This window comes from Monodon monoceros, unplaced genomic scaffold (assembly GCF_005190385.1).
Source record: "Monodon monoceros isolate NGI ecotype Baffin Bay Population unplaced genomic scaffold, NGI_Narwhal_1 Super_Scaffold_15, whole genome shotgun sequence".
Classification (NCBI taxonomy): domain Eukaryota; kingdom Metazoa; phylum Chordata; class Mammalia; order Artiodactyla; family Monodontidae; genus Monodon; species Monodon monoceros.
Window position 1 is genome coordinate 56,946,892 of NW_021703771.1, and position 144,179 is coordinate 57,091,070.

Below are 144,179 nucleotides of genomic sequence, written 5' to 3' on the forward strand. Positions count from 1 at the left end.
CAGTAGGATCTGGGCAAGTTAGAGGCTGGGAGTTCTGAGGGAAATAGCAGGAGACCAAGTGCCAGTCTAAGAAGAAATCACTGACAAAGAGTAATGGACACCTCTTCACCCCAGTAAATCCCCTGAGAGAGGGGCTTGCTGGAGTCCCCAAGCCAAGAGGCAACCCTCAGGGAGGAAACTATTTCTGGTTTTTGTTTTCCTTGTCTTATTAACAATTTATTTTTCTTGTTATAGAGTAGCAAATCTTCATTGTAGAAAATTTGGTCATACATATATAAGTGTATCCCTAACCAGTAAGAACAACTGCTGGCATTTTGTTACTTTTCCTCCCAGTGGTTTGCTACATGTCTATTGCTTTCCATCCATATGTTTGCACACTGACAAAATCCCAAAATCTAAGTGGTAATCCAACTTTATTCATTTAATGTATTATGTGTAAATATTTCTGCAGAGACACTTGTTTCTGACTTTCCCTGGTTCTGATAGGCAATCCCTCCCTGCTGACACCCCACCCCCCATATATACATATACTTTTCTAAATTATCTGATTTTTTAAAATATATTTATTTATTTATTTATTTTGCCTGTGCTGGGTCTCAGTTGCAGCATGCGGGATCTTCATTGCGGCATGTAGGATTATCTGACTTGTTTTTTAAGAGAAAAGTTGAGTATTATTCTCACAAAACCAAAAACAGGAAGGAAAGGAAGGGGAAAGGAAAAGGCAAAAGAAAAGACAGGGGCTGGTGGGGGAAGAGAGAGAGAGAGAGAGGAAGAGAGACTGTGTTAGTTTTACTTTGGCCTAGGAAATGTTCTTTCTGCCATTTCAGGACACCTGCCCCCTCTATGCCCAGCTCACCCCCTCCATCTCTTCTGTCAATACTTCTGCACACTTTCTCTGAGCCCCAAACACTGAACAGTACACAAGTGGAGGAAAGGGGGACCATTTATTGATCTAATATTGTGCTATGAATACATTTCTGTCAAAGTAACCAGTCAATTTGCTCCAAACCTCTTGAGGTGGGGCAATGATCAAGTGGCCCAATAGCTAATGAGCACTTAATGAATGAGGGCTGAATTGAGGTGAATGTTTTGAGCGGGGAGAGGGCAGGGAAAGGTGGGAGAAGCCTGAAGGCAACAGGAAGGCATTAGGCGCCTGCATGGAAGTGGAGCTAGTAGGGTCCCACTCAAGGGAGAGAGGTGTTGTAAAAGGGGGCCTCGGGATGAAAAAGACAAAATTTCAAAACCTCACCATCTCTTTTCATCAATCAATCAGAAATGAGCATATGCTGACACCCACTGAGGCACTTCCTGTCTGGCAGCTCTGGAAACAACTCCTCAGCTTCTGCTGCCTAGGAGGGTGTTCCGCATCCTGAAAGGGGTGCTTTGGATGAAGCAGGAAGAGCTGTGTTAGTGTAGATTGAACTGCATTCGCGTTGGTGAATAAGAATCCCCTAGACTGAGACAAGCCTTAGGCAAAATCATGAGGGAGGTTGGTTTTGAGGGGGTGGAGATAGGGAGAGAATCCAGGTCTCCAGAAAGCCCCTCAGAGACAGCAGCATTCAGAGCGCTTTCAAGGCCTTGTACCTGGCACAGGGCAAGCTCTCGACACATGTTCTTTGAACGAGTAAACATGGAAACCGAGCCTTAGGCTCCCTCCCAGCAGGGAAGTGAGAATTCATCAGCTGTCCCCAACTGGCATAAAAGAAGTTGGGCTGCTTGACTTCACATATGAAAACAGGGAGCTCAAGAATAAAAAAAAACCAAAAATAGAGAACCGACCCTCATAACTGGGACTAGAAAATTCTCAGTATCTGTCCTGGGTCATGGATCGTGCCCTGTTCCCAAGTTGAATGTTAGGACAACAAGTAAGGCAATTCTATTAGTGTCCTGAGAAAGGTTATAGAGAAGTCTAGAAAGGTCGAAAAACACACTAGGTTGCTATGGCAAGCTGAATATTTTGTATCTTATCTTTCTGTAAGAGGCAGCCATAGAAGTTTTTAGGCAAGAAAATGACCTGATTAAAAATTAATGCGGTCATTTTGAGAAAGAAAGGAGGGTCAACTCCAGTTAAGGAGCTAAGTTAATGAACAAAGATATTAAGTCTTTATGAGTAAAAGTCCATTAAAATGGACTTAGTTTAAAACACAAGTGTGACTCACAACTTAAGGAGTTTGAATTGAAACCTCTTCACTTTATGACTTTTCTTACTATAAATAGAACCCTCACCCTTGCCAATAGTAACCACCAATTCTCATATTTATGATTACAAATTACTTCCAATGAAAAAGGCCCCAACTACCCATCCTTTCAACACCAATGCTAATGTAAAATCAAGGATAAGGCAATATAGCATCACTTAAAGATCATCGAAGAATATGAAAATTTCTCCTTCTCAGAACTTATCATTGCAAGATGTCTGAGATCTTCATGCTCACTGAGTTAGAAATTAAACATTTTGAAGAGTAGACTTTTATTTTCAGTGGAACACATGGTTTCTGTGAGCAGCAAAGAAAGTATACACTGCTCTAGGGAGACGTATGTGTAACACCATGTCTTCATTCTGAGATTCTTAGAGCTTTGATATTAATGGGTCTCAGCCAAAAGGATCAATTGTGATATAGCTTATGTATTTTTGGTTTATAATTGTATTTTTGGTTTATAATTGTTGAAAAACTGTACTGTTGGAGGTGGTTGAAACATTTATCTTCCATTTCCTCATGTTTCTGTGGGTAAAAAGCATAGTCAGGTGTTGGAGTACATACTTTTCTCTTTACTTCCTTTGGGGTCTCTGATGGACAGGAAAATTGTATTCTTGTTCTAGGCCTGACACTTATTAGGTGTCAAAATCTGGGCAAGTTAAACTCTTTGCTCCAACATTCCAGTGTTTATCTTCTCTCTCAAGGTTAAAAAAGTAATTTCAAATTCTCTATTAGGTAATTAATCAATCTGTGAAGGAAAACTTTCTGGCACACTATACACTTAAACACTGTAAAAGAGCATTGTTCATGATTATATTCGGTAAACTTTGTGAAAGCACTGTTCTCAATTTTTTGTTGGCACTTGTCAACTTACGTTTAAGTAGTTAATGAGAAAGTCTATAGGAAGACAAAAGAGCTGATTTGGGGCTTCCCTGGTGGCGCAGTGGTTGAGAGTCCGCCTGCCAACGCAGGGGACACGGGTTCGTGCCCCGGTCTGGGAGGATCCCACATGCGGCGGAGCGGCTGAGCCTGTGAGCCATGGCCGCTGAGCCTGCGCGTCCGGAGCCTGTGCTCCACCATGGATGAGGCCACAACTGTGAGAGGCCCGCGTACCAAAAGAAAAAAAAAAAAAAAAAAGAAAAAGAGCTGATGTGACAAACACTTGAAGAATGGGGACTTATCTTGTCAGTAGGAAAAGAAATTCTAAATTTCCTATTCACTGGTACATGGTCAGTGAATAGGATTAATTTCTCTAAAAGCAATAATGTATCACTTTCTGTTTTTTTAAAAATTATTTGATGGTTGCTAATCAAATATACTACAGCAAAAAGTTGCATTCTCCCATAGAAGCAGAAGAGTATAAGTAGATAATGCTCTTGCTAGCAAGATAACAGAAAATCAGGCAACCATTACCTTATCTTTTTCCACATTTTGAAGTAAATTATTCTTTCACACACCTAAAAGAAAGAAAGACAATGAAGCTGCAGATTGATTGCATTTGCAAAAGATTCCTTGTGACTTTCATTTAGATATAATGAAAGTTCAGGAAGCTTTCAATTCAGTTTGCAGATCTCAGGAAGAATTTCAGAAATTTTATATTTTAGCTGATGAATTATAAGGTGAAACCTAGTTCTTAAATTTGTGGTTGCTTGTATATGTCAGTTTTGGAGAAAAGCTCTGAAAATATGAAGGTGAACTTCCTAAATCTGTCATTTATAAGTAAGATCCATCCTGTTGCTAGGTCCAGAGTTACAGAGGAAAGAAAGGTCTCCAAGGTTGTTATTGTCATTTTTTGAATGTTCATTATAAAAGTAACATAATGTCACTATAAAACAATTTTAAAAAACTAAATTGTATAAAATAAAAATTAGAAGAATCCTCTCACTGTTTAATTTTATTCCCCATTGGTAGCCTCTGCTAATATTTTAGTATATATCCTTCCATGCCTTACACACGCGCACACACACACACACACACACACACACTTTTTAGCAAAGATGGGATCACACTATTCAAGATGTTCTACAACTTCTTTTCTCACTTAACAGTGTCTCTTTGACATCTACCCACATCACTGGTTATAGATCTTTTCTGTTTAATGCTGCATGGTATTCCATTGTATGAACATCATAACTTAACTAGTGATGAGCACGGGGTGATTTCCAGTTTTCACTGAGAAACAGTTAACATAGTTCTTGAGAGCCCAGACTCTGGCAGCAGGCTGCACGTGCTCATAAGCCCAGTTCCTCCACTTACTAACTTATTCAAATTACTTAACTTCCTAGGTCTCAGTTATTTCATCTGTAAAATGGGAAGAAATTAGCACTTACCCTAGAAAGTTGTTGTGAAGAGTTAATAAATATAAAATGCTTAAATAGTGCCTTCCTTACTGTAAGTAATATGTGAAGGTTCACTATGGTATTTTTGTTGCTAGGGACAATACTGCAATCTATTGCTTTCATATATATCTGAATTTTAACTCTTGAACAGATTGTATGTTTTTAAGGACGCAGAATTAGGCTGTGGTGAAAATAGCCCATGAACTCTTAGCCTTCATTTCTTATATAGCAGAAATGTTATGAACAGAAAAGGCAATACATTGCTCTGTTCATGGAACCCCAGTGCTAGAAACCATAAATAAAGACATTTATGTTCTGAATTTCTCCAATTTATCCCTATTTCCAAAGTCCTAGTTCAGTCCATCATCTTCCCTTGCCTGGGCTGTTACAAAAATCTTCTAACATCTTTGCCTGCCTGCTTCTGGGTCCCCCATCCTTTCCAACCAACCTCTACCACTGCTGCCAAAGGGACATTTTAATGTTCCTTAATTTCTCAAGGTTAAAATGTAAACTCTTTAACCTGGGATGCAAGGCCCTTTGTGAGCTTGTCCCTGCCTATCTCTCCAATCCTTTTTACAGCTCTGGCTTACTTCCACACTCCAGCCACACTGGCTTAACCAACACACATCTGAATGTACCACACTGTTTCATCCTCTGGAAATTGCATGCACAGTCCTCCTTCTTTGATTTCTGTACCCCTTTTGTCGATCTTTTGAAGCCTCCTTGTTTTTTAAAGCCAAGATCTTGTATCCCCCTGTCTTTGATATCTCCTTTGAACCATAGCTTCTGAAAGGATTTCTGATGACTTTAACTTTATATCACCATTTTCTACCCTAATTAGGCACTTTTCACTCTGCAACTATATGCTTATGGAAGTGCCAAACATACCAGGACACAAATATGAAGAAAAGAGCTCGAACTCTGATTTTTATAAGATCCTAACTGAATATAATGTCCAATACATTATGTGAATGCTTTCTGAATTAATGAATGAACAATCTAAAACTGAGGTTCTACTTATTTTATCGGAAACTGTTTCCTTAGGTGTGGAGGCATGGTAAGGCTGGGGAAATGTATATACTTCCAGGGACGTGCTGAAATCTCTCAGTTGCCTGGGGATTTTAAAACAGCCTTTCATTAGTCATGTTTTACAAGTGTTGAATAAGCACTGAGTAGGAATAGAAAGACTTGGGTTATGATCATGTTCGCACCACTCTCTGGTTATATGATCCTGAGACAGGCACTTATCTTGTGTTCATAAATCTAAAAATGAGGGAGCTGAAAGGAATGACAGCTAAGGTATTTTAAAGGTTGCTTTCCAGCAACTTTAAAAACTGAATGTAGTGCCTAAAAGAAGATTTGACCTGCTCGAGTTCATTACAGCTCATTCCCTTATAGAAACAGGTGCTTTCAGATCAGCAATGGCACAATGAGCAAAGATCCTAAGTGTCAAAACTCATCAAATTACTATTGTAATAGAGAAGATGATCAGGTTTGACATTTCTTTTGAAAAATGAATATTTCAACATTTCCTAATGTTCTAAAATAAATGTGGGAAAGGGTATTCCCAGGGCTTCTAAATAGCACAGTTAAAGCTGCATTCTATTTTACCAACATCATGGCTTAATTAAGGTCTGTACATAAGTGTAAATGATTACTGTTTACAGAGTCAGCTGTGTGATGTACAGATTTCCGTTGGTAGTATAATTAAGACTTCCAGATATTTATAAACATTTTTTATTTCAAAATGACAAGTCATCTTGTACTAAATTAATAAAAAAGATCTAATATAACTGTCAAGAAAGACATTATCTTTCTTTACTCCAGATCATAAATTATAGGTGGAATATTCATTACCTCAAAAGGGAAACCCTGAATTCATTTAGCAGTCATACCCCATTCCCTCTCCAACAGATCCTGGTAACCACTAAACTGCTTTCTATATCCAAGGCTTTATCTTTTCTGGATATTTCATATAAAAGGAATCATACAACATGTGAAATAAATTAAATTATGGGTGAAGAAACACTAAACTGAAAGATTTGGTAGGTTTTAAATTTTTGTTTTATTGAATATTATTAATTTAATGTGTATGTAATGTGCTATTGATTTGATTGAGCAGGAACTGGTGATTAAACTTTTTTACGATAAGTTTTCACCATGCCTGAGAATGTTATGTAAAGAGGGCCTCCATCCTGGTTAGAGGATGTAGCATTCACACAATGGTTGAGAGACATCTGCTATGTACCAGGCTCCTATTTTATTATCATTGAATCATTAAAACAGCATCATAAGGACATACTATAATTATTGACACTTTATGAGTGAGAACGATGAAGCTCAGAACGGTCAGTACAAGTTGTTTGATTCAAAGGCTATGCTCTCCAGGTAACACCACACGACCATCACCAAATAAAATGTAGCTAAAAGGGCAACATTTGGGGTATGCCTCTGGAGGGGACTGAATTGAGGGGTGATATAAGCAGAGAACTAGGGAAGTCACAAGGCAGTGAGAATTGTGTCCTTGTGTTAACACTTCTCAAATTTCAACAAGCAGACTAGTCACTTGAGGATGTTGTTAATTGCAGAATATCATTCAGTAGGTTTGGGCTGGGACTGAGATCCTGCTATTCTAACAACTCCTCAGTGATGCCAATGTTGCCGAACCTCAGACCACACTTTGAGCAGCCAGGTGCTCATGCACCTTGACTGGTTCAGTACCATGGACAGTAGAACAGGTGGGCCACCACTACCATCTTCTCTGCCATTTCTCTCAAACCTCTAATATTTTCTATGGGTAGATTCTTGTAACAAAACACACAGTCAGAAATTTTTAAAGTACTTCTTGGCTTTCTAGCAGCTATGTGGTGATCCTTCCCTTTATATAAGTAGGTACAAATCTGTCCAGAGGAAAGAACTGGGGCTTTATTTATTTATTTTTTTATTATTTTTATCTTTTTGCGGTACGCGGGCCTCTCACTGTTGTGGCCTCTCCCGTTGCAGAGCACAGGCTCCGGACGCGCAGGCTCAGCGGCCATGGCTCACAGGCCCAGCTGCTCCGTGGCATGTGGGATCTTCCCGGACCGGGGCACGAACCCGTGTCCCCTGCATCGGCAGGCGGACTCTCAACCACTGCGCCACCAGGGAAGCCCAGAACTGGGGCTTTAGAAGGGAGAGAGGGTGCCCGCGTCTGCATTTTAAAAGTGTATGCCACTAGTGCTACTCAGGTAGAAAGAATCTAATCAGGTTTATTATCAAATAGAGAATTCATAAAATATTTAAGTAATATCGTCAGCCTCAACATTATAAAATATCTATTTGAGATATCTAAGTTGCACATTTGATGAACAGAAACTAGCAACATCTTTCTGCTGCTAAATCTACTCAACTATTAACCACTTGTACATAATGAGAGAGAAAAATTTTAAATATGGCAAAATGCTACTCAAAATAACAGTGAAATTAAAATGATTTAAAATTTTAATTTTAAATGTATTTCTGCTACCTTTTACTTTCTTCTGGATTCTTTCCACCTAATTCCGTATTTTAAGGATGAACTCAGGCAGATAATTTTCTTTGACTTTGTCCTTCTTTACCCCTTACTTTGAAACAGCAACTCTGGGCACCGGAAAAGCTTCCTCAGGGGCTTTATGACTATCAAATCTATTTCACAGCTGGAACAAAGTAATTCAGATAAGAGTCTGGCAAACAATTCCATTTGTTTGCCATTAAAGATATTTTTATTTTCTGGTTGAGGAATTTTTTTCTTAGGTCTGGAGATGCTATGGGCTACATTTATGGCAAAAGCAAATGACTACCATCCCATATAAACCTTCTAATAAGCCTTCCCTTAACCTTGTTACACGATCTGCTTATGAATACTTGTTCTTTTTCATTTTAATATATGTTTTCAAAATGAATTCATTCAAAATGTTTTGCCATCCATCGGGCTTATATTTGTAGTGTACCAAGAATGAAAATGTTGGCTTCCCTGGTGGCGCAGTGGTTGAGAATCTGCCTGCTAATGCAGGGAACACGGGTTCGAGCCCTGGTCTGGGAGGATACCACATGCCGCGGAGCAACTAGGCCTGTGAGCCACAACTACTGAGGCTGCTCGTCTGGAGCCTGTGCTCCGCAACAAGAGAGGTCACGATAGTGAGAGGCCCGCGCACGGCGATGAAGAGTGGCCTCCGCTTGCCGCAACTAGAGAAAGCCCTCGCACAGAAACGAAGACACAACACAGCCAAAAATAAATAAATTAAATTAAAAAAAAAAAGAATGAAAATGTTGAACTTCACATTTCAACATTTTTTCTCAAGTCAATTCTTGATTCCAGAGGAAGAGTCTTCTTTTTTACTATGTTAACAGCATTAAAACAAGTTTGTGGTGTGTATGTGTAACTAAATATGTGTTGAGGAACTGTGTCACAGGTAAACAGAGTCTTACATGTATTATTTCATTTAATCTGTGCAAAAATACTTTGAAATAGGTTTGTTCCTACTTAAGGGATGGGAAAAATGAAGTTTCAAGTCCCTCTGTTAGTACATAGTTGAGCTTGAATTATAGGGAATGTTCTGTTCCCACTATGCACTCTTGTAAGATGGGTTTGTTCTAGTGGAAATTTACACATCTCAGAAGGACACTGTAAAAAATATTATATGTGAAGTGCAGTGCAGCTTGATGGTGAGAGCTTCCATCCATTACCTCAAAAGAAAATATGGAGCTAAATTCAAAATCCATTACTGACCTGGTATTTTTGCTGTGCTTTTCCCAGATGGAGGGATACTGGCCATTAGCAGAGATTAAATAATTTACCTGAGTTTGAGCACTCAATGCCAGGGAAGAATTTATAAATAATATCTTGGGAGTTGCTTGGTCTACTGAATTGCAGATAATCCTCTATTTATAGAATATTTTACCCCGTTTTTTCTGAGACTAATAGTAATTATTTTTAACAGAAATGTAAATAATTCCCCTTTGGTGATCTTATGTAGTCCATTTTTCGGCTTCTTTTTTAAAATCTAAGTTCAGAAATGAATCATCAATATTTGTGGCCAAAAGAATGTGCTTATTCCTTATTTCATGGCCTGCATCTTTGAGGGAGGCTCAGTCTTTCACTGTGTAACATGGCTAGATGACCATTTTAAATGTGTCACTACTTGTCTTAGGATGTCATGTTTAATGGTCCTGATGGACACCATGAGCCCATTCTTCATTTGCTAGAAAGCTACTGAACATAATCAGGAGATATCCTCTCTCAGGAGCTTTACAGAGAAATGTGGTTTCAAGATATTTAGTCATAAAAAGTAGAGGCTACGATTAGAAGGAAGGCACCATGGAATCACACTCCTTTAATGGGATGCCTGGGCAAATGTGTAAGAACACCTAAGTGAGTTGAGCAGTTGGCTGTGGGCTAGAGATTATAGAAACAGGTGGGGCAAAAATAAAACCACAGATGGTTTACAGCAGTGACTCATTTCTCCACCCCCTTCCAACTTCCAACCCTTTTAGTTTTTAGTTTTGTTTTTAACATTTCGATTGTGAAATTTTTACTAAAAGTGCCAAATCTCCAAGTTCTTCTAGTTGAGACAGGAAGATTGTACCAAAGAAATCCATTTCTACAGCAATCTCTCTTCACTGCCCTATCTGATTTCCAAGATTTTTTTTGATGTTAAAATTTTGCATGGAATTCTATTCTCTCTCTCTCCCTCTCGCATACATTTTCCACATCCAGAAACAAACCCTTCTTGAAAATGAGATCAGCAGATTGCACATTGAAAGACACAAATACACTGCACTAGAATGCCATACTTGCCCTCTAGTTACCAGCTCAAATGCATTCAGGAGACACATAGGTACAACCCACTCCCTGCGCTGGTGGATTGTATGCTCTGTACCTGCCAGGGTTGTGGTTGGAATATCTGGTAATCCAGAGTTTTACATAAAACTTTATTTACTGAACTGACCGGCATATATACAACCATCAGTTCTGTCTCTGCGGAATAGGAGGTAACTATCATAACATTTTACTCTATGAATAGGGCACAGTCCCCACTCACAGGATGTTTGGGGGCAAGGAGGATTAACCTACACCCCTCCTTGACTGTGATGTTTGGAGTTGAACCTAAGCACTGCTCATCGAAGCCCTCAACGATCCGGTTCGCTCTCGTCCTCCCTGCCCATGACCCTCGCCCCCGAGCCGCTCTCCCGGAGCCCCTTTCCGGGCTAGATCTGGTGGGCGCTCCAGACCGGTGTAGGTAGCGGACGTTCGCGGTGTCCGCTCCGCGCGGTGTTTGGCTCCGCTTGCGCAGCGCCCGCGCAGCCCGCCAGGGGGACCCCGACCCGCCCAGGCGGCGTCTGATAAGAAAGAGTCCGAGGGGCGTGGAGCCAGGGTCCTGCAGCGCCTGCTCCAGGAAAACCGGGATTCAGCCGGGTCTTCTCCACTCCTCCGGGGACTGGCGGGACCCCGGCTCTGAGACCTGGGGTTCCAGCGAGAGGCTCGCCCCGAGGGTGGGAGTGTCCGTTTCCACCCTCTGGCCTTCCAGCCCGGAGAAGAGCTCCTGGAAGCAGGTATTTTGTTCTCAAAGATAGGTTTTTGTCTGCGGTGATTCCCTGTTATGGAAGTGCAACTTTGCGGCCGCTGCACGGGTCTTGGGGGCTGGGGGTCCTGGAGGGAGAGGATTGGATTTTGTCTGCATCCTCGAGGATGAGGCTGGCGGCGAGATTAGGGGCGGCCGGGCCGGGGGAGTGCCCACGGGTCGTGGACGGCTGGAGCTTGGCGTGCACCAGGTCGCGATCGCGTGGCCACGCTCCTGGTAGCCCGCCCGGCCCCCTGCACCCCGTCCCCAGCCTCCTCTTCAGCGCTTGGGGCGTGAGGTTCGGTGGGCATCTTTCAGGAGCCGAGCAGAAAACTTTTCCCTTCCCAGCTCCCGGTCCCTTTTGTCTTTCTTGTGCGGCGGCGGCGACGACTGAGCAGCGATTCCCTGTCCCCTGCCCGGCGCACCGCGCCGGGTGACCTCCGAGGGCGGGAGCGCTCGGACTCCGTGCGCCCTACGGCTGCGGCCGGCGTCCCGGCGACCCACGGCGGGCACAGACAGCGACGCGCCCCCCGCCCAGAGGCCGCCGCCGCCACTCCCCTCCGCCGGCCCGCACACCTCGCCGCCCGCCCCCTCGCCTGACTCATCCGCCTGCCGTGGCAGCGCCGCGACCGCTGCCCGAGCCCCGCCGGGATGGGGAGCGAGACCGCGGCTGCCCGCGGCTGCCGAGCTTCCTGCTGACGCCCCCGACCCCGTCGCCTCCTTCGTTCGGCTCCGGAGGCGCCGGACGTCGCACCAGCTCCGGGAGTGAGAGCCGCGACAGGCGACCGGACCCCCGAGGCCCCGAGCTCAGGACAGGTGAGGGGGAAGGAAAGGGTGCTGCCGGCGGTGGGGAGGTGGGTGGGCAGTCAGTGCAGCTGAAACGGGGCGCTGCTTTATTCCCCCTCCCCCGCCCCGCTTGGGACCCCGGAGTTAGGGTAAACACTGTCTCCTGAAGTTTGCGAAATAAACCAAGCCCGCCGTCAGTTCCGGACTCCCCAGTCCTCAGAGCGCAAGAGGAGCCGTGAGGGGCAGCCTCTCAGAACCCGGAGCCTTGGAGCGCCTGGCTGGGTTTCTCCAAGCTACACCCTCCTTTGTCTTCGTTCCAGAGACTCAGCATTCTCTGTAAAGATGTCCACAGCGTAATTTATAGTAGTCCTTGGCAAGAGCAAAGTGTGGTCAGGGTTTCCTAAAGCAATATCTGTATGTGGTAGTATCTTCGTAGGCGAAATGGAGACGCGAAGCAATTGTTTGCCAAGTTCAGCACTATTCTTCTCCCTATGGAGCCTGTCCTTAAGAGAAAGGGCTGAGGGTTTGAAAGATTTTCTCCATTAATCATTCTTTTGCTATAATTAATTGCCCAAGCCAGCATTTCACATTTTGTAGGTACAAGCTCTCTGTGTGTATTTACTGCGGCTAGATTTCGACTGAGAAGTATGTGTATGTGTGTGTGAGGTGATATTTGTAATAAGAACAGTTCACTATTTCAATACCAGTTTCAGGCATTGGTAATGCCAGATAGTCAGATGCTTCACATTTATGTAATTTACTCATTGAAGTCAGACCAAGTACACCTCAGTCTGGTGTTAGGCTAAAGTGTCTCTTACCCGGAGTTTTCTTCTAAAGACCTTCAGAAGTACTTGTGGAAAACTGTACATACAGAAAACACTTCAAGAATCAACAACTATTCTTATTTGTCAGTAAGAATATTGAACTTTTAGGTTTTGCTGTCAAACCGAGTTCTGAGATACACTTTCTGTAGTGCTTTATGAATAAATTATTACCAGCTCCTATGAAAGCTATTTACTTTGCTGGTTTGTCACGTCTTGCGTTATGGAAACTCTTATAAAATGACCTTCAAGTTTGTTATTTGGCTACTGATACTAGAATATATTACCATTTTGTAAAAAGTAGGCTAAATTTCGGAACTTCTCAAATCTTACTTTATTTTTCCACTACTTTTTCCCCATACAGAAGCATCTGCTTTAGTTTCATGCTTTTCAAACAGCTTAAATGAAGAATAGGCATTCTTCTTAACAGAAAGTAATGCTTCTATTAAGTAGAAACTATAGTTAAATGCTTTAGTAAAGTAATGTTATGAGATATTTTTCACTCAAAATATATATACTGAAGGGTTAGGAATGATTTTTCTCTAATGACGTCCTACTACAGAGCTCATAATTGTGAGATGATTTAGGTATCATTTGTAACCCTGGTTATAATTAGCTTTGTATCCTAGGCTGGGGAATCTTTCAGTGAAAGTGAGTTGTGTGGGGAGCTTCTGTATGCAATTTCCAGGCAGCTGGCACATAGAGATTTACCTGCTGCTTCTGAGTCAGGTCCAGAGAAACACATGTAGTATTCCAAAGGCACCCATAAGCAGAATGGATTCTTCAGGAAAGATCATTGTAAAGAATGATGGCTGCACTTGTATTCCAACTTGGAGGAATTATTAGTGAAGCTTTTGAATCTTCCCAGAGTGAGATCGCTATACTTGGACTTTTGTAGTTTCAGAATTTTGACAACAGCTCATTGGACGGAGAAAGATAACTACTGACATACAGAGGGAGTGGATTTGAATGGTTTGTTTCCCATGATAATTCTCAGTATAAAGGAAAAGAAATTCATTTTAATTTAGGAAAATAGATAAGAGCAAAAATAAAAGCAGATGTCACTTTTTACATTTCTTAAACAAAATTAGTAGAAGATAAAATAGTCTTCATGGTAATGCATATTACTTATCAATAGACTGTACAGTCTTTTAAAAGAGGAGGCAGTTTTAAAATAAATTTCATTTAGTGTTGGTCTCCCTAAATGAGAGGCTGCATGGGGAGTTTGGTCAAGCAGAACACATCTGCAAAAAGAACTTGTGTAGAGATGGAAAAAACAAATCGGCAGTGAGATGGACCCCTCATTTTATGACGGAAGATATGATTTGCAGTTTTATCAAGTGTATTCATTTCAGGACTTAAGATATATTTTGTCTGCTAAGGTCTGATATGTGCCCAAGCATTCAGAAAACATGGGTGAACACTTGTTATGGTGCCAGGCTTGCTGAAGGACAGCAAAGTAGCCTCTCCTATGGGAGCTTACAGGCTGGCGGGGAGGGGACTGGAAAATGTGCCATAGATCGCTGAGCACCTGGAGTAGTCCTTGAGCATCAGGGGACTGGTTCATACTGGGGAGCAGGATGGTGGATTTCCAAGGACACTGGATGGGGAGTTGGAAAAGCCAAGTTGTTGTCCTGGCTGAGACACTAATGATGTGGCCCTGGGTATGTTTCTAGGCTTTTCTGAGCCTCTCTGCTTTCATCGACAAGACCAAGCACTTTGGACTGTGATCTTTTCATCCTCTTTTAAAAATGCTGCATTATGAGGAAAAATCAGGTTGAGGTGTGGGTGGTGGTGGGGTGGGTGAGTAGAGTTTGGGTTGGGGGAAGACAGGCTGTGTTGGACACAGGGAAGGAATAATGACCATATAATAGAAAGTCAAGGAGATCTGACCTGGGGCATCTGGCCCATCGTTGATTATATGAGTTTAAAATACATAACAGGGGCTTCACTGGTGGCGCAGTGGTTGAGAGTCCGCCTGCTGATGCAGGGAACATGGGTTCGTACCACGGTCCAGGAAGATCCCACATGCCGCGGAGTGGCTGGGCCTGTGAGCCATGGCCACTGAGCCTGCGCATCCAGAGCCTGTGCTCCGCAGCGGGAGATGCCACAACAGTGAGGCCCATGTACCGCAAAAAAAAAAAAACAAAAAAACCCAAAGTAATAAATAGCAACATTCATTTAGTACTTGATGGTTTTCGATGAATTTTCACACATAATGCCAATCGATTTTCATTACAACCACAAGAGTTTATTCAAGCAGAAAGGTGATGAAACCAGGACTAATTTCTCAAAGCATGTTTGCACCAGTACACTCCATTGCCTTTCTGTAGGAACAGGAAAAGCTAGAACACACTTTGGAAACCCTGTGTAAATGGGAGAGAGATATAAGGGTGGCATCAGATTTTAGTGGAGTTTCAAATTTCTGAGTAAAAATTTAGGTTACATTCTGGAAGATAAGAATCTCCAATTGTGAGATCAAGACCTGACACATCTGGAATTCTGATTGTTAATCTTTAGTTTGATTACTCCTGTTCTGGGCTTCCTCCTGATCTCATCTCCCTCCCCATTCCCAGCAGGAGTTCTGGTGATTTGATTATTACAGTCATTGATAAGACTTTTCCAAGAGTTTTGAGTGCAATAGGAAAAAGGAAATTCTCATATAAAGCCGGGGATTCTTGGACCATTGTACTGTTAATTAATGGGATATGTTCCAATAGCAAATTGTGCTTTGGAAACTGTCACCAGAGGTGAAATTACACAAAATTCATGGGAATGTGAGCAAAGTGTGAAGACGTGGATGTGTGCATTCCTTCCTACAGTGTCCTTGTCACTCTGCTCCAAGCACTAAAGGGGTGTCAAGTGCACTAAAGGGGGTCAAGTCCCCTCCCCCTCCCCCTGTGTTCCTGTGGAAGGGAGCTGATCAGGATTCATCTGGTTATACACTCGAGGGACCTACATTTAACTGCGTTAGGCAGAAAAAGTAGATTTATTGGCTCATGTGACTGGAAAGTCCAAACATGGACTTTGCTTTAGTCATGGCTAGAACCCAGAGCATCACATGACTTTGTTAAGGTTCTTTCTGTCTCTCCTCATTTCTCAGCTTCTCTTCTTTCTGAATCAGCTTCATTCTGAGGCCTCTTTCTACGTGCTAAGAAAGGTGACCATTGGTAGTTCCAAACCTGCATCCTTTGGCTTTTGATCCATAGGAAAGAGAGGTCTTCTCTCTTCCAGGTCCCATTTATAGAAATCTCCTGAAAGGGCTATGGTTGGCCCTGCTATGGAAGTCATTGAATCAGTCTCTGCGTCCAGCAGACAGTGCTACTGTGACAGTCTTGGACTGGATCATGTGCCCAACCCTGTATATATGTGATGCTAGTGGTGGGATGGGGAAAAGGAGACCGGTAGAGGCACCATGATTGACATGATCTCTGTTAAGATCATATAGATCTCCCAAGACAATGAGGCTGCCAATCAAAAACAACATGTCTATTATTGTGGAGAATTGCCCCCTCCATTTTGAGACAGCCACTTGCACAACGATGTGAAGTTTGCACATGGAAGCAACTCAGGTGACCACGGCCATGCAAATTCCAGAAGTGGGACCTTCCTCCCAGCCAAGGCAAAGCTAGGTGATGAAATAATTCCCTCCATGTCTAGACTTTGCTAAGAGGATCCAGAATATTTTTTTTTTTTTTTTTGCGGTACGCGGGCCTCTCACTGCCGTGGCCCCTCCCGTTGTGGAGCACAGGCTCCGGACCCGCAGGCTCAGCGGCCATGGCTCACAGGCCCAGCTGCTCCGTGGCATGTGGGATCTTCCCGGACCGGGGCACGAACCCGTGTCCCCTGCATCGGCAGGTGGACTCTCAACCACTGCGCCACCAGGGAAGCCCCCAGAATATTATTAAATGAGGAGCCCACCATTTATCCATGTCCATGTGCTTTTAGCAAATACCCCTGCGCCTTATTTCCAGCCTAGGGATTTTATTTCCAGAAGTCCTGGTCTTCTAGGGATCATTTGAGTAGAGACCCCTACTTTGGGCATTATGAGATTAGACACCCAGTGGCACAGTGACAGTTTGAACAAGGAAGTAAGGTGATGAACACAGAACTATTGTTTATACAAGTTTATTGAATTTGTGGAAAATGGGCAGAGGGGAGGCAGCAGGCACAGATTAGGGTTACCACTTAGGAGACCTAAGGTAATAGGTCCCAAATTAGAATATTGGCATGTGTGAGCAACATTATTAAGGTCTGGTGAGGATGAAGGAGCATCTGTGTTGACAAAAAGATTGGTAGGTTGAAACAGATCAAGGGGAGCCAAACCAGGAAGGTAGGCTGGGCCAGTAGGTGAAGTGGCTGTGTGTTGTAGGTAGATTCATAGCAACTGGACTGCATCGAAAGGAGGCCTGTGGCCACCACGTGTCCTAGGGGCAAAACATATTTATGTGTAGCACTGACATTTATTAAAGACCTACCTAGTATGCCAAGTCCCATGGTAAATGCTTTACATTCATTATGTTATTGAAATCTCATAAAAGCCCTCTACTGTGAGAAAGCTAAAAGTTAGGGAGGTAAATAAGTTGCTCAAGGTTATGTGGTCATTAAGAAGTAGACCTGGGATTCAAACCCTGGCAGCCTGAAACAAAAGCCTGTGCTTAAACTACGCAACACCACCTCTCAAGGTCAAGGTCAGAATCTAGTATATCAGACCAAATTGAATGGTGGGCCCCATATTGGGCCTCCCAGTAGGCAACCAGAGTGCCAGGAGTCCAGGTCAGACAGAGGGGATGGAATAGAGGCTATCAGGGTGAAGGTGTAGAGCATTCGTGCTCAGTGGCAAACTGGACAAGAGTGCCACAGTAAGAATAGAACAGGCGTAGATTCTTGGTTTGGGGTTTGGGTACAGGGAGGAAAGTGAGTGGGAACAGCATCAGGAAGTTGAATAGGTGGGCAGATCAATAGAACTAGAGCTTGATTGTTGATCTGAGAACAGGAACTCTGCCATCTGCCCTGCTTTAAATATCCTTCGTGGCGTAAGTCAATAAGAATACGGCATGGGCAACGGGCAACTCCTTAGAGGGAGACGGAGTTCTATTAGTTGTCAGGTACTATTAAGGGAAAAAAAAGCTAACATTTGTAGAGCATCTGCCATGTGCCGTAGATACATAATCTCACTGAGTCTTCATTAGACTCCTGGGAGGAGGTATATCTTGGCTTTTTTTTTTTTTTGAGCAAGGAAATGAAGGCTTAGAGAAGTTAAATTACTGCCTGAGCTCCTGGAGCCAGACTGGAAAATCAAGGAGCTGTCATGGAAACCGAGATATATCTGTATCTCCACCTCATCCTGGATCTTCAGGGAGACATCCTGGTCCTGGCAGGGCAAGGTCAATTTCAAGCCTGGGCCATAGACAGGGGGAAGTCAGCAGGGTTGTATGGTTGGGAAGGGACATCGTGAGTGAACGTTTAGACATCTTAATGTGAGCTGAGAGCAGGTCACCTGAATGGCGTTGTCCAGCAGGACTGTATCTGGCTTTGGCAGAAAACTTAATAACCTAGTAGGTTTTTCCCCCTCAGTGCAGGATCGCTATCATCATGCAGGATAGATACGTCAGCAAGTCAAATGTTTGGAGGGCTTAATTTTAGTCACTGACTTCAGTTGAAGAGAAGGGACCTCTGCCAGCTGCCATGGCCTGAATTTACCTTTATACACAAAGGTACTTTTCCCAGAAATATGATAAATAAGAAATAGATACATATATGGAGAGAGTTGGAGAGAGAAGAAGAGCATTAGCACATACTGAATGTAGCAGGTATGTGGAATACACTCCAGCTATAAAGGTCTATACTTGAAGATGCTCTAAATGAAACTATTTACTGATGAAATATGAGTGATATATCATTCCCCAACAAATGCAAGGTCAAATCGGTCTCTGTGTAATTTATGACTGGATGTAGACGTTCGCTGTTTGCAGTGAACTGTGTATACATATGATAAGAAGAAAGGGAATGAAAAGGTAAGTGAAAAGAAATATTTGAGACATAGTTTTGAGAATTCATAGCCTATTTGGGGAGGTAGGACAACCATGCGTAAACTTTTAAAGCAGCACGATGGAATGATATGATTTCAGAGTCGGCAGTATTTTTCAGAGAGTCATCAGGATCACAGTGCCAGCCAGTATTATGAAACACAAACTTAACAGTAGCAGGTGAACATAAATGTTATGGAAACTAAAAGGAGTGAAGCCACCTGAAACCTGGAAGGCTGATCCGGGGAAGCTTCTGGGAGTTCTGATAAGTATGTGTGGGCAGAAATAAGAGACAAGCGTTTTCCAGGTAGGATGACTAAACTTCTCAATGAGCCAGAGACCACGGGGAAATGACTTGTAGTTGAACAGGTTGGGTTTGCTACTTGTTACAGTGAGGGAAAAGGTACACCACAGGAAAACATGGGGTGTCGCAGTAAAAGGGTGTTAGAAATGCGTGATTATAGGATTTGGTCTTGTAAGTGATTTGGGAGAGGGTTTAAAGAAGCAGGACTGGGCTTCCCTGGTGGCACAGTGGTTGAGAGTCTGCCTGCCGATGCAGGGGACATGGGTTCGTGCCCCGGTCCGGGAAGATCCCACATGCCGCGGAGCGGCTGGGCCCATGAGCCATGGCCGCTGAGCCTGTGCGTCCGGAGCCTGTGCTGCGCAACGGGAGAGGCCACAACAGTGATAATGCTATGAGTTTGTATCTTAATAAGTCTTATCTAGAAGGAGCAAGACTAGAGACGCTGACATTATAATTGGCAAAGATGCAGCAAATACTCATTAGCCAGATTAGGGGAATATTGGTCATTTTGCGGGTTGGATAATATTTGTGGGTTTTTTTGTGTGCAGATAGGATTACACAGTGGTCTTCTTTCTGTCCTGATTCACCACGGTCACAGAGTGGCCTTGTCTGGTGCGGATGCTCTGTGAAATCATTTCCATCCAACAGGAGGACTCCAGGGCCAGCTCCCGGATATCATGTCTACTGTGCTCTTTCATAAACTGCAAATGATATTCCAAAGTGTACCCGATTTCATGCACCAACTGAGATTCCCATTGCAATATGATACTGTTAGTGAATTCTTCTCTTGGAGTTATTGAGGTGATTTTCTTCCTATTTTGTAAAATTTTATTTAATAGCATTTATTAAGTTCCCACTGTTTACCAGGTACCCTGTTAGATTCTGGGGAGGTCAGGATGACAAGGATCTCAAGAATCTCATAATCTAATGAGAGAACTGCATGCAAGTCAGTGACTATGATTCCTTGAAATAAAGCTGGTAGAAATATGAGAATAGGTAAAGAAGAATAGGGGCTTCTGGGATGAAAGTGATGCTGAGAAAAGTGATGCTCTTTTACAAACAGTGAGCTAATCACAGAGGTGCTCATAGGTTGGCAGCTGCTAAGGTATGTTTGCAGTTTTGAGAAACAGCATCTTTGGGCTGAAATGCAGTGTGAACCCAAAGATTCTCAGTCCTCTCTCTAAGCTGATCTTGGTATAGAAGAGGCATGCATTTTTGGCTCACTTGGCAAAGCAAGTATCAGATCAGCTCAGTGCAAGTATGAGAACATACATGTGCAAGTATTTGTGATACAGTAGACTTAGCATTTCTGAAGGGGTGTTATTATTTCTAATAAAAGCAATACATGCTTCTAATGAAAACTCTGGAAAATACAGTAACTATAAAAAAAAATCAGGGAGACAATTTGCCTATAATCCCATGACCCCAAAACACCCATAAGAGTCTGGCATTTTTCTTCCCCTTTATATTTAATGATGTTTTCCCATAGTTAATAACATATTACAATGAGCTCTGTTTGCTTAACCTTGTGTCCTAAATATTTTCCAGCTTCTCGGCAAGCTTTATTAATGTTGTATAATATTTGATTGTATGATTTACCATAATTTATTAACTATTCCCTTAAGATTGGACCGTTAGGCTGTTTCCAAATAACTGGTCTTATAACTGGCATTTTGATGAAATCTTTGTTCATATTTCAGGTTACTTCTTTAAGCAAGATCCATGGAAAGGTAATTCCTGGGTCAAAGAGTATAAATATTTTAAGACCTTTGGTACTTAATGCCAGACTGATTTTCAGAATAAGTGAACTTGTGGTTGACAGTGCAGGGGAATCCCCCCTCACCGTGCCTGCACTAGGGGTTTATTTATTTTTTTCTTAAATGAGAAAAGCTACCATTTCAAAATGAGTAACAGTTCCGCCAACTGCTGATTTGGTTCCTTTGTACCCAAACCTCTCTTTTAAAGTGGAGGTTGGTCCAATGTTGTGATGGACCACTCGATTTTAAAAAATTTACTCACAAAGTGGTCCTGAATATTCAGATAGGGACCCATAACAGAGAGAAAATTAGCTTGTGAATGACTTTTTAAAGCCAATGACAGGCAGGCACATCATGCGAGGGCACACTTCAGACCGTGGCGTGGAGAACCTGTGAGTGAAGGTGATGCTGGACAAAGGCCCCACTTTTGGGAGCAAACGCTCTGCCCAGCCCGCCTCTGTGGCTTGGCAGTCAGGTCCTCGCAGTCCTGGAACTGTGGAACATTTGGAACTGTTGAGCTCGTGGTCCCTACACTGTGTGAAGGGGCTGTCCCCCAGGGAGCATGGTCTGTTTTGTTCAGGGCTGTGCTCTCAGCAGGCGACCCAGGAGCAGTTAGTGCTGATGGGTAGAATCTGAGGTCGGCTGTGCCCTAAGGTAGGATGTGAACACCTGAGAGATCGCTCCTTCCCGAGGCCCGAGGCCCTCTTAGTCACTGATCCGCGCAAAACGAGCCAAACAAAGATCCTGAATTTGGAACCTTCTGGTTTTACTCCCTTTCCCAAAGGCAAGCCAACCATATCGAAGTGTCTAGTTTTTTTTGTTTGTTTGTTTTGTTTTTTGGCGGTACGCGGGCCTCTCACTGCCGTGGCCTCTCCCGCTGCGGAGCACAGGCTCCGGACGCACAGACTCAGCGGCCATGGCTCACGGGCCCAGCCGCTCCGTAGCACGTGGGATCCTCCCAGACCGGGGCACGAACCCGTGTCCCCTGCATCGGCAGGCAGACTCTCAACCACTGCGCCACCAGCGAAGCCCGAAGTGTCTAGTTTTCAGAGTGATAAACCTTGCCTTATTGCACAAGAAGGAGGAACTTGGAGTTTATTCAGACCTCTGTGGGGTGTTTACTGCAAAGGAACTGTTGAACTTCACCACAGCAGCCGATTTGAGGTGGTTTCTCAGTGCCTGTTTCAGTTTTTCCACAACTGCCCTTTTGCTGCAGAAATAATTCAGAACTACAATACAAATACTTCTGGTTTTCTTCTAAAAGTTGGAGAATATTATTATAGTGTTACGACTCCATTTTCTTCTGTGGATCTCAGTCAATAATTTTGAGCAAAATTATTTTCATTCATTTGTTCACCAAATCATTATTTACTGAGATTCATTCAGTAGTTGCTGTTGAATTATATTTATGACCCATTTTGTCAAATGTGAGGTGTGCCTTACACCATGATAGTGTAGAAAACCAGGTAGGAAAGTATGACCTATACATTTATTATTTGCTCTCTGATGAAACATATAAAAGTTCTCAAATCATCATGCATAACGTAGTAAATGCAAGCTCTGTAGGAAGTTGATTCATTTATAATTGATTCAATAAATGTTATGTGCCGGGGGCTTCCCTGGTGGCGCAGTGGTTGGGAATCCGCCTGCCAATGCAGGGGACAGGGTTCAAGCCCTTGTCCAGGAAGATCCCACATGCTGCAGAGCATCTAGGCCCGTGAGCCGCAACTACTGAGCCCACGTGCCGCATCTACTGAAGCCCGTGCGCTCTACAGCCCGTGCTCCACAACAAGAGAAGCCACCGCAATGAGAAGCCCGCACACTGCAACAAACAGTAGCCCCCCGGTCACTGCAACTAGAGAAAGCCCATGCACAGCAACAAAGACCCAACACAGCCAAAAATAATAAGTAAATTAAAAAAAAAATGTTATGTGCCAGGAGCTGGGGATAGGGTAAAGATCAAAAGAAAGGTTGTGGTGGAGTGTACATCCTAAATGAGGAAGACAAGTCAGTTTCAGGAAGTAGAAAGTCCTATGAGAAAAGGAAGGAACCTGATGTAACAGAGTGCCTGGGGTTCTGTAGATCAGAAGGTCAGGAAAGACCTCTCTGGGTTTGTCATTTGAACTAAGACCAGCCTTGCATATTGGGGAGGGGAGGTAGGCTTTATTTTCAGGGCACTGGGAAGCCGTTAGAAGGTTTTTTCTTCTGGAGCATGATGTTTGAGGTCATTTATTAAAAATAGTGGTTGAGGTTTAGAATGCTAAGCAATATTGTAATGATGGTGTTGGAGCCGGGAACGAAAGCAACGTTCGCGTTAGAAACTCCCTGTGTAGTTCCCCTCAAGATGTGCCCTGCATCATTATGTGGCTGAAGGCATCCCCTAAATAGTATATCCACCTTCAAAGGGTTTTTAATGTGACTACAAATATTCTATATTAATGTAAGTATAGTTCTGTCCATAAAATATAAACAGCTTAATCAGTCCACTGTGAAGTTTTTATGTAAAGCTTATATTTTTTTAACTGTGCCTAGCATAGTGACCTGTGTATTGTACGCATTCAGTTAATGTTTGCTGAATTAATTATATTGAATCTTCTATACTGTCAGTGAAATATCACCCTACGATATAAAATCACATTTAAGACAGAGTATTTTTCCGAAAAGACCAAATTATTTCTTAGAAAAGAATTTAGATAAAATGTTAACTGTACTCTGAATATTAATTTTCAATTATAGTCAAAATTAAAAATTGAAATATTGAAAATAAAAATCTAATTCACAGCTATAATTATCTTCTTTATAGGCAGTATAGGTGGAAGTCTCTGGAAAGTCCACATGTTAGATAAAGGTTTCATTAGCAACAGTTGGTTTTATCACACTCTGTTTAACACATGTGGAAATTCCCTCTTTATTTTATGAGTCTCCCTATCGTTGAACCAACCTCTATTCAGAACTCTTCTGCCAACACTGGCGTAGTGGAACATAGATGATAATAGCATATAATTAGTGATGTTTGTTAAGCTCATTGTCTTACGGGAGACCGAGTTCAAAATATACTTATTGAGTCATCAGACATTTATGGAGAGTGGGCCAAGTGCCATCCACTGTGGTCGGTTCTGGAAGTTAACAGGCTTCTCGCGAGGAACTCACAGTCCAGAGAGCAATCTGGTACGTACTTAGAGCAAGGGTGAGAGTTTTGAAAGATGATCTTTGGGTCTCCCTGAGTCTAAGCTTGGGGAAAGGAGATGGTAATGAGTGAAACTGTGCATTATTTCACAGAAACCTTCAATGTGGAATTTGGTTAGGTTTTTTTTTTAAAAGACAGATTACAAAAAGAAGACAAAGAAAAAAAAAGGCAGCACGTGCCATCCATCTTCTGGCAACAAGGCCACCTGCGTCCCAATTCTCATTTCTACTGATATTACCCTGGGGGTTCCCCAGCTGCCAGTGACTCAGTGTTCACTTGGCAGGAGACCCAGGGACTGGCAACATCCCCCTGCCTTCCCCAACACACAACCCCATGAACCCTGCCCCTTTGGCTCACCAGCCTTGAGGTCTAGGGACCTAAGCTCATCCTGCACATCCTCATGGGCACCACTCCTCCAGACCTTCATATACTCCTGCAGCTTTAGATCTGCTGTCTTCTCGGTTACTAATAGAGCATCACTTATTCATTGCTTTATCCATCCACTCATTCAATAAATATTTTCTGAGTACCTACTAATTTAGGCACTGGATATATAACAGGAAACAAAATGAAGTTCCTCAGGAGAGAGACAATACATGTATACTTTCTTGTGACAAGTAATATGAAGAATGAAGCACAGCTCAGGGACAGAGAACGCTGGGATGGGGGTAGTGTAGCTTGGTCACGGAAAGCCCCTGTGATCAGGTCTGAATGAAAGGGAGGGAAGGACTCATTAGAACGTCTGGGGGAGAGGAGAGTGCCAGGCAGAGAGCAGAGGGTGCAAAGGCCAGAGGAGGCAGCAGGAGAGGTGGGAGTTGGCTTGGAATGTTTGAATAGCAAAGATGCCATATGGGAACATGTATATGTATATGTATAACTGATTCACTTTGTTATAAAGCAGAAACTAACACACCATTGTAAAGCAATTATACCCCAATAAAGATGTAAAAGAAAAAACAGAGCAGGGGCTTATAGAGGGCCTTGGGGCCACAGGGAACTTTGGACTTTACTCTGAGTAGCATAAGAGGCATCTACCAGGGTCCTAACCTACAGTAGGGGCTTTGCTGGGCTCAGTCCTCATGGTCCTTAACTAGTCTCAGAAGGGAATATGCAGCGAGTGGAGGCCTAGGTGTTCTGCCCCATCGGCTGTAGGCCCGACTTGATGGGCCTGAACTCCAGTTCAGGATTCTCAGCAGTGATGTGATCAAATGAAAGTGACACGGATAAAGACTTTGAAGCAAGGATAACCCAGAGAATTCCAAAGGAGACGTTTTACTTTGGGTGTGAGGCGAATTTTGCTGTAGATTGGAAACTGCATTCACCGATCCAGAGTGTGAGAGCCATGAGGAGACTTTTTCATACAATAGTAAGAAATCTGAAGTCTGGAGAAGCAGTCCGCTTTTGCTAAAGTTCACTTACTAAGTATTAGGTGCAGATACAGGATTAAAATCCATGCCTTCCTCCTCCTGATCTTGGCTCTTGAAGAACGGGGTGACATACATGGGTTAAGGAGGAGAAACACTGTGATATTTGGCCTGGGATTAGCTACCTAATAAGAACCAGGACTGTCAGGGTTAACCTCCTTAAATATCAGCATTCATTTGGTCAAGAGATGCTCATGGAGCAACTGCTGTGTTCTGGTTACTGACTGCGTGTGGTGCAGGGGCAACAGCGAGCTGTGTTCACAGGGTGGACAGGGAGCTTATGCTCTAGTAATGGGGGCAAAAAAATTACATCATAAATAATAACTGTGGGACTGCCCTGGTGGCGCAGTGGTTAAGAATCCGCCTGCCAATGCAGGGGACATGGGTTCAACCCCTGGTCTGGGAAGATGCCACATGCCGCGGAGCAACTAAGCACGTGCGCCACAACTACTGAGCCTGTGCTCTAGAGCCCGCGGCCACAACTACTGAGCCCGCGTGCCACAACTACTGAAGCCTGTGTGCCTTGAGCCCATGCTCCACAACAAGAGAAGCCACTGCAATGAGAAGTAGCCCGCAACGAAGAGTAGCCCCCACTCGCCTCAACTAGAGAAAGCCCGCACGCAGCAACGAAGACCCAACACAGCCATAAATAAATAAATAAAATTTATATAAAAAAATAAGTGTGATTCGTGGCATGAAGACACACAGGTTGCTAGGGGAGGGGGTCGTGAGTCAGAGGGTCAATGAAGGCTCCCCTGAGAAATGTCTTGTAAGATGGGACCAGAGACGAGAGGAGCTTGTCTGGAGAAGATGCTTGCCAGAAAGGGAAACCCAAGCAGGGAGGTTGAGGAAGGAAGGAGTTAGGTTGTTTCTGAAGGACAGAAAGCAAGCCCTGTTATTGGTCAAAGTGAGCAGGGGAGAGACGGTGGAAGGAAAAGCTGTAAGCTGGGCCAGCCATTATATAGTGCCCTGAGGGAAATGGTAAGGGTTTGATACTTGATCCAAAGAGCAGGCTTTGCAAAAAAGAGGAATGATGTGAACTGATTTGCATTTAGGTATCATTCTAGGAGTTTCCTGGTGAAGGAGTTGGAAGAAGCAAGAATGCATAAAGGAAGAGGTAACGGGGCCTTCGATCGGGTGGTGGCAGTGATGTTCGAGAGAAGTGGACAGAGTAAAGACAAGTTTTGAAGGCAGAACCAGCAGACATTGGTAACTGAGAGCATGTGGGAAAATGTGGTCCAAGATCCTCCAAGATTTTAGCATGGATGGTGGTAGTATTCATATAGGTGAGGAAGGCTTTTCCTAAGTTCCGTTCATGAGTTCAGTTTTGGACATGTTACATTGGAGTTGCTGGTGAGATATTCCAGGGGAAAGGGCAGGTAGGCTTTTGGACAAATGGGTGTGGAGCTCAGATGATAAATTTAGAATGGAGACATAAATTTGAGAGTCCTTAGCTTGTAGTTGGTAATAAAATCCTGGAGAGGATAGAGACCAAACAAAGAAGGTGACTTAGGCGCATGCTTTGGGGATTTCCACATTTAAGGGTGGTTAGAGAAACATACAGAGAAGTAGCAGCCCTGGAGGTAGGAGAAAAGCCAATGGTGTGATGTCGTTTATGAAAGGTACGTGGTATTAGCAAGAAAGCTTTGTTTGCCTGCTCCTTCCTGAGCCCCTTCTGAAGATTTAGGTTCAATTTCTTTCTCCAGTTAAACTTACAAGTGCAACCGTGATGTAGTTTGACCTATAAACTTTTGGGTGAAATGGGATTAGAAATTGCTGAAAATCTTTTTTTGAATTCCATGTCATAGTTGTTGATGCTAAATTAGAACAGAATAAATGCACGAATCATACCTTCACAAAAAAATCATGATAGAATAGCATATCTGAAGGTCATTTTCATTATCATGCTGGTTACTCATCTATTCCTACTATCAATTCCACTGCTGCCTTCCAATTTGGTAGGTCTTTGAACTTTTAAAAGCATTTGCATACACATTTTTTATTTAAATTTTTTTAAAATTTTTATTTATTTTTAAAATTTTATTTATTTTTTAAAGATTTATTTATTTTTGGCTGCGTCGGGTCTTAGTTGCAGCACGCGGGATCTTCATTGTGGCGTGCAGGATCTTTCGCCACGGCACGCAGGTTTCTCTCTAGTTACGGCGTGCGGGCTTCTCTCTAGTTGTGGTGCACGGGTTTTTCTCTTCTCTAGTTGTGGCACGTAGGCTCCAGGGTGCGTGGGCTTTGTAGTTGTGGTGTGCAGGTTCCAGAGCGCGTGGGCTCTGTAGTTTGCAGCAGGCAGGCTCTCTAGTTGAGGTGCATGATCTCAGTAGTTGTGGCACACAGGCTTAGTTGCCCCACAGCATGTGGGATCTTAGTTCCCTGACCAGGGATCAAATCCACATCCCCTGTGTTGTAAGGTGGATTCTTTACCACTGGACTACCAGGGAAGTCCCCATATATACTTTTTAAAAATTGAGACATAATTGATGTATAATATATTAGTTTCAGGTATACAACATAATGATTTAATATATGTATGTGTTGTGAAATGCTTACCACAATAAGTCTACTTAAATTAACATCCATCAAATTAATGCATAGTTACAAATTTTTTTTCTTGTGATGAGAATTTTTGAGATCTACTCTCAGCTACTTTCAAATATACAATACAGTATTATTAACTATAGTCACCATGTTGTACATTACATTCCCCAGGACTTATTTATTTTATAACTTTATTTTAAAGCATTACTAGGTCATATGTTATCTATGTGACAGGCATTTTAAAGCTATTTTCTTTTCCAGGACACTATAAGGAAAGTATATAATTTAAAAGAGAGTTGCTTGGATAGCTAGCAGAAGACTCAGAGGATTACCCTGGCTCTTATTACAATTGCATTTTAGCTCGTTAAAATTGAAGAGAAGAGACACCTGTTATTTGAGGTTGCCTTTAGCCTCCCCACTTGGGAGCTCAGCTTAGCCCATTCTGTGTGTGACAGTGGACCCTGAGGGAGCATCACATCCTTGTTTATGTATTTTCCTACAGGAAAAGACACAGTGGAAATTCACCAGTAGTACATGAAACTAATGTGCAAAATTAAAAATCACCCTTGTGTGCGCATTGTCAAATTAGAGGGGATTAACTACATTTACATTTTCTCTAATCTTCTAATGTAGTCTTTTCATTTTTTAACATTTTTCTTCATATTAAAAGATGATTTAAGATTCAGGAATGACCTTATTTATAGTATGAAGTTATCAAAACACTTAATAGTGCTATTATGTCCATAGTACTTTCTTAAGTTATGATTGAAAAGTATATAATAAAAAACTCTCCTGGACTTTGAGTCCTTTGGGAGTTTGCACCTTGCTGCCCAGGGTCCCCTGTGTCAATGAGAATCCTCCAGACCTCCTTTGGCACCTTTCTTTTGTTATTTGAATGCTTAGAAGGTGAACTTACCACTGGTTTTATCCGTCCTGGCGTAAGTGTCCATCAGTTACATAAGACCTTCACAGCAATGTGTCCTGAGAAGTAGTGCCAGATACTCCTGGCTATATTTGATGATCTGTCTTCATGCTTGCTCCCAACCAAAAAACAAATTTTTTTTTTTCCACATCTGTGCCTCAGCGTGAACCATTTCTGAAGATAACCTTTGAGGAGAGAAGTGGGGCCGTTTTCTGGTTCAGAGAGGACTTTTTATAAACTAGTCATGGAAGTTGACTTCCCTGTGGATAACTATGTCTGGTGCAGAAGATGAATGAGAAATAACTGTCAGCCCTGGATTACTGTGCTGGGGACTCCAGTAGCTTTTCTGCAAGTGCAGTTCTTTTAGAATGTCAGCCATCTTTCTGTACAACTGCAGTACATTGAGTGACAGTCCCTAAGCTGCCTTGTGCTATGTCAGACACACATTATAGCATGATATTATTCCTGCAGGGTGGGAGAAAGCCTTTTTTTTTTTTTTTCTGTCGAGGTGCACATATAAAAAGCAGTCTGTGGAAAGAGGCAGAGTGCCATTTTTAAATTTAAGTGTAGGCACCAGAAAGGTTTATATGGTTCTTATCCTTTAGTTCTATAGTTTAGCCGATGAGATTTGAGGAATTGCTAATTAAAGGTTAACTTTTGAAAGGCTGGCTCCCGGGCCTGCTGGACCATCTCTGAGTGGGATCCCATCTCTTACCTGCATTTTCTCTTCCATTCATTCCAGAATCCCTATCACCTGGCTGAAGTGGCTCCCCTTCAAAGATATTTTTTAAATATAGAGTCAACTTTTGATTATCTGGGCTATTTATGATTTAAGTGAGATTTTGTTTGAAAAAAAGAGTCCCATTGCCAGGGATAATTTGAAAATCACTGGAGAATTTGAGCTTTACACCCTAAAAGCTATGTGATCTTGGTCAAGTTACTTAACCTCTCTGAGCCTTAGTTCACTCTCCCTAGCGTGGGACAGCATGACTTCCTTGGAAGCATGGTTGGGTTATAAAAGGTCATGTAAGTAAAGGGTCTGGCACAGTGTGAGGCACGAAGTGGAAACAGTATGAGGTAGCAAGTCTGGGCGTCCTGTCATTCCAGAACATAGCCAGATGGGGAGTGTTCAGTGACAGTAGATAATCCAGTCCTTTTCTTGGCCTTTTTCTCCACTGGCTCCCACCACCATGCCTTTGTTTTGCACACACAGTCTGTGGGATACAACTGTTATCTCTGCCTGTTACCTAAGATGAAATCCTTTCTTGGGGTGCCGGGGGGAGGGTGGAAGTACTTTTCATTCTAGGCCCACCTTGATTACACCTCTTCTGTGGCATCTTCCCCTGCCTCTCCTGGGAGAGTTGGTTGCACTTTCCTGCACCTTCGAGATGCTTTGCTCATGCCAGCAGTTAAGCCTGATCCACAAAGAGTGAGTGACTTCTCTACCTTCTGTCTCTGTTCTAGACTGAAGTGTATAAGTAGTGAAAGTGGACCTAATGCCTCCCTCAGGACAACAAAAAGAGTTGAATGGAGAGTGGAAGGGGAATTATTTTTTTCCATTGGTGGTGTTACCACCAGGAATGTTACCAAAAAATAGAACCACTTCAGCTTTTTGGAGACTAGTGGACAGGGGTCTCAAGAAAGGCAGCAGCCCCACAAGCAGTAGGGGTATAGGATGAAGAGATACAAACTAACTACTATGCATAACATAGATAAGCAACCAGGATATACTGTATAGCATGGGGAGTTATAGCCATTATCTTGTAATGAAACTAATTCTGAAACTAATATAATATTGTAAATCAGCTATACTTCAATAAAAAAACAAAAGAAGTACCTCCTCCCCACCCCCAGAAAGGTTCTTTCTCTGTCTTCTTGGGGCAGGGGCAAGGTAGATGCACCAAGCAGCCAAATTTCTGCTCCTAAGTCTGCTAAGATCCTGCTATTAAGTTTCTTCTGTGACCGGGCTCCTCTAGACACCTGCTCTGGCCCCCTAGGGCCTCCATACCGGAAGCAAGCCCTCTTACCTGATGAATGGTGTGAGCTCCTTATGGCCAGTTGTGATGTTCTATTATGTTTAAGACTCCTCTCTAATTTTTGAATTGTCAAATTCAGTTGAATTAAAACAGCAGCTCTGAGGGGGCTTATGAACCCCTGTAGTAGCATCAGGTGGGATAGTGTCACCTTGGTTGACGCGCAGGTCTTATCAAGTCAAAGGTATTAACTAGTTCAGAGGAAGAGCTACCCTAGACTTAGTAGCTTTCTTCTCTTTTTTGTAAAAAAGAGTCCCATTGCCAGGGATAATTTGAAAATCACTGGAGAATTTGAGCTTTACACCCTAAAAGCTATGTGATCTTGGTCAAGTTACTTAACCTCTCTGAGCCTTAGTTCACTCTCCCTAGCGTGGGACAGCATGACTTCCTTGGAAGCATGGTTGGGTTATAAAAGGTCATGTAAGTAAAGGGTCTGGCACAGTGTGAGGCACCAAGTAGAAACAGTATGAGGTAGCAAGTCTGGGCGTCCTGGCATTCCAGAACAGAGCCAGAGGGGGAGTGTTCAATGACAGTAGATAATCCAGTCCTTTCCTTGGCCTTTTTCATTTTGATGTTTTGAAACATCCATGGAGGTATCTTAAGAAAACTGAAAGTTGAACACTTGAATGCCTAGCAGTGACAAATAATCGGCTTCCCAAACATAGTTCATAACTCAGCTGTGTATCTAGATATTACTCCCTGGTCTCTCTGAAAATACTGATCAATAAAGTATGAGCTGTCAGGCTCAAAACCCAATAAGTGTCTTCAGTTTCCATTTTTAATGTTTTCGCAAATCACATTTGGTTGGCATAGAGATAAAAATGAATATCAGAAAGTGGGGAATACTGTCTTCATTATGAGTACAGAGGATTATCATTCTCTTTTAAAAATTTTCTGAATAATTCTGACAAATATTAAAACTTTGAGGGCCAATGGACCCAAAGCATTTTACAGGAATAATATACTCAAATAATATGAAAAAAGAAGAAATCATTTCTTAAGTACTTTCTCAACATTGTAAGTTGTCTTTATCGGTACTTTATAAAAAGTAAATTTATTCTTTATGAATTTTTTTTAGTTTATTACAAACATTTGTCATGGTACTGAAGTTTTGATGAACATACCTTTCTAAAGGCTGCAATGTGGTCTGCTACCAACGTTTTCAAATTATAGTTTTTAATTAATTAAAAAGGAAATATTGATTCTTGTGATATTTAAAACTTCCCTTTGCAATTTCTTTGCAATCTTGGGAAAGAAAAGCATGTTTTTCAGATGTATCATTGGATATTTTGGAATTTTTTTAATGAAGCTTAACATTTAAAGTGAAGATCGGGTCACACTTGTTAACTTGTCAAGGGGCAGATAACTATCCCCGAAAGTTTTCCGAAGGAATTTTTTTCTCTTAGAAGCTTCACGGTGTCAGATACTTGGGGATTATTTTTGCTTTTCTTCTAATATTACAACAGTTAACATCTGGAGTACATTTATTATCTTTTCGTAAAAGGATTTATCTTTATTAGCATCTCATCCAGTGGTAGAGAGAAACATAGGAATACTGTCAGGTTTAATACAATCTTTTGGATATAAATATGGAAGAAAGTAGTCAGAAAAAAGCCTTTATCTAGAAAGGGGATTTTCTTTGTTAACATTTTGCTCCATGCATGCATTTTGGAGGAATTATCAGTTATGGAGACCACATGATAAAACTTTAAACTTCTTATAGCCTGAAGCTAGTGCAAGGTCTGATGGGGACCAGGGCTCCTTACTGGGACTCTGTGCCTGGAGGTGAGTGAGCGACAGTGTGGGATGACATCAGGGCCCTGGAGGACATGGTCACCTGGAAGGTGGCTTTCTATGATTATTTTTATTATCTGTTTATTCTTTCAGGGATCTAACAAAGTTCCTTTAAATTCCTAACAGTTTATTGTCAGGGATTTGGCAGGCCATTGCTTTTGTTAACCTGATTATATAAAGCAGTTGTCTTATTTTGCCAAAACTTCTCCAGTAAATACTTTTAATGCACAATAAAGATAGGCTGCTACTCTGGTGAAACACTCACTGTAAAAAAGTTTGCAGATCACTTTGTTGAGGAGGCTGTTTAGCAGGATTGCCCCTCATTCCTCCAGGTCTTTGCTCTCCACCCAAATCCCCAAAAGAAAATGTCCTTAATTAGAAGCTCATTGTCGAAAAGAAAAATTAATTTCTCTGCACTTCTGTAATTGTAAAACTACATTATGTTCTGCTTGGAATGAAAGGAGGTCTATAACCTTGCAACCACTGATCTTGCCTGTCATTTTCCTTTTTGAAAACCTTTTCTAAGAGTCTGAGCCTCAACTAACTCATAACGCTATGTAATCTCACATTATTATAAATAAACCATAAGAAGAATTTTCAGATGAGTTTTTCGGGGCGAACTTTTGCCCTTTGGTCATGCTTTGAAATGCAAAATGAACAGTTGAGAATATTATCCTTCAGTTGAGAAAGAAACTCCTGTTCTTCTGAAATCATATTGATATTCTAAGGAAAATTGTTAATATATTTGCGAGCAAAGGGCTCTTACATTTACATTATCTAGAATTTTCCTGTATTCTTTATTTCACTCATGTGTATGTATCTGGGTTTATACAGCAACTGTATAGTCGTTGGGAAAAATACAAAGTATGGAAAAGTATTTCACCCTTTTAGGGCAGAAAAGAAACCGTAGGTCTTTTTTTTTTTTTTTTTTTTTAACATCTTTATTGGGGTATAATTGCTTTACAATGGTGTGTTAGTTTCTGCTTTATAACAAAGTGAATCAGTTATACATATACATATGTTCCCATATCTCTTCCCTCTTGCGTCTCCCTACCTCCCACCCTCCCTATCCCACCCCTCCAGGCGGTCACAAAGCACCGAGCTGCTCTCCCTGTGCTATGCGGCTGCTTCCCACTAGCTATCTACCTTACGTTTGGTAGTGTATGTATGTCCATGCCTCTCTCGCTTAGTCACAGCTCACCGTCCCCCTCCGCATATCCTCAAGTCCGTTCTCTAGTAGGTCCGTATACAGACTGCCAACAAACACATGAAAGAATGCTCAACATCATTAATCATTAGAGAAATGCAAATCAAAACTACAATGAGATATCATCTCACACCAGTCAGAATGGCCATCATCAAAAAATCTAGAAAGAAACCGTAGGTCTTTAAAAGCTACTCGAGGTCTCGAAGTCATTAGCATTGAAACACTTTTTCTCCCACCTCCCCACAGCCAAAAACAAACAAAAAAAAAAACCAAAAAGAAGAAGAAAGAAAGAAAAAAGAAACTAGTAAAAATGTAATCTCAGCAGGTATGACCTTGGAACATTTTATAGTAAATTTGCTTTGCAAATTTTGCTTTGTTATTTTAAAACTTGTGCTCAAAACTCAGTATTCCTTTTTCTTCAGCAGCAGCAGTTGAAAGCCAGATCCTTTAATAGATTTCCCTGCAGGACTCCCAGGCACTCCCTCACTGAGAACCTATTTCTAAATCGGAAACCTTTCAGCTGTGTTGAAGGCAGTCTCACAACATGGCTCATTCATCAATAATCCTCTGATGCTAAGTGAGTGGGTAGGAGAAGGCCCTTTAATTATCAATTCTAAGAGGATCTGACCTTTATGATCCATTCTAGCGCTATCATCTTGTGATAGTATGTCTTCCTTATGTGCAGTTGGTGGTGCAAGACTCTGAAATGCATGAAAAGAAAGAAGGAGGGGTTACCTGTCGGTAACTGTCCCCCAGCCCTATTGTGTTTATCATAAAAATATAAATCACATAACAACATTAAAGGCCTTTGGGGAAATTCCCATAATTCCTTTGTAGCAGAAAGGCTGTTTTGTTTGGGTAGTGTTTTAAAAGGATAGGTCATTGGGTGTGGTCTTTTGAGTGTGGTCATGTGGACTCAACCACATGACTTTTCAAGTTTGTTTACAAATGGTTGAGCCAAGGGAACTCAAATCTGTAGAGGGAACTCTAGACCAAAATCATGGTACAGTTTCCATACCCTTAACTGTGTTTCCTTGGAACAGTCATAGCTGAGGCTCTTTGGCTATTGGGTTTGGGAGTATTTAGGTTTAAACTTTTTTGTTTTAGAGATTTTCTGATATATTCAGTGTTTTGTATATTTATTAGGTTTAAATTTTCTGATTAGAGTGACTCAGAGTGCTGTCCAATTGTTTTCTCTTTGGAAGTTTCAAAAATTCTGTTTCCCTTTGTGAAAGTAAGAAAGAATGCAAAGATGTGAAGGGTGGGTATTCCAGTGTCTCAGAGAATTGAAAATTTACAGTTAGTTTCCACTTCTCAGGATAATTTTCCCTTCACAGGTGGACATTTTCATAATGAGTATATGGGAGTGGAAGGGAGAAAGGCAAGTTCCACCCAGGAAAGAAGAGAGTGAAATTTTAAATGTCAGTAACATCCTTATACTGTACACTAGTGGAGATCATCATGTCCACTTCAGTTATCTCCAAATGAAGAGGCCGTGAGGGAGTTGATGTTCAGGTGAACAATAAGGCCTGCTTAAGATGTTGCAAAATGTGAAAGGAACTAGGATTATTCTGGAAAAGAGAAAGTATATTAATAGCTTTCAAATGTAAGAATCAGATACCTCCCTCTTTAGGGAAAAAACAATTCGAAAGGAAATGTGCTTAAATTACAACATTAGGAAATTAGCTATATAGACACTTCCTAAGTTGATAACCTACAGAATGAATAATCAAGAGAGGTATTATACTTGTCCTTAGGGAAAATGGGACCTATTTTCAGAGTATGACAATTCATTGCTTAGATAAGTTCAGTGTCTGTTGATGTTACACATGCATTCTTGATTATGTGTGTTTTCACTCCCTAATCTAAACTCATATAGCCCTATTTTTTCTACTTCTGATAAGGTGATTGATTTAGTGAGTGGCATAATTAGATAACCATGCTTTCTCAATCTTGTCACTAGAAACAATGACTATTGATTTTTATGTACGTTAAGTACATATTTGATTTTTTAAAATAATTCCAGTACTTGAAAAATACGTGCATCAATCAATTATAAACACTAAAATCACTAAGACTGAAAAAAAGAAGCATTTCAGTATCCTTACAGAAAGCATATTTATTGCAGTTTATGTGAATTACATCAACCTCTGCAGGTATGTGTGCTTACAAAATCATATAACTCATGGCACTCACTGAATGGTGGTAATTTTAACACTGATCACTATGTTAAAGAAGACAAGAAAACTTATTAAAAAAGCAACTGCTCATCATTAATCTAATAATGGTAAATTGAATATAAATATAAAATAAACATAATTTGAAAATACTACTATATTCTAGCTTCATTATGTTTAGATAATTAGATAAGCCAATGATATCTTCATGGCCTCTCAACAAATTAGAACCTTAGGATATAATTTTAGGTTGTAACTATAGATTGTTGGATTTAGGTAGACTATAGAAGACCTTCTAATATAGTCCTCTGATTTTACATATGAGAGAACAAAGATTTAGAATTGGGATGCAGTCATACTGCAAGATATTAGTGGAATATTAGTGGAAGCAGGAAGCAGATTGGGAAGGGCCTGAGGGGTCTCCTGTTTCTCAGCCCAGGGCATGTTCTACTGTAGTGCACTGTCCAGAATGCCAGGTGTAGACTTTGAAAAGGGCAGTGAAGGCACATGCTGGGAATAATGTTGAGCAGAGTAGATATATCAGTGCTTGTACCATTAGGGGAAGAGGGAGGTGTGAGCCTGCAGAAAAGGATTAAGGAAAGCTTGGAGCAGGAACTTTGATTCACCAAGCCAGCTCCATTGTACATGACCCCTGTGAAAGGTGGCCTTTCCAAATGGAAAGGTAAATATTACTTTAGAACTTGAATTTCATCTGTCTGTGAAGGAAAATGCCTAACATTTGTTAGTATGTACTCTGTGTACCTTGCTAGGTACTTTGTCCATGCCTTCCCACTTGATTCTCACTGCACCATGTGAGGTAACAATTGTGCATCTAAGAATATTCTAGAAAAGTGAAGGAACTTGTCCATGGTTGCTCATCGAGTAAGGGGTCTGTCACTGGAGCTCTTGCTCCTTTGACATTATGTTGCCTCCCTCAACCCACAACTGTATCATCATCTTATAAAAAATTGAAAGTAAACGTTATATACTGGAGAGTAATATATAAGGTTAATGTGGATCCCAGGGCCCTCCACCAAAAATTTTTGAGTATGATAGGAGGAAAGCAGTGATACAGCTCCAGAATTTTGAGAAACCATTACTTTTAGATATAGGAGATCACAGCCAGATTTTAACACCATCAGTAGATTCTGATGATTCACTGAATTTCAGATTTTCCCAGAAATTTCAAACTTTCTCAGTAAAATTTCCAGGTTAGTTGTGCTAAGTAAAGGACATATGTTCAAACTTCTGTGGGCTCATTACATGGGCCCACTTTGTCACAATAAAGCTATAAATTCTCCACCCAGTTTTTTGTTAATATGCTTCCTTAGGAAGGTTTAACCAGGTAAAAATTGCTCGTATTGACAATTGAGTTACTAATAAAAGTTATTCTGCTTACAAGTGTGTGAAGCACACCTCAAGAATGGCCAGAAGTGTTTTGATTTCTTGGATGTTCTGCTTAACTAAAAATTACTCTGAATGCTTTATCAGTGTCCAAAAAACTGTATAAAAAATTAAATGCCCAACAGCCTTCAAACTATTTTTGACTACATAATTTAATTTTTCTTTGATTATAAAATTTCAGCCCTGATAGACATAATTATAAATTATACAATTTTACTTATTTTATCTCAGTTGTTTGGATTCTGGAGAAACGAGATCTCATTATACCTCTCAGTCATCTAGTTATTTTTGTTCTTTTTCTTTTCTTTTACTTTATTTTCATTGAAGTATAGGTAATTTATAATGTTGTGATAGTTTCAGGTGTATATAGCAAAGTGTTTCAGTTATACATGTATATATTTATTCAGACTCTTTTCCATTACAGGTTATTATAAGATATTGAGTATAGTTCCCTGTGCTCTACAGTAGGTCCTTGTTGTTTATCTATTTTATAGGTAGTAGTGTGTATCTGCTAATCCTGAACTCCTAATCTATCCCTATCCCCAGCCCCCCAGTCATCTAGTTTTAACCAGGAAGCATTCTGAAGTTCTTCACTGTAGCTGAATAGCAAACTTGACTGAGTCCCATTTTGGTGAAATGCCAGGTGCCTTGTGTCATGTCGGGTGAGTGTGAGCTATGTTCTGCAGGGTGCTATCATGCAGAGGGCGGGAGAAGCAGAGGGTGACATCAGCGTTTGGAGCAACACCACCACTTTCTGTGTGGTCTGAAGTATGTCATTTAATCTCAGTGAGCCATTAATGAATTGACAAAGTGAGGCTAGTACTACCTGCTTCACTGGATTACCCTGAGGCTTAAATGATAAAGTATGTGAAAAAGCTTGCTAAATTAGCTTTCTTTATACCCTTAAGAGTGTGAACCCTGCCTTTCTTATGAATATTTCTCCTCCATATCATGGGGGGATTGCATTGCATATACTAGGTGCTTAATAAGTGCTGATAATGGATTGGGACTGTGAAAAAAATACGGCTCGGCAAGGAGCACGGGTCCACTAAGATCAGATATCCACTCATTTCCTGGCAGATTCCTTCTGCTGGAATCCACTCCAATGCTGAGGTTGCTCTGATCCTCCAAGGCAGCCCCTTGAGTGTTTGGTCCCTCTGCCCTGGACTTTGCTCTCCTCCATTAGAGCAGGATTTCTCAACCTTCCCACTATTGATTGTTTGGACCAGATAATCCTTTGTTGGGGAATGTCGTCCTGTGCATTTTCGGATGTTTAGTCCCATCTGCCAGTAACTTCAGCGTTAAGAGCAGACCAAGTTGAACAGTAAAAAATATCTCCTGACATTGCCGCTTGGCCTCTGGGGACAAAGTTGCCAGCAGTTGAGAATCACTGTATATCCAGCATCCCTGGATTTGTATGTAATAATCAGCTTGCCTGTACCTCCTCCCAACCAGACTGCCAGCCCCTAGGAGGCTGCACTGTGTCTTTCTCTGAGCCTCAGCTCCCACACAGGGCAGAGGTGCATTGAATATGGAAAGAAAAGGAAAAGACACTTAAAGAACTAATCAATTATAGTAACTGCGTTGGTTCATTATATGAATTTTTTGTTTTCTTCTGGACCAAAAGGGCAAGGACCCACCATAATCTCAAGTCTCTTTTCTGAAACCATTAGTGCTACCACCTTCTTCTCAATCTTCCTTTCCCCCATGCCCTGATAGTTGACAGAATTATGCAGTGTGTTCACTCAAAGTGGCATTGGATACTTGAGACTTTAGGCTTCAAGGTCCAGGCAGAGATCAAAGGCGCCTCTTTCTCTCCACCTCTTTTTTTAAACTTTATAACACTTTCTGCACCCAGGCTCCAAGTACCACCTGTACCCTGCAGATTCCTAAACATGTATCTTTAGCTTAGAACCTCCCTATTAATTCCAGAATCATGTTTCCTAGCCCTACTAGAGATCTTGTCTTATATATTTCACAAACTCTGGAAACAAAAACCCAGCGTGTATCCAGTTGAAATCATGATCTTACTTCCTTGCCCCTTTTCAACTTCCTTCAGGATTCTTTATCCCAAGGACTGGTGCAGGGCTCTGGAGTCAGAATCTTCCTTTGTTCTTTGATAACTCAGTGACCTTGGGCATATTATTTCTGCTCTTGTTGCCTCATCGTCCTCCTCTGTCAAACGGATACCGATCTTCCAGGGTTATTGTGAAGATCAAATTAAGTAATGCATGTAAATCACTTAGAAAATATTGCCTGGCCTGCTTAATAAATGGTAGATGTTGTTATTGTCCAAAAACATGCCTTCACCAGGTACCTGAGAATCATCTCTTACTCCTTCGCTCACCATTTCCCTGGTCCCACCCAGCAAATCCCTACAAATCCCTTTTGTTAATCCCACCTGTCATTTCAGTTCAGTGAGGCCCATTCTTATCCATTTTAAGTGCAATGGCTGCAGTGAAGACTTTGGTCCTTTCTTGCTTAGATGGTTACAGCAGTCCTTAAAACCAGCCTTTCTGCCTCTAGTTCCACCTTCAGCCTATCTGTTCTTTGTCTTGCTTCCTGGGTGGGGATACTCCTTAGTGTTTCCCATTGCCTTTATAATGAAGGTCAGCCTCTCAAGCATGACGTGGATGGCCCTTGGTGACCTGCTTACCTTTTAGGCTCACCATGGGTAATATCCCAACATGCTTTAGCAATCAGACCCTAACATGCCAGGTTCACTCATGCTTCCATGCCTATGCCAACTGTTCCCTCCTCCTTGTTTCTTCTCTTTTCTATGTTAAGCTAACATCTATTCATCTTTAAGTCAAAGTTCCATTGTCTCTTTATCTTAGAAGCAGTGCTGGACCACACTTTGCTGAAATAACTTGTCCACTATGTGCCTGTGCTCTTACCATAGTAACACTCTGCATAGGTATCTTCTGGCGCTTACTATGATGACTTATGTTTCTTGATTGTGTTTCCCACTAAATTGTGAATTTTCTTTTTTTTTTTTTGGTCTTGCCACACAGCTTGTGGGATCTTATTTCCCTGACCAGGGATGGAACCTGAGCCCTCAGCAGTGAAAGCACGGAGTCCTAACCACTGGACGGCCAGGGAATTCCCTAAATTGTCAATTTTTGACATTGCATTCATTTTGATTTCTCATTCATTTTGGTTTCCCTAGTGAGTAGCTCATTTCTTGGCACAAAATAAGGTGACGACTGTAAATAACTACTATTTATAGTTGAGTAAAGCTAGGATTCCATAAGATTGAGTCAGGCAGTGTAGACTCACAAAACTGCAGGAACAAAATTGAATCAGAATAAATTGACAGAATTAACCAGCAAAATTAGGAATGAAGAAACCATGTAGGTATCTCTATTGGATAGAATCCAGCGGTCAGTAGATACAGAAGCTTAAAGCTGAGATCAGGTTAGAAGTCTTAACCGAGAAAGCTCACCTGTAATAGATAATAGAGGGAGGAATTCCAAAGGGTCTGGGTGTTCAGGCATGCTGCCTTCTCTTACTGTCGCTGAGCACTAGGGAGACACACCAGAAGGAAAAGTGAATCAATGCTTATAATAGAGTGCTATTTAAAAAGGTATACACCTAGTGTTATGGCAACAGAGATGAAGTAATTTTGCAACAAATGGAGTCATTGCCTGGGGGCCAGAAATGACCAGCTCAAACATCAAAGGCACATGCGCAGTGGGCAGATGTTTTACAGCAGTTTTGAGCCTCCAGTGCCAGTAACAGCTGGGTATAAAGAGCCTGATCAAAGATGGTGTTCAGCGGGCCACACTGCCTTGGGATCACATGGCCCGAGCCACAAAAGGTACCAGTGTTTTGTCATTTTCTACCTAAGCGTTTTTAGACTAGTTCGCTGCTAAAAAGCAGTAGTCTCAAGAGTCCTTTTTCAGGAAGATCATTTTTCAGGCCTGACATACAAAGTGGGGAAACATGGTGTACAGCTTTCTCAACATTAAGGAGGTGACCAAAATATCATTTAGTGACATCACTAATTATTTTAACCCATGATTCCATCGAAGGAACCGTGTTGTTTTCTGGTTGGGCAAAGGAACACATTTCTTTGTTGTTCAAATATGTGCCTTTTATAAATTACATTTGAAAATTCTCTAGTCATGTTTTATCGTTTGAAATGTCATCTCATCTTCTCAGGAAGGATTTCTTTCCCTCTTTTTGATTTGACATATCGAACAGCACATGTTGCCCTTCAATTAGAGTAATGAACAAGTTTCCACGCCCGTTATTTGTACATTGCTTTGTCACTGAGGTGAAATAGCAGTGAATTGCATCCCTGGTTTTATTTAAGGGATTCAGTAAACTGTATTTGTGAGTCAGCTATTAGAGTTTGACGTCAAATTTCATCCCTTTCTGAAAAACCTTATACCAACCCCAGATTCGGGTCTCGACTGCTCTGTGTGGAAAATGCCAACACCCTTCCTCTAAACCCAGCCGAGAATCTGTAAGCCTGGGACTGCTTCAAGGGAAATGCAGAACTGCTGCACAAGAAAGACCTTTTATCAAGGCTTGATCTGATTTTGCTGTTTCACAACTGTCACACTGAAATTCCCTTCCATTCCTGCAGAAGGGAATACTTCCTTCTGCCAGCAGGTTCCTGCCAGGAGCTGGAATGCATCCCTGTAAATACTCAGAGTAGCGGGGGTGGAAGAGCTTTCTTCTCTCCCCACGCTGCTTCTGCTTCGGGCAAAGGTTTGGGTATTTGCAGGGGCGCCCCGCCTCTGCACAGTCTGCTCTTGGAGGTGGGGAATTCCTCTTACTTCCAATTACCAGTTTCTTTACACGTGGGAGGACATTTTTGGGCACGGATTAGCCTCTTTGCTTCATGTCTGGCTGACAGCGCCCTTGCTGATTTATTTTTTGGCATTTTTTATGCATTTGTTAAGATGTCAAATGGTACATACAGAGCATTGGAGTGAAGGCTGAATTTACATTCTGGAGCTTCCAGTAGGTATGGGATGTTAGAAGTTCTGTCTTGGGAATGAAAGTTATAGTACTGGGTAGATAGAGGGTAGTGGGTGTGATTTACTTGCCTTCTCGCAAAAGTCTCAAGACCCTTTAGTGAACAGTGAATCACAGAATCCTAAGCTTGTAAGTGGGTCAGGATTTGAAAGTTCATGTGATCTATTGCCACGTGATCTGTTGCCTTCATTGGGGCTGAGAACACTTAAGTGACTTACCGATGGCCACCCAGCTGGCCCGCGCTAGAACCTACGCCAGAATACTGGTCTTCTCTCTTTGTCTTGCATTATTTTCACTATATCTCAATGCTTTGAAAGTAGTACACTGAGCAGAGCACTCAGTACATTTTATTAGGTATATCGAATACCTTCATTGTAGTTTCTGCATATAGGATGAAAAAAAAAAACCCTCATCCCTTTCCCCACCAAAACAATCCTGACTAGCTGCATAGCCATACTGGATGGATTGGCTATAATTCTTGCAGCTAGATTGAGTTTCCTGGAAAAAGGGTCATTTCAGTAGTTTTCCCTTCTCCCAAGTGGCTGGAACCCTTAGTTGAAATGCCAGCCAGCTGAAACATGTCAAAATCAATCTGTAATTTTGGAGCAGTTCCAATTGCCTGCCCTGGACAGTCTGTTCCATTATACTATCTGAAACATTAATAGCACATTTGTGAAGGCATACGCAGGAAAAACAGATCTCACAAATTGTTTCTTCAGAGGGAATGATTACATAAACAACTAATTTGAGTGAAAGTAGCTCAGAAAATATTTCAGGTTCTGGCTGAGAATCTTAAATGCTTAATTAAGTAATTTTTACAAAGCTCTTATGAAACCTGGCATCAGGAAGTGTCTTTTTTTAAATAAAAGGTTAATAAACTATATATCTGTTCATAACAATTGCTTTTAAATTCACTTGTCAGCTGGGGAAGGTTTTGCTGGTAGTGATGTTAGAAGAGGCTCGCCACTCATTTCCTTGACTGCATTGTGTTATATATTCAAGAAGGTTACTAGCTGGATCAAAGTCTGATTGAATTTTTTTAAAAAAACACTGATCTTCTGACTTGCAGTTTAGTGCCCTTTACCTTAGAGCCCATGATTTTATTTTATTTTATTTATTTATTTACTTTGGCCACTCCACACAGCATGTGGAATCTTAGTTCTCCGACCAGGGACCGAACTCGCGCCCCCTGCATTGGAAGCACGGAGTCTTAACCACTGGACCGTCAGGGAAATCCCCTGATTGAATTGACAGCAAATGCTGCATATAATGGTAGTTAAAATATAGAGAGCATAATGGTGTGGTCTTTTTTGATGGCAGTTCTAAAAAGGGCAGGGATATCAATTTTGTGATGGTGCCCTTAGTGGCTAAAACTTAACACTTTAATGTCTTCATCTTCCTCCCTGGACTAAGTATGAAAATGCTAATAAGGGACATTTGGTGTTGAAATCATTTTCAAACAAAAGTATCAGACGTACTTTAATTATGAACTTGTGTGCAAAATCTATACGGTTTACATTTTTAGGGGCCTTAAAAATATCAGCGAAAGCTTTAAAAAACGTTCTCCACTCTCAGACTTTATATTTATTAGTGTTTCTGACATTTATGGACATGGGGCCAGAAATTTCTTACACATAGTGGGTGTTCTGCAGATACTGGCAGGTGATAATATAAAAAGATATAAAAAATTTAAGGAAAATCTTTTGCACCAACTTTTTCTCTATGTATTTTCTAAAATTTACTTTATTGAAATATAGTTGATTTACAACGTTGTGTTAGTTTCAGGTGTACAGCAAAGTGATTCAGTTATACACATATATACATTCTTTTTCATATTCTTTTCCATTATGGTTTATCACAGGATATTGAATATAGTTCCTTGTGCTATACAGTAGGACTTTGTTTGTTTATCCATTCTATATAGAGTAGTTTGCATCTACTAATCCCAAACTCCCACTCCCTCCTTCCCCCACCCCCCTTGGCAACCACAAATCTGTTCTATAGGTCTGTGAGTCTGTTTCTGTTTTGTAGATAAGTTCATTTGTGTCATATTTTAGATTCCACATATAAGTGATATCATATGGTATTTGTCTTTCTCTTTCTAACTTACTTCACTTAGTATCATAATCTCTAGGTCCATCCATGTTGCTGCAAATGGCATTATTTCATTCTTTTTTATGGCTGAGTAATATTCCATTGTATATATGTACCACATCTTCTTTATCCATTCATCTGTCAATGGACATTTAGGTTGTTTCCATGTCTTGGCTATTGTATTATTTATGTATTTTTGTTTGCTTATATTGTTACTGGAATTTTGAGAAAATCCTCAGACATTTTGGGCTTTGACCAGTTTTATTTTTGAACTAAGAATATTCCAAATTGGTGAGATAAAAGTTATAAAAAAAATCAAATTTCCCAAGAGGAAATGAGGGAGTTGGTTTTTGAGACTGTTGTTGTTGGTTTTGTGAAAATAATACTCAACTTTTCTCTTAAAAAACAAATCAGATAATTTAGAAAAGTATAAAGAAATAAATACAAGTCAGTGCAACCTTCATACTCCAAATCTGCAGTGGCTTAATTTCATATTATTTCTGTCACTGGCAGCCTTGCTTCTCTCCTTCTATCTCTAGGTACAGCTGCACCAGGTAAAAACATTTGGGAAAAGCACATGGATGGAACATTCTGTCTTGTATTCCTCACACTAATGGTCCCCCCCATGCTGAGAGGTATCTGACATGTGACTGCATTAGTGATCACTAATTACTACTTTGAATTCTGTTGATAAATGTAACAGAACATTCACAATAATTAATTTTTGATGATAGCAGATCACAGATTTCCTTTCCCATTGTTCAGACAGAATGCATGACCAAAGAAGATATCACTCCCATACCAAGCAAATTCTAGATATGTAGAATAATGGAGTCTTCTTTATTATTGTTATTATTTTGATAAATGGTGTTCAGACATAGTTCTCTCTTTTTCTACCTTTGAGGAAATTTTTCTGGCTAACTTACATTGGTGATCCCTTATATGATCACAGTGTTATTGGAAGAAGCAAACTGTATGTTTAATATTACAGAATTTTGAAAGAGAAATGTGTAATCTTTGATAGCTTGTATTTTTAAATCCAAAAGTATGAATCGTTCTATGATTTTTGAGTGAATCATTCTTTTTTTAAAAGAATTTAATTAATTTATTTATTGGCTGTTTTGGGTCTTCATTGCTGCACGTGGGCTTTCTCTAGTTGTGGCGAGCAGGAGCTACTCTTTCTTGCAGTGCACGGGCTTCTCATTGCGGTGGCTTCTCTTGTTGCAGAGCATGGGCTCTAGGCACGTGGGCTTCAGTAGTTGTGGCTCGCAGGCATTAGAGCGCAGGCTCGGTAGTTGTGGCGCACAGGCTTAGTTGCTCCGCGGCATGAGGGATCTTCCTGGACCAGGGCTTGAACCCGTGTCCCCTGCATTGGCAGGGGGATTCTCAACCTCTGTGCCACCAGGGAAGCCCGAGTCATTCTTATTACGGAAACTTTGAAGAATTGCTTTACTCACTTAAATCCACTGCTGTAGCAGTTTGTTTTGATTTCTTCTTACCATGCACTTTCCATTAGTTGATTTGGTGTCATGGTGGGAGAGTCACTTCAAGATGGAGAAATTATGTGCATCACATCCTTGTGAACAGTCACTCACCTCTGACAGCTGGATTGCTCAGGGCTGCTGGAGACAATGCCACAACCTTGCACATCACTGCCCTTACACAGTTGTGGTCTCCAGCCCCGGGTGTGCTTTCAGCACTGCTCAGAGGTCCTCTTGGGAGCCTCTTGTCCTCTTCCTATGCCAGCTCATACCGCCCTCCCCAGGTTTCCTCACCCACTGCTTTCTGGTCCAGATGACAGACTTGCAATGCGTACCACCTCACTGGACCACAGCCTCTCCACGTATCGGACAGATCCACATGAAATTGCCAATGTTTGACTGGTTTTGACTTGCAAAGTCAGCAGCTGCATCTGCCTCAAGCTAATGTGTGCTTCTTCTCATATTTTCATCCTTCTGTCATTCCCTGACTTCTAATAAGGAATAGATGACCCTCTTTTCCAAGGTTCATTCATCCATCTCAGGAACCCATAAATCGTTGCTCTTCTGGGATCCACCTCCAACAGTTATCCTTGTCTTTTCATAACTTCCATTTCTAACTTTCACCTTGGCTCCTTTCCATTAATATATAATATAGCCAAGTCATTTCTGTCCTTTTATTTGATTTTGAAAACTATATACAACATACCACATGTATAAAGGAGAAATATAAAATGTATGCGCAGTTTAAAGATTAACACACACAACCTAGCTTAAAACTAGACCGTTTCCAATACATCTGAACCACTTGTGTACTCTGATCCTCTTCCTTCTCTCCCCCAAACAATATCCTGAATTTTACATTATTTTCTCCCTTTTCTTTATCATTTAATCACATGTGTATGTATCTCTTAAAAATCTTTTTGCATCTGAAAATGCTTAAACATATTTTAAGTAACTTCTGAATAACTATGATTGAAGCAAAATTAATTGGAAAAAATCTTACCGAATGTTTCCTTTTATCCAGGGATTCAATCACTTTGGAAAGTGACAGGTATCAAGATTGTGAAATATGACACATGTTTGGCATCAGGATTAACAACTTCTTCTCATTTGGGCCAGGGTCTTACTATAGTAGGATTGCTGTGCTTAAGAGATATATTTTGTCTGCATTAGCAAAGATTATTAAAATAATGATCTAGGTAATTCAAAACCAAACCTTTGTTGCCTAAATTATCTCTATTCAAATAATTATCTCAATAATTTAACATCAGTTACACCTTTACATGAAGATACTCTTTACATCTATGTACACCTATGTACAAGAAGATACCTATGTACGTGAAGTTACTCGATTTGGCCAATATCATAAATGCCTACGATGTTTAAAACACTGATTTGGGCTGTAAGAAACCCAGCAATGAATAGGAGAGACAGCCCTCAAGTTGCCACCAATCTACAGGAGAAAAAACCCAAAGTAGACAAATAATGTATATTGCAAATCAGCCTAAAAATGACATTTAATAAACAGAAAAGGTATATAAAGGTTCATGTGAAAAGGGAGCTTGACTCTCACAAACTTTGAGACAATTTTCTTTTGAAGCAGATTTAAGACTACATCTCAGACCTGATTTTTGAATTTTCTGTCCTCTATCCTTTTATTTTTATATAGCAACTATGTTGATGTATTACTTACATACCGTCGGTATTCTAACACTTGTGATAAATTCAGTTCATTCATCAAACTTGTGTTGGTACTTACTATGCTCCACTACAAAGTGCAGGCATACAATGCTTGATAAGATGTGGCTGAGAAGTTCATAGCAGTAAGGAGATAGATTTGAAAACCGTGGAATGGAGAGCGGGGGAAGGATTAGGAGTTTGGGATCAGCAGATTCAAACTATTATATTTAGGATGGATAAACAACAAGGTCCAACTGTATAGCACAGGAAGCTATACTCAATATCCTGTGATAAACCATAATGGAAAAGAATATGAAAAAAGGATGCATATATGTATAACTGAATCACTTTGCTGTGCAGCAGAAATTAAACACGACATTGTAAATCAATTATACTTCAATAAAATTTTAAAAACAGAGACCATATTCCTAGTACAGTTTAAGTGCCCCAGTATACACAATACTGTAGTGACCCAGTGGAGAGAGTCAGGCGGGAGCTCTGATTAGATCAGGTTGCACAGGCTTCAGGACCCAGTGGGGCTCTTAAAGGATGAATAGAAACTTACCAGAGGGACACAGAAGGGGGGTGTTCCAGGTTTTCTGCCCAGGCGGACATTTTTCTCCAACTACACCTGGGGCTGGTGAAAGTCTATGACAGACCTCTTCCCAGACATTTTGATTAGTTCTAGCCTTGCTCTGGTCTCCACCCTGCATCCTCAGATCCCGACCTCCTATTTCTTACCTACTTTCCTTGAATTCTGACTCTAGGTTCTGGATGCCTCCAGAGCCCAGAATGGATTTGTCAGGCGTTGCGGCTTAGATGGGGTTGGGGAATCAGACACAACAGGAAAGAAGGGAGCGTGTGAAGAGTCAGAGAAGCAAAACTGGCATGCGGCATGTGGGGCATGAGTAAATACGCCTGGCTGGAGCACAGGTAGGATGCTTATGAAGAAGAGGTGGAAATGGAGTTGACCAGAAAAAGCAGGATCCAGATCCTGAAAGAACATATGTGCTTTGCTGAGGAGTTTGGACATTATTAGGTCGAAATGGGAGAACCCTGAAAGGCTTTCAAGTAGCAGAATGACATGAAAGACTTGTGCTGTAAGTATATTCATACTGTTTAGCTAGTTTTATTGTTTCTGCATTGAAGCCGTTGATGAGGTTTCTGTTCTGACCTCCCTTCAGGAGGGAACTGCTGTAAGAGTAGTTAGCCAATAGCCTGTAGGTGCCACATCTTCTGATCTGCCAAAACATTCCCCTCAGGGCCACACTCTCCGGGGGCTGCTCCCAGCATAATGACTGAGCGGAGCCTGGGGCCAGGCCAGTTCTGCCCAACGGGGACTTTTCCAGTGGGTGGTCTGCTTGGGGCTGGGCTGGCAGAGACTTTCTCAGAGCTGTACACATCCGAGCCTCCTCCTATTCAATCCTTCTCCTTCTTTTCATGGGTGCCAGGGGTTTATGATGGTCTCAGGCTTCCTCTGTCTATTCCTGAATCCCTCGCCCTTTATCTTCAGGAGTTTCCCCCAGTGATCTCTTTTAGTTCTAATTCTGTCTTGACATTGGCTTTCCATAGGACATGAACTGACGTAAGATGCCTCAAAGCCTACTTTTAAATTTTAGCATGTACCTTTAAGCGGTTCTTTATATTTTTACTCTCTGAACTAGCATGCTTTCCTTTATATGAAATACACTGTTTTATGAAGTCAGAGGTAATCTTAAATAAATGATCTCAGGACAGTTTGGATTCCTGGGCATGCCAAGCTTCTCCGCACAAGTTTGTCATTACAACTACCTGGGATCTGACAGGCTTCTGAGGAACTAGGGCAGAACTGGCAGCCTTGCTTAGTTCTACTTAGTAATGTATTTCCTACATCCCATCGTGGCAGGATTGGCTCAGGTTCAAAGAGTTGATGAACAGGAAATGCTTCAGACAGAGAAGACTTTTTTCCTGACTCTCATTCTTATAAAGTATTTTGATATCTCATGACTAGCAGGTGGTTAGATAAAAGAGGAAGATAATTCAGCATCTTAAAAGCCCGTGACCTAGCATTTGGGAGGACAGGATTAATTATAGCAAATCACTGTATGATTTTTAAGGCAGTGTTTCTCTCTAGAATATGGTGCCTTATATATGAAAAGCACTACTTCTCTCTCTCTTTAATAAAAATATCACTTTAAGTAAAAACAGTGAATCCTGTTCTTGAAGTAGGTTGTGATCTTCAAACATAAGAAATCTATGGAAGTTAATTTTTTGTTTTTAGAAGGTCTGTCATATTGCAGTTTATATAATATGGCTAACAGCAAAATTGTGTACTACATTTACTTAAAATGAAATGCTAGGTTGAGTATCAAGATTTTTGAAACTAAAATGAATTTGTTTGAGTTAAGTTGTAGAATTGAGCATTATTTAATCTCCTGGGCAGACTTTCAAGTGTTCCTGTGATCAGAGGTCTTTCGTGAATTCTCTGTGAACGGGGATTCCCTGTGTGGTCCAGGATTTAAGGAGGGATTGAGGACCAACCTCATGGTTTTAGTTGCACTAATTTGCTCTCATTTTACACACAGAATCTCTTCAGTAAGTGACAACTAAAAGGCTGACAGAAATTCAAATGGATTCAAACTATGCAGAATGATAAAATGCTAAATACCTTTAACATTAACTTTTCCATTAAAAAATGCATATCTATTAAGCCCTAATGATGTAACTGGAGTTGTGGGCATTATCTAGTAAGTTTTCATTTAAAGAGAATACATAGTAGTTGCTTAAATGTGAAAAGAACCATGTGAAGAAAAATCTCCTATTTCTCTGAACTTACTTAATAGTGCTAAGAAGTTTATCTGCTGAAAGGATTTTGTGTGATATAATTTTGCAGTATTAAGACCCATGCACAATTGAGATGTTGCTCCTGTTCCTGTGGCATATCCCTTCTTTAAAAAAAGCTAAATGATAATCAGTGAACATGACAAGAGTGATTACTTCAAAAGCCCAAGTGAAATACTCATGAACTTATGTCTTAATTCTGATAAGATTGAATTTCAGGGGCATGACCTTCTTATTCAATTAAGAATAAGTTATTAATCATAAAGATCAGATCAGAAATAAATGAAAAAGAAATAAAGGAAACAATAGCAAAGATCAATAAAACTAAAAGCTGGTTCTTTGAGAAGATAAACAAAATTGATAAACCATTAGCCAGACTCATCAAGAAAAAAAGGGAGAAGACTCAAATCAATAGAATTAGAAATGAAAAAGGAGAAGTCACAACTGACACTGCAGAAATACAAAGGATCATGAGAGATTACTACAAGCAACTATATGCCAATAAAATGGACAAACTGGAAGAAATGGACACATTCTTAGAAAAGCACAACCTTCTGAGACTGAACCAGGAAGAAATAGAAAATATAAACAGACCAATCACAAGCACTGAAATTGATTAATACTCTTCCAACAAACAAAAGCCCAGGACCAGATGGCTTCACAGGCGAATTCTATCAAACATTTAGAGAAGAGCCAACACCTCTCTTTCTCAAACTCTTCCAAAATATAGCAGAGGGAGGAACACTCCCAAATTCATTCTACGAGGCCATCATCACCCTGATACCAAAACCAGACAAAGATGTCACAAAGAAAGAAAACTACAGACCAATATCACTGACGAACATAGATGCAAAATTCCTCAACAAAAGACTAGCAAACAGAATCCAACAGCACATTAAAAGGATCATACACCATGATCAAGTGGGGGTTTATCCCAGGAATGCAAGGATTCTTCAATATATGCAAATCAATCAATGTGATACACCATATTAACAAATTGAAGAATAAAAACCATATGATCATCTCAATAGATGCAGAAAAAGCTTTCAACAAAATGCAACACCCATTTATGATAAAAACCCTCCAGAAACTTAGAGGGAACTTACCTCAACATAATGAAGGCCATGTATGACAAACCCACAGCCAACATCCTCCTCAATGGTGAAAAACTGAAACCAGTTCCACTAAGATCAGGAACAAGACAAGGTTGCCCACTCTCACCACTCTTATTCAACATAGTTTTGGAAGTTTTAGCCACAGCAATCAGAGAAGAAAAAGAAATAAAAGGAATCCAAATTGGAAAAGAAGAAGTAAAGCTGCCACTGTTTGCAGATGACATGATACTATACATAGAGCATCCTAAAGATGCCACCAGAAAACTACTAGAGCTAATCAATGAATTTGGTAAAGTAGCAGGATACAAAATTAATGCACAGAAATCTCTTGCATTCCTATACACTAATGATGAAAAATCTGAAAGAGAAATTAAGGAAACACTCCCATTTACCATTGCAACAAAAAGAATAAAATACCTAGGAATAAACCTACCTAGGGAGACAAAAGACCTGTATGCATAAAACTGTAAGACACTGATGAAAGAAATTAAAGGTGATACAAATAAATGGAGAGATATACCATGTTCTTGGATTGGAAGAATCAACATTGTGAAAATGACTACACTACCCAAAGCAATCTACAGATTCAATGCAATCCCTATCAAACTACCACTGGCATTTTTCACAGAACTAGAACAAAAAATTTCACAATTTGTATGGAAACACAAAAGACCACGAATAGCCAAAGCAATCTTGAGAAAGAAAAACGGAGCTGGAGGAATCAGGCTCCCTGATTTCAGACTATACTACAAAGCTACAGTAATCATGACAGTATGGTACTGGCACAAAAACAGAAATATAGATCAATGGAACAGGATAGAAAACCCAGAGATAAACCCACACACATATGGTCACCTTACTTTTGATAAAGGAGGCAAGAATATACAATGGAGAAAAGACAGCCTCTTCAATAAGTGGTGCTGGGAAAACTGGACAGCTACATCTAACAGAATGAAATTAGAACACCCCCTAACACTATACACAAAAATAAAGTCAAAATGGATTAAGACCTAAATGTAAGGCCAGACACTATAAAAATCTTAGAGGAAAACATAGGCAGAACACTCTATGACATAAATCACAGCAAGATTCTTTTTGACCCACCTCCTAGAGAAATGGAAATAAAAACAAAATTAAAAAATGGGACCTAATGAAACTTAAAAGCCCTTGCACAGCAAAGGAAACCATAAACAAGATGAAAAGACAACCCTCAGAATGGGAGAAAATATTTTCAAATGAAGCAACTGGCAAAGGATTAATCTCCAAAATTTACAAGGAGGTCCTGCAGCTCAATATCAAAGAAACAAACAACCCAATCCAAAAATGGGAGGAAGACCTGAATAGACATTTCTCCAAGAAGATATACAGATTGCCAACAAACACATGAAAGGATGCTCAACATCATTAATCATTAGAGAAATGCAAGTCAAAACTACAATGAGGTATCACCTCACACCTGTCAGAATGGCCATCATCAAAAAACCTACAAACAATAAATGCTGGAAGGGGTGTGGAGAAAAGGGAACCCTCTTGCACTGTTGGTGGGAATGTAAATTGATACAGCCACTATGGAGAACAGTATGGAGTTTCCTTAAAAAACTAAAAATAGAACTACCAGATGACCCAGCAATTCCACTACTGGGCATATACCCTGAGAAAACCATAATGCAAAAGGAGTCATGTACCACAATGTTCATTGCAGCTCTATTTACAGTAGCCAGGACATGGAAGCAACCTAAGTGTCCATTAACAGATGAATGGATAAAGAAGATGTGGCACATATATACAATGGAATATTACTCAGCCATGAAAAGAAACGAAATTGAGTTATTTGTAGTGAGGTAGATGGACCTAGAGTCTGTCATACAGAGTGAAGTAAGTCAGAAAGAGAAAAACAAATACCGTATGCTAACACATATATATGGAACAACAACAACAAAAAAACGTCATGAAGAACCTAGGGGCAGGACAGGAATAAAGACACAGACCTACTAGAGAATGGACTTGAGGACACAGGGAGGGTGAAGGGTAAGCTGAGACAAAGTGAGAGAGTGGCATGGACATATATACACTACCAAATGTAAAACCGATATCTAGTGAGAAGCAGCCGCATAGCCCAGGGAGATCAGCTCGGTGCTTTGTGACCACGTGGGATAGGAAGGGTGGGAGGGAGGGAGACGCAAGAGGGAAGAGATATAGGGATATATGTATATGTATAGCTTATTCACTTGGTCATAAAGCAGAAACTCACACACCATTGTAACCAATTATACTCCGATAAAGATGTTTAAAAAAAAAAGAATAAGTTATTAGTGATGTCACAGGTCTAGGGAAACCACAGTGGATTGTAGACTTGGCTACTATCGGGAGGCTGCCTTTGTCAAGTGGAATTTTTGGAAAACTCAGTATGGCATCTCACATTGACACTTGAGATTTGTTTCAAACCAGTAATTGACTATGTTGGGATGACTGGATTGTGCACTAAATCAAATCAATGACATTTTGGGAGGTGTTTATTTTTTTTTAAATCTCATGCTTACAGAAATTTTTCAAGCATAGTACAAAGAACATTTTTTCCTAAGCCACTTGAAAATAACTTGTTGGCATGATACCTTCACCTATAATATAACCATCAAATTCAAAACATTCCCATTGGCACATTACTACCGTCTAATTTTCTGACCCTATTCAAGTTTTGCCAGTTGTCTCTATAACGTAAAGGATCTAGTCCAGAATCATGTGTTGGATTCAGTGGTCATGTGTCTTTAGTCTCCTTCCATCTGGAATGTTTCTGTAGTCTTTCTTAGACTTTCATGATCTTGAAAGGCCAGTTACTGTAAGATGTCTCTCACTGTGGGTTTGTCTGATGCTTCCTTGTTGCTAGATTCAGGTTTGGTGGGAATATCACAGAAGTGTTGTTGAGGTGGAAAATCACTTCTCCTTTATTGTCTTTAGTTCAGTGTTTGGAGGCCTTTGAATTAAACTAACAAAAGACAGATTAGCGAGAGGAAAGAAAAACAGATTTAATGCACATATGCACAGGAGTTCTCAAAGAAATGTGACTCAAAGAGGCAGTTAGGATTTGGGGCTTACATACCATCTTAATAGAGAATCGGAAGGGCCAGAGAGATATCTCTGGGAGAGGAAATAACTTCTTAGAAGGGAAGTGGAGAGAAAGGGCACTTAAGGAAAAACAAATGACATTTTGGAAAGATAAATGGGCCTTAGGAGAATAGATAGGATATGTAATCGTTTTGTGACAGTATCTGTTTGGTGGTAGTGCCAACTTCTCTTTCTGAAAGAGAAGATTGGAGTTGTTCCCAGGGATGGGATTTATGACAACTGAATTTTTTGAGTTCTTTTGAGAAGCTCTGCTTTTAGGCAGATAAGGGATTTCAGGAACTCAAATGGCTTTAGCTTAAAATAATTTTTATGCCACAGTGGCTTATTCTGGATCCCTTCATGGCGCTGTATTGTGTCATTTGGTGTGTGATTTCAGCTCATCTCATGATAATGATGTTCACTTTGATCCCTTGATAAAGGGGTATGTGCCACTGTAAAGTTTCACATTGTTTTCCATTTTTAGTTAATAAGCATTTTGTGAGGGGTACTTTGAATTTATGCCAGTATCTTTCAGTTTACACATATGTGAGTTTATATTATTGTGGTCTCATGGTTTAATGGGTTATAATCTGTTACTATCATTTATTTTGATGCTCAGTTATCCCTTATTTGGCCAGTGGAAGCTTATTCAAGCTGACTTTTATGTTGACACACCCCCATTAATCTTTGAGCATTTCCTTGTTTTGGGGGAGGCACATGTTGCTCCAAGATCATCTTATACTTTCCCTGCCTTAGCTCTGAAATTAGCCATTTCTCCCAGAAGCCCTGATTCTTTTTAGTGGAAAATGGTATTTAGAAACCAAGATCTGGATGATAGGTGTGCTCATCGCTATCAGGGTGTTGCTGCTGCCCACAGACTCTCTCAGTAGGTACACAATCTCTCATCACTGCTGCTCCCAACCCACCCCTTGGGGACTCCCTCTTCATTGTCAGTGCTCTGATTCCCTGCACTAGGCTGCTGTGCAATAGCACTTCTTCCTCGTGCTGCCCAGGTCTCAACACCCACGTCAGGCCACCTTGTCCCCTCCCACAGGGAGTCCTATCTCACCTCGCTCAGGCTCTGATGCCCTGTGCTGGGCCACAGTCCCAGGTAGAAATGCTTCTTGCTTTGCTTGGGCTCTGAAACTCTGTGGCTAGACACCTCCCACCCCACAACCCCATGCCCTGCTGTGGCGATGCCTTCTTTCTTCCAATCAGATTTTGACACCCTGGTTGGAGCTGCCACCCCTATGAGTGTACATCGTCCTCATCCTAGCCAGGCTTTGACACCCCACTCTCTGTCATCATGGCTCCACTACTCCTGTGTGGATTTCTGCCTTCCTTAGCTCCACCACATGGCTTCAGGAATGAATTGTTCATGAAGGGGAATAGAGCTCAATGCCATTTTAAAGTGTGGAGTTAGAAGTTACCTAATAATTTACCAACGACGGAAGATCTGTGGTCTTATTTTTTAACCAAGATTCTGGAACATATAATTGAAGAGAAATGATTTCTTGAGACTCCTTATGTCGATTTTTTTTAAGATTTATTTTTAATGTGAAAATACATATTTTAGTAAGGCAAAGGTTTGATGTTTGATTCTGCATTCAATGAGAAACTAACATATATTTATAGCATATCTTCTCCAAAATATACATGTGCATTAATTACTTAGGAGTAAGTTATCTTCAGAGGATTCTGTATCCAAAATCCATGATGAAAATTTTGGAATCCAAGTACCAGCAGTTCCTCATTTACATTCCATCAGATCTGTACTTTTTTCTTTTAAAATTAATTAATTAATTAATTTATGGCTGTGTTGGGTCTTCGTTTCTGTATGAGGGCTTTCTCTAGTTGCGGCAAGCCGGGGCCACTCTTCATCGCGGTGGGCGGGCCTCTCACTATCGTGGCCTCTCTCTTTGCGGAGCACAGGCTCCAGACGCGCAGGCTCAGCAGTTGTGGCTCACGGACCTAGTTGCTCCGCGGCACGTGGTATCCTCCCAGACCAGGGCTCGAACCCGTCTCCCCTGCATTGGCAGGCAGATTCTCAACGACTGTGCCACCAGGGAAGCCCAGATCTGTACTTTTAAATCAGACAAAAGGTCTAAGGTACTCTCCGTTCTACACGTGGGATGTATACTAAGGACCCTGAGTTTATATTTCCAGCCCAGATCTTGGCCCTAGAACTACCTTCAAACTCCCTCTGTTTTGGACTACCCTTTAGTCTCAATTGTGCTAAAACTTTGTCATTGAGATGGCTATGAGATATAAAATGCAGATGTCAAGTAGGCATCCCCTATGCTTCATGCTCCTATAGCCAGTGCCTATGTGACATCTCCATTTTGATGTGTCACGGGCATCTCAAACTCAGCATGCCCACACCTGAACTCTTGAATCCTGATACTTCCCTCCAGAGCACAAATCTTCTACTTCTTCCCAGTCTCAGTTAATGGCACAACCATCCCCCCTTGCCCCCCACAAAGCCCCAGCCAGAGATCTGGAGATGTTCTTGGCTCTTCTCCTTTATCCTTTATGTAGAATGGATCAGTGTATTCTGTGGTCTGTTCTGTTCTTTTCAGCACTTCCTGTCTCAAGCCTAGTCCAACCCACCAACATCTCTCACATGGTCTACCTCTTACTCCATTCTTGCCACCTTGTGATTCATTATCCTCGCAGCTGCCAAAGTGATGTCTGCATATTGGATCATGTCACGAACCTACTTAAACACACTTAACAAATTCTACAATTCTTATGTACACCTGCATGACTAGCCCCCTATTCATCTCTGCAGCCTCACCTTGTGCTATTCACCCCCAAGCGCTTGGCCTTCTTTCTGTACCTGGAACATATCAAACATTTTGCTACCTTAGAACTTTTGAATATCATCTGTCTAAAATATCATTAACTTCCCTATTCCAAATAGAACCCTTGAATCTTTACACTAGAGCCAAATGCTTACTGACGAGTGTGATTTGGGGACTAATCTCTGTGCTCTTACATATTATTTATTTTGTACTTGAAGGAGAATCTCAGTGGCAATTAGTATGAAATAATTGTTAAACTTAATTTACTATTAAGAAAACAACAAGAAAGAGTCTGCTTCCAACTGCTTCCAAAATAAAAATCTTAATAAAAAATCAATGTAATTATGACATTTAAAATGTAAAAAGGAAAAAAAGGCACTATGTCTATAAAATATTCAGTATATGAAACACTTTGAAACCCTGGAAGAAAAGGGAATTCATGTATTATTGTTACCAAATTATTACTAGTTTACTTTTCACATGACTCATTTCAGTAAAGATGGTGAATTTTTATTAATGGTGTTTGTAAATACTATAATTCCTTACGTGTACGTTGCACAGTCCAGTGTACAAGAATGTGTGCATGCATTGTTTTTCTTGAATTCCAACCTCTTGAGCACAGAGAAGTGACTTGTTGTAGCATCACTTGGCCAAGTCCAGTTCTCTAGACTTATCTTCATTCAAGAAATGTTATCTGAGAGTATATTGTGCATCAAGGGCTATGCTAGGAATTTATGAACAAAAATGTTCTCTTAGAGCTCCTGGCCTGATGGAGTAGACGCATAATAAACAAGTCAGCCAGCAAATGCATACATGTGGCTGGAGGGGTATTTTTCCTTGTTCATACACACTGTTTTTCTGGAGCCAGGAATGTACTGAACTTCCAAACCAATCTTTGGATATTAAATACAAAGGAAGGGAAGAGTCAGAGACTCTTTTGGCATTATTAACTCATAGGAGGTAAATCATTTTACGGCATTATGAAAGATTTTATTGTATTGTAAAATATTTGGGGGCAGTATAAAAGGTTTTTTTTTTTTTATAGATAATCTATCCATGAGAGCTAAAAGCCCATCCCTACCGCCCCATTCAGAATAGAATTCAGTGGAATGTAAGGGCTTGCAAATTTAGCCTCTGAAGAAGTAGGAGCAAGGGGAAGAGAGTCAAGGAGTTAGAGACAGTGGGGGATGTAAAGAGCAGAGGTCTAGCCCAGACAGGGAGGGATTTTTTTCTCCTTCCAAGTGCATGATAAGGTGCCAAGTCAGGAGGATAAGCAGAAGAGAGTAATTCCCCCTGCACCCTGTAGAGACGACAAGATGAAATTGGAAGCTGAAGAGATGAACCATTAGTATGTGCTTCTCGATTCTGTGTGCTTGACTTACCAACAGCAGGCTTCATTATTAATGAATTGCATCATTACTTGGTGAAGAAGCTAGCTCTTTATAATTTAAAGAAAACTACATGTCAGTAGTTAGAAAAAAGAGAACCAAAATCTCCATAATGTCATAGACCCTTAACTTTTGAAAGGACACTGGGACTCGTTTGAACACCATTTTTATAGTTTACTAAATAATTACGATAAATGTGTCACCCCTTTCCTGCTCATGAGATCTATTTCTCTCTACTGAAGTGTCATTAGATGCCTCCTTTCCTGCTGCCCACAAGGCAATTTTTAGAGGGTGTCTGAGGTTGTGCCCTTATTTAAAAGAAAACTGCAATCTGATGTATAAATGAGTTACTGTGCTATATATGTGTAAGGAAGTATTATAGTATTTATAAGCATCATTAGTGAAAATTTATCTTTATTGAAACAAGTCATTTGAAAATTAAACTACAAATAATCTGGTAACAATAGTACATTGAACTCCCTTTTCTTCCAAGACTTCAAACTGTTTCATATACTGAATATTTTATAGACATTGCTACTTTTTTTCTTTTTAAATGTCATAATTACATTGACATAATTACATTTTTATTAAGACATGTATTTTGGAATCAGGCTTTTTTGCGTTGTTGTTTTCTTAGTAGTAAATTAAGTTTAACAATATTCCATACTAATTGCTACTGAGATTCTTTTTCAAGTTATAAAATAAATAATACTGTAAGAGAACGTAAATTAGTTCCAAAATCACATTCATCATGTAGTATTTGACTAGTGTAAAGATTCAAAGATTCTATGTCACTAAGAAAAACAGCATCATTATGATTCATAGTCATTAAGCCTCATGCTTGTTTTATCGATGGATTAAATTTTCAGCTTTTGATGAGCGTGTGTGTGTGTGTGTGTGTGTGTGTGTGTGTGTGTACATGTATCGTCAGTTAACAGTAAGTCTCTAGGAATGTAAGATCCAATACCATGTTCAAAGCTAAAATTTCCCCTCCAGCAGCTTCTTTCTATTTGTTCCTTATTTTTCTAAAAGGTGCCATTATCCACATCCAGTTGCTCAAGCCAGCAACTGGGCATCATCTCGACAAGTTTCTCTCCTTTATCTCCCACATCTACTCTAATGCCAGGATCTATTTATTCTGCCTTCTAAACTGCCTTCTCAGTTCTGTCCACTCATTGATCCCATAGCCGCCACCTTCATTCAAGTTACCACCATCTCTTACCTGGATTGCCACAGGGCTTCTTAACTAGTCTTCCTAGATCATTTGTACCTCCTTTCCATATGGCAACAAGAGTCTTATAATAATGCAGATCTGATCCTAGTCTCTCTCTGCATAAAGCCCATTCATCATGTCTCCTAAGATAAAGTTCAAAGCCCTTAATATGATCTATGAAACCTCATGTGATCTTGCCCTTACTATCTTTTCACTCACCTCCTTGCCTGAGCCACATTGTTTCTGTTCATTTCTTTGAGAACCTGCTACTCAACCATTTCAGAGTCCTGGAACGTGCTGTTCTTCCCTCCCTTCTCTACACTATCTCAGTGTAAAGTCACTTCCTCATACTTCTCGGACTGAGATAGGTCACCTTGATATTCACTTCCATGTCATCTTACACTTTCCCTTCTTAACACACGTAACTCAGAATTATTTATTCAAAGTCTGTCTTTCCCACTCAACAGGTAGATCCAAGGAGGTGAGGATCAAGTTTGAGTTGTTCATCATTTTATCCTTTTTGACATTATACTTACTTTTGACATAATGACAGAGTTGAAAAAACCCAAATAATTAAAATTTGAGCACAAGTGGGTAGTGCTTGTTAAAAATTTGTTTGAAAGTATCATCAACAGTCGCGTTTACTCAGGTTCAAATTGACTTGGCAGTGTATGGGTACATATGGAAAGAATCTTCCAGGTGAAGAAATTTCAATATATTGGTAAGCCCTGAACAAGTGGCCTCTTTATGAGAATGTATGTGGAATGTAAAATCTAGAAGAGATTTATTTTCTTGTAGTCATGCTGCATGTATCTAAACACATAAAAGAGGTTCCAGTATACTAACTTTACACTCACTGGAAATTTGCAGACAGATTAAGAGCAGCAAAACAGGAAGTAGACACACACCCCAAAAGTCAAAAAACAAGTCAAGTAGATGTCATAAAGCCCAAAGCGTATGTATCCTCAAAGCCTTCACTCCAACTTTGCTTGCTCTTAATTTGTAGATAGTATCAATAAATCTATTTGCTTGGCTTTCTCATTTCTAAGGCCAAAGCCCCAAACAAGAACTGGACAGGGAAAGACGGTTGCAGGAACCCACTGTTCCCAATGGCAGTGTCGGCTGACAGCAGGGTCATCTCGCCCTCCTCCAGACTTTGGTGGGACCTTACTTGTGTGACAGCACTAACCATATGCTTTCAAAAAGTGGCATGATTATGCTTTCAAAAAGTCATTTCCCATTCTTGATCATAAGCTCTTAAGGGGAAACCTTGACTTTTTACAAGACTTTCAGAGTATCACACAAAACCATGTCATAGTTGATACTCATAATTAAAATAAAGCAAAACAACTCTGAGTCATCAAGAGAAAACTGAATTATGTTTAATATTGTTTGAGGAACCTGGAATGAAATATTATATTTTAGAAATGTTTTCATACCTAATAATGGAAATGAAAAGCTTTTCTTCTAAAAGAACTGAATACAAAGTTATTACTTCCATTTTTTAGAGCCACTTATAAACCATGGAATGTCGCAGAGCTGAAGTTTTACTATTTACTACTCCTAATTCTATTGATGTATAGTTTGCAAACCCTTTAAACAACCTATCTGACAGCAACCTATGAAGAAAAGAGGGTAAGTGTCCTCACTTTACAAATAAAAACCCTGAAGCTATAACATAAATTATTACCTCAAGATTACAGCTATTAAGGGCCAGAACTTTTAGTCTTTCTGGATACATTTAGCCATAAAACCAATGTAGCGTTGTGGTAAAATCACAAGCTTTAGTGTCAGAAACATCTAGATTTGTCTTTCCTTTAGCCACATACGAACTGAGTCACAGTGGGTGATGTGCTTAATCTCTTTAGATGAGGGCAAACTGAGCAATTATTAGTCATGTGATATATCAGTTTGGCAAAGTATGAACTGGAGCCACAAGGGGGAATCTTTGAGGAATCAGCTAATGAATTCCTTTGGGTTTTGAAGCCAGAGGATCAGGTATTAAACAAAAAGACATTTCCTGGTGACACCAACCCTCTGTGTTTTAGTAAGGTATTTTTCAGTCCATCTGACCCTCAGCTTCTCTGGGTATAACACTGGAATAACAGTAGTACCTATCTGTATCAGTCAGAATAGGTTATGTGCAGTAACGAAGAGTCCCCAAATCTCAATGATTTAAAACAAGATGTATTTCTTACTCACTCATGTCCGTTGTGGGTTGCCCAGTAGCTCTTTCACATCACCCTTATATGAGAACCTGGGATGATTGTCTTTTTATTATCTGGAAGGTTGTCATTATGGCATTATGACCATTATGGCAAGGGGAAGGGATCACAGCAAATCACACACGGGCTCTTAAAGGTTTTTGCCAGGAAAGGACATACATCTCTTCACTCACATTTGACAGACCAAGGTAAGCCACCGCTCTTGCCTAACTTCATGGGGTTGGGAAAATGAAAACCAACAGTGGGCCTGTGAGCCTGGGAAGAGAGCTGAAATATTGATGAACAGCCCTAATGATCACCACCTGGCCCTAGTAGGATTGCCAGGAGGGTTAATTTAGTGAATGTAAAACACTAAGCTTAATGCCTGGTACCTTACAAGAACTAAGTAAATGTTAGGGATTGTTATGACTTACATTGGTTACAAACTTTATTCATAATGATGATTTGAACCTTATATCAGCTTGTTACACGTAGTGTGTCTTAGGAAAATAGAATTTTTGAAATAGAGCCTGTGTCTGGAAGAAAAATAGAGCTGCATGACTTCCTAACCTTGCATGAGGGAAACGCCTCAGTGTGCTACACAAACACAGCATCAGGACCCAGCTGACTTAGATGTAGCAGTAGTCAGTTATTCTTTTCTGTCCGGATGGGAAATTTGTTATTTATAAACTGCTAAATAACAAAGAGGATTGGAATTATACATTTCATGTTACAGAGCCAAGTTCATTATTTTTGAGTGTCCAACCCTGTTTCTGCACGTTCCTTTGCACTGTGTTCAGCTGCAAAGCCCTGCTTATGGTTCATAGATTCTTCCAGGTTGATGGTAAGCAAGTCATACTATAGTCAAAGCCATTTAGGCAAAAATAGGTCCTCTTGGTTTTTAGAGTCCTCTTTTGTCTTCCTTTTTCCTTGGGAGGAGACATTTCTCTTGCCTTATTTTTTCACTCTTTTCCGCTAAACAGGAAAGAATTGGTCATTGGGTCATTGTGGTGGATGGTTGATTGATTACATTTTACCACAAATGACTTCGTGTGTTAGTTGGCACTTTGATCTTAAATGTATTATTCTGGCCTGTGAGCTTCTCTACAGTGAAGACCCTGTCATCCTTTAGCCTTGGGTCCCCAATGCCCAGAAGCATCTGGAACTTAGTTGGTCTTCATTAACCATGAATGAAGGACAGAATGACAGTGCAACAAAGGTACAGTCCCCAATTAAAGGAATTTCAGGCATAAAGAGAGAACAAGGGGACATTTTCTCAGTGCAGGGACCCCTGCAATCCTATGCTAATTATCTTTTTCCTTTCTCCTCATTTCTTTCATCCTCATGGCTGGCAGTGACCACTGGGGAAGCAAGGAGGGGTCTCCCAGATCCTAAGCACTGCTGGACATTGTTGCCTCGAGCCATATTTCTCTAACAACAGCATTGCCTTCCCCACCTCCTTCCATCCCTGAAAAAGCGTCCTGTTTTAGAAGAATACAGTCAGCTGTCCCCTCCCCACTGTTGCATCGGAGTAAAGACTGGGTCTGTTAAGGAAATTCCTCCATCTCAGTGGCTCTCAAACTTCAGTAGCGTCAGCATCACCTAGAGGGCTTGTGAAAACAGATCACTGAGCCCATCCCCAGGGTTACTGATGCAGTAGGTGGCAGAGGGCCCATGAATCTGCATTTCTAACAAGCTCAGGGGTTATACCAATGCTGTGTTACTTTGAGCGGCACTACTCCATCTGAACTGTTCTGCTGCTCCTTCCAGAAGGAGCACCAATTTTCCAGTGCTAGTTTCTTTCTAGGTACTGGTTTTGCTTCGTTTTTCATGTTGCTTTTGAACTGGTGGAATGTTCCTAATTATTTATCTTTCTGATATCATAATACTTGTCTTCTCTTTTATGTGTCTACCCAAATGTTGTTTTGATTGTTACGGATTATGAATTCCTACGCACGGGAGCTGTCTCATCCCAGAAGACCTTGTAGAGAGAGAAAGCTGAGGGAGTTGCCTGCCCAGCACTTATGAAGGCTGTATTTGGTCAGTAAAGGGATGGTTTCCTTGTAGCAAACATTTGGAGCCTTTAACCAACTATTTAAGAAATTCATGAGGTTTTTTCTTTTTTTATTATACTCCTGGTATCTAGCTAGTTAGCTGGTCAGCCTTTTTGAAATCATTAAAAAGGAATTACTTCAGCTATATTGGTAGGAGATAAAATTAATGTGTCTGCAGTGTTGCACAAGGAGTTTTATCATTTAGTTGACTGCTTCAAGTTTTAATTTCATGGTATTAGCTCTTATGTTGATCTTGACGTAACAACAGAGTAATCTGACTTTTGAGAATAAAGACACACGTGAGCCTGAAGAAATGAAAGTCCAGATTTTAAGCGATTTTCTGTATGGGATGTTTATTAATAGATGAGCAAACTAGAAATTACATTAGTTAGACCATAAAATCAGCTCTTTTCCAAATGGCTTATCTGGGTATTTTCTTTATGTATATCTTTTCTCTATGTATATCTCTAGTTACAACAGGGGAATTTGTGTAGCTTAATCAGTACACTATAAACAGCTGTGTACATTTTGGTGTCTGTTCTCCAGCCATGTGTGTTTGGGTGTGTGTGTGTGTGTGTGTGTGTATGTAAAATATAAATTTTCGAGTAAATGAGATTGCTACCACACATTGTTCTTTTTATATTCAATTAGCATATTTATTGAACATTTCTTCCTGTCATTAAATGATTTTCTAGATTTGTAAAACTGACTACATGGTATTCCTTTATTTGAGTGTATCATAATTAGTTGATCAAATCATTGTGTTAATATAATTGAAAGGAAAAAAAAATCATGTTGTCAAATTACCCTCTGGAAAGAAAGAAAAAGCTTTTGTATAAACAGTGCTAACAAAAGCCTTTTGCTAACATTTCCTTAGTTTATACTTCTCATCTGATACTTTAGGTGAAAAGTGAAATCTTTAAGCTGATTGGGTTTTAAAATATTATCTATAAGTTTAGGGTAACAGGAGTCAGTTTTTCATATCCTTAGTTTTGGAGCGAGATGGTAAAATCTGTAGCAGTAAAAAGATAAAATACCAAAACTTATGCCTCAAAGTAATAAGATATATAAGAAGCTAAATAGATTGAGTGTTGCCATCCGTTACTTGCTTTTGGGGATATTTGATCTTTCTTTTATCTATGTATTGGGTGATGTGGTATTTGGGTATTTGTGGTATTTGGTTTTGTTTTGTTTTTTGAGGAACTTGATTACTTCCCACATACTATCTTGAAAATTTTTATGTAAGTGGTTCTTGTAAAGGTTAGAAGCTGAACTCATTTTGTCATCACCAACAATCGCAAGTTATTGAGGGCGTGGCACTATGCCATGCAATTCAGAGATGCATATGATTTCTTTCTTTAAATAATGTATTTTTTCTTTAGTGACACCTTTGTTTTCTATAAATAATGTATTTTTCCTCACTACATCCTAAATTCACGATGGTAAACTCTTCTTTCTCCCCCTCATGTCCTTGTTTACTCTCAACATTTCCAATTATGCCTCCTTCCCCTAATCCCATTTCTGTTAACAAGCAATACAATTGAAGGAGAAATCATGATTTTAAGCTAAACAGATCTGGGCTTGAAATCTTGCTCTTCTACTTCCTGGCTGTGTGATGTTGAGCAAATTACTTACCCTATCTGAGCCTCAGTGAAATGGTACAGCTTTTCCTCTCTTACAGACTTTTTCTGAAGATTAAATATGATAATATGTATTAAGTTCCTAAAAAAAAAAATCAGAGCTCAATAAACACTAGTACCTTTCTCATTTTTAACTTTTTATTCTTTTCTCAATTTACATCCTCTCCCCCAAAGTCTCCAGATAAATCATTTGAACTTCTTGGCAGTTCTCTTGGAAAAGATTCAGGATAAAACTTTTTCCCTTCTTTCTGGGATTCATTAGTATTAAAAAGTCACCATTTGGGCTTCCCTGGTGGTGCAGTGGTTGAGAGTCTGCCTGCCGATGCAGGGGACACGGGTTCGTGTCCTGGTCCGGGAAGATACCACATGCCGTGGAGCGGCTGGACCCATGAGCCACGGCCGCTGAGCCTGCGCATCCGGAGCCTGTGCTCTGCAATGGGAGAGGCCACAACAGTGAGAGGCCCGCGTACCGCAAAAACGAAAAAAAAAAAAACTCAGATTGAAGTCATGTGAATTTATAGGAAAGCTCACCCTTGGCATAAACTCATCTTAAATAAGCCCAGGGTTGTTAATGCCTTGAAAAAAAGTTCAATGTAAATATACCTTCTTTAGGTTCAGATTAAGCAGGGAAAAGGCACGTATGAGGTAATCCTTGAGTGCAAGGGTGGTCTCCTTCCTGCCCCTCCATCCAGCTCCTGCCATAAGGCGCTGCCCAGACAGACCCTCCCACTGGGATGACTCATGGGTCTCTGTAGACAACAAAGGATGAAACAGGGTAAATGGAGGGGACAGACAGAGATTTCACTGCAGAGCATGAAAATTAAATAAAATTCAGTCTTGCTCCGTCATCTGTACGAGGAGATAAATATAAATCAGGCTAAGTGGAAGACCCCTTTCCGGAGCCCCAGCCCAGTTTCCCCCTCATAATGAAGCTGAAGATCTCTGTCCAGACTTGGTGGCTGCATGCTTTATGAGAATAATAATTTTGAAGTTGCCAGATAATCTCCATAAGAAACCCATTTGCATAACTGAATCAAAGCTGGAAGGTGAGAGTAACCAAAGGCTCTCAGCAAGGACCGAACTCTGGGGAAAGAAATCAAGCCACACCCCCTCTGAAAGCCAGAAGGGAGTTGTGTGAATAGGTCAGGATGACCCAGGCACAGAGAAAGCTGATCAATCCTGATAAAAGATTTGCTTTACAATATACAGCATTATCCTTGAGCATGTTCTAGATTATAAATTGTTTAAAGGCAGATACCAATTCTTAATTCATGCTTTATGTTGCCTTGCACCCAGTAGATGCAAGCGTTGCCCGGGTAGGTAAGAATTGTTTCCTGTGCTTCAAGATTATGATGTACCATAAGTAAATATTTCATTCCTGAATTTCTGGTTTAGTCTGGTTAGTGATTTTCACCATTTCCTATTTTTTTCAAGTTCTGCATTTTTGCCTCAAAGGCTACATTACACCTGTTTTTAAATTAGCAAGTCCACCGAATTACCCAAATGTCTATTGGGCTGGTCTACTTTTTAATCTTATTTGACAAGTTACAGCATCCTTTTTTTTGCTCTGTATTTAATTAAGAGTCCCAAAATGGAAATGAAATAAAAGCAGTGCACGCTCCTTGCAAAAACGTGAATAATTTGGATATGTAGAAAGTGAGCGTTCTGTTAGGTAGCCCCCGCACTCCCACTCTTCAAACATAAGCACCGTTAACAGTGAGGTTGCCTCCTGCGTTACTTCAGTGCATATTCAAACACGTCTGTATGTTTGACATCAACAGGCCTGGACTCTTATTTCTGTTGTAAAATCTCAAAAATATGATGTGAACATTTTTCTTTATTGGTCTATATCAATCATTTTTGATATCTGCATAATATTCTGTTACACAGATGCAGCACAAGCTTCTGTTGATGAACCTTTAAGTTATTTCCAAGCTGTTGCCATTACTGGAGCACTGAATGCATGATTTGATGTGTACTTCTGCAAGTCCTTCTAAAGGATGTCTTCACAGAAGTGAAATGGGGGGGCGTGGCAAGGGGAATGGACAGTTAAACTTTGGAAAGTCATTCCCAAATTAACCTCAAAAAAGTACCAATTTGTCCTCTCATTGCCAGCTTATTAGAGTTTATTTTCATATACTTCACCAAAAGGCGCATAATCAATCCCTCTTTTTTCATTTGTGTCAATTAGTAAGTGAAGTTATAACTTTACTTTTGATATTGCTTTAGTTTGCATTTCTTTGCTTGCTACTGAGTTGCCCTTTTCATTTGTTAGCTGGACATTTGTATTTTTTTCTTCTGTGAATTGACCATTAATGTCTTTTGTCCATTTTTCTCTTGGATTGCTATCTCTCACAGGAAATTACCAATGAAGCAAACCATTCTAAAGTATAACTGATATTTGAAGCTAAAAATATCTCAGGCATGATCCCCAAATACCCTACCCTTGTAGAAAGTCATAATGTGCCTGTGTAATGTTTTTAGAAACAGTTTTATCCCCTGTTGATGTTAGGTTAGGTCTCTCTTGAATCATTTTTACTGCTAAGCATTCTTTCCAGTCTTTTTCATATTGCTGACATTTCATACAGTCTATCATTCTTCTCAGTTTTTCCCTTTTAGCTAATATATTTATTTAGAGTCAGGATTTGTAGAAGATTCAGTCATCCCAGCAACCCCAGGAGGACAATTCCTGTCCTTATATAAATGTTTCTTTAAAAGAAGAGATGGAAAGAAGTAAGGACCTTTAGGGAAATACACAGGAGTTGTTCATGCTTTCAGATAGTTAATGTTTGCACTAATAATCCACAATTTTCTCCCCCAATACGTTTCTCCATCTTGTCCTCCACTTTTCCCACCTTTCCCTCTTCCTTCTTTTCTGCCCTTTGCCCATTTTCTCTGTCTTCCTCTCCCTCAGCAGCTCTGAATCAGTTAATTTTGTCTCCTGGAATTCTAGGTAAAAAGTCTCAGTTAAAACAGGCATTGATTGGTACTTTTTCAGGGGTGAAACAGTAGGCATTCCCATTCAATAGGAGCGAGGCAAGGATGTCCTTCCTGTTGTGTACTTGTTTACCCTTGCTCTCTGGGTAGTGGGGGATAGTTAGATAATAAATTGTAGGTTTAAAATTGGGAAAGGGGAGGCAAAAATATATCTGGATGACATAATTATATTTCTAGAACTAAGAGAATGAATTGAAAAGTTTTTTTATTTAAGTGAGCGAGTTCAGTAAAGTAGCTTAGCACTAAATTAATGTACAAAAATCAGTAGCCTTCCTACATCCAAACAACAATCACTTGAAGATAGAAATGATACTGACAGAAAACACATCAATGTGCAATAGAAACCCAGTGACAAAATACCCAAGAAATAAAAAGTAACAAAAATTAAGAAAGATCTATGTTTTAAAAAACTATAACATAAAATAAAACCTTTTAGATAAAATGCTGTTGTGGTACAACAACGCCAAGTTTCCCTATAGTTATGTAGAAATTTAGCATGATCCCAATAAAAATACTAACCGGATTTTTAAAAATCAAATTCTGAAGTTCGTAGGCAACATAAAATGTGTAACAATAGACAAGAAACTTTTGGCAAAGGAGAATGAGAATGGGCTAATCTTATCAGATATTCAAATATGTATTTTAATACAAATGGTAATTAAATGAGTTTGGTTCTGGCAAACTAATAGACTGATTAATGGAACAGAATGGTAAGTCTTTTTTTTTAATTTAATTTTATTTATTTTTTTATACAGCAGGTTCTTATTATTTATCCATTTTATACATGTTAGTGTATATATGTCAGTCCCTTAATATTGATCCATATGAACATGAGATTTGGTATATAGTACTGCTATATGAAAGTAATACGTAATGGAAGTAGCATTTCAAACCGAGAAAGGAGTGACTGACTACCTGTGAACAAAGTAGATCCCTATCTCAGTTCTTACACAAAAAGGAATTCCAGATACATCAGAAAATTAAAATGGAAGATAATTGGCATATAAAATTATTAGAAGAAAACATGGGAAAATTTTTAATATAATCTAACATTGAAGAAGGTCTTTCTAATGATTATATGAGGCCATCAATCAACATACTGATAAGGTTAACCACATACAATTGGAATCTTCTGTTTGGCTAAAGATACAATGAAAAAAAGTAAAAATATAAATTGAATATGTTTGCCAGGCATATCACTACCAGAGAGCTGATTTCTTCAGTATATAAACAACTTGTATAAATCAATTGTGAAAAACCAAATGAGAAAATATTCTCCCCCCTCTCTGGAAATAGCTAGGAGAAATCCAACACTCTGCTTACCTCTGGGAAAGGGAACTAGAGAAAACAGGGGTGGGAGAGACTTCTTCACTTTGTACTGTTGGGTTTTTACCCTGAGCACAAGTAATTCCCAAATAGAGAAGATAAGAAAAACACAGACTGGCCAACAAATACGTTTTTTAAACTGGAAGCCTAAAAATATGTTTTCCTCAATTCCCCTTGCTGCCACTAACCTGTACAAATAGGAGAAGAGAGGGAAGAAAATGAAAATAAAAATAGTTACATGCATCCCCACTGCCGCCTGTATTTTATTTTCAATACGTTTACCAATAGTAGAGTTTCTCTAAAGGACCTGTGGCATATGTCCCCTAAATGCTAAGGGACTTCTGTATTTCCAAGCTTAATAGATTCTTTTTTAGTGTGAGCTGTGGAGTCTGGTCTTGCCATCCCTCACAAGGCCTCTCTTCATACCACTTTCTATTTTGCCTGAAAGGCAGTCCTGCTCAGATTTTGATTATGGGGAAAAAAGTAAATTCTCTAGATGGACTTTGAACTATTTCCTAATGTTTTTCTAGGGTTTTAAAAATGCTATGTAGCTTAGAGCTACTAAGCTACAGTTGGAAAACTTTATAAGAAATTTGATGTACTACCGTACTGTTCCTGTGGATTAAAAGATGACATGGCTCACTGCTAATTCAGATGGTGTTTTTGCTCTGGTGAGAGGTGGTTCCTTCTTTACAGTAGAGAAGAAGGTAAGACTTTTTGCATCCTTAACGGTATTGGCACAGCTGTGTTCCATGCAAAACTGACAGATATATACAAGATATTGGCTAGAAAGTGGAGCAACTGGGATTGAAACTTCCTACTGCCCTCCAGCTTTTTCCCTTGTCCTATAGGAATGTCAGCATGTGTTTGGATTTTCCAGACATTTAAAATCACTGGAAAGGACATTACTACTTTTTAGAGTCTCACTTTCCAATATCGTCTTCAAAAACATGGTCACCCTACCTGTAAGTGAAGTTACGAAATATGTTCTCCTGCAGAGCAGGGATCTATATAAAAAGTCCAATTTGTGATTTTAAATACTTCAGCTCTTTATGCAGAAATATCTCAGCTAATTTCCTGCATCTTAGTAAATTTGTGACTTCTTTAGTGATAGCTTCTTTACACCAATTTCAAGTCGACTTCCTGTCAGGAAACAAAGTGAACAGGGAGTGTGACAATCCTTCTAAGGACTTGTCCAGATTTGAAGAATTGGGATCCAGGGCGGGGAGTATATTTCTACTTTGGGGAAAGAGGTTCTGATTTCTTCTGTTCCTGTGGAAAATGTCTCCCACTGGCTCTCAGCAGAGTTTTTTCTAACAGCTCATTATGGATCTGTTATTTGGCCTTCTGAAGATTTTTGTGTTCCATGGGCTTCCTGGCTTTTAGCCCTTGGAAAGAAATTGTTCCACGTCATTGTTACACAGCTCATAATTGGTTTAGGCCCATATTTTATAGTTTGTCAGGCTGGCAGATTATGAAAGCATCAGTAACAAAAAACATATATAGATTTCCAAGTGCATTTTCCATTCCTAGCATTTCTGCATGTTTAGGAGGTACTTGACCATAAAATGATATTTTATCTTTAATGACTGGGTATCATGCTGCTAATTATTAAAAAATTCTGTATTTCCCTTTAGTTCTAGCATTCACGTGGAAGTAGAGCTATACTAAGTATTAAGAAACCGTTCTCTCCATGGTAGGCCAGCAAAGGTCTTCAGAATGTACATAAAATCATAGCTTAAACTTCTTGTCACAAAATTCACATATTGTAAATTTTCACTTTATGTCACCCTTTCAGCGTCTTCTCTAGTTCTCATATCCCCAACCCATATTCTTCATTTTCAGTCTGTTTTATGTCCAGGTGTCCCAATGGAAACAGAATGGTGCTTGCAGAATTCATCAGATTACTCAGGCATATGATTTAATTGCATCACTAAGTAAAAACAGCAGATGAACTGGTTTGGGTTTTTCTACCTTGTTTTTATTACTGCTATTATTTTTTGACAGAGACAAGTCTCCAAATCTCAACAAACAGAATGCATTGAAAAGAAAATCATGCTTTATTCTTTCTGTAACATATTTCCCACCTGTCTCTCTCTTACATACACTCAACTCTTCTTTGCAACCGCCAAATTATTAATGCTTCTGCCACTAAAATACACAGACGCCACTCAGATAGTTTTTGACTCTAAATCCCAGGACAAACTTGCACTCATAATTTCCTTCCCATGTACAGTGACCCATCATTAATTATTTAACTCAATATATTAAAATATATTTTTAGTTTGCCTACCTGAGCAATGAAAGGGTTAATAATAACAACCAATGAAGAGTTAATAGCTATTGTTTATTGAGAAATTACTGTAAAGTGTAATAGTGAACACTTTATATGCTTCATTTTATCCTCAAGAAGACCTTAAAATCAGACACAGCTGACATCACTGATGTAGACCTTAGTTCCCAGACACTGAGCTGTGCTTTGCATTTATCATTTCCTTTGCTTTACAACAACCTTATTGGTACTATCCTCGTTTTACAGATGAGGAAACTGAGGCTCCAAAGGTTGAGCCAGTTTTTCAAGGATGGCTATTAAGTGGTGTGTAAGGATTCAAGTCCCCCCAGGTCTTCTGCCCCCAGTGTACTGTATCCTCTGTATTAAAGACGGGTTTTGCCATTTTATACATGAAGGAACTGAGAGGAGAAAAGTTTAAAACAACACGCCCAAGGTTGCATGGCTATCAAGTGATGGAGCAAGGGTGTGAACCCGTCTTTCTGATTTCAAGGCCCATGGGCAAAACCATTATGCTACACATTAAAAAATGATTTCTATTCTATTCTTATTTTTTAAACTTTAATATGATTGAGCTATCTGTCACCCATAGGCATTTTCTCTTTCAGCTCTGGTAAAGATATAGATTAGAAATCCTCCTCTAAAAGTTTAAAATGTCTCTACAGGGAAGGAAGTCCTAAAACTGTTCTAGCTTGAACAGAAAATATTTCCATCTGTCACATCTGTGGATACCACATGGGGTTTTAATACAGTGCTTTTGTTTGGTCTTGAAGTCATAGATTAATTTTCACTTCCTGTTGGCAGATAGCCTCACTGTCTGTCAACTTTTTAAACCTCGAGATTAGAATAAAAATTCAAAGTATACGTAAGACAATATCCAATATATTTAAAATAATAGACACACTTCAGCTGAGAAGATGCAGAAAAACTGTAGGGCGAGGACTCTTGTGAAACAGTGAGGAACGAGAATGCCTAGGAATCTGCATGGCAAACTCCTACTGATGCACCAGGTCTCCATGACCTGCTGCTGTTTCTTGGAAGCTTCCCTTGACTCCTCCAGATAGTGTGGAAGAGCATTCTCTAGTATAGCTCCATCAGAGCAATTCATTCATTCTACTTTAAACGTGTACTTTGCTTTCCCACTGGACCCCATACTCCTTGAAATCAAGGATCGGGTGTTATTATCTTTGTGTCCCTAGTTACTAGCATATTTCAGTCATAGTCAAGCCTTCATCAAGGCAGTTTACAGTCAACAAATAAACTTGCTAAGCACTTAACTACATTCCAGGCACTGAGCGAGGCATTAGAAGATAGCATGAAAAATAATACAAAGAGGAATATCTAACCAAGAATGAACATTGGCCTGGGAGTCTGAAAACTTAAATTCCAATCCTATTCTTTCTGCTAATTCATTGTTAGATCTTAGACAACATTCCTGTTTTTAGCTGGCTAAAAGGAATGTCTGGATTCAAAGTCTTCTAAAGCTTTCAACTCTGCAAGTCTATTTACTTACCATTACCTTAGATATGAGCATGTGAATGCATTTAGAATCACATCTGGTGTATAACAGGCTCACGTGTGGTCAGAATAGTAGGTCAGTGTGGTCAGAAGAAGACTTAAGTGTACAGGAATAAACTTCCATGGGGCTGTGAATATTCAAAACTTGTATGGATTAGGGCTGTGAAAAGCGAATTCCAGAATGTGCTTAAACTTGTAAAAAGGGTAAAGGACAACAACAATAAGACTTTTAGAAGTATAATCAGAGCAAGAATAGGAGAGGATAAACCTGACAGTTAGATGCGATGGTGTAGTGTTGATACGTGATACACAGGCAGAAATCCTCCTTGTCAAGGAGAAAGAGCTTTCAGCTGAAAGGTGTACAATAAACATGGTCCAGAGGAGAGATGAGCCCAAGGTAGACGAGTAGATGTTAAGTGTGCTTGAAAGAATGCAAGAGTCTGCGTCTGTAGTGAGAAAGGTAGCAAATGAAATTGAATTCCTACTGATGATTTCTGAGCTCTACGATGAGTGGGTACGATGGCAAAGGCCTGGAGATAGCCCAACAGGATCCTGGTTTGCACAGTGAAGAAGCGGGTGTGTTGTGTGAAATTTTAGCTGCTGATCTTTATAGCTGTTGCTAGAAAGATTGTAGCTGATTTATGAACACTGAGAATGAAAAAATAGGACGATTGGTATGTAGCTAAAAGTTAACCCGAACTAATTTTTTTTGTTTTGTATTGTTAACAGAAGTATATCTGTCTTTTAGCTTGGCGTTTGACAGAATCATGATATCTCTTTGGAGACTATGGAAACACTGAGTGTAGCTGACCCTCTCGTTAGGCTAGTTGAATGACCCCCTCAAAATAATAGCTGCTAATCATTATATTCTTTAGGCCAGGACACATATTTTGAGCCCTATATCTACTACAGCACCAGATATCAGTTTTTACTGATTACGTGAATGAATATTTACATAAATTAACAATGTCCACCTAGGAGGAGGTCTCTAGGGGAATACCAGAGGGCTTTCTTCAAGTTTCAGAAGTTTGGGTGAAGCCTTGGATCCAGAGAGACTGATAAACAAAAACTCTGTGCCCAAGTTAACAAAATGAAATTCAGTGTAGAAAAATTCTTCACTTGGATTTTTGAGGAAATAAGCCCCAGCCCTACCCTATCCGGGATGGTAGAGTAAGGAGGGGAGTCGGGGTGGAGAGTGGTCTGTTCTGAGTCTGCACCTTCATATGCTGAAGGTGATCTAGACAGATGTGAGAGGGCAGTGCTCACCCAAGGACGGGTCTTCACCCTCACCTACTCCCCATGAAATGGAAATGGAAGTCAGTTGGTTCATAGTCACAGTTTTAAAGGCACAAAGCATTCTTTAGGGTCTGGCGTTCTGGCAGAAACAGGAATCAAAAAAAGAAAACGGACAGGGAAAGAAGACCTCAAGCAAAAGCAAATTCAGAGCAAATTTAGAGGCCCATCCCCTTCTCAAATTCTGTAAGAGCATACGCTCTGGAGCCACCTCTGAGCTGTGTGACCTTAGGCAAGTCACCTAAACTCTCTGAGCCTCAGTTTTCTCATCTGCAAAATAGAGATCATAATGATCATAATGATTGTGTCCACCTCCAGAATTGCTATGAGAATAAATATGTTCTTATACCTAAAACACTTCGAGTGGTGCCTATGAGCACTGTGTGTTAGCTATTATTACAATTATTGTTATTGTTATTATTAAAACTTAGAAGGATGCTATGATTTGTTACAATAAGAAAACTGTAGTTAACAGGGCCCCTATACTCCAATCCCTTCACCACCAGCAAAAAAAGAAAAGTCGTAAAAGTGTAGGATGGAAGAGATGTGGCTTTGCAGCATAAGTAAAGAAGTAGACTTAAGCTGTTTTTGCATGTACTGAACACACTGGACCAAGCTGACATTGCAGTTTGAAGATGCTGAGGCCTGTGCATTCACTGCCTCTAGGCTTTATAGTTTCACTAAGTTTCTTATTGCAAAGCTGCCTTTAGCATCCTCATGCTATTTCCCAATATCAGTCCCTCATTACGGCTTTCATCTACAAGTTGAGATTCATTTTCCTAAGATGACAACAACTGTGTTTTGCATCTTCCTCCAACTCCACTGAGTGTGAGTGTAGCATTCAAGCATTCGGGAATGACTCTTACTCCCTCCCAAGACCTGGCCCTCCCCTTCCTCTCTAGCCTTGCCTGGTTCCCTCCCTCAGTGCCGCGCTGGGTGCCAAAGGCTGGGCAGAGCTCTCTTCCCCAGCCTTTCTTTTTCTTGACCTTACCCGAAGTGCCATTCACTTGATTTTTTTACCGTGATAAATGTTAGAATGCTCTCGCCTGCATGAAGCCTGCTGTCAAGGTCCTCCCTGATTGAAACTTTTATTCTAGGGGTTACCACATTATGTTTTATGTAGGTGTATGAGCCCCTTCATTAGCTTGCAAGCTCTTTGAAGCAGGGACTGAGTTTGCGCACTTTTGCTTTGCCAACTCAGGGTCAGCTTGGGGTCCTGAATCCCAAGAGAGGCTCACATAGTGTTGAATTGCCTTGATTGGAATTGAGGGAGGACAGACACCCACCCTGAGCTTGCCGATCCTTGGGCGTGTTGGTGCCCCTGTCCGGCTGGCCAGGGCGGACTGGCTGAAGAAGCTGTGTGAGCCTCTGTCTCCCCCTCATTCTCATCTCGATTCATAAACTCCTCCAGGAATCTTCCCTCCCTTCGTTCACATTCTTAAACGGCCCTTGCTTTTTCTTCCTGTCTCTTCTGACTGGCTGTGCTTGCTCACAAAAGAGCCCAGTCACTCACTGCACTTTTCCACCTTCTCTCCTCATCTGTATTTCTCAAACTATTTTTTTTCTCTTCCAGCCCCTTTTCCTCTATCAGCTTCAGGAATAGAAAATGGCATCACTAGCAGAAAATGTTTTCCCAAGTTGGGGAGGACTGGGAATGTGTATGGAATGGGAATTCACCGAGGCTGCTTTTAAACCAGATGCGAGTCTTTTGCCCTTGTTTTCATTCTATTCAGAAAGAGTTTAGACAAAATTCTTATCCTGCCATTATGGAAATAATTGAGTTAGATGGCTCCTATGTAATCTAAGCATTTTTTCAAGAGCTCGAAGCTGTTTTTCGTTCAAGAAAACGTAGGTTGACGCTAAGCTTTGTTTTAGCCAAGGTTTGGCAAAGGTTCTAAGCTATGGTATGTATACTTTGATAAATTTCACAGACTAGAGCTATGGGTTATAATATGGTTCGTTCTTCCAATATTCAGCTAACTTTAATCTAACTTACAATTCCAACGAAGCCTGGATTTACTCACCAGCCAGTTCAGCTAGCTAAAACTACAGATACCATCCACGACCCTGTTATTTAAGGACAATTCAAAAATCATAAATAGAAATTCAAAAGGAGAGCTTGATTTTGCAAGACAGAATTCGATGCCATGAAGCAACCCTCTCAGAAATTTGCCAGAGACCTTGTGGGTCTTAAAATATTCTCTGTTTTCTACCAGCCAGATTTGGCAGCTTGAGAGCTATTCATCACAAATAATGACAAATATTTTACCAAGTCACAAAATGTTGCTGTTTATTTTGGCATTAAATTTGTTCAAATTTTTAACTGGGAAAGTTAGTATAGTAATATTATGATTATGTAGCAAATCTCAGGAAAAGTATTACTCCCTTACTGAGCATTTTAGCAAATATCTCTTGACACTAGCTATGTGTAAGGTATTATATTAAATCTTTCTGATAATAAAAATGTGGATTGAACTTGATGTTTGACCACAAGAAGTGGAAGAACTAAGACATTATAATATGGTGAGTGCCGTAGAACACTTGCTAAAATGCTCTGAGGAATGAACTCGTGTAGGGGTTTGCTTAGTGAGTCAGAGAAGGCTTTATAAAGGAAGTGGAATATCAGCTTCAGTGATTAGCCAGAGGATAATATGTGAAATATGTGAAAAGGGGGATCTAGACAGATGAAACATTATTAACGGAGTCTCAGAAATGGTATAGTATGGAGTACAGGCAATATGGTTGCGTTTTAGTTTTTGTAAATGAAAGAGAGCAGCTGGAGATGAAGCTAAATGCAGTAGTTGAATTCATGGGTTTGAAATCCCAGATTAAAACTTTGGTAGGTAGTGGGGAATATTTTATCCATTCTTCCACTCTTTAAACAACTTCGGAACTGTATTTTAGGATAATTAATCTGCCCTCAGCGTGTGAGCTTGATTGTGGAGGAAGAGAAATGGAGTTTGGAAGACCAGTTGGGAAGTTATTATAATGGTCTAGTAAGAGTTCATAAGACCTGCACTAGGCTGGGAAGAGCAGGATTGGAATGAAGGGGTAGAATTGAGAGACATTCTATAGTGAAAATTTCTAGGAGTTAGAACCTGATTGGAAGATGAGAGGAAGAAGGAAGGGAGGAGTTAAAGGTAACTATGGAGAGTCAAGCCTGAGAACTGAGAGCATTGAAAAAGTCAGACAAGTCAAGTAGTATGGGTGGAAGGTGAGTCCAGCTCTGTGTGCTGTGGGATGGAAGGTGAGTTCAGCTTTGCTAGAGGAACATGAATGTACATATATATGTCCCCCAGTGGAGAGCTGGAAATGTGAAATTGAAACTCAGGCTACAGTTTGAAATACAGACTTGGGACTCATTAGCTTAAAGGAAATGGTGGAAAGCGTGGGAGGGAAAATGAATACCAAAGGAGAGCATAAAGAGAAGATGGCCAAGGACAGGACACTGGAGGGAAGGTGGTCTACTTGTAGGTGAGAGAAGATGAGCCAGAATCGAAATAGTCAGTGAGGTCAGGGAAGAGGCAGAAGACTTAGTATCATAAAAAGCTGGACAAGAGAGAGTTTCAAGAAAGGAAGGGTCAGGTAATATCCATGGAAAGAGAGAAGTGAGGAAGATGAGAATTGAGCAGGAGAAATTAAACGTGGTAGCTAAGAGTTCATTGGTGACCTTCACAAGAATGGTCTTAGAACTGTGAGTTGCTGGAATGTATTCTATTTGTAAATCTAGAGTTTGTTTGGGGCCTATTAAGTGTTCTGGATTTTTCTGTTTCTTTAAAATAACAGATAATGAAGGACGATGTGTGTGTGAGAGAGAGAGAGACAGAGACAGAGAGAGAGAGAGAGAGACAGAGATAGAGAATATGTGTATCTTGTGACCAAGGAACTGTTTTATATAATAAGTGATAAAATTATTTAAGTAAAATATACCTTGAGCTCACATTTCATTAATAATAGAAACACTAATTCAGCCAAAAAAGGGAATCTCCAGAATTTTACATTAGTCAATAAACAAAACTTCTACCCAAATTAAAGCCTTATTCCTCGGCCCCACTGCATTACACGAAGCAATAACAACAATATACACCGTCGGCCAAAACGTTCGCTCGGGTTTTTCCATAACGTCTTATATAAACAAGTGCTGAACTGCTCTGCATACCTCAGAACATACTTAAGATTGTCGTCTTTTTCTATTCTTTTCAGCATAAAAGACTGAACTATGATAGCAACTGGTGGAGTGATAACTGGCCTGGCCGCCTTGAAGAGGCAAGACTCTGCCAGATCGCAGCATCATGTCAACCTCAGCCCGTCGCCTGCTGCCCAGGAGAAGAAACCGGTCAGGCGTCGACCTCGGGCCGATGTCGTGGTTGTTCGCGGCAAAATCCGGCTTTACTCCCCATCTGGTTTCTTCCTCATTTTAGGAGTCCTTATCTCCATTGTAGGAATCGCAATGGCAGTCCTTGGATACTGGCCTCAAAAAGAACGTTTTATCGATGCTGAGACGACATTGTCAACAAACGAAACTCAGGTCATCCGGAGCCAAGGTGGTGTGGTGGTTCGCTTCTTTGAGCAGCATTTGCATTCTGATAACATGAAAATGCTTGGCCCTTTCACAATGGGGATTGGCATTTTCATTTTCATTTGTGCTAACGCCATTCTTCACGAGAACCGTGACAAAGAAACAAAAGTCATACATATGAGGGATATCTATTCCACAGTCATCGACATCCACACGCTAAGAATCAAGGAGCAAAAGCATATGAATGGCATCTACCCTGGTCTAATGGGGGAAACGGAGGTAAAACAGAATGGGAACTCCTGTGCCTCGAGACTGGCAGCAAATACCATTGCTTCTTTTTCAGGTTTTAGGAGCAGTTTTCGCATGGACGGCTCTGTTGAGGAGGATGAGCTGGTGAGAAATGAAAGTAAGAGTTTTGGACATCTTATGCCACCTTTGCTCTCTGACAGCGCTAACTCTGTTTGTGGCCTCTATCCACCTCCTTCCCAGACAACTGATGGTAAGACCAGTGGCCCTAAGAAATGTGAAACCAAGTCAATTGTGTCATCGTCCATCAGTACTTTTACATTGCCCGTGATCAAACTTAATAATTGCGTTATTGATGAGCCCAGTATAGATAACATCACTGAGGATGCTGACAACCTCAAAAGTAGGTCGAGGAATTTGTCAATGGACTCCCTTATGGTCCCTTTGCCCAATACCAGTCAGTCCTTCCAGCCAGTCAGTATGATGCTCCCAAGGAATAATTCTGTTGGGGAGTCACTGTCAAGTCAGTACAAGTCCTCTGTGGCCCTTGGACCTGGGGCTGGACAGCTCTTGTCTCCTGGGGATGCTAGAAGACAGTTTGGGTCCAACACATCCTTGCATTTGCTCTCGTCACACTCGAAATCCTTAGACTTAGACCGGGGTCACTCCACCTTAACCGTTCAGGCAGAACAACGGAAACATCCAAGTTGGCCTCGGTTGGATCGAAGCAACAGCAAAGGATACATGAAACTAGAGAACAAAGAGGACCCGATGGAGAGGCTGCTTGTACCCCAAGCTGCAATCAAGAAGGACTTTACCAATAAGGAGAAGCTTCTTATGATTTCAAGATCTCACAATAATTTGAGTTTTGAACATGATGAGTTTTTGAGTAACAACTTGAAGCGGGGAACTTCTGAAACAAGGTTTTAATGTTGAAAAAATATCTTATTTTACAAGGCTATATATTCTAAACCTATTTTCACCAGTGTTCCCTTGTTAAAGCCTTGGTTATAAGCCTTTTGAATCAAATGGTTTGTAGTGTATTAGACCTGGCTGCTTAATTCTGTAATGGAGATGGTTATATGTTTGGATTACGGATTGCAGTACTCTATATTACTACATATGAATTTATTTTTTTCCGTCCCCTTGAAAGCATGGGTTCTTTCATTAATATGAATACAAAATACTTCCATCCAAATTAAAGTTCCTATTCTTTACTTTAAAGTTCTTTCACTGATGGTCATATTCATAGAGCAAAGTGTCCAGTTTAGAAGAGGCAGGGTATCAAAGTGTAGACTAGAAGTGCCAAATTCAATGCAAATCTTAGGTGTCATTTTCTGAAAAACTGCTTTTATATAGGATCGGTTAAATTATTTAAAAGGAAAAAGATCTAGCTTCTGTGCAAGCTAAATAGTGTGAATTGGGTAAATTGGCTTAGTTCTGAGTAGCTAATTGACAAGAATTGGTTGAGTTTGGTTGTGACTAGTACCCTGAGCTCTAGGTAGGTAGTATTTTTTTCAACATCAGTTCTGTTTTAGTGATATTTTATTAAGAAACCATGTATTCAAGAGCCATGGCTGAGAACGCCAGATATTCCTAGGGGTAAATATCAAAATGCTCAACTATAACTTTAGATATTCAGAATCAAAATTTCTTTGCAACTGACTTGAAAAATGAATGAACCAATTTAGTGTTTAGAAGTGCTATCTTGAAATAATTATATATATGAAGAAAAGATTGACTAATGAATAAAAATACATGCTAGTTAATGCTAACTAGTCTCAGTACCTTTTCCTAGCCGTCTCTCTTATCATCTAATATCCACTCACTCCCACATCCTTGTTTTCCCCCAATATCTTTTAGATCCTGTTATTTGGAAGACAATCAGCTAACCTTGACATTTCTTTTATCTTTGCATATCACTAAGTTGGTGGTTGAAGAAAATTTAGTCCTTGATACATTGCCTTGAAATCTACCTTATGCTAGAAAGCCTTATGATAACTCCGAAGACTTTCTTATGGTGTAATAGATATTTTGGATTGTGGTTCTCAGTTATTGAAGACAATAAATATTAAAATGGATTTTCCATCAGAAAATTTTCATGTTTTCCATTAAGGTAACCTAATTTTAAAAAATTGTTTGACGGAATACTCAGGAAATTTTACAAGTTTTTCCCAATGCATACACATTTCTGAACATCAGTATTGCAGTTGTTGTGGAAGAGGAGAAGGAAGATAGCTTTGTATTTGTAGCTCCCCACAATTCCACCTTGTATTAGCATCACGAGCTTCCTTGGACTGAGGCACGGTGTTACTTGTTAGAACATCAAGCCTGTGTATTGTAATGGAGTGGGCTTAATACTTTACGATAAAGCATTTAATAAACCTCCAGTCTTAATACTAGTGTGTGTTCTTCATACATTTCTATTATTTTTTGAATAAAGTACATTTCTGTTCAAAGTACCATTTTTCAAACTTTCAGATACATTCTACTGAAGGTGCTTGATACCCTAGCATCTGCATTGGGTGCTCTGGCTTTTTTCTTTTGCTTCTATTAGGTTAAAGAGCTAGGTCCATCCACCTGTTGTATTAAGTTATTTTCATATTTTGTTATTTGGATGTGATGGTTAATTTTATGTGTCAAGTTGACTGGGCTAAGGGATGTCCAGATTTCTAGGTGTGTCTGTTAGGGTGTCTTCTGAAGAGACTAGCATTTCAGTTGGTAGACTGAGTAAAGATAATTGCCCTCGCTGATGCAGGTGGATCTAATCCAATCCACCGAAAGCCTGAACAGGACAAAAAGGCAGAGGAAGGATGAATTCCCTCCCTCTACTTGAGCTGGGGCATCCACTTTCTCCTGCCCTAGGACATCAGTGCTCCTGGTCCTCAGGCCTTTGGACTCAGACTGGGACTTACGCCATTGGCTCCCTTGGTTTCTTAGTCTTTGAGTTTGGGCTAGAATTACCACTTGCTTTCCTGAGCCTCTCTAGCTTGCAGCCAGATGGCAGAGAGTAGGATTTCTTGGCTCCAGAGCCAATCCTTCAAAATAAATATGTGTGTGTGTGTGTGTGTGTGTGTGTGTGTGTGTGTGTGTGTATAAATGTCTATCTATCTATCTGTCTATCTATCTGATCTTCTATTGGTTTAGTTTCTCTGGAGAACCCTGACCAATACACTTAGGATGATTTTCACTTAAAATTTCATTGACTTTCAGGAAAATAACCAGATACATAGCATCTAGCAAATGTCACTGATACTCCCAGATCTGAAAACAATGGCTCACGACACCCCTGATGTGACAAATGACTAAAGCCATATAATTTGTTCAGCTCACCCCTGAAAGAGCTCTAGCAATTTGAAGAGGATTAAACAGCATGGGTCTTGGAAGATTTGAATAAAGGAATTGGGAGCTCAGAGCAGAGATTTCTGTTCAGCCTCCACTCCATCAAAAAGCCTGAGTTTTTACTTACCAGACAAACCAAGTTTATTAAACAATAAATAATTTTCTTATTTTAAATTAATCAAAGACATGTTGCTAAGTAAAATTTTAGACGCATATGAAATAGCTGATATCGCCATATTGACTTGATGTAATTCCACCCCAAAGCAATGGAATCTGGAATTTTAGTTAGACTTTATTTTGTGCATTTCCCTTAGGCTTTTATAAATATTGCAGATTACTTATAAACTCCATTTCTTCCTCTGGGAAACCCCAGGAATCTGGACCATGAACTAGCTGCCTCTAGTCCAAAGAGTTTCTAAGGCCTGTGGCCTATCCGGGGTATATTAGTTTGCTCAGGCTACCATACAAAATACCACCGATTGGGTGGCTTAAACAATAGAAATTTATTTTCTCACAGGTCTGAAGTGCAAGATCAAGGTATTTGGCTTGTCCTGAGGCCTGTCTCCTTGGCTTGCAGAAGCTACTTTCTCACTGTGTGTCTCTGGTGTATCTTTGCCTTATGACCACACCAGTCATGTTGGATTCAGGCCCTACCCTAGAGGCCTTATTTCACCTTAATTACCTTTTAAAAGGCCCTATCTCCAAATAGGGTTACATTCTGAGGTACAGGGGGTTAGGATTTAAACAACGAATTTGGGGTTGTGCCCATCACATGAGGTGTGCCCTTGAGAAGCAGGAAAGCTGCGTGTTCTTAGCCTAGATTAAGTGACAAGAGCACAGTATGCCCCCAATGGCTTTGCCACCCTCGCTGTGTAGCCTTGAATAAATCACTTCATCTCTGCATTTCAATTAATTCAATTTCAATTAATTTCTTAATTTCAAGCCTTCATTCCTCAAGTGGGAAATGAGATGGGCAAGAACATAAATTTTAAAGTCCTTTCTAACTCTAAAAGTCCCAGGTTCTTGGTGCCTTGGGATGAAGATCCATTGCTATAGATTAAATGGTTTGATGCTCATAGGGGATCCAGGATGGTGCCTGCGTGGGCCCATAGCGAACACTCAACATATGTGAGCTATTACTGTCTGAAAGTGTCACCTAAGAGTTCTTCAAGCTTCACACTGCCCCCACCCTACCCCCCAAGTATACCCCCTGTGGTAGGGTGAATAAAAGTCCTCTAAAAGTGTCCATGTCCCATGTGGCAAAATGGACTTGCAACTCTAAGTTAAAGATCTTAAAGTGGGGGAGATTATCCTGGATTATTCAGGTGGGCCCAGTGTAATCACAAAGGTCCTTGTAAGAAGGAAGCAGAGGAGACGATGATGTGACCCAAGCAGCTAGAGAATGGAAGGCCAAGATCCTGGCTTTAAAGATGGAGGGAGGAGCCATGAGCCGAGAAATACAAGGAAGGAAGCTCTAGAAGCTGGTAAAACCAAGGAAGTGGATTCTGCCCTCAGCGCCTCTCTAGGAACCAGCCCTGCTGGTTGACCTTGACTTTAGTGCAGTGAAAATGATTTTGGACTTGCGGCCTCTGGAATTGTAAGAGAAGAAATACATGTCGTTTTAATCCACTATTTTTGTGTAATTTGTTACAGCAGCCATAATGAACTAATGTTTTCCCCCAGTCCAGATGAACTGCTTCAGACCCATGAGCCAGTAGTCAGCAGACTCATAAGCAGGGTCGAAAGTGTCTATACTAGGTGATGGCAGGTGGCCCAAAGCAGAATGTATGGTCAACTTAGATTTATGTTAACACTGATAATCTTAATGTAAGTATAATCATTTAAACAAAAGTGGTAGCGCTTTTTTGAAGCAGGAAGTACTGATTTTTATACATAATAAAAAATAGAAAACCCTATAGTTGGCTTAGAAGTAACCATCGATTATAAAAGCTTTCAGGCTCAAATTAGTGTTCCCATCTACATAATTTTAGAAGAAACAGTGGTAATCAGTAAAAATCATTTTAAAAACCCATTTTTAGCACAGCTTTGTATCAAAGTGGATATTATGCCAGCATTTAACAATTTACTAGATGAAGATAAGTTTTTAGCTACTTGTTTTAGCAGTTCAAATTTAACCCTTTTCAATCATTACAGGAACACACCATGAACAACTAAAGGAAGTAAAATAGGTTCTTAAAAAAATCCGCCAGTTTACCAAAATTTTACTTATAGCATTTTAAATATTAAAACGTTGACCTGCCCGGTGGTATATATTCAACTGCTATGGTATTTAGATTGTTCAAAGATCTTAATCATTTGTTCCCTAAGTAGGAACCGTAAGAGCCATACACAGATTATTCTGTCTCTTACTTTCAATGAATTGCCCTGTTACCCTTCCCCCACCTTATATGTAATCCTGTTTTAGACCTTATGTCAATAATAGGGTACATAAACTTGATATAGGATCCCCATTTAATGACTTAAGTCCTTTGTGATCTGAATTCAAACTGAAATAATTCAGTTCGTTTCTCTCTATATGCTCTTTCTCCCAGGATGACGGCACCAGGGAAAAAAGGCCCACTTCACTGAAGTGCCTTTTACTCAATAGCTGATGTCTTCTTGAAACAGTCATTTAAAAATCAAAGAATGAAATATTGCCATTTGCAGCAACATGGATGAACCCAGAGAATATCATACTAAGTGAAGTAAGTCAGAGAAAGGCAAATGTTATATGATATCACTTATATGTGAAATCTATTAATTTATTTACAAAAGAGAAACAGACACACAGACATAGAAAACAAACTTATGGTTACCAAAGGGGAAGGCGGGGAGGACAAATTAGGGGTTTGGGATTAACAGATACACACTACTATATATAAAATAAACAAGGACCTACTGTATAGCACTGGGAACTATATTCAGTATCTTGTAATAAGCTATAATAGAAAAGAATCTGAAAAACTATGTATATATCTGAATCACTTTGCTGTACACCTGAAACTAACACAATATTGTAAATGAACTATACTTCAATTAAAAAAAATTTTTTTTAAATAATAAAATTCATGTCTGCCCAAGAATAGGGCTCATTAACATGACAGAATTAGGTCACTCAACCTTTATATGTTAATATAAGTCAATTCCTATTCTTGAAACACATCTCTGGTAAACTTATTTACATTTATGTTTGTTATTTGCTGACAGTATAAGAGAAAATAAGTCATAAAGAAGATATAGGAAATCTCTGCACATAGGATCTTGTCATTCTCACTTCAGTTTGGCTATCCTCACAGTCTTAAACTTTATGTATACTCTTTCTATTGTTTCCCTCTGCTACTGGTTGATCCAGCCCTTGTTTTATACCAGAAATGATTAAGAGAATTACTTTTATTTCTGTCTCTTCCCTTATTAATTCACCATTTAATAGTTTGAGACTTCTAATAATTCTCTAATTCTTTCTCATCATCACTGAAGAGTATAGACTGTGTCTCCAGGACGATGTGTACTCTACAAATTAAATGCAGAGATTTTGTTGGCAGTGCAATGGTTTACAATCTAGGCAAGGTCACAATATTTGTGGTACAAGTGATAGAATACTTGCTAATAGAAACATGCCAATCTGGAATCAAGAAGCAATAAGGACATGTGAGCTGACACACAGTGGAACACACAAGGTCATGGCAGAGGCAAGACTTGAATCCAGGACTGTTGATTCCCAGTATCACCATCAATTAAAACCAAACCAAACTTTTTGAAAAAAAATTTTTAAAAAACATACATTCAAAATCCAATGAATAGATTTTGGGTTTATTAGGACTGGTAAAGAGAAAAGTATCTAAAATTTCGGGCAGAAAATGTAATTTGAATGCTTCATCACATCGTAGAAGTGTGTGTGAGGTCATGGGGTGATATACTAGGGGCTGACGTTAGAGAAGGCACAGAGTTTGGAACAAGAATTTTCAATACTTATTTTATAGCTTGATTTCCTGTGTTTGATTTATTAACTATGCAACTCTGCCATGAAAATTATGCCAGTATGCCCTTGTGAGCCATTATATTATCTTTGAACAAGATCTATGGAACTAAAATGAGTCATTTGCACCCGTATCCAATAAACCACATGTACTAGAAGGAAGGCAGGAAGACAAGGGGGAGGGAAGGAAGAAGTGTGGGATTTGGGGGCTAGAGAGAGAAGAGAATGCCATATGGTTTTTCTGTTTTGTTTTGTTTTGTTTTTCTGCTTATTGAAAACCCTTGCCCAGCAAAAGGCATTCCATTTACACTTTATTTTGGAATAAAACCAAGCTTATAATTTTTTTTTTTTTTTTTTTTTTTTTTGCAGTACGCGGGCCTCTCACTGCCGCGGCCTCTCCCGCTGCGGAGCACAGGCTCCGGACGCGCAGGCTCAGCGGCCATGGCTCACGGGCCCAGCCGCTCCGCGGCATGTGGGATCTTCCCGGACCGGGGCAAGAACCCGCGTCCCCTGCATTTTTCCCTAAAGCATTTCCAAATTCCAAATGTGTTACCTTGTGTTATCAGTTACAATGTTAATAATCTGAGAAGTCACATTAACTTTCCAGCCAATTAGTTGAAGAGTTAAGGAAATGTCTTTCAAAGGCTCTTGCATTTTATGAGTTCGCTATTATAGTCTATTACTATGTCAGGGCATTAAGAGGGCATATGAGCAAAAAATATGGAAGACATTGAGAACCTGGATCATATTCAATATAGGCTATAAATAATTGTCCTGTAAAGTGTAGCATGCTCCTTATCATTTAACAGAGAGGAAAAAAATATTATCTTATGAAGTAATCTAAGTGAAATATATTCACTTTGCTGTGTGAATACTACATTGTATTTTACATTGGCTAAGAAAATATTCAGCAGCTTACAAAATAAATTTAATGTAAAACATTCTTTTCTTACTCTACAGGTCTGGCAATGATATACACTAAGAAATTCTGACACAAATTTATTGTATATTTATAAAATTATACCAAAAGGGTCTAGTCCTACAAGTATAGCCTGCTCTCAAGTATTTAATTATTTAGTGTTTAATCTGTGGATTATTCACAGTCTTCTCTTTCAACTTTTAAAATTTATTTGTATATTTTATAATTTACTTTCATTAACACAATGTTATGGTTATGTTCTCTTTGGGTGATGGGTTAAAGGAGAGGTAACATTGAGTACTGACCATTCTGCAACATGATAACACTGCCATGGGTTCACAGTAGAAGCAAAGGAAGGAAATCTGAGAAGGTGCTACAGTGGGGTATTCAAATTATGTATTTCATATTTGTTATTTTTGTTCTTTCACTTCTGTTGCCACAGTCTACCAAGAGTTGACTCTTGGTCAGAATGGAGGTTATTGTCAATTCAGGTATGTCATTGAATTATTTGTATATTGGAAGGTTCAGGAAATTCTGGAACTGATTTAAACAAATTCTTTGTAGACTCTTTTCTCAATATTTCTATTCTTCTAGACTTCAGACTTTATTCATCAAGATGCATCAGTCTTGCACAATGCTGGTACATACTGGGCTCCCAGTGGAGACTGAGAGAATTAATTTACTTTTTGTTCATGGTGAAAAATATAGGCTGTATTTCATTGCCCTACACTTATGGATAGGTCAGTTCCCAAAAGACCCTATGATAAGAAAGGGAGACCGTATGTGGCTGGTTATAAAATTTTAAGTTTTACTAGAATATAAGGCATGGACTGGCCTATAAACCAACTGCTGGAAGATAAAGAAGGAATTAATGCAGTGGTACTCTTGGTATTTTGATCCTAGAATGAATAAGGAAAGTAATCTCAAAAGCTGTGTATATCTTTTTTAAAACATGGAACATATCAATAGAAAACTATTTTCGTAATGCGAAAGCAATTCAGTACCTGTAGAGTTGGTCAATGGCCTTTCTGAAACATTAGCTTTGTATTATCCTTGTGTCCCATATACCTGCCTTTTAATTTTAATGCCCAAGCCCTATTTGAAATAAAGCTGTTATTTCCATTTCATCAATGAAACAGTTACCCAGGTATACATAATGTTTCAATTTCATGAATTTATCTGTCAAAAGGATTATCTGTGGTTAGTGTTTCTAGAGAGTCGGAGGTTACAATCCATTTACCAAGGTCTTGTGATCGGTATAGCACATCTTCCTCATTCTCCAGTCTCCCAGGAATTCTGACATTGCCTGAGCATGCAAATTACCTTCATTTCATAGATGCAAACCTGAAATAGAAACTTGCTCTTAATGAAATTTTATACCTATGAGCTAACAGCAGATACCAGAAGAGAGGGAAAATAGAAATTTAAGATGTAAATATCCAGTCTTCCAAGTTAAGTGAGAAGGAATCCAGATCTTATTCATTTTATTAAATAGATAAAGAAATAGATTTTTTAAAAGACTCTTAAGAATCTTATAAACACTCATGGGATGCTGTTGACGGCATTGGGAACCAGCTATGAGAGCTGCCCTATCCTTAACACCCTGAAGGAACATCAAAAAGAAGGTAATGCTCTCTGGGAAGAAACAACTTGAGGTATACTCTGAAGGATTTGTATGAATCAAGGAAATAGTTCAAGGGCAATCTTTTAGAGGGAAATACCTCCAAGGTTAAGACCCAGAGCCAGGGAGAAGTAAAGCCTGCAAGACACATGGCCTGTCTGGAGCACTGAGTTTAAAATGGAGAGAACAGAAGGTAAGTTGCAAAGGAACACGGAGTTCACATTCACAATAACTTCAAAAGCCAGGCCAGGAACTGGTTCCTAGACTCATGGTAAGACCTCCTAAGCATAAGAGGAATACATCAAGGGAGGTTTTCTAGAAATATATGCTTAATGGTGATCTGCAGAGTGGTTTGGGAAATATTGGAAGGAAGGAAAGAGTAGTTGGGACCTGGATCAAGGTAGTAGCAAGGAAAATGGGGAAATATTGATTCTCAGTCATTGTCTTACTAATTTAGCAGCTTCATTTTGTCTGTTTTTCTCTCCCTCATCTTTGGTTTCTTGGACAACATATCCTCCTGATTGTTTTTCCTGCTTTGCTAGTCCCTTCTTCTCAGTCTCCATGGCTGGTCTTTCCCTTTCTTCGCTAACATTGGAGTGTTCTAGGGCCCATTCCTTGGTTCTCCTCTCTTCTGGATCTACCCTCACTCACTTGGTGATCAGATGGCTTTTTAAAACATCTCATGCGCATGACTCCCAAACTCTCCCTTTTATTCAGACTCTTGTCTTTTCCCCTTGGCTGTCTACTAGACAAATGAAAGTTAACATATCAAAATTGAACTCCCATCTTTCTCTCTAAACCTGGTCTATCTGTAGTCTTCACCTTCTCAGTTGATGGTGACTCCCTCATTCCATTTGCTTAGCCCCAAAACCTTACCATCATCGACTCTAGTTTTTATTTCATTACACACACCCAATATTTCAGCAAATGCTGTAGGCTCTGCCCTCCACATATATAATCCAAACATTTCTTACCCACCTCCACTGTTTACTTCATCATCTTATCTCATCTGGAATTCTGAAATACCCACATAACTAGTCTTCCTACTTCCATCCTGGAGTGTAGTCTATTCTCAACCTGGCAGCTGGATTAGTCATGTCACTTGTCTTCTCATGCCCTGCCGTGGCTTCCCAGCCCTGGCAGGACCTACATAATCTGTCCCTTGTTACACCTCCAGCCTCATCTATTACTACCTGCCTCACTCAGCTCCACCCACTCACTTTCCTTCCTGATCATTGAACACAACAAGCATTTGCCCGTCTCAAGACTTTCCACGGTGTGTGCCTTTTGCCTAGAATGCTATTCCTTCAGTATCTGCCCCTGCCAGAAATCAAGTGGCATGACATGCCTGGGGCTTCCTTGAGCCACTTCTTCATTTCAGAGCCCGAGATAAGTATTTATGGTTGACTCTTTTCTCATGCTCTCTTTCTTCCCCTGTCCCCACTAGGCATAGCTGGAATTCGCATCTGGGTCCTGACTCATTTGGACGATGGATGCTGATTCCTACCAGAGCTGTCTTCCACATCTCTCTCTCCTGCTCTTCTTGCCAGTTACTATATTCCCTGTTTATTTAGTCTCTCATTCGTGTCTAGGGTTTTCCTTTTGATTTGACACCCCAAGCTACTGCTTCACCTTTGCTTTCAGGACTTTCTTCAACTATTATTCATACATTTAAAATTATTTGCATGGCATTACTGGTTATGGAAACAATCTGAAGTCATTATTTTTAAAAAAACACACACATTCCAACAAAGTGGAACTGTAAAACTTAGAAAGTGAAATTTCTCCCATGACTGCACTCTTGGATAGCCACAGTGACAATCACTTTTAGAGAGCGCAGGGTGCACTAGGCATTGTGTTAAGTGCTGTATAAACAAAGCAAAATAAGACATTGCCTGTCCTTCAAGGAGTTTACAAGCTCAGATAACCAAGTTCTCCTTCACTGCATGGGAATAGCCACTATGCTATGACCTTTAGCTCACACCTTGCTCTGGACACTACCAGATGGTATCTACCACCCACTCTGTAGATACCCGTGCTAGCCCTGCAGATACACAGAACCGCCCGCTGACAGCAAGAGGGACGAGGAGGTGGAAACAATGGGCTTAGAGCGAAGAGGCTGCATGAGGCCAGGAAGACCAAAGGCAAACAATTTTGAAAAGACTGTTTCTGATATGATCCAGAAACTGAAAAATTATTGTCAAGTCACCTATACTTGAATGGATTTGAGTATATTCTAAGTTTCTCTCTTTCTCAGTGACAGATCTTCTCAGAACTTTAAAAATCATAATTTTTAAAAAAAGTCCCTTAAGCCGAAACAAAGTCTTCTCAAAACAGAAATAGACTCACAGACTCAGAGAACGAACTTACGGTAGGGAGTTTGGGATCGACACGTGCGCACTGCTATGCTTAGAGTGGATAACCAACAAGGACCTACTACTGTATGGCACAGGGAACCCTGCTCGATAGTATCTAACAACCTAAATGGGAGGAGAATTTGAAAAAGAATAGTTACATGTATATGTATAACTGAATCACTTTGCTGTATATCAGCATTGTTAATCAACTATACTCCAATATAAAATAAAAAGTTAAAAAAAACACAACTTGAGAAGCAGAGTGGCACACAGTCTTAACTACACCTGAAAAAGCATCCAGGCAAGGAGGGGTACTTGACCCAACCCAAGGGGGCCCTAGGAAATTTTTAACATATGTCTGTTTGCAAGTCAGCCTTTGCTACTCTCCTCTTCCTATCTCTACACGTGGCTCTTTGGAACAATATCCTCCATCCTCTGTGCTTCCAAGAGGAAAAGATCTAAAATGATAATTCATGCTAGTTAACTGATTAATTGATTACACTTTGATTTTTAGCCTTTTTATCTCTAACTGTGGAATGAATGGCATTGTTCTCCAGTAAATTATCCCAGTCTTTGCAAGAAGTTGGGGCAGAGGAAAATAATACTTCTGCAGGCTCTACTCTTCTTGAAACTTCTTTCTCAAGAAGGGAAAACCAGGGCTGGCTTAGCTGCCAGAGAACTTTTCCAGGAATTGCTGGGAATGGAGGAGCTGAAGTCCCAGATCACCTGTTCTTCTAGGACCTAGAACCAGTCTTCATTCCCTCCATGCCAGCCCCCCCCCCCCCAACTCCTCCTCGTCTCTTCTCTGCCTGAATTTGGATTCCATTCCATCTTCTCATCCCTTCACCTTATTTTCTCCTCCAACTTCCTACCTCTCTATTCCAAGTCTCCTGAGCATATGATTTATGGTTTTCATTACCACTACAGACTGACCTAAGCCAATGTGGGCGCAAATAACCATGAAGTTCTGGGTCTGAAAATTAAACTGACAAAGGCAGATTAACAGGAGAAAAACATACAAATTTTATTAAATTTTTACATGTACATGGGAAACTTCCCAAGAGAATGAAGACACCTGAAGAAGTGACCAGAGCAGGACGATTTTATAGCCCTTTTAGACAAAGAAACAATAAATATGAGAAGAATTGACAAGACAAAGGGGTTTGGGCTGGGGATAGTAAATGATGAAATAACAAAATTTGTTCATACAGCCTTTCAGCCCTATGCTCCCTATCCATGGGGACATGTAGGGAATGTAAGAATGTCCCTGTCCTTCCAGATACAGAGAGGGTGCCTTTCGCATGGGACATTTATCTCCTGCTTTCAGGGAAAAAATGTGAGTGGAGGGTATCAGAGTGACCTTCCTGCTTCTGCCGTTTTCTCAAATTTCTTCATCTTAAGATGTTCAATGTGCCGAGGTGCCATATTTTGGGGTAGCGTGTCCTGAACCCCCTCAATATCCTCCATGACAGTTTCACTCAAGGCAGACACGACAACGATCTAAATAAGGGGTTCTCAAACTTTTGGGGCTCAGGAACTTCTATATTCTTAAGATTTATTGAAGACTGCGAAGAAATTTTGTTTATGTTTCTTATATCTATGGGTATTTATTGCATTGGAAGATAAAACTGAGAACTTAAAAAAATATAAACACACTTTCCTCTAGCTGCCAGAGCAATGCTGTTTTCACATATCATGGAGACTCTGGAAAACTCCACTGTATACCCATCAAGGGATGAGAGTGAGAAAAGCAAACAGAACCTTTTCATTAAAAAAATAATTCTGACCTCATGCACCTCTTTCAAGCCTTCAGGGCCCCCAGACGTCCCTGAACCGTACTTTCAGAATCACTCTTCTACAGTCACGATCCAGTTATTCAAAAAGGAACAGATGCAACCAGAATCTTCTGAACCGATATCTTGGATGCAGGGCAATTTAAGAATAAAATCCTCAGGCACCATCCCTATGGGTAAAAGATGAAGAATGAAATAAAACAGATCTCAGGACTTTAAAACCTGTTCATAAATGTGTAGGAATAACGCCAAAACATTTCAGCCAATCCTCTTGTCTTGAATACCACAGATTTCACAAGCAGAAGCCCATCTCTCACAGCCATTTTGCTTTTAGAAAGCCACTGATTTTAACAATGGAAACTCATTTCTAACATCATAATACTAATTAGCAAAGTCTCTGCTGCTGAGTGATTGAAAAAACAAAAAGGTAAAGGTCTCACCCCAACTACCGCTACCTCTGAATTATCTTGGAGCAAGTCCCAGACACACCATTTCTTCTGTAAATGTTTCAGCATTTAGCCCTAAAGGAGTCTTCTCTCATCTTAATTTAATCACAACATCATTATCACACCCAAAAGTGTAACAAGAATTTCTTAATATTATCAAATACTCACTTGGTATTAAAATTTCTCCAATTGTTTCATACTTTTTTTTCCCTGTCAGTTTCTTCATATCAGGATTCAAATAAAGTCCACACCTTACCATTGATTAATATATCTTAAGTCTCTTTTAATCTTTAGATTTCTCCTCCTTTTTTTTCCTCTTGCAATTTCTTTGTTGAAGGAAACAAAGTATTTTTCCTGTATCATTTTCCACATTCTGGATTTAGCTGATTGCATCCCTCTGGTGTTATTTGACAGGCTTCACTGCCCCATATGTCCTATGTATGGGTTATCTGATCAGTGAGGTTTTTTGGCAGAACATTTTATAGATGGTATTGTGTACTTTCCACTGGATCCCCTTAAGGAGGCACATGAAATCCATGGACTCTTTTTGTAAATTGAAATAACAGGAAATATCTGTAAATGGTCTCTGCTCCCAGTTCCTGGCACAGGGCTCCTGAAACCCTTGTCGTTTCCTGAGTGATAAGAACACTTAGGAGCATCTTTTGTTCTAATGAGGCATCTCTGGGTGGGCTCATGTATGACTCCTGTGTGGGGACTGGTCACCAGAAGACCAAGCCATGATTAGAAGCTTGGAACTTTCAGCCCCAATCCCTATCCTCCAGAGAGGAAAGAGGGAGCTGAAAATGGAGTTAATAATTGATCATGCCTACATGAAGAAGCCTCCATAAAATCCCAATAGTAGGGGGTTCAGAGCTTCCATGTTGGTTGAACACATCCACACCAGGAGGGTGACACGTCCCAACTCCAGAGGGACAGAAGCACCTGAGCTCAGGGCCCTCCCAGACCTCTTCCTATGTATCTCTTCATCTGACTGTTCATCTATGTCTTTATCGTATCCTTTAAAAAACTGGTAAGCTTGAGTGTTTCCCTGAGATCTGAGAGCCACTCTAGCAAATGAATCAAACCCAGGGAGGGTCTTTGGAACTCCTGATCTATAGCTGGTTGGTCAGAAGCACAGGTGAACCGGAGCTTGTGCCTGGCATCTGAAGTGTGTGTGTGCAGGGGCAGGGGGTCTTGTAGGACTGAGCCATTACCTGTAGGATCTGACACTATCTCCAGGTAGATACCATCAGAATTGACTGAAATTGTAGGACACCCAGCTGAGGCTGCAGAGAATTGCTTGTCATGGGGAGAAACCTCCACATATTCGGTGACCAGAAGTGAAGTATTTTTGTGAGTAGTAATGGTAGACTTACAGGGGAGAGAAACACAGTAGGGAAGAGCTGGGTTTTTCCTTACACAGAAAGGAAAAAGAGCTGAGCTTTTCCAAAATAGTAATGTTATGATTAAGTGGGCTGTTAAAATTGGATTGTGTAGGAATTGAGAAATAATCTTTATTGAATTAAACCTCTGCAATTTCTCAGATTTTCTGCTACAGAAGCCATGTTATTCCTCAATATTAATACACCTAAGGTAATATCACTTCATCCAGGAGGATGTATCATAGTAAATTATAAACATCTCAACAATCATCTTTGACATTATCAATTTTTAATAATATTTTAAAATATTATTTTTTACCTGAAAAACACAACTTTACCTGAAAAACACAACTATTTCTATAATTATTTCTCTCTCTGATACTTAAATTTCTAAGGGAAATATGTAACTGAAACAGTATCTTTGTTCATAATGACTTTATGGTCTTTTAAAACCAGGACAGTCTAATTTTCAACCAACCATGCCCAGTGACAAAGATTTTTTTATTGTCTTGACAGTCTGTTAAGAACTCTTTTGTTTACACAATAATAATTTCTTCCTGTCCAATAATAGACTTTCTTGATAACATCTTAGTGTATTTGATGGTTTTGGCAAAGCTCTCTCAAGCAGGGCAATCTCTGTAAAAGCCACAAACTTTTAGAACCTCAAAGATCATAATAATCTAGATTCACCTGATTCTCAAAAGATAAAGTTGTATAGAAAAAGGAAAAAAATAATAGGAAAAAAATGCTTGAGAGTTTTCCTTTATGAGGTGGACTTTCTTTTCTGCACCCTGACAGAGTCATTCAACACCCGCTACGTTTGAACGAGAAAAAAGTTCTTCAGTAAATTGAAATATAACTGTTTACCAGGAGACTTCTTTACTCACAGAGAACAAAACGTGATAATACTTACGTGGTCTGGGAAAGAGGATTTGGGCTCGTGGGCCTTTATAAAAGTGTTTGCTTCTCTTTATTTGATCATGATTAATTTGGCCAGAAATGATGTGATTATAGCCTCCACCGTTAGCCCTATGGGTATTAATCATCTCCAAGGTGATCTCAGTTTCCATGACAACCGCAATACTTAGTTTTTCACTATAGCACTAGCTGGTCTCCAGTGTTTGGAAGGGCAGAGTAATCCTGAAATGTTAAGTCTCAGTCATAAGTTTCTCATTGCTGATATTATTAGAAAGCCAGTTCACTTCCAAGTATTATTACTAATCTGTATTCAGATAAGTGAATTACAAAGGTGTTCTGAGACAACTCTGTCCTTCAGTTCCACATTCTCAGGCTTTAAGGTCCAAAGGGTTTTTGCTGACTAAAGAAGCTCCTGGTATTTGCATCCAGAGTTTCATGATAACTTTAAACATACATAATGTATCACTCTCATATTTATATGGAAGTAGACTGAGGAGGTCTAGGTATAACTCTCTCAAGGAAAAAGAAAATAAATATTAAGTATAACTTTATATATTCTTCAAAACAGAGATATCAATAAAGCCCAACGGACATTGAATTAAAGTTTCTGAATTTCGTTAAAATGAATAAAATTCAAGAGTGAATTGTAAATAAGAAAAATTCTCCGATCTTTCCTGTCTTCCCCAGAAGTCATAAATATTGTATCAGTTATCAAAATTTTCCTAGAAAGAGTTTCCAGAACAATGAAATCGAGCAGGCTGTCTTACACCTAGGTGGACTCAAAGGTGGAAGAAAGTCTTTTCTGAAAGATGGCCTGGGGCAAAATTATAGATTCTTGGTCCCTTGAATTAACAGTGTCAGTATTCCTGGCACGTTTCTTCAAGTTGTTTTCATCCTGTGTGTCTTCTAAAATATATGATTAACCTGTTAGACTAATACATTTTAAAATGATAGTTCTCCTAGGATTTAAAAAAAACATGCCATGGAAGCCTCTTCCACCGTGATCATGCACAAAATTGGCCCCATCTTTTTCCCTGCCAGAAGGTACTGCAGAATGGCACGCTGCCCTCTTAGAAACCTGTTTTATCGTCTCTGGGATAGGAGGTGGGGAAAGCTGCAGCGGGGGCAGAGAGGGGTAAGTGTAAGGACAGAGAGTGAAGTCATTAAGATTCAGTCACTTTGTGGGGTCTCACTGCTGTGTGCACTGGGACTCCTATCCTGTCCTCTAACGAGCTCTGCCTCTGCTAAGTTCAGAAGTGTCCATGCCTGGTGCCTGGTGGCTGCAGAGGAGATGAGGGTTAGGGAAACTGAGCACCCAGAAGAGGGTCTTTACACAACACGTGCTCAGAGGACAGGCTGCAGTAAAATGTAAGGAAAACCTTTAGTCCAGCCAAAGGGCACAGCTTTAAACAAAGAGCTCTTGCGGTACGTGGTACTCTCACTGTTGTGGCCTCTCCCGTTGTGGAGCACAGGCTCCGGATGCGCAGGCTCAGCGGCCATGGCTCACGGGCCCAGCCGCTCCACGGCATGTGGGATCTTCCCGGACCGGGGCACGAACCCGTGTCCCCTACATCGGCAGGCGGACTCTCAACCACTGCACCACCAGGGAAGCCCTAAACAAAGAGCTCTTAAATTGGGAGACTGGGGTTGACATATACACACTACTATATATAAAACAGATAACTAATAAGAACGTACTGTATAGCACAGGAACTCTACTCAGTACTCTGTAATGACCTATATGGGGAAAGAATCTTAAAAAAGAGTGGAAAGAACTTCCCTGGTGGTGCAGTGGTTAAGAATCCGCCTGCCAATGTAGGGGACACGCGTTCCAGCCCTGGTCCATGAAGATTCCACCTGCCGCAGAGCAACTAAGCCCATGTGCCACAACTACTGAGCCCACGTGCCACAACTACTGAAGCCTGTGTGCCTAGAGCCCGTGCTCTGCAACAAGGGAAGCCACTGAAATGAGAAGCCCGCGCATTGCAATGAAGAGTAGTCCCCGCTCTCCACAACTAGAGAAAGCCCGTGCACAGCAATGAAGACCCAACGCAGCCAAAAATAAATTAATTAATTAATTTTAAAAAAGAGTGGATATATGCGTATGTATAACTGATTCACTTTTCACAGCACAACATTGTAAATCAACTATACTGCAATAAAAATTTTTAAAAAAGAAAAGTGACCCCCAAACAACTAGCTAAAAAAACAAAAGAAAAAACTCAAAACAAACAAACAAAAAGAAACAGTGAACAATCTCAAAATTCAAACTGTTGAACTTTTTCTACTGTATTCCTTAATTCAGACACAGTGGACATCTCCAAATATGAAAATAGGACCATGCAAAATGAATCCCAACCTGAGTCCCTGCTCCTTCCTCCAAAATTGGAAACTCAACAATTAAGTGGTTCTATTTCTCTTTCAGTGCTTCCAATATAAGTAGGGGGGTGGGGACAATAAAATACTGCCAGCATTGGGACACAGTAATTAGGTCTGCTTCTCTGTGATGTCTTTATGCTCCTATTACGGAAAATCCCTGTAGAATCTCAGACTGATTTCAAAGTCTGCTGTCATCATGATAAAAGGAATCATTTGAATTAGACATGAAAGTAATTAGCTCAGTTCTCTTAGAGGGAGCGCTGTACCTTTGAAGTGGCTATTCAGAGAGTGGACACTCCCGGAGGGAAGTCTTTGCAATAGACAAGATTGATGTGATTCTTTAAAAGCACATTATTTTATGGAACAAACTCCAGAGTCTGGGTTCCTCGTGGTGGCTGCTTTCTATTGGATGAAAGGAAATTGGGGTTTCCTGACATCACTCTTTCAGGGTGTGTGTGCGTGTGTGCAGAAAACGAGTCACTTCCTGTGTGGAAGCCAAGTTCTGCCTCCTTTATTTCTCTTCCACTTTGAGCATTTTTCTTCTTGTGTAACTGGCAGGTCTCTGTCCCAAACATGGAAGCACAAATATACTTAACTGATGTTGGAGTGAAGAGCTCACACGGCACAGGACACAAGCGCCTTGGAATGAAAGCTCACCCTCCCCACAGACTGGCACTTTGCACAGGAAAACAGGTGTTAGTGGCTCACTTAGAGCCAAATCCTCCCCAATGATAATTGTAAGCGCACCAACCTGAAGTGGCGAGAGACCCTGAAGTAAATACTAGAAAAGCCCTCAACTGCAGCATTTTGGATTTGCAGGTGGCTTACAGGCTGAAGGAAGAAAAGAAGGAGCAATCATTGGTGGCCCTGTTCCTTGGCAGCTCTGTCTGCGGCCTCAGACCAGTACTGGCCCTCTCGGGGTGTGTCCTACTGTAAAGGCACAATACGTTCTGAAGACAAATATAGCTCAATTTTAGGTTCTGATTGACATTCCCTACATGACTTGAGGAGATGGAATTTGGGGGACGGCAAGCAGTATACCACGTAATACAGTGTGCCAGCAACTGGAAAAGTCACATTGGCTTAGGTCCTGCCTCTGAAGGTACCAGTTTTCCAGACCAGGTGAGATGGGAGAGCAAACACAAAGGAAGTAAAAGATGACAGAATCATGGAGGCACAAAATAGAACAATATAAATAAATCCTAATGTTAATACACTTGATCGGACATTAAAATCCTACTGTCTGATCAGATACCATGTGTTCCCTCTCTGGCTCCTGTTTGAAATACAGCCAAGCTTGCTGACACTTCTCTCCAGGCACTCAGCTCTGACAGCCACCTCCCTTTCAGCCCTCACCTCTCTCCCACACTGTCAGGTGACTGACAGCCTCCTCTGGGGTCTCTGCAGGGCTCTAGAGACTCAGCCTTCCCTGCGGGGACGCAGAGCTACAAAATTTACTTGGAATCATTCTCCTCGCCTCCCTTTTATTTTTTTTATTATTTTACTTTATTTTATTTTTTTTTGCGGTACGCGGGCGTCTCACTGTTGTGGCCTCTCCCGTTGCGGAGCACAGGCTCCGGACGCGCAGGCTCAGCGGCCATGGCTCACGGGCCCTGCCGCTCCGCGGCATGTGGGATCTTCCCGGACCGGGGCACGAACCTGTGTCCCCTGCATCGGCAGGCGGACCCCCAACCACTGCGCCACCAGGGAAGCCCTCCCTTTTATTTTTAAGTGAGTGAACTCAGATGAAAGAGAATGTCTTAGAGGGGAAAAGAAGGCACAAAAGGGAGTATCCAGCAGAAGGGCGGAGCATAGAAAAATAAATCGGATGCCTCTGAACTTTGTCAAGGGCTCCAGCCCACGTTGGCAGCAGCTGGGAGAAATGCCTCTTGTTCCACCGTCTCTGAGATGCCCGGTCTTGCTAACTCCATCTGCATTCCTCCTGTCCCCATCTCACCCCCGGGACCACTCTGCTCCTTCATCCCACCACCCACCTCCATCTCGGCAGGCAGATATGACGCAGATAACATAGAAGCCCAAATTGTAAACCAAATCAAAAGCCATGCTCGATCTATAGAAGCCTGTGAACCTCTGTCCCCTAGAGGGTGTTTTCTAAGTCCAATTCTTTGGAATCTAGGCAGCCCATCCTGCAGGGGTAAGAGCATGGGTTTGAGAAGAGAGGTCTGCATGTAGGCCATGGTTCTGCCTCTAAACTGGAGTTTTCTCATCTGCCAAGGGGAATAATAAGAGTGCCTGCCTCCTAGGGCTGTTGAGAAGATTAAACGCGATAACGCCCATTAAATACATAGTAAATGCATTACAAATGTTAGCTGTGGTTATTGGGAGAGTTAGCCGTAAGCAAAAATGGAAGGCAGGCTCTGTTAATTTTTAGAGTCTTTTTGTTCTACTTTCAGTTCTCCCACATCTTAGTGGGCAGCTTCCATCTTCCAAAGCCCAGAGGAATGTCTGTAGACACATTCCCTGTAACCACCACAGCCAGGACTCATAACGTAAGCCCCTTTCCAAGTTAACCAGGAACATAGCGCCCAGCCCCCCATGAATCAAAGAATGTTAAGACTGAGGCTGCCTCCACAGAAGTATCTTAAGAGATTGTCTAGTTAAAAAAAAATTAATTTTTATTCAAAACTCAGAAAACATCTCATCCCTCATCTAGATGTAAATGTCTATTTACATCCCTCTATGCACTATGCTAAAACTAACCTTAAAACTAAGTGGTACTAAGTTTTAAAGAGTTTCGTCTACCAGGTAATATGTTTGCATAGTAACAGAGGATTTCTCGCACAAACTTACATAAATGTCCAGTGGTAGGATTTGCAGGCTTTGCTGACCAACTAGAGTAGAAGGGACATTGATTAGTGTAGCAAGGAATGTCAGAGCCAGGTAGATGACTGCATTTTATTTTGGAAAATATTATGTTAAGGGACTCTGCAAGGGTTAGTTATGATATCAACAAGCCCTCACCTTGAGACATGGAAATGTTTTCTTAAACAAAATTCTGTATTTAAAGGAAATTCATTAAAATAGTTTTACTTACGGTCCATGTATTATTGAATTATCAAAACAAATCCCTATTTCAAATATTAGTGAAGACAATGGTTTGCAAATTTCATGTATATAAGAATTTCTTAGGACACTCATCAAACATACACATGCTACCATCCCAGTGATTCTGGAATGGTCTCTGGGACTCTGTATTTTAATGAGCACACCAGGTGTTTCTGATGCAGGTAGGTTAGAAAAATGTCTTGGGAAAAACTGCTGTCAACACATTCTATGTACAGTCGTTCTCAGTTGGAGGTGAATTTGCCCCCAGGGAACATTTGACAAGGTCTAGAGATATTTTTGATTGGTGGGGTGGGGAGCGGTGCTACCGGCATCTAGTGAGTGCAGGTCAAAGATGCTACCACACATGCTACAGTGCAGAGGACCGCTCTCTGCAACAAAGAATTACCTGATTCAAAATGATAATGGTGCTGAGGTTGAGAAAACCTGCCCTATAACCACACTGACCTTGGCAGACTTGGGTCCCAAACTCTGAACATTCTGCCTTTAGTTCCAGGTTCCCCACATGTCAAGCCTGGTATTGGTGACTGCTCACCACTCACCCCCTCCCATGTCCGCTCAGTCTCAGGAGTTTACTATAGTGCATTTTGACAACTTGGGTACCAAGATTTAGGATGGAAAATGCCAACTCGTCTCTGACCCTTTGGAGGCAATTAGACTCGGAGGCTTGAAGGACGATGGGCTTGCTCTGTGGCCACTCCTGAGTCATCACTGCAGTTGTCAGACACAGTCACGCTGGAGAGATTTCTCTGTGAATTTCAACTCCGATTACAGTTCAGAAACAGTGGAGTTGGAATCAAAGTAGATGATCGAAAAGCATGGTTAAGCTAGAAAGCTGTGGAGGCTTTGCTGACCAATTACATCTGTCTCGTTTCAGCTCAACAATTCAACAAAGGATTCTGTGCCAGGCAAAGTGTAAGACAGAGGGAAAGACTGAAAATTGGATAAGACCGTCCCTTCCTCAAGGAGTCACAGCCTCAGCGCCCTCTGCCTTTCTTCTCTCTGCTGTGTACTTTCTCCCTCACCCACCTGAAAAGCCCTTCCTTATGACTGACTTCAATTTATTGGCTGCTTAGGATCTAAGAAGCTAAAAGGACCTGAAGAGACCAATCTAGAAGTCCCAGAAAAGGCAACAGAACAATATCCCTCTTTATAGAAAGGTTCTGGTAATTTATCATTTACAAAGAAACAGCCTTCAATGGGGCTATTAAATACTGACACTATATAAGAACTATCTCCGTTAATGCCTCTAATTTGTAGACAGTGACTGTTTGCAAGTGAGGTTACTCTGCTTGCTTAGGTGGAATAGCCATAGGACCTGGGTTTCGCTGGGAAAAAGATGCAAAAGACATTAAACTGTAACATACTGGAGTCAGAGTAAGAACAATAACACCTGCCAGCCCACTCAGACCTTACCAATATACCCAGGAAGCACCCAGCTGACTATGCAGAAGATACAAAAACTCCATGACATTTTCTTGAGAAAGAAAAGTTGTTCAAGGAAACCCTATCCACTCCCCTTTCACTCACGTCATTTACTCTCCTTTGCAGTCTTTTGAAAAGCTACCTCATATTGCTGGGCTCTAAGTTCAGGATAGAGGCTTCCTTCCCAGGGCAAGAGAGGCAGTCCATGGAGGGCACCCCCAGAGCTTCAACAGTAGGCAATATCCTTTTCCTTGAGCTGGGGGGCGGATATATGATGTAGTATAATGCATCAATCTTTAAATATTTGTGACCTGTATTCCTTGGGATATGTAAACTATTTCACTGTAATGAAAAACAAAAGTTTCTAAGGTAATTCTTACAATCGTCCAGATGTACATTCTGTATTGTTTCTCCAACTTTCATCGCTCTTCTCTGCTTCTTCCAAACTCCTATTCCTCTGAACTCCTGTTCCCTCCTGAACTCTCTGTCTGTCTTTCTCAATCCTGTATCTCCACCTGTCACTTCCTCCCACTGCCTCCTCTTCCCGTCTGGCTCCATGTCCCATTTCTGCAAATCCTCCTACTCTTTCTTCCCACAGTCTGGGCATCTGTTAGGAGGGAGGGGCTGGTGTGAGCAGGCAGTCAGGTTAATTCTAGACCAAAAGCTTCACTTTGAGATTGCCCACATGGTCTCCTAATCCTCAGATGTTTTCATAGCTATACTTCTTTAAAAGTGTTCATTACTTAACTTTCTGCACCAAGGATTTGAGATTAATTACCAAAATACATAGACTATAGAAAGATTGAATAAACAGTTGAGAGAATCAGAACAAAGTTCCCACCACTTTGTCACGCTGGGTTTGTATTACATCGTTCTGTTATCATCTTAATTAAGCTGCAACTGTATTTCTTAGAATCCCCATCCTTAGATGGTTCCAGGTTAGAATTGGCCAAAAGAGAACCTTGTATAAGATAACGGGAGGCAGGATTTAGCAGCAGCCTCCCTCTCTGGATGTTGTATGGTCAGAGGGGCCAGTTGGTTCTAGTTTCAACTCACTCTCCTCTGCTTCTCTGTCAACCATCCTTCCTGACTTCTCACCGTTGACCAACAGTAGCCCAAGCCTATCTCCAGACACCTGCTGTGTCTAGACTTCTTTGCTGGCTCCGTCTGTGCCTGCTTGTGTTTGGCTTCTCAAATTAACCGGTCAGGCACTCTGTTGATCCTTCAGCTCCCCCGTGAGACCATCACTTCCCCAGCACCCTCTCCCTCCCCACAATTGTGAAAGGTCTAATTACTGTAGTAAATCTATTGTCCCCTAATTCTTAGAGGTTCGGCTTCTTGGATAGACACAGTGAGAACAGTGTTCAGGATCAAAAAGATGATACAGATCAGCCATTGTCTGTGAAGCATTGACAGTGGCACAGTAGAGGCAATCTAGTCCACTAATCTCATTTACAGATGAGAATATGAAACCCTGAGACATTAAATTACAATCATCATCCATCGAGGTCACAGCTACACTGGCAGACATGGAAATAGGACACAGCTTACTGACTTGTAGAGTTTCAATTTTTTTTTTAACAGTGACTACTGTCATATTTTAAATTACTGACTATTAAATCAGTTTGCTTAAAAAAAAAAAAGAAGAAGAAATGATGTGTCAAAGCAGGAATTAGGAGACTTCCCTGGTGGTCCAGTTGTTAAGACTTCGCCTTCCAGTGCAGGGGGTGTAAGTTCGATCCTTGGTTGGGGAGCTAAGAACTCACATGCCTCACGGCCAAAAACCAAAACATAAAACAGAAGCGATATTGTAACAAATTCAATAAAGACTTTAAAAATGGTCCACATCAAAAAAAAAAAAAAATCTAAAAAAAAAAAAAGCAGGAATTAGTACTTTGACACTGCTTGGATCATTCTTTTAGAAAATAGAGAACTGTTATGATTATTTTGTTTAATAACTGACAGGAAGCTAGATGGTATATCATACAGATGCTGAATTTCATTTCTTTAAAAAATCAATAAAAAATTTTTTAGAATGAAAAAAATTCTGAGCATATGAGAACCTCAAAGTTGATCCTGAATCTACAGTTACCATGGCAACATTACTTAGAAAAATTGTATGTATTAATTTTGTAGTTCATTGAAGATATTAGCATCTTTAATATTTAAAAATAAACAGTCTCAAGCTGTTCCTGTTTATATATTTTCTTGGATTTTTGAATTTTATTTTTTTTTAATACAGCAAGCTCTTATTAGTCATCCATTTTATACATACTAGTGTATACATGTCAATCCCAATCTCCCAATTCATCTCACCACCACCACCACCACCCCGCTGCTTTCCCCCGTTGGTGTCCATACGTTTGTTCTCTACATCTGTGTCTCAATTTCTGCCCTGCAAACTGGTTCATCTGTACCATTTTTCTAGGTTCCACATATATGCGTTAATATACGATATTTGTTTTTCTCTTTCTGACTTACTTCACTCTGTATGACAGTCTCTAGATTCATCCACGTCTCTACAAATGACCCAATTTCGTTCCTTTTTATGGCTGAGTAATATTGCATTGTATATATGTACCACATCTTCTTTATCCATTCGTCTGTCGATGGGCATTTAGGTTGCTTCCATGACCTGGTTATTGTAAATAGTCCTGCAATGAACATTGGGGTGCATGTGTCTTTTTGAATTATGGTTTTCTCTGGGTATATGCCAAGTAGTGGGATTGCTGGGTCATATGGTAATTCTATTTTTAGTTTTTTAAGGAACCTCCATATGGTTCTCCATAGTGGCTGTATCAATTTACATTCCCACCAACAGTGCAAGAGGGTTCCCTTTTTCCACACCCTCTCCAGCATTTGTTGTTTGTAGATTTTCTGATGATGTCCATTCTAACTGGTGTGAGGTGAAACCTCATTGCAGTTTTGATTTGCATTTCTCTAATAATTAGTGATGTTGAGCAGCTTTTCATGTACTTCTTGGCCATCTGTATGTCTTTTTTGGAGAAATGTCTATTTAGGTCTTCTGCCCATTTTTGGATTGGGTTGTTTGTTTTTTTAATATTGAGCTGCGTGAGTTGTTTATATATTTTGGCGATTAATCCTTTGTCCATTGATTCGTTTGCAAATATTTTCTCTCATACTGAGAGTTGTCTTTTTGTCTTGTTTTCAGTTTCCTTTGCGTTGCAAAAGCTTTTACGTTTCATTAGGTTCTGTTTGTTTCTTTTTATTTCCATTATGCTAGGAGGTGGATCAAAAAAGATCTTGCTGTGATTTATGTCAAAGAGTGTTCTTCCTATGTTTTTTCCTCTAAGATTTTACAGTGTCCGGTCTTACATTTAGGTCTCTAATCCATTTTGAGTTTATTTTTGTGTATGGTGTTAGGGAGTGTTCTAATTTCATTCTTTTACATGTAGCTGTCCAGTTTTCCCAGCACCACTTATTGAAGGGGCTGTCTTTTCTCCATTGTATATCCTTGCCTCCTTTGTCATAGATTAGTTGACCATAGGTGCATGGGTTTATCTCTGGGCTTTCTCTCCTGTTCCATTCACCTATATTTCTGTTTTTGTGCCAGTACCATATTGTCTTGATTACTGTAGCTTTGTAGTATAGTCTGAAGTCAGGGAGTCTGATTCCTCCAGCTCCTTTATTTTCCCTCAAGATCACTTTGGCTATTTGGGGTCTTTTGTGTCTCCATACAAATTTTAGGATTTTTTGTTCTAGTTCTGTAAAAAATGCCATTGGTTATTTGATAGGGATTGTATTGAATCTGTAGATTGCTTTGGGTAGTATAGTCATTTTCACAATATTGATTCTTCCAATCCAAGAACATGGTATATCTCTCCATCTGTTGGTATCATCTTTAATCTCTTTCATCAGTGTCTTATAGTTTTCTGCATACAGGTCTCTTGTTTCCCAAGACAGCTTTATTCCTAGGTATTTTATTCTTTTTTTTGCAATGGTAAATGGCAGTGTTTCCTTAATTTCTCCTTCAGATTTTTCATCATTAGTGTATAGGAATGCAAGACATTTCTGTGCAATTAATTTTGTATCCTGCAACTTTACCAAATTCATTGATTAGCTCTAGTACTTTTCTGGTGGCATCTTTAGGATTCTCTACGTATAGTATCATGTCACCTGCAAACAGTGACAGTTTTACTTCTTCTTTTCCAATTTGTGTTCCTTTCATTTCGTTTTCTTCTCTGATTGCCATGGCTGGGACTTCCAAAACTATGTTGAATAATAGTGGTGAGAGTGGACATCCTTGTCTTGTTCCTGATCTTAGAGGAAATGCTTTCAGTTTTTCACCATTGAGAATGTTTGCTGTGGGTTTGTCATATATGGCCTTTATTATGTTGAGGTAGGTTCCCTCTATGCCCACTTTCTGGAGAGTTTTTATCATAAATGGGTGTTGAATTTTGTCAAAAGCTTTTCCTGCATCTATTGAGATGATCATGTGTTTTTTCTTATTCAATTTGTTAATATGGTGTATCACATTGATTGATTTGTGTATATTGAAGAATCCTTACATCCCTGGGATAAATCCCACTTGATCATGGTGTATGATCCTTTTAATGTGCTGTTGGATTCTGTTTGCTAGTATTTTGTTGAGGATTTTTGCATCTATATTCATCAGAGATATTGGTCTGTAATTTTCTTTTTTGTAGTATGTTTGTCTGGTTTTGGTATCAGGGTTATGGTGGCCCCATAGAATGAGTTTGGGAGTGTTCCTTCCTCTGCAATTTTTGGAAGAGTTTGAGAAGGATGGGTGTTAGCTCTTCTCTAAATGTTTGATAGAATTCACCTGTGAAGCCATCTGGTCCTGGACTTTTGTTTGTTGGAAGATTTTTAATCACAGTTTCAATTTCATTACTTGTGATTGGTCTGTTCATATTTTCCATTTCTTCCTGGTTCAGTCTTGGAAGGTTATACCTTTCTAAGAATTTGTCCATTTCTTCCAGGTTGTCCATTTTATTGGCATAGAGTTGCTTGTAGTAGTCTCTTAGGATGCTTTGTATTTCTGCCGTGTCTGTTGTAACTTCTCCTTTTTCATTTCTAATTTTATTGATTTGAGTCTTCTCCCTCTTTTTCTTGACGAGTCTGGCTAATTGTTGATCAATTTTTTTTTTTTCTTTTTTTGCGGTACGCGGGCCTCTCACTGTTTTGGCCTCTCCTGTTGCGGATCACAGGCTCTGGACGTGCAGGCTCAGTGGCCATGGCTCACGGGCCCAGCCACTCTGCAGCATGTGGGATCTTCCTGGACCGGGGCACGAACCCGTGTCCCCTGCATCGGCAGACGGACTCTCAACCACTGTGCCACGAGGGAAGCCCTATTTATCAATTCTGTTTATCTCCTCAAAGAACCAGCTTTTAGTTTTCTTGATCTTTGCTCTTGTTTTCTTTGTTTCTATTTCATTTATTTCTGCTCTGTTCTTTATGATTTTTTCCTTCTGCTAACTTCGGGTTTTGTTTGTTCTTCTTTCTCTAGTTCCTTTAGGTGTAAGGTTAGATTGTTTATTTGAGATTTTTCTTGTTTCTTGAGGTAGGCTTGTATTGCTATAAACTTCCCTCTTAGAACTGCTTTTGCTGCATCCCACACTGTTTATATTTTTAACAAATAGATATGTAGTCTATGGAGTATATTTTTGCTGTCATTAAGATAGACACACAAACACTGGAATATCCTCAGTTCCATGTTCGAAATATTCCCTCCTAAAATCGAATTTACATTGATGAAAATATAAACAAAATATGTGTTGATTGAAACAGCAGTAGTTGCATGACATTATTTTCCAGGTATGAAAGAAAAGAAAGACAGAGATAGTGTAAACCATTGTTTCTACAGCTCCCAGGCAAGATGTGGAGCCCAACAGTCCTACATGCTGGTTAATGGGGCTGATCTTCAGGTGGCTCATGGTGGGAGAAGGGCCTCTGGCTACCAGCCCCTCTGTGTCACTCACTAACTGGGTAACCCTGGGAAAATCACATCATCACCACTCTAATCTGTTTCCTCATCTGCAAAAAAAGAGAGGACATCTGGATAATCTCTGAAGCACCCTTCTCTCTGTAAGTCATAAGTCTCATTTTTGTGTTGTGCCAAGACATAGAATGAGGGTATAACTGAATTTTTTAAAATTGAAGTATAGTTTACGATGTCATGTTAGTTTCAGGTGTACAACACACTGATTCATATATATATATATACATACATATATACATGTTCTTTTTCAGATTATTTTCTCTTATAGGTTATTACAGAATATTGAGTAGAGTTCCCCGTGCTATAGAGTAGGTCCTTGTTGCTTATCTGTTTTATATATAGTAGTGTGTATATGTTAATCCCAACCTCTTAATTTTCCTTCCCTCACCTTTCCCCTTTGGTAACCATAAGTTTGTTTTCTATGTCTGTGAGTCTCCTTCTGTTTTGTAAATAAGTTCCCTTGTATCTTTTCTTCTTTTAGATTTCACATACAAATGATATCATATGATATTTGTCTTTCTCTGTCTGATTTACTTCACTTAGTATGATAATATCTAGGTCCATTCATGTTGCTGCAAATGGCATTATTTCATTCTGAAATTTTATTAGGGCTATTGTACTGGTATAGATATACTCTTTGGTAATTCATATAATTATAATTCTGAAAAATTTCTAGATACTTTGGCAATCATTATCAAAAATTGACTTTTTCCAGGCATCTATGATGGAGGCAGGATTGACCATCAGATCAGCCTTTGGTCTAAGATAAACTTAGCTCCATCTCAGATAATATAGATTTTTTTCAACTCAAGTACCTAAAATTCCATCTAAAGCACTTCTGGAGCATGCTGATGCACACACAATGGCTTGGCTACCCAGAGCCATTCACAACTCCTGCCCCTTCCTTTTTTCCTCTACCACAAGAATCCAGAAAGCCACAACACCCACCTGCCCAGGGTTTCTTATGTCTGAACTGACAGTATGATCCAGCTCTGGCCAGTGAAATTCAGACAGAAATCACTGAGAAGAGCTTTTGAAACACATTAGAGAAGAGACAGGCAAGCTGGCATTCTCCTCTGTCCGTTGGCTCACCTGCCTCCCACCTGAGATCTGGACCCAAAACTGAGAGGTGCAGTAGTTCTCCTGCCACCACGAGGCCAAGGCCACACACTAAGGAAGGGGAAGCAGTCAGTAGGAATCTGAGCCTTGATGGCACCTCTGAGCTGTTATCCAAATTAATGCACCCCAGACTCCTTTTTGGGGAGAACAGAGTCCTGATTGGTAGAAGCTTTCACTGTGCTGTTGCTTGTAGCCAAACACAGTCTAACTAGTACACGTGGACTCTGTGGACAGTGTTAAAACAGGGTCTAACTTGCATGGCTTAAAGTGGAGAAAGGTGACCAATAAGTTTGGACCGCTACACCTCAGTGCCATCATCCACAGCCACAGATTTTTACATATATGTAGTGAGAGCAAGAAGAGTCCCACAAACAGAACTGCAGAGAGAATACCGCTGCTTTGTAGAGAAGATGAGGGGCAAAGCCACACGAGAAGTGGAGGGAAACAATGATGAGGCTCATCCGTGAGGAAGTTAGTCCTGCTCTTCCTTCCCTTCCGTGAGGACTGCACCTAAAACAGCAGAAAGACTGGAGGAATGTCTGTTTTTGAATTGTTAGTTAAAAGGGAAATACAAGTTTTTAAAACTTTGATCATAATAATTCCTATCTATTCATTACTACTCCTGGGTTGTGTAGGACAATTCTCATTTCTCCACATTCTCAACAACACAGATGATTCCCAATCTTTGTGATTTTTTCCAACCAGGAGACTGGATTTATAGCACCTTGGATTTTTACTGAGTACGACAGGCTAAATAACGGTGCCTCAAAGATGTCCACATCATAACCCTTACAACCTGTGAATATGTTACTTAGTAAAAGGAACTTTGCCCATATGACTAAGTTAAGGATCCTGGATGAAGGACCTTGAGATGGGTTACTTCCTACACAGATTATCTGAATGAGCTCAATGTAATCACAAGGGTCCTCATAAGAGACAGACAAGAGGTTCAGAGTCAGAAAAAGGCCACGTGATGAGAGAAGCAGAGAAAGAGATTGGAAAATGCTATGCTGCTGGCTTTGAAGATGAAGGATTGGGCCATGAGCCAAGGAATGCAGGCCTCCTTACCAAGCTAGAAAAGGCAAAGAAAGAGCCTCCAGAAAAAACAGAGCCCTGCCAACATCTTGATTTTACTACTTCTGACCTCAGGTACTATAAAATGATAAATTTGTGTTGTTTCAAGCCATTAAATTTGTAGGAATTTGTTACAGTAGCAGCAGGCAACTAATACACAGAATTTTTGCACCTCAGAAGAATCTACCTTGACCATGCCAAGCTGGCAATACCAAGCTAAGTCCAGGGTGAAGCTCAGACAGTTTTTTTGTTTGAGGATTGAGAAATACTTATCATAAAATTTGGGTTTTTTCTTTGTTTACCAGCATTTGAGATATTATTGACATATAACATATATAAGTTTAAGGTGTATATTGTGATTATTGGATATATGTATATATTACAAAATGATTATCACAATCAAGTTAGTTAACACCACTGTCCCCTCACATAATTACAATTTGTGTGTGTGTGTGTGTGTGTGTGTGCGTGCGCGCTATGATAAATGTAAGATCTATTCTCTTAACAACTTGCAAGTATATAATACAGTATTGCTAATTATAATCGCCATGCTGTGAATTGGATCCTCAGATTCTATTTATCTTATAGCTGGGTGTTTGTACTGTTTGACCTTCATCACCCCATTTCTCCCACCCCCAGTCCCCGGCAACCATCTTCTCTACCAGTTCAACTTTTATTAGATTCCACATGTAAGTGAGAACATATAGTATTTGCCCTTTCTCTGTCTGACTTATTTCAGTTAGCATAATGCCTCAAGGTCCATCCATGTTGTCACAGAAGACAGGATTTCCTTCTTGTTTATAGTTGAATAATATTCCACCATATACATTTTCTTTATACATTCATCCATTGATGGACACTTAGGTTGTTTCCATGTCTTGGCTACTGTGAATAATCAGACAGTGTTAAAGTAAGAACTGGGCGGGCTTGTTTCAGAGGTCTTTCTTTACCTATACGTGATCCTTTCTCTCCACAGGTGCCCCAGGTCTCCCTGCCCTGTCTCTCTTACTCTGTGAGTCCCAGGTCTCTTCTTCTACTTTCTTAATATGTGTTCTCTGTCCCATTTCCTCAGGAAGATGGGCTGCCTTTTGTCCACCCAAGGTCATAAACAAACTCATCAATATAAAGTAAGGTTTAGGAGTCCCAGCTTTGGAGTTGGACTGCTAGGATTTACTAGCCCTGTGGTCTTGTGCAAATTCACCTAGGCAAAGTAATAATTTTCTTCATTTATGAAATAGGGATAGAGCAAATATCTTATAGGGATGGAGTGGAGATTTGAATATTTGTGATGTGTTTAGTATGGGCACACAGCCACACTCAGAAAACATTAACAATGAACGCTGATGATTTGGTGTTATTTCATTCAAGTCATTTGGAGTTTTAAAAGGGCTTTTTCAAGGTATCACCTTAACACCAATCACTTCATTTCTTATTACAGAATTTCCCTTGTTGTGACACATTAGTTTGGATGATGTTGGGGAAGGAAGACATTCTCTGGCCCATCATATCTATCGGTCAATCTATAACTATTCATTAGGCATCTTCAATGTGCTTGGTGATGCAATAAGCTGTGTGTGTGTGTGTGTGTGTGTGTGTGTGTGTGTGTGTGTGTGTGGTGAGGAAGCACAGATGAATAAGAACGTCCCTCTAGGAGTTCACTGTGTCACAGGCCATCTGGGCTTCTTCCTCTAGGGTCATCCTGCCCCCATAGATCATCCAGTGCCCTGGGTGAGGGAGGATGATCATTCTGGCTGCAATGAGGCTATCAGGGAAGTTAACCTGCTGCATTTGGGAACTCGATGGCAGGAACAGAACTGGCTCTGCTTTGTGCAAGTCAACTTTATTATCTACCTACTGTGGGACCACAAAGGACACCTCAGATGCTCCCACAAAAGGAGATGGTTTTCTGAAGTCCACAGCATAATTACCTGTATTCTTAGCCTCTGACGGCCTCTTTCCACTATTAGGGCGATTTTCCACATTTTCTAGATTTTAGTCTAACCAACTTAACTGCCCATAGGGGTAGGTTGGAGATGGAATGAGAGACTATGAATCAAAAGTAGGACCATTTCCACTGACATCAAACAAGAGTACCAAACAGGTAATTAAGCCTAGCATGTTTCTAATTAAAACTCTGATTGTGTCAAGCTCTTCTAACCCAAATAGCTAAGGGACAATTCCTACTGCTTAATGAAAGCAAAATTCTTACCAATCGATGCTCTAGCCTAATGCTCATTCATTTATACAAAGGTCAATTGCCACATAATATCCACTGCTGATTGCCACCCACAGAAAAAGTAGTAGGAGGGAAAAAATTCATGTGATATTGGTTACTGTTGCCTAGTTTTCCAGCTTTTAAAAATACCTGAGTCTGTGTGATGACTACACCAGGAGGCCTTGATTGCGGCCTGTTTTTATATAACAGAAGGGACTTTGCTTTTTAGCCGTTCTAATATAATATTGGCTTGTACCTACAGGACAGCGAGTCCTTTTGTTTGGTGTCATTATCACGGTTAGTTATAGAAAGCATCCAGCACAATTTCTTAAAATGTCTCCATTGCTCATTGGAAAAGCATTGTCAGACATGATTCATGTTCCCACCTGTCAAATTTCAATCCAATTTTCAGACAAACACTTATGGAGCAAGATAACATAGTATAACCAAATCAGAAAAACACTAAGATCTCAAAGGAGCTGGCAGCCGAGTCATGACGCAAAACACTTCTCTCCAGATGCTTACCTGATTATCATGCTAGAAATTGTAACTGCTCTGCTAATTAGCTGATGCCGAATGGCAAAGCAACATCCCACAGCTCAACAGAGCATGGGAAAATCTTACAGAGTATAATGTAAGGAGCCACTTTTTTTTTTTAAATCAGGGAAGAAGTTATTGGTGAGTCAAGTTTAGCAGTGAGAGGTCGTACTTGTGTTTCTGAGGCAAATTCCAAATATCAAAGAAAATTTAATGGAAAGTACTCCTCTGAAAAGCAGAAGGGAAGCCATACAAGTGGGTTTATTTGTCCTGCAAACAAAGATAATGTTCTAGAATGGAGTGAGAGAATTCAGAGGTTTCTCTAAGATACTTAAATCACTCGCATGGAGGCATGCCATCCTGCGATACAGTTGACAGATGCATGTTTCACTTTTCACCTGCTTCTTTGGGGACCCTTGTTTCCTCTCCTATCTGGAGTCCATTGTCAGGGCTACCCGGGTCTCACTTCAAATACCTATGGGATCTTGTCCCATTTCCTACCTGTTCATGGTTTCACACTACAAAACACCTTGGACCTTTCTTCACCCAAAACTTACCTCTTCTGTTCAATTTTTCTCTCAACAAATGCTCTTATTCTCCAAACCTCAGTGAACCTATTTCACCTAAAGTGTGCATGGTCCTCCATGGTTTCACTGTGTTGTTACACCCCCATTGTCCCCCTACCCCCCATGACCACCAGGCACTGGACTTGCAGTTAGAAAGGAGCTTTCTCAAATTAATATCTTAATGTCACCATATCTTAAAATAGAACCTGTGGATACAAATTGTCCTGTGAGCAAGCACTTCCCCCCCACCCCGGAGCTCCACACCAGTCTCAGGTGGAGCTTCTGGAGTGACTGCAAATACCCCCACTGCAAAATGGGGCGGAAGGCAGGAGGCTTTTACGGGAGAAAGAATGAGGAAGAAGGAAGAGAAAAACAGAAAATGAATAAGGGAATAAGTATATAGCCCAGAGCTGGCCTGGTGTTTGGGGATTGGCTGGATAGGCTGCGTTTCTGGTCAAGCAGAGCATTTACAGGGACACAGAAGTTATCTAAGCTTTGGTTTGCTGACATGACACCCCGTGCAGGAGAGGCTCCATCTTGGGCTTAAAAATTTATTTCAACAGCCCTCACTCATCTTTCCCTAACTCCTTGCTCTCCTTCCTGTTAAGGAAGGAAAAAAAAAAAAAAAGATCTAATACTTGCTAAAATGGTAAGGAATGCTTTATTCAGGACTATTGCAGTCGGTGTCAAGGCTATCGGGATAGGGAAGCTGGCCCAACTCTGAATACAACAAGGACAGTGGGAATTTATAGCCAAGGGGCCGAGTGAGGAGATGTGTGGATAGAAAACTACTAAGAGGGGATATCAGGGTAGGGGGATTCTTGCTAAACTGACTTAGCAGAATTCTTTCCAAAACTGGGTTAGGCAGATCAAAGACAGGGCTGGCGAGGGTGAAGCCAGGGGCGAGGTCTATTCAAGGAGAGGGCTCAGCAGAGACTGACTAAAGTTTGGTCAAGGAGAGGGTCATTGTCACTTCCCAGCCTCCCAACCAGCCTCCCTTCAGGTCCTCCTGTTTCCTGTTCTCCCTCCTTATAAGGAGTATTCTTCACTGCTTCCTCTCCCCCAGCACCTACTCATCACTAAGATGTCAGCTCACGGGTCCCCTGCCCTTGGAAGTCTTCCTTGATCTTGCAGACCCCAGGCTAGGTCTTTGTAACTAAAGATCACCTAGAGACCTTCAGACTGTCTCCTTCATTAGCAAAGTATAGGATGGGGTCTCTTTATTACAATCTGAGCCTGTGGTCACAAAGGTATCACCCACCACCAGAGGTTCTGTGAGCAGAGCATAAGTACAGTCGACGCTGTACAATTCCTGGAAGGCTGCTTGGGTATTTGTTTAAAAGTCTTAAGTTAATGAAAATTATTTGTTACACTATTTTGCAATTTAAAGATAAGGCAGTAAAAAATTATGCAGAGGCCTCAATTTTTTGATAAGATTCAAAACCAAGTTAATGTGCTGCTTTGAACTCCTAGTTCTTTATCTAGCTCTATGACCACACCAAAAACTGCACTAATTTAAAAAGTACTCACGGATCGTTTGCCTCATTTCTTGTAGAATACAGTTTTCTTTGTTAATAAGAAATAATAAAATTAATTTTAAGGAAGAAATGCAATTTTTTCTGCACTGTTTGATGGTATTTTCATCAGACATTATCTGAGGTGACCATGCTTTTCAGGATTATAACCTTCTAAGGCATCTGACAAGGAAATGCTTGTAGCCTTTTTAATTTTTTAATTAAAAAAACTTTTTTTCTTTATTTGGTGGGAATCCTGGAGGCACCAGGAAGGAAGAGGAAAAGTGAGACAAAGAATGGAAGTCAGCCAATAAAGGGTGTGTTACCAAGCACATTACCACTGGGGTACCTGGTGCTTAATCCCCCTGGGAACTGTGGAGGCCAGTGTGGAACACACACTTTAGCATCGGCTTGTTCAAGGGATGAGAGAGCTGGGGAATTTATACCTCAGCCCATCAGTCACGGCATGAGCGCGCCTCCTGGGGTGTCAATTCCCTGGCACTTGCAGCCACCTCTGAGGCAGGCAGCCACAGGAGGCCCAGGGCAAAGGGTCACAAGAGACAGAGTGGGGTCTACTGGAAAGGGAATGTGTGGGGTGAAAGGGCACTGATAGCACCCAAATAACAAACCCTTATTTCCCCACTCAAAAGGTCCAAAGGATGTGTGACCTAATTGAATATATGATCTTTTTTAAAGTGGATGAAATAGTGAAATATCTATTTATTACAATTAACTTACTTGCCATCCATGCCTACCATCACAGGTTACAAGTAATGAGATGTTAATTTAGAAGAGTTGCTTTCTTCACCTTCAGTCCATGACTCAATTTCTTGCCACCTCTTCCAACACATCTGTGGGCTCAGGGTCTCTGTCATCATTAAAGCCGCCTTTTGAGTCATCTGAGTTTTCTTAGCACATCTTCCCTCCCCTCTTGGTTCTCAGCGATACAGCATATTTGGAAGCTGTAGGATCTTATAGCTTTTTTAAAAGAGAGGTGATTGAGTGTAGTCTCCAAATTTATCTTTAGATGTTGACTCAATTTCTGAGCTTCCTTTCCTAGTAATTATAACTGAAAAACTTCAGAAAAGTCCCATTTTGGGTGCTTCTAGGCTCATAATTATTTTACTATAGATGATTTTTTACTAAGTTGCAGTGGGTGTTTGACATCATAATTTGTCCTTTTGTTACATAACCCCCATTTAAGATCATTGAGTTAGAAACATTGAAATCTTTTCTCTTGTGTGGACTCAACAAGTCATGTGACTCGTTTGACACGTTTCCTATAAGATGACATATTGGTGGTCACAGTTGAACAATTTAAAGTTTTGAAGTGGCTATTCACCTGATTTGCTGAACTATCAGTTAAAGTATCCTTTATGTCTCTTTCAGTGTGAAAATACTCCAATTCTGAACCCACAGTGATGCCTAGAAACGCACAGAGTCAACTCACCAGTTACTCACATAGCACTATCTTATTACATCCTCCCTTCTGGGCCACCGTTTCATTTATTCTTCAAGCCCTACGCCATGTCATAGAAAATGTGGAGTGATTATTACTGTAATCATTATTGAGAAGACATGATCTTAAATTGGCCATGAAGTAAAAATTGGATTATTTACTGAACCAGCTGGTTGTGAATATTGCAAGAGTTGACAGTCCTGTTCACAAGGAGGTAATCATAATCATAAAAACACCTAACATTTATTGCACATATATCATGTGACAGGTACTATGCTTAACTTCTACATATATTTCTAGTATAATCCACTAGGGCTATAATTATCAGCCAATGGAGAGATTCTGTCAGGGCCGTTAGAGTTTTAAAAAGCATAATCAATACTATAATTACTTTGATTTCTTTATTCATCATGATAATTCATTTCTGTTGCTTGCTTTTATTTTAAAATAAAACATCATTTAACTCTCAACTTTAGGAATAAGGCATCTTTGTCAATTTTTGCTGTTTGCAAGTTCACACAGTATCTCAAACTTGGATTACTGGATAAGAATGATGTATAATTACCCCCTCACTTAGTTATTCTGTAAATGTGTACTTCAGCCATGATAATTCCTTTCTTTTGAAATCCCCAAAACATTAAAATAAGCATATTGGAGTTTTTTTTCCAAAAGGGAGCATGGATTAAAGAAATTAAGGCAGATTATTCTGAAGGAACAAATAACTATAACACAAAGCAGACTAAGATAAATGTCATGAAAGATGCACAAACAGAAGGTTTCATCTGGCTCAAGAAGGGGTCAGAAAAAAAATCTTAATGAGAGAGGTTTCCGATGAGTGAGGTTTTGCATGGCAGGTGGCATTTTTTTTTTTCACAAAAATGGCATAAAAATTGGCATAAATCAAAAAGGGAAAGTAATTGATGTATAAGAAACAGTAGAGTTATGGAGGCAAGAAAGTGATGGGGGGTTCAATGAATGGGAAGAATATTGAGTCTGGTGGATACTTGGAGGAGAGTTAAACAAGAAGTGAGAGAAGATTCTGGAAGAGGAAGTTAGGAGAGTGCTGTGAAGCAGACTGAGGGGCTTGGGTTTAATCTGTTAAGTAGTGGAGCTACATTAAAGCTCCTGAGCAGGGCTTCCCTGGTGGCGCAGTGGTTGAGAGTCCGCCTGCCAATGCAGGGGACCTGGGTTCGTGCCCCGGTCTGGGAAGATCCCGCATGCCGCGGAGCGGCTGGGCCCATGAGCCATGGCCGCTGAGCCTGCGCGTCCGGAGCCTGTGCGCCGCAACGCGAGAGGCCACAACAGTAAGAGGCCCGCGTACTGCAAAAAAAAAAAGCTCCTGAGCAGACATGTGACATGGTCAGCACAGTGCTTAAGGAAAATTAATCTTGCAGGGGTATTTTGAAGGCACAGGTCCAGAAGAGGACTGATTTGGAGGAAACCAGTTAGAGGGCTATTACTACGGTCCAGGTGAGGGGTAATGAGGGCCTGAGCCAAGGTGGTGGCAGCAATAATGAGGAGTGGGGAAAGAATGAGCCCTCCTGTGGCTGAAGACACTGCACCCTGGCCAGTATCAGCCCTTCCGTGAATGGGTGAACGACACAGAATGTTCTCACAAGCTGTGAAGATGCCTCATGATTTTACATTTCATTCAGCAGATCACTTCCCATTTTCAGTCCTGGGTGAAACTCTTCCTGGTTGCTTACTGGAAGTTGCTTAATGGAAATCATTGACATTTTTCTGAGTCATAAAACAATAAGAATTCACATTAGAAAAAAATACAAAGACATTTTTAGTTGATTTCTCCAAGGATTAAGAGAATGGGCCACGTGTTAGGTCCAAGCTTAAGTGAAGGCTGCGGGCACAAAAGCCTTTTATATGGTCCTTGTGTGTGACTGTGTGCGCCACGGATCACAGAGAGTTGTGCTATATTTAACTTTCAGGAAAAAATATAGTTAAGAGGAGACAATTGTTACTAGAGTGTCCCTTTGTTGAAAATAGCACAATTGATTTTGAGTCATCAAAATGCACAAACAAGAAAATTGAAGTTTCTCAGCAGGCCCGTAACCGCAGGAAAGTCCAGGCCCTGCAACATGATTAATTCATATTGCAGTTGTGTTTTTAATTAACTTACTCTCACTTTTTATTCTAATTCCTAAACACGTCACACTTTATAGACTCAGTTATCAACACTGATCGCCTCTGGTTTGGAAAACGTTGAATTTGACCATTGCCGTTAATTTCTGACTTCAGAGGAAACCTCTGATGGGTAATGGCAGCAGGATTTTACAGCTGCTTTTTAATTTTCTAATTCTCCCACCAGTGGCTCATGCTGTGAAGCTTGTCTCTAAATCTCCCTGCGAAGTTTCTGTTTTTCTTTTCAGAAAAGAAAAAATGAAATGTCCGAAAGCTGAGGTGGATGTGGATGTCCCCTTTTCTTTACTTACTACTTTTTCTCCCCTTTGACTTCCATTACTAACTATATCCTTACGTTGTGAGCAGGTAAACATCCTCTGAGAACATCAGAAAGCTGAACACCGCTGAACAAGAGTTTGATATTATAATCAGATGAAATTTGCATCCCAAAATCTCTGAAACCCACTAACTGGTTAAGCACTGTTAGTCACAAAGGGTCAGCCAATAATCTGTATGAGATTTGTACAAACTACTTTTAAGGGGTATTTGTTTTTTGTTTATCTGTTTATTTCCAAGTGGTTGTAGTTTTTAAGTGCTACAATGAATCTGCTCCCTTGCTCTTTCCAAATCTTGACTCACGCACACCTACATATGCTGATTTGTATTCCTCCCATAAATCTCAAGTACAGCAGTCTCTTTGTCCAAAATGGAAGCTCTCTTTCCCTTCCTATCTCTTCCAAGACCTGCTTGCTTCCCTGTATTTCATGCCTCAGTACCACCACTGTGCTCTTAGAAATTATCTGAGAGCACTCCCTTTCCTTCTCCCTTATCCTCAGCATCCAACTTCTAGCAATTTTACTTTCTAGATTTACATTCCAGATACTTCTGGGCTGAATAACTTTTTGTTAATTTCTACCATCACTCTCATAGTTCAGGCTCATCTTACCCTTGACCGTTGACAACTGTCTCCAGCCTTCTTTTTGTAGCCAGAAATCCAACTAAAACCCAAATCTAAACTCCCTACTAAAACCCCTTCAATTACTTGCAAATCTAAGGCTCTTCTCCATAGCATAGCATATGAGTCTGTCCATGACCTTGTCCTGGTCTTACTTTCTGGTCTCCATCTTGTGCCCTAAGATGGGGGACTAGGACCAAAAGTGACTGGGCTTTATGGTATCCCAAATGTATCCCCCCAAGATACCCATCACCTTGTTATTCATTCAGTATTAATCTGGGTACTGCTGGAAGGCCTCTGCAGATGTAAGTAAAGTTGCTAATCAGCTGACCTTAAGACAGGGAGAGTAGCCTGGATTATTCAAGGTAATCACATGAGCCCCTTAAATCAGAACTTTCTCCAGCCACAGGTAGGACACATGAGGAAGAAAGATTTGAAGCATGAGAAGAACTCAACTCACAGTTGCCATGAATCCCTGGGCATGCAGGCTGAGAACAACCCCCAGCTAATAACCAGCAAGAAAACAGGGACCTTAGGCAGAAATGAATTCTGCCAATTCAAAGGAGCCTGGAAGCAAATTTGCCTACAGATAAGAAGCCAGGCTGGCTATACCTTGATTTCAGCTTTGTGAGACCTGGAGCAGAGAAATCAGCCAAGCCCACTAGACTTCTGACCTACAGAACTGTGAGATAATAAGCTTGCATTGCTTAAAATATTAAGTATGTTCATACAGACTGTCTTTTCAATTCTATTCAATTTACTGTAATTTACTGAGATATAAAGTTAGCTCTAGTCCCTATCTTACGTTAAATACTAGAAGAATGGGACAAGAGAATTCAAATATATATTTTTTATATCAAAGCAAGGAAGAAACACTCCAACTATTATATTTTTTATTTCTGTCACTGGTCTTGTGGTCGTGGTGATTAAAATTACTATCTTCCTCTACTCAATTCCCCGTGTCCTCAGCAAGCACTTCAGATGACTGTGGTTCCTTGCCTGGTGGGGACACCCAAACCTTTGTTCCTGCGGAGTCATTAGTCCTGCCTGAATTGAGTTGATGTGTTTTTCATTGACTTAATCACAGAATTTGGGAGTGCTAAGAAGTGCCCTGTCTCCTGCATTCCAGACAAAAGTCCTTCTTATTCCCACTGTGTAGAAGCAGCCCAGTTTCCCCTTAATAGTCAAGATCAACCATCTCAGACAATTCAGTAACTCCCTTCTTTGCCTGCTGATTCGCTGGCACATCGCCTAACTAGGTAGGTGGCAGTCTCAACTTTTCAGTTTTGTGGAACCACTGTTGTGTCATCAGGTGGAAGCATTCCTTACTTGGAAACTAAAATGCCTAAAATCGGGCTTCCCTGGTGGCGCAGCGGTTGAGAGTCCACCTGCCGATGCAGGGGACATGGGTTCGTGTCCCGGTCCGGGAGGATCCCACGTGCCGCGGGGCAGCTGGGCCCGTGAGCCATGGCCGCTGAGAAACCTAAAATCACCAGAGCCATAAGCTGTGAATATAGGAAGCAAAAATTTCACTAATTGATCTTTTTTGAGAAGAGCTATCCTATTTCTAGCCCCTTGATTCCTAGACCTGCAAGTTTTGCTATGGGAGAAATGGCACTACTTACTGGCTGCTGATTTAGGGAATATACTATAACCTAAAGGATATTACTCCAACCCTGGTATTGCCATCAATAACTGAGTCTTCAAAAAACCATTCCACCATTTCTATCAGGCCAGCTGCTTCAGGATGATAAAGAATGTAATCATACCAGTACATACTATGAGCTTGAGTTCATTGCTGTACTTCATTAGCTGTTATCACTGGGAACAGGTCATTAATGACTTTAAATCTAATCATATCAGAGAATCAATCCCAGAGAATGTAAAACCAATGCAGAGAAACTACCCCTAAGGTTTTGTTCCTATGGAAGCACTTCTAGTACCAAAATCTACATCTGTCAGGGTTCAATCAGAGAAACAGCACTGAGATTTTTAAAAACAATTTGACCTTACATATTTGTGGGAGCTTGTTAAATAGTTATTTAAGGTCATTGTCTTACACCTGGTACTGGAGTCTGAGGCCAGTGAGAAGGGAAAATGAATGTGGAGAGGTAGAGAGAGAAGAAAACGTGGACCCCACAAGGATAGACTAGAAACTGTGTTGGTCTTTGGCTCTAAGCCTCCAACTTGGGTGAGATGGGTGTCCCATAGGATCTAAACATGCACCTGGCTCAGAAGTCAGAGATACTAAAGGAGGATCTTGCAGGAGTTGGAGTAGGTACATGCCCAAAACCAACAAGGTGAGCCAGTAGGTAAGTGATAATATGCAAAGCTTGGTTCAACATATCTCCCAGTGTAAAAGAATATGGCTGTGGCTCCACTCCCACCTTCCAAATATCAATCAAAATATTTATTGTGGCCCATGCTAACATCAAACTATTTAAAGAAGGGGATTCTGGAAAATATAGCTCCATTTTTGCTACGCTGGAACAAAACAAATCCATCAGAACATGTAATCTTTCTAGCTAACACTGTGAGCTGAAACTGATCCCACAAAACAAGACAGCAGTCTTTCTGATTAGTTTGAGATAGCAGAGGTATGCTGGTTTCACTTTTTTCTGTCCTATTTTAAGCACTTTTTCTGTCCTAAAATTAGTCATCCTGATTATCAGGTTATCCTGATTATTTTTAGAACTGCTATTACTAGCAGTCAAAATCCATATTAAACAACCAATGTCTATGGCTTATGGTATATTTTGTGGAACAGACAACATATGCTGAGTTCTGAACAGAACATGGAAGTACAATTGGACTGAGGTGAGCTGGCTTTATGCCTAAATATAGTTCTATGCAGATAGCATCTGTTTCTTGGTAAAGGTTTTTACATCTAGCTCTCTAAACAGATTTTTTTCTCTCTTATTTTATTTTCAAAGGGAAAGTGACTGTAAATTTACCTTTCCAAATTTACTCTTCCTTTTTGAATATTTAGCATCAGTAAAAGGCTAAGAGCAGTGAATGTTTGAGGATCGTGTTGATCCCACATTAGAGATATTGCTGCAGACTGAGGGAAGAGTGGGGCCATGAAGAAACATCCCTCTTCCTTTCCAGACTCCAATCAAATAGAGAATAAGCTCACAATCCTTCAGCTCCATTAGTGGTTGGGTACCCCTAGACTTCACGACTTCTGTAGACTATGGTGGTCATGTAGCTTAGATTAATGGGACCTTCTTCCCCACCTTATAGATTGGCTGTGAGGACAGCTGAACCTGTAGGGCAGCCACCAAGTACACTTGTCTGTTCTAACTTGCTGCAAGATTAGCAGGGTGGCCCCATGTACCTGGTCACTGGCAGAAGAGGGAGGGAGTAACCAATAATAAGCTTATACATGTGGAGACATAGATATGCTTATGGTAACAGGGTAACAGGAAGTTAAGAGGATGGCTGGAATAAATGAGCATGAACCTCCTCTGATACCCTGGAGATGACTGAAAGTCAGGAACCGTGTGCTCTACCCACTGAAAACTTGGGCCATTCTGCTTCCTATAGGGAGGAGGAATAAGGGGCTCAAAGAGGTCTCCCCAGTACTCACCACTTGTAGGTCGAAGAGACAGAAGTCTCTAGGTACACAAAGGTAAGGTAGAGGGATAAGCACTGACCCCAATGTATAGATTTGTATAGCTGTACAGTTTCAAACTGTTTTCATATAAACATCCCAGTCAACCCTTGCAATCATTTGGTGAAAAAAGTTGTTTTTCGTAGAATCAAGTATATTTTATCCTCATTCACTAAAAAGAAAACCATCGTTTGAGGAGGTTAAATGGCTAACCCATGGTCACACAGATATCATTGTTAAAACCAGGACAGAAAACTATTTCCTCTGATTGCAAGTCCACTCTCTTTGCAACCACCACATGTGACTTTCAGAGTGTTAAGGAATCTTGGAGGTCATCCTGCATAGCATGCAGAAAGCAAACCTCAGGCAATGGTGTATCTGTTGAGGTTTTCTTAGGGAGTGCAATCACAGAGAAGCAAGAGTTAGGGAAAAGGGAAATTAGAAAGAAGAGGAGTGAGAACCAATGAGTGTGTGTCAGGCACCACTGCGTAGCAAGCTGACATTTATTGAGTGCATCTTCTTTGCCAGGCACTGTTGTGAGGATCTGAAGTGTAATAACTCCCTTCACCCTTGCAGCAACCCCAGAGATATGTACTATTATTATCCTCGTGTAATATACTAAATATCCTCCCCAATTCATATGTGGAAACCTTATCCCCAGTAGGATAGTATTTGGAGGTGGGGACTTCGTAAGGTGATTAGGTCATGAGTGGGATTTAACCCTTATACATGAGATGGCAAGAGATCTCCCTCTCTCCTTCTACCATGTGAGGACACAGTGAGAAGATGGCTATGAGCCAGGAAGTGGACTCTCACCAAACACAGAATCTGTTGGCACCTTGACCTTAGACTTTCTAGCTTCCAGAACTATGAGAGATTAAAAAAATGATTTGTGATTGAAGCCACCCAATCTATAGTTTCCTTTCATAGCAGCCTGAATGGATGAAGACACATTGTTTTATACAAATAAGGCAGCTGAGGCGTGGAGAGGTTAAGTAACTTGCTCGTGATCTCTCAGCTAGTATCTGTCATGCTGGAGTTTAAAGCCTGCAATATGCCTATAGAGGCTGCACACTCAACCCCTGTGCTCTGTTACCTCTCTAGTAATGGTGCTTTCACATAGGTAGTTAATGGGAGAGGCAGGATTTAGCCCATTCTCCCAAGACAAGACTGAGGCATTGACTAGTATGTGTAAAACTTGCATGCCACTCAGGCTTGAATGAAAAATGCTTCAAGACGGAAACTGTTTGATTTAAATCTACTGTATGAAATCTACCTAATCACTAGTAGAAGCAAGGACTTTCTATTATATTAAAGATTGGTTTTATAGATTTTACTTTGGTAGGCGTTAGGGAGCAGAGAACAAATGCAGTTTTCATACTTAGAATAAATTCTTTTACAAGTGGCATTTGAATCAAAATTCTTGTATAATCATAAGAGTTTCCATTTTCAGCCATCAGCCCACTTATTTCTCCTGGTATTTTATGTAACACAATCCTAGAGTAAAAAGTAAATAAGACAGAATCAAGGTCACTGAGTCCTCTTAGTGATGAAAAGGATAATAGTGCCACATGAAATCCCCAGATCACCTGGTATGAATTTAAAGGAGCATTTTCATTGACATTAACCACTGTGGAGTCAGTGGCTCAGAAAGGTCTAAGCATAAAAGGTAGTTGAGAACCACGCTAGAAATCTCCCAGGAACGGACAGCACACAAAATGGATGACATTTGGTGTATGAGTACAATAAATGCTACTGCGCCTTCTGGCTCACAGGGCTTCTGCAGAGATTTAATAACTCTTCAAAGAATTCAGTGGCCTATGAGTTAAGAGGAGCTACAGGAATACTCGTGAATGTTACAAGATAAAAACTGCCTGAGAACTACTTTAACACTCCCTCCATCAAAAGCAGGGATCTTAACTATTTTTATTTGTATACTATTATGTTTGTAGTGCCTAGAGTAGCCTGGCCATCAGAGATGCACAATATATATTAAATGAATGAATGTAAAAGGTTCTGAAACAGAGAAACATTTTCACGTACTGTGTATGGTATAAAAATGGCGGTGGTAGTCTGTTCTCAGCACTGCCCATTGGACAGTGAGCAATGACCAAGGGACACCACCAACAACAGCCCCAGTTCTAACCCAGGGAGGAGGACAGTCTCCATCTCTCTTAAAAGAGGCACCTCAAACTAAAGATCATTCCAGTCCTTTGTGATTCATACCGACCAAGCAATATTTTGAATATAATTCTGCTTCCCAGGTAATGCTTTCAATTTCGGGAGAGAATGCACTAAATGTTTGATTCAAGCACTCTAGTCTTTCTTGTCAGTTTTATATCCCATTGTATAGTTATCAACAGGAACTCTTTAAATAAACCAGTCTCCCATGAACTTTAATAGTATGAATCTGTCCTTAAAGGTCTTAATTTTTGATGTACTGATAAGGATGACCTCCTAGTCTTGCAAAGTTGTAGAAAGAACACCATTGTTGGAGGAAGACATATCTGAGTTTAATTCTTAACTCTGACTTAATCTGTGAGCTTCACAGTGACAAGTCTTCTGAGCTTCAGTTTCACGATTTCCTGTTATGTAAATGTGGACGTCAAGTGGGGATAAGATGTAATATAAGCAAAGTGCCTATAGATGGCCTACAGTAAATGCAATAAATGTTCTTTTTCTTTCCTTTCTTTCAGTCAAGAAAAACTAGACAGACTAGTACTTGGTGACCCCAAATGATGCTACCTGCCCATATGTCACCAGAAAAGCCTGCAAGTATTCCAGATGACATTCCAGATGACACTGCAAGTATTCCAGATGACACTGTGTTTTCCAAATTGCCCTCGATGACGCAGCTGAGTGGGCATGACTTCAGGTGACAGCCCCGGCTTGATCTCATTCCGTTATTGAAGAGCCCCTGCTTCACCTACCGTCAGCTTTGTCTAGCTTCTGTCTGCCAGTTCTGTTCCTACCAGCAGGTGGATCTATAAATAATCTCTTTGCTCTAAGCCTATTGTGGACCTTAAGTTCCTTCATGCCTGTATTAGTCAGGGCTCTCCACTGTCTTCTAAACTGTTAATTAGAACCCTTATTTTGGAAAAGGCTTAAATATGTTACAGTGTGAAAGTGAAATTCAGCAAAGACAGGAAAATGTGAAAAGCCTCAAGGTGAGATCAACTATTTTAAATAACTAGATATAAAAATTCTTCAAAACTAGACTAATTTGGGGACTTCCCTGGTGGTCCAGTGGTTAAGACTTTGCCTTCCAATGCAGGGGATGTGGGTTCGATCCCTAGTCGGGGAGCTGAGATCCTACACAACTCGCGGCCAAAAAACCAAAACATAAAACAGAAGCAATATTGTAACAAATTCAATAAAGACTTTAAAAAATGGCCCACATCAAAAAAGTCTTTAAAAGCAAAAAAGAAAACACAAAACAAGACTAATTTTTGTTCAAACATGATGCACTAAAAGCTGTTTGGTGCTAAGTACGTCGTGTTTGTCTTCCGTCTAAATAGTTTTCTAGATTTCTAAGCTTTAGCACTGTGACCATTTTTTCCCGGGGGCATAACTTTTGTGTCTTTAAGGAGTTCAGTTGCTCAAGAAGGGGCGGTTCTTCCGCACAGATGCTTTATTCGTAGACATGCCAACTTCTGAAAAGTTGTAGCTTAGTCCACTATTTTTATTTGGCTACATAGGGTTTTCCTTTCAGAAGCTCTAAATACACGGTATCTTTAGTTTCCCTTGTGTTACAACCCTTCTTTATCCCCTAAATGACAAGCATCTCAAGGTACTTATTTTTCAAGCTGGAAGGCAGTAAATATGACAACTAAAATTAAAAGCTGTATGCCACCATCCAGTGAGAATTTTAAAATTTCTGGACAATTCATTTGATATCTAGGTTATCTGGACCATGTCTGCCAATTCCATCTCAGCTGTTAGTTTGTACCAAATTAAAGTATTTGGTTTATGTAATTGAAAGAAGAGCGTGGTCTTTTATTTCTCTTCTGCTCTATCCTTCATGCTTTTTTTTTTTTTACTTAAAATTCCCATGCTAAAAGTAAAATCCAAGCCCTCTGGGGAATAGCACTAAAATTGTTGAGCTACTTCCCTTTATTCAAGACATTTGTTGCTATTCAGGCTCTCTCACCCACATAGGTATAAATGATAGATTAACTTAATAGACATTTATTCCATAGTTTTTATTATCAGTACAGGCCAAGTAAAGGACACAGGCCCATTCATCAACTGCCTCATCCATTTACTCGCTCAGCAAGAATGCACTGAGTCGCTGCTATGGTATGCAGTGATGAATTAAACAAATAGTCTCTGCCCAATAGATCTTATAGTACCAAGTCAGAGCTGAATAGGTAACATATCAACACAAATTGAATAATTACAAAATATGATAGGTTGTGAAACAAACAAAAGGTCTTGTAATAGAGACGTACAGGAGCCAGGAGGTAGAGTTGTCAGCAAGGACTTGAGAGGTGACATAGAAGCTGAGACAGAAAGGATTAGAAGAAGTCAGCCATGCACAGATGGGAGAACTTTCCAGGCAAAGGGAACTACATGTATTAAGACTAGAAAGACTTGCCATTTCAAGTACCTGAAAGCAGGCATATGAACCGACTACAGTGGGCAAGTGAGAAAGTAATTGGAAAAGTAAGCAGGTACCAGATTATTTAGGACCTTTTGATGAAGGTAGGATGACTGGATTTTATTATCAATGCAATAGAAAGCCTCAGAAAGAGTTAAGCCAAGGAGTGAATAATTTATATTTTTAAAAGATACAACCTACAGTATGGAAACTGGATTGGGAGGAAAGGAAAGTGAAAGAACAAAGCAGGGAGGCAGTTATTATAATAGTCCATGTGAGAGGTGACAGTACAGATAAAGTAGTTATAGCTGTAGGTGTAAATATGTACACTGCTGTTTGTGGCAGTGGGGAATGGAGAGTGAGGGCATATGGGAAGGAGGGGAGGAAAAGGAAAGAAACAGGGATCACTTACACGTTTTTAGATTGAACAAGTAGGTGGAAAGAGGTGCCATCTACTGAAATGGAGGAAAAATGGGAAGGAAGTGATGAATGGCCCATATTCTGAGTTTTCAGACTCATTTGAAGCAGAATTAACATCAGCAACAGAAATACAAAAGCATCCTTTTTCTCTATTTTATTTATAATCACCAATATGACTCACTTTTGTATTTATTAAGAGTCATCTCGGGGGCTTCCCTGGTGGCGCAGTGGTATAGAGTCCGCCTGCCGATGCAGGGGACACGGGTTCGTGTCCTGGTCCAGGAAGATCCCACATGCCGCGGAGCGGCTGGGCCCGTGAGCCATGGCCGCTGGGCCTGCGCGTCCGGAGCCTGTGCTCCGCAACCGGAGAGGCCACAGCAGTGAGAGGCCCGCGTACAGCAAAAAAAAAAAAAGAGTCATCTCAAAGAGAAAAACAACACATGCAATAAATGTCATTAATTCTACCTGAAGTTCTAAATCTTCATATAACCAAAATTATAGTTATTTTTCACATTACATGACCTCTACCCAAGTAGTTCATAATCCTCCAAAGGGTATCCATATAGGTTAAAACTAACCCTCAAAATATCATAAAGGTCTAAGGCATTTTGTTGTGCTGCTTAAGTCCTTCATATTTTCCTTTGTTTATAAACTTTGGTATAAGAAAAGGCATCCTGAGTGACAAAGGTTTAAGCTACCTGAGAAAGTTTGGAAGGAGCCTCCTTCAAGTGATTTCCATTTGTAAGATGATTGGGTGCATTCTACTGGTGATAAAGAGAGAGCAGGCATTTCTTTTTCTTTTTTTTTTTTTTTTGGCCTCTCCCGTTGCGGAGCACAGGCTCTGGACGCGCAGGCGCAGCGGCCATGGCTCACGGGCCCAGCCGCTCCGCGGCATGTGGGATCTTCCCGGACTGGGGCACGAACCCGTGTCCCCTGCATCGGCTGGCGGACTCTCAACCACTGCGCCACCAGGGAAGCCCAAGAGCAAGCATTTCTCCTTCCAGATATATGGCATACAGTATCATTTTTTATATGATAACAATATATACTACTGCCTGACTTGTGTAGAAATCTTAACATAAGTGACATACACATTTAGCTGAACACTCATTAATCGAATGTATTAATTTATCTCTTGCCACCATTGACTCACCTCTCTATTTCCGGGACACTTGTATCAGAGACAATTCCACACGTTTCAGGTCTTACCTCAGACATAACTTTCTCTAGGAATCTTCCTTGATATTCTCCCTTCTCAACACGTGGCTGGACTAGATGTCTTTTTTCTGTGCTTCAGTAACATTCCGTTTATACGCCTCTCTGAGTACAAGCTGTAAGGTAATTACTGGTTAATTAGGTTATACTCTTTGAGGTCACAGACTATTTTTATATACTGAGGACCTGACACAAAATAAATGCATGTGGTATGCCTGAATGAATAAACAGGCTAATAGTAGAGGGTTTTGTCCTTGCACTATAATTTTACTTATTGTTTACAAAGATAACATGTATAAGAATATAGACAAAGGCAATAGCATCTTCATTATACTCATATTGAATCACAACTTCCTTTCCTATACTGGAGTAGAGCAATATGGTGGGAGTGGGTGACAGTGGGTGGAGCTAGATGGAGGTGGGTAAGAACATTCTTATAACAAGTTTTAGCAGGTGGATTAAGCCCATAATTAATAGACTATCATCTCTGAAAATATATGCAAGCTGATTCTTTACCAAAGCATTTATCTGATATCTTGTTCACATGAATTCAAATAGAATTTTTTTGTTTCAAGGTTCATTTAGCTATTAAGGTTTGCAAAATCAGTTCTGACAGATTTATAAATCAGATTTACGAATTTATTAATCAGTTATATTAATCTGATAAGGAAATGTGCTCTTAGAATTTGAATTCTATGGCATTTTCTTCATTCTTAAATTAATAATTGCAACAAAGTTTATCTTCTGCTTTTCTCTTCCCACATTAAAGCAAAAATAAGCCAAATTAGTTAGTATCTGAGTCAGATTAATTGAATAATTTTCCCCCAAATTCTGTTTTTAATAATGGCTTTAAATTAAATTTTGTCAAGCTGACAAATGTACTTCCTTTTATGGTTTCAAAATATTTTCTCTGATTACTAATAAGTTGGAGCATATCTACAATTCCTTTGTAGCTGTCTGGTTTGCCTGTCTATAATTTGCCTATTGTATGATATGTCAGATGCCCATTTTTCTAAGTTAGGCTCTTGACTTAGTTTTGTTGATTTGTAGAAGTTCCTTTATGGTCTAGATCAGGAGTCATCAGACTTTTTTAAAAAGGGCCAAATAGTAAATATTTTGGGCTTCGGGGCCTTATGGGACCTCCATTGCAATTAACCTGTACCATGTGGTGACAAAGACAATGTGTAATTTTCTTTGTTAGTGGAAACATAAAGTAGTATTAAGTCCTACAGCTGATAACTGACTTGGATTCTGTGATATTTGATAAAGGTTTGCCATAGATATTTGATTCACAATCCTTACTAAATTGGAGAAATTTGCTTCTATTCTTAGTTTAATAAGAAGTAATCATAATTAGATGCTGAACCTGAGCACATAACTTTTCCACTTTCAGTAAGAAAACAAGATAACGTTTCCTCTAGTCGATTAATGTGGAGATTACATTGATATGTTTTCTGACATTGAACCATTCTTGCATTTCTGTGATAAAACCCTTTGCTTGTGCTATGGTATTTTTTAATATACTATTTATTTTGGTTAGCTGATATTTTATTTAGAATTTTTGCGTCTGTGTTTATCAGTGAAATAAGCCTCTGGTTTCTTTTCTTGTGTGACCCTTTTCTGGTTTTGAAATCAAGTTACATCATGCTCGTAAAATGAGCTAGAAAGTGTCCTTTCTCTATTTTCTATAAAATTTTATATGTTACCATTAAAAAATTTTTTTTATTGGAGTATAGTTGCTTTACAACGTTGTGTTAGTTTCTACTGCAAAGCAAAGTGAATCAGCTATATGTATACACAGATCCCCTCTTTTTTTGCATTTCCTTCCCATTTAGGTCACCACAGAGCATTGAGTAGAGTTCTCTGTGCTATACAGGAGGTTCTCATTAGTTATCTATTTTATACATAGTATCAGTAGTGTATGTATGTCAATCCCAATCTCCCAATTCATCCCACCCCGCGCCCTTCCCTCTTGGTCCCATACGCTTGTCCTCTACATCTGTGTCTCTATTTCTGCTTTGTAAATAAGATTGTCTATACCAATTTTTTCAGATTCCACATATATGTGTTAATGTATGATATTTGTTTTTCTCTTTCTGACTTACTTCACTCTGTATGACAGTCTCTAGGTTCATCCACGTCTCTACAAATGACCCAATTTCATTCCTTTTTATGGCTGAGTAATATTCCTTTAAATTGGTAGAACTTCCAAAATAAAACTGTCTTAGCTTGTGGCTTTAGAGGATGAACTAAAAAAAAAAAAAAAAGTTTGTTTTTCTTTAATACTCTTTGTCTATGTAAGTTTTCTATTTCTTTTTGTGCTCATTTCTGGTATTTTATTTTCCTTCAGAAATGTGCATGTTTTACAATGATTTTCAATTTTATTAGCATACAGTTATATACTCTTAAAAATCATTTTAAAACTTTTTTTATCTGTGGTTGTCTCAATTTATTTATTCTGTAATTTGCTCAACTTTCTTTTTTCTTAAAGTCTTGCCTGGGTCTCTGTATTTAACCAATCTTTTCAAAAAACTATTTTTGTTATTCTACACAATTTTTTATTTCACTTATTTCCGTCCTTATCTTTACTTCTTCTTTCTTGCTTCTTTAACTTTGCTCTACTGCTTTTTCTGATTGCATTAATTGAATACTTAGCTCATTTTAAAAGATATCTTTTGTTTCCTGATAAACATGCATAAAGTAATCAATTTCTCTTATATTGGTACACCTGTGCCACACAATTCATGATAAACATGTTTTCATCCTCATTCAGTTCTAAGTATTTTGCAATAGCCTTTATGAATTCCTTTTACAAAAGAGCTGTATAGTAGTATACTTTATAAGTGCCATAATTGAGTGTTTTTTAAACAATCCACTTATTTTCTAATTGTATTTAAATTATTGCCAGAGAATATAGTCTTTGTTATTTTGGAATTTATTGCTGCTTCCTTTGTTCCCTAGTACATGGGGAGGTTCTACAAATTTTCTATGTGTGCTCACAAAGAGTTTATTATTCTATTTGTCTATTTATTGGATGTAATACCTTAGCATGTTTCTTGTGTCCTATTATATAGCTGGTTTCAGCTTATTAGGGATTGAATTATTCATATATTCAGATCTTTGTATCTCTTTGATGGGGGGTGGGAGCATGTAAAAAATTTCTAACTAAAATTGGTGATAACTCTATTTCTCCCTGCTATTCTAACGGTTATTACTTTTCTATGTGTCTGGTTATATTGTTATGTGCATATGTATTCATAATAATCATACCTCCTTATTCTATTATTCTTATTCTTTTCCATTTTTAGCAGTATAAAACTGTACATTGTTCCTCATAATATTTTTTGTCTTGAATTTTGCTATATCAGACAACACCGTATCCACTCCAGTTTTCTTTTGTCTGGTATCTCATCTTCTATTCTTTAATTTTCAAATTTTATTTACATATTTGCTTAAATTATGTTCCTTGAACACAACATTTTGCTAGATCTTGCTTTTCTAATAGATTATTGGTAAATTTTATCAAACATTTAAGAAATAAATAATAGCTATTCTACACAATTTCCCCTAGAAAATAGTAGAGAAGGGAACATTTTACAACTCATTTTAAGAACCCAGAATTATAATGATGGCAAAACGAGACAAATATGTTGTAAAGAAGAACACGAGAGACCAATATCCTTAACATAGACACAAAAGTCCTCAACAAAATTTTAGCAAATCAAACCTGGCAGTATATTGAAAGGCTTATACTTCACAACCAAGAGTAATACTTCACAACCATTCACACCCTGGGAATGAAAGACTGGTTTCAAAATTTGAAAAATCTACATAATTCACCATATTAACAGCCTAAAGAAGTAATAATATGATCATCTCAACAGATGGCAGAAAAAGCATTTGACAAAACTCAACTTCTGCTACGAGTGAACAAGTATCCATCCCTCCCTGCAGGTCCTCTCTCTCATTAAATTTTGGGCTATTTGGTTGCCCTGTGACCTCATCTCCCTAATAGTTCAAGAAAACTCATAAACGTGAAGTTTGCTCAGGTTTGTGGTGTTGGTGGTGTTACTGTAACATACAATGGTGAGAGCAATGCCTCTTTCAGCTCTCTACATGCTAAGCAGAAACTAAAAGTGGTAATAACCGTCTTTTTATTTCTAATATTTATAATATAGTCTTTTTCACATCTACCAGAACATTTTTATTTCTGATGATTTTGACTCAAATTTTCTTACATTAAGATAGAAGTTACAGATTTCTGTTTCCAGGAAGATGAAGTTGACATAATATTCCCTATTCCTGCTGCTAAGCGCAACTAAAATCCCTGGATATTATATATGAAACAAAGGTAACACAACTCTGAAAGGGGGAGGAAAGAAGGCAGATTGCCAGGGACCTTGACATGCAAGGAACAACAGAGTACTGAGTTCCCTGGAATTTCTTTCTGCCTCAAATATATCAAACTTGAAGCTGAAGAAGTTGGCAGTCCAGATACCATCAGGTATAGACAAAAAAGTGCCAAGAAAAGCCTGCTCTCTCTAGCCAAAGGACCAGAAAATGGGAAGCCTGGCAAGACAGAATGCTTTTAGGCAATAAATTGCTTTCCTCCAGCCAAACGTCATAGGAAAAACTGGTTCTACCCGATTCACGCCAGCAAAGGCCAAGTGCAGATCCTTCACTTCCACCTTGCCAGGCTGTAACGAGGTGCCCCATCCTCCGGCTGGGGTGGTGTCAGAGAAGCAGGGTTCATTCTCATGGGGTGGTAATGACATCTGTCCCTGTACTATCAGTGGAGACCATGTGGGAAGCCTGGATTTTTAACTCCCTCCCCAGCCCCCAGGAGTAAGGAGGTGCCCTTCCCCCTCCCACTGGGGTGATTCTGGAGCAGGGTTAACGGAGACTCGGGACCTTTACCACCACTCAGCAACAATGAAGCTACCAATCCCTTCCTAACTTACCGCCAAAAGCAAGAGCCATGAAAAAGAAAATTGAGAAATTGGACTCCCTCAAAATTAAACATTTGTGATCTGTTAAAAACCATGTGAAGAGGATGAAGAGTCAAGTTAAAGACTGGGAGAATATTTTGCAAACCACATTTCCAACAAAGGATTAGTGTTTAGAATATACAGAGGACCCTCAAAACTCAACAGTGAAAAAGCAAACAATAACATTAGAAAATGCGCAAGGGATATAGACAGACATTTCAGTGCATGGGATATACAGATAGCAGCAAGTACATAAAATGCCATTAAAAATGCAAATTGAAACTACAATGAACTATCATAATACACTTGTCAGAATGGCTAAAATAAAAAATAGTGACAACACCAAATGCTGATGAAGATGTAGAGAAAGTGGATCACACATACATTACTGGCGGGAACGTAAAATGTTAGCGCCACTCTGGAAAGCTCTTTGGTAGTTTCTTAAAAACTAAACGTGCAACTACCATAAAATCCAGGAATTGTATAACTGGGCATTTATTCTAGAAAAATTAAAACCCTTTAATTTTTGCTCCCACAAAAATGTAGACATGAATGTTCATAGCAACTTTATTTGTAATAACCATAAACCGAAAACCCCTAGATGTCCTTCAACAGGGGAATGGTTAAACTGTGGTACAGCCATACCATGGAATTTTATTCAGCAATAAACAGGAACAGACTATTCATAAACACAGCAACCAGGATGACTCTCCAGAGAATTATGCTGAGTGATAGAAGCCAGTCCCAAAACATTAAATACTGTATGATTCCTCTTATATAACATTCTTGAAATGAAAAAATTATAGAATTCAGAACAGATTAGTGGTTGCTCAAGAGGGGATTGAATGTTGCTGTAAAATGGGAAACAAGAAGGGTCTTTGTGGTGGAGATATTCTGTGTCTGACTATATCAATGGCAATATTCTGGTTGTGCTATTGTACAACTGTTTTTGCAAGATGTCGACATCGGGGAACACTGGGTAAAGGGTACGTGGGATCTCTCTGTATCATTTCTTAACAATTGAATGTGAATCTACAATCATCTCAAGACAAAAGTTGAATTCAAAAATAGAAGTTACATATTCTTTATCTCTTTAAGCGTCCCGAGCACATTTAATACTGCATGTAGTGAATTCACATTTCGTTGTTAGTGTTCTTTATCATTTTCTTCATGTATTTAGAGTTTTGTTTTATGTGTTTATGTGAAAAATGTGTGATTTTTCCACCTCCCTTTCCATCCTCCCTCCATCTGTCCCTCCCTTCTTCTGTCTCTCTTTTTCCCTCTCCGCTCCTTTCTTCTCCTCTCATTTTTCTTCTCTACTCACTGAGAGCTGCCCCCCAACCCCCCACCAACATATACAAATCTGACCTCATTCTTTCCTGCCTCTAAGCTTGGTTTTTTTCTTTTAATCACTTCCACCAAGGAGTTTGGGGTCCTAATCCAAAACAAGGACTCATAATGATGTTTTGGGATCCCTATGCTGTGACAATATTGGAGACATTACAAATGCAAGCACTGAGCCAGCAGATGCATTAGTTTAGCTCATGGTCATGAAGTTTGGCTTGCTCCAACCGTTCCCCTAGATCAGCTTCACACAAAGCTGCATGTTAGCAGCATTTATTTATTTTCATTTCATGGGTCAAAGAGCTGTACATGAGCCCATGGCCTCACTCAGCAAGCCTCTCTCCGATCCCTCACTGTGTGAGGACTCTGGCCCCATTGCCTGGCAGGAATGGGACTCCTGGACACCACTGCTGGCTTCCGGAACCAGATCCCAGAATACAAGTGGCTTCAGACCCACTTATGTATTCATTTCTGGGCGGTTTCTGGTTCATGCACACGTTCCTCTTGTTTTTGAGCCTGGACATATATTTTCGGTTTTCTATTTTATCACTGGTATAGGTTGAGAGCATAAGCTCAGTGTATACACTCGACGGTACTGTACTCTCTTGACCTGAAGCACAATCATAGGAATTTGCTTTTCACCTGCATTTTTAATTTAATGTGTATTGGTGATCTTAGTAGAAGAAAAATAGTCACCAAATAAAAAAGGAATGGTTCATATCATATCATAACCTGCTGAAGACAGCATGTCAAATGTTTTAATTCATTATATTTATTAAAACTTTCTACGTAACTGGACTTTCTAATATTTAAGGGTGTTTTCTAGGGACACACTTTTTGTATCATTTAAAAAATATGTTGTAAGGTATGAAGTATCCATGATTAATGTCTTATCAAAATGGTTCACAGCTATCTGCCAACCTTGCAAAATATGTCATTTCTCCTACCCATGGACAACCAATAAATTACTACAAACTCGTGTGGATAAATACTCAAAAAATGAAAGCAGCTGTGAAAAGAAGCCCATCCATGCCACATAAACAGAGTATCAAAGGTAGGGAGACCACGGCAACAAAGGGTTGATGTACCTGCGAGCTCCACACACATTTCATCCCTGATCCATGTTTTAAAAGGACTGTGCTGAAATTGTGCAGAAGAATTGGGGGAAATGAACTGACAGTTTCGCAGTATATCATCTATTAGCATACAATCATGATATACAGAGCATTCTGTCACATTTCCCTCTTCATTTCCATTTCTCTCGTTACATTCTTAGCTAAGAACAATAATACACCTAGATAACGATCTCTCCTGCCTACCCCCCCCCATATACTGCAATATCTAGTTCGTGTCTGCATTGCATGGAGAGAAGATTTGGCGCTCCTTCAGTTCTCATAATAAGAGGGGACAGTCAACCCAGATAATTCAGGACAAATGTTCCACTGGTGCCCTGAAGTGTCTTGCTTGTTATCCCTATTAATCACGTTAACTACATCATTGCCAAATTCCATTTTGTTCTGGGTGGTATTGAGACAATCAAAGTTTTATTATTATTCCATGTAAATTCAGTTTTTACCTGTTTCGTTTGCCACAGCACAAGGTAAGTGCCATTTCTTAAAGAACTGACAGGGTCAGAAACTGATCACATATTTCTAGGATATGAGCCTCACATCTTATGCATTAATAAGCAAGTTAAGCAAATTTGCTAATAAATCCTATGTTCCCTATTTGCTTTATCCCTATGACCAAATCAATAAAATATATCATGTTTTATTGATTTGGTCGTAGGGATAAAGTTCTATATATTCCCAGTTTTTAAAAATACCTCATTAATTCATGGTCTCTCAATATCAACACTATTCACATTTTGGGCCAGATAATTCTTTGTCATAGGAGCTGTCCTGTGCATTACAGGATGTTGATCAACATCCCTGGCCTCTGCCTTCTAGATGCCAGTAGCAACCTGGTATCCCAAGCTAGTTAGGATAATCCAAAATGTCTTTAGACATTGGAAAATGACCTCTGGGTACAAAAAAATTGCCTCCCTATTAAAATCCATTGCTTAAACTTGATGTCTTTTTAGGATATTGGTGCTTTTCACCTTCCAACCCTTCAGTTCACTGTTATGAGTATGACCTTAGAATTTGTCTATGGAAACCCAGCTGTTACAACACTACTTTTTTCCTATTCTACAGGTGGATAATGTTATGAATTAAGAACTTGAGATGTTAACCTATTAACAGCTGTTCTGGTCTGTTTTCTCACCCCACATCCAGTTATCCTCAGATAACAAAGTAACAGCTACCATTTGTCCAGAGACTAAGAGAGCAATTTTCACCAGTCAGCAAAGATACCAAATTCCATGTTCCTCAGGCTTTAAAGCTATCTGTGGAGAACCAAAAACCAAGTTTAGATTGACACTTCAATCTCCTTAATGACTTAGAACTTCATTGATGCTGTATTTGAAATAAGAATAACATGAATTTTGTGACCAGTTTACTGAAGACATTTACATGTCAAGAGCCTCTTGATCCATATAAAATCTGTGTTGCTAGTAAGTTGATGCACAAGTGATTCATATAGAACTCTATAATTCTTTACATATCTAACATTACTCAGATGTTTTATATCTGAAATGAGTGATTCAAACATACAATGTTTTTCTTGAACCTTTGAAACGGATGGGCTTAGTTTCCAAAAGTATATTGATTGCTATGGCTTTCACATAAATATGAATGCTGTTCTTATATGCCATTTTTTAGGCTTCTTTTCAAAAATCTTGATATGTGACTTAATGTAATTTGCACATCAATATCCTTAGATGACTCTGTAGCTCTTGACTCACTGCTTTGAAGTAATTTTCTGAAGGGTGTAGGAATAGTCCAGGAGCACAGTCTCTAAACACTGATTATGTGTGGATAACAGAGTGAACGAGAAACACTATAACACAAAGAGTTAAAAGTAAGTCCACAGGAACATGGCCCTGTTGGATAGTGTCCATTCCATGAATATGATGTTTTATAAGACTCTCTAAATAAACAAACTTGTTGAAAAGGATAAACATTTAGCACTGTATGTGAAAAGATAACTCACAGCTTTTTTTACAGAGGTAGAAACATATAAGCGTGAGGTTGGAAACAGGGAAATAATTATAACAAATACATGGATGGTTATTACTATTTATTATTTCTATGTTTTTTATTATTTTCCTAGAATTTGATATTTAAAAAAGCAAATAGGCAGAGAACAGAAAAAGGTAATTCACAAATTAAGAAATACAATTAGTAAACAAACTTCAAAAGATATACAACCTAGCGGGCAATCAAATATATGGAAATTAAACCAAAGTGCCATTTTTGTTTTGTGTCTACTAAATTGGAAAGAATATTTTAAGCTTGCAATATCAAGTGATGATGACAGGTTCTCTCTAACTTGCATATATTGGTAAGCCATCATTATTTCTTTTGGAAAACAGATTGGGAATGATGACAGGTTCTCTCTAAATTTCATATATTGGTAAGCCATCATTATTTCTTTTGGAAAACATACTGGGAATTGTTTAGAGAGCAATTTATAATAACGATTCAGTTTTCAAGTAGACATTTAACTTGATCTAATTTACAGCACTAAAATTTATCTTACAGACCATGTTCCTAAAACTAGGATTTTCGAGTCAAGTTTTTTTTATCTTAATCTTTAAAAGATTGTAGCAATTTATTTACCAGGAACTTCACCTAGAAATCTATAGTATATTAAGGAAAATATCAAAGATATAGAAAAACTATATGAATGATAATATAAATCATCAATGTTAACAAAACAAAACAAAAAATCTGAGGCAAGCCAGGTTTCCTACAATAAGAAAATGCTTATGTAAATTATGGGACATCTACTCGATAGAACATAATACAGCTATTAAAACATGTCAGGATCATTTGATATGTAGGATATAAAATTGTAACTAAAATTTAAAAAATCAAAGAATAATAAATTAGAAGAAAGAGAAAGAGGAAAAATAGAAGTGATGTTATACAAAGGTGCGTGCCTTCCCAACACAGACCACCGATCTGCTGATATAGAGGCAAGATGTAACACAAGAAAGGATTTCAACTATTTGGCATGTGAAAGCCTCATCCTGTTAAAGGCAGCCTGATACATTTTTACCTGCTTTGCTGAGAATTTCAAGACTTAAGGAAAGAACAAGAAGAATGACTCACCCTCCAGGGGGATATAACACATTAAGGGCTTTACATTTTGCAAATCAATTTCCTTCACATACAAAATCACAATGTGTCATCTCAATTTTGACCAGTCTCAATAGTGAAGAGCTACACAAGTGATAGAAATCTTGGGAAGTGGTGACTATACCATCCCAGGGGCCACAATAGCCAAAGAAGGGGATGTCTGGTTATAAAGTTATATATTTTTCCAGAGTTTGTAAAAGTGGGTTTCCAAAAGTGGACTGTAAAGTGAGAGGACATGGATCGAGTGAAAAGGTAGATTGGCTCAAGAGGTTTGGGGGGGATTCTACAGAGCTGAATTCTGATGATACAGTCGTCACAACGAGGAAGAGTACATGAGGGCTTTTAAAAAGCCAGTGGGGCTCACAGTGGTGGACACACTGAGAAATGGCAAAAGAAGAGACAAAGGCAAGGAGGATGAGAACAAAAGGGGGACAAACAACAATTAGTGAGATTCAATCCTAAAATGATCTGAGGTCTGCTATAATACTAAGGACAAAAAAGTATTAAAAACAAAAACATGGGAAGGAGAGGGTCACATCTTGGGTCATGTGGCATAATTTAAACACATAGCAGTCAGAAGACAGCATCTCAACTTCCCCTCTCTTTCTCTCTCTCTTTTTTTTCCTTAGATCTTCTCCATCAAGAAGAATAATTTTCAAATTTAAAGGTAAAATAAACATAGGAAGGAAGTGAGGCCCAAGATTTGATAAGACAGTAATAAGGCATCTGAATACTGTGCTGTGACCTGGAGACCAACAACACAGGCACATCCCCTGGAAGCGTTTCAGAAACACAGTCTCAGGCTCCACCCTGGGTCTCTTGAATTAGGATCTGCATTTTAACAAGATCTCCAGGTGATTCGTATTTTTAGAAGCACTGGTCTAAACAATTTAAATCTTTAGACACTGATGAAGCTGTGATCGCTTAAACATTGTAAAAAAATCAGAATGATTTTCTTCTTTATGCTTTATAGTATTTTTATAGAAAAACGTCTTACCGTCATAATCAGAGATAAATGGACATTATTTTTAAATGTATATATCATATGTATAAAGCCTGAAAATATACCAAAATACTGCCAGTAGTTTTCCCCCTCTATGTACTGAGATTATGGTTAATTTTATTTTCACATTGCCATATATTCTGCCTATATTTATAAATTATAATAAATATTAAGTGTTAAATCCATTTATAATCAGAAAATACGCTTTTAAAAGGGAAGTCATAATATTATTCATAAATTATCCCAAATACAGTTGTGTAAGAATTTTTAGGTTTGTATTTGAGAGAAACTCATTATTTACAGAGTGCTTTCATTTTGGCTCAGTATCGGGCTCAAGAAATACTTGTGCAGTAATGGATACTTAATAAAGTCTACTATAATCAGAGAAGCACATAAGGCAAAGGAATTTTTAGCTGATTAAAGGACCTTGTCCAAAAAGTATTGCTAAATGAATTCCTGTCAAACTGAAGGGAGGTTTCTGATGTTCATGCCACATGGTTTTTGCCTTATTAGACTTTTTTCCTTGAACGATGACAGAAGACATGTTTAGCTAATACTGCTGTGAAGCAGTAGTGGGAAAGCTAACTTCGAGGCTCTGTGACAGGTCAAGATATAAAAAAAATCTCAAATCGATGAAATAAACCAATACAGCACCATTAATATATAGAAAACCTTTAACATAAAGGAAGCACTGTAAATCAATTAGGTACAGTTGTATTAGTCAGTAAATGATCCTAGGGAAAATGACTATGGAAGAAAATAACAAATTAGATTCTTACTCATACCATACCCCTCAATAAATTCCAGATGATTTAAAACAGTTAAATTTTAAAAGGAAAACACTATATGAAAAAAATTTAAGTGACTACCTGCTTTTGTAACACATAAAACATTTAAAACATTCAGGAAGAGTCAATAGATTTATTCACTAAAAAGTTAAAAACCCTGATGCCAAAAACTATCACAAACCTAACAGGCCCCAAAAAAAGTTGGGGGGGGGGCCGGGGAGGGAGGCATGTGCTACAATAGAACATGGGTTGCTATACTTAATATACAAAGATTACTAAGATACTATTAAGATCCCGAGTAGAAAAAAGAAAATCAGCCAAGGACACAAATAGGTAATTTATATAAGAAGTAGGAATGACTAAAGAAAAAGATTTAAACTCACTGCATATCAAAGGAATGCCAATTAAAATGAGTAACCATGACTTTTCACACTTAAAAAAAAGAGGGGGGGGGAGTATAAAAATATAATCAGTGCTCCATTATGGG

At 39.9% G+C, this 144,179-nt stretch overlaps 1 protein-coding gene across 1 annotated transcript; it reads left to right on the forward strand.

Annotated features, from left to right (window-relative positions):
* Nucleotides 1-11,732: 11,732 nt before the first annotated feature.
* Nucleotides 11,733-82,664, forward strand: TMEM200A (transmembrane protein 200A). The gene is made up of 2 exons (XM_029224032.1): nucleotides 11,733-11,931; nucleotides 79,719-82,664. The coding sequence occupies exon 2, from the start codon at nucleotides 79,735-79,737 to the stop codon at nucleotides 81,208-81,210; it is 1,476 nt and encodes a 491-aa protein (XP_029079865.1). The 5' UTR covers nucleotides 11,733-11,931; nucleotides 79,719-79,734; the 3' UTR covers nucleotides 81,211-82,664.
* Nucleotides 82,665-144,179: the final 61,515 nt, after the last annotated feature.

Coding starts and splice junctions, on each gene's coding strand:
- TMEM200A (XM_029224032.1), top strand. CDS start 79,735: ATGATAGCAACTGGTGGAGTGATAACTGGCCTGGCCGCCTTGAAGAGG.